Genomic DNA, 105,103 nt, shown 5'->3' on the forward strand with positions numbered 1-105,103 from the left:
TCAACTTTCTATGATCATGGATGGAGGTCACGATAGCTCAAATGGTAGAGCAGCGGCGTATCAAGCCGAAGATCGTGGGTTCGAATCCCGGTCGTGCCATTGACTTTTTTATCTCAACTGAAAACCTTAATTAATTGTAAGATATTAATTGGTCAAGCGGACCACGAAACTAGTGAATTTAGTAAGTTTAAAATGAAGTATACTTCACTAAAACTCTCCGTGGCCATTTCATTTGTCGTCGAGAATCCAATCCGATTACACACGACATTTGAAAAATGGCAAAAAGGAGGGAAAAATCATAAGGTGGGGTTGAGATGGGAAGTTGATGTCCGAGTGGATCGAGGTCACGATAGCTCAAGTGGTAGAGCAGCGGCGTATCTAGCCGAAGATCGTGGGTTCGAATCCCGCTCATGCCATTGACTTTTTTTCATCGCAACTAAAAACCTTAATTAATTGTAATTAATCATTAAATTGAATTGTATCATTACTTTCACAATCATATTTCATGCGTAGAAACGGTAATTCTGTCTTATCGAAAGTTTGGTTTGAATGAGCTTATGCCTTCTAACCGCAGTATATATATCCAACTCATGACTTGAGTAAAGATATGAAATTTAATTTAGCACAAAATATATTTTGAGGGTTTTTCAGCTTAATCTATGAAATTTCCCCTCTCCGATGAACCTGCAGTTCGGTCTTTCCGATCATTTTGATCTGCATAACTACCATACAAGTGTTTTAGATCCATCCGACGTTTTCAGCTTCACGCCATCCTCATTGCTGTCTGGGTCTGTGACCGATTTTAACACCGAATTCACAATTCTCAGAATAATTTTTCCGATTAGATACACGAATTCTTTCTTTATTTCACGAAATTGCAGAAGTGAACTTTTTCCTTCTGCAGATGTAGAACATTCCTTCTCTTTGCTAACGACATCCTTAAGGAAAATGGGAGCTTGGTGAAATTGTATGTTAATGACTGGTAAATTTGTTTTCGCTTCAATAACGTGCACTTATATTTAATAACATTTATATTTGTAAATTAAATATATTATTATATTAAATATTACACTGATAAACCAATTAACGCACCACACTTAAACTTTAAGGTATTTAGGTTTATTCCTATTTTGCATACCAAAAATAGGTTTGGTTGTAAAGATAAGACATTTAAAAAAAAATCAACTATCGAGTTTAAAAAATGAAAAAAAAAAGCTTTTTGTCCCCTTTAATACCGAATATTTCCACCTCTGGCACGAATCACATCCGTTAAACGCCTTTGCATTCCTTGGTAGAGGTTTCTGATAAAATCATGGCAAATTCTTTCTCACTCATCAAGAACAGCCGTTTTCTACACTTCTAGGGTGTTCTAGGACCTGGGTTTAGCCGTCGTACTCATAGCTTAAGTTGGTCTCAAATGTGTTCTAGGGTGCAAATCTGGACTTCGAGCTGGCCACACCAACCGCACAATTAATTAATCAGAGCCAAAGTAAGCAAAGCATTATTTATTATTTATTTTGACTACTGTAAAATTGCCTGTTTATGGTAATGGTAATGAGGATGGATACTAGGAAGTGGGATTTGTGTTCCCCAGGCACAGCAGCCTTTTGGCTTACCGTATCTTCCTAGTTCCCTAGTTCAGTGCAACAGACTTAATCCTTCTTAGAAGTATCAGGTCATTGACTGTCGCTCCTACAATTTCATTCCTTAGGTTTTTTCTGTATAACTTATGATTTTTCCTTCTCGAAGGTGGGATAATAGGTCATCTCAAAAAAAACAACAATCAGTTTTTCTTTCAATCCATAACATTCGGATTTATTTTAATCCTTCCTCAGGTGAGTTAACGCAGTGGTTTTTTCTGTATGTTAGGTTAAATTGAGCCGTTGCTTCGCATTTGAGGATGATATGGGTAGCTGTTCCCTCCTCCTCAAATCTGCAGATGGGATCATCGTTGTATATACCCATGTTGTGTAGATGTTTTCTCAGATGCCAATGACCGGTTACTAGTCCTATCACTCCTCTGCGTTTAAACCCTCTCCAATTGGACCAGTGAGTTTGCCAGTCTTGGTGAGGGCTGTTTAATCATAAGTTTACTTGTCTACCGCCGCTAGAGTTTATCCACGTCTCCTTTTGTTTTGTTTGGTCCATTCTGCCATGGAGGATTCTATATTTCATTTTGTTATCCCCAATGTAGGTTCAGGGCCTATATATGGTCTTCCAGATCTTCCTCTGGCCAGTGTGTCTTACTTTTCGTTACCCAAAATTCCTCTTTGCCCTGGCACCCAAGATATCATCAGGTTGTTGTATTCCCCAGGTTTTGGAGATGTTGGATGCATTCATTGATTAATTTTGATGTGATTTTTTTTACAAGCTAATGCTTTAATAACTGCTTGGCTATCAGATCTTGTGAGGATTTTTTGCCAGTGTAATCTCTTCTAAGATTTTCTATGGCACAAGTACTTACGCAGTATTTTAGCTTGAAGAGACCATAGTGTACTTTCCTAATGAGTTTGATTACTCATATTTCGCGCTTGTGTAAAAAACACCACATCCAATTCTTTCGTTTGTTTTAGAGCCATCTGTATAAAACATCATTGTATCTGATGCTCTCCTGAGTACTTCTTCTCCTTTATAGTCTGTTGAGACTTTATAGGATGTTGTAAAAAATAATTTTGGGTTCAAATAGTCAGTCCTCATTTCTAAAAATGGGTGTCTGATTTTATTAATTATGGTTGTGTACCCGAATTGTTTATTTTCTATCCAATTTGATTGTTTTTGAAGCCTAAATGAGCTTTTCCTAGCCTCTTTTTGTATGAATGTTTCCAGTAGAGGTAGGATTAGCAGAGTTTCTAGTTCACTTGTAGGGTTTTTTCATTGCCCCTGTGATACATAGGTTTGCCAATCTTTGTAAGCTGCCTATGCTTCTTGTTTTGAGCTTTGTGGTCCACCAGATTAATGATCCAGAGGTTATTTTGGGTTTTATTACCGCCATATATAGCCAATGGGCCATTTTTGGTTTTAATCCCCAGGGGATTACCTGTTACTATTGTGGATAGGCAATGGATTTTATTTTAAGCTAAATAAATTGAATGGTGTGTTAAATTTGTCCATCAGTGAATTTTTAATTTCATTTTTTGTCCAAAAGTTAACCCATGTTGAATTTTCCGCATCAATGTACAAATTAAATGTTTAAGTGTTTCGCAATTTTCACTGAAGTAACTTAAACCAGCTTTTAATATTTTTACATGTTTGAATATTGGAAATTTCAAAAAATTTTAATGTGCTTTAGATTTAATATGTTTAAAAAATTTTGTATACTTTAGATTTTTTAAGTTCACTTATTTTCCATGTTTTGCACTTTTCTATGAGTGTCAATGCGCATCAATTTTAAAAATCGAGTATTTAATAATAAAAGCACTACCGTAAAATAGTTTTCGTACCCACGGTATGCTAATAGTCCGAAATAGCATACATACGACACGAAAATTCTCGACTTTAACCACTTAACGCGATTGGGACAGTTTGCAATTAATATACTTTTTTTTCTTCCTTTATTTTCCTTGTCGTTCGATCATTTCAACAAACAGATGTTACATTCCATTGAGTTCATAATAAAAGAGTCGTCATAATTACGAATATTATTGTTAATGGATGAAAAAACGGTACACAACTTCTATTTTGTTATGTTCCCTGCTTTTTCTTTTTGCCTCAGGGACAATGGTCGTATTTGATTGCCTATTGATGCTTTTACGGCTAAGGATTGATTTAAGTAGATTTTGATGAAGAATCAGATGATATCAATGACATTCATTTGTGAGAAGGCTTGACACGAAGTTTACCATTAACTGAGTTGATGAAGTGAATGCGTCTTTATTTATATGACGATCGCCCACTGCTTCTTGGTCCATGGGCTGCCATGAATGATGACGACCAATTTGACGTGAACAATCGAATTTCAAACCATCATAATTTTAAATGAAACTTACAATGGTTTGAAAAATGTTTTCAATTTTTTATGGGTCTGTCCTTTAAAGGGTTCTTGTTTATCTTATTCTATATGCAAATCTATATTGTAATACGTATTTATTTATATTTCTGTTTTCTAAGTTTCTTACATTATTGAACTGCTACAGAACGTTTGTGACAATACATCAAAATATTGTCTAAATAAAACAGTTCGATCTTGACAGTTGATCTGCAAATATTTTAATCACTTATCCATGGAAAAGATACCTGCAGCTCATAGATAGTTAAAGAAATTGTAAAAATTTACAATTATAAAAAATTTACAGCATTTTCAAAAAGCTAAGATTATACACATTAAGAATTATTCAAGCAAAATTCTAATCGCGTTAAGTATATGGAAGTCGAGAGGCTTTTTTGTATTTCGCAAAGCTCACTCTCTTTTATGTAAGTCTTTCCGAAAGAACAGTTAGAAAGAAGCATATATTTATTAATATATAATAGAAACATATTATGAAGAATCAAAAAGTTAGTCAAAATTATGTTTCATCAAACGATTTCCATCAAGTCAGTTCTAAACAAATAAAATATTTTTTCACTCGTCTTCGCTATTTAAAAAACAAATAAAAATAAATTATATATAAAATAAATAATAATTCATCGCCAAAAAGAAATAGAAAAACTAAAATAATCTGTACCTCGGTATAGACTGGATGAAAAAAAAATTCAATTGTTACATCCCAAGTTTTTGACCTATTTTAAAGTCATCATCAGGGCAAAACAATCTTAAAGGTGTCTACAAATTTACATAATTAAGTTTTTAATAGATGACTTCAAATTTCTTTCAAAAAGATTGTAACGCTAATCTCGATTTGTAGATATATTTAAAATTGTTTAATAATCGAGATCACCATCGCGACCAGGCCCTCTGACGCCAAGCTAGCAGTAAAGAACATGATAAAAGAAAGATGGCAGCGTCAAGAGCACGATTCGTAGATGGCCCCCCGAGAACTTGAGCTGGTAACAAGGAATCGTCCTTACGCGATTAAGAATAGGCCATATACGGTTGACATACGGGCACCTGCTCTTGGGCCAAAGCCCGCCCAGGTGCCCCTTATGCAGAGAAAGGTTACTCGATGTGTCCCACATACTGGAAACATGTCATGCCTTGGCTCCCTACAGGGAGCATGTAGACATGCCATCCAATCTGAAAATGGTACTCGAGCACTGCAGCGGGTTTCTGGGTCCCCTGTTCCGCTTTTTGGGGGAAATTGGGGTTTTTTATTGTATATAATATGTCTTATGTGTAGTGTGTCTATATGTTTTGTCTGAGTGCATGTATTTATTAGCGTGAATGGCGAGGGGTGAGGGTGAAATATAACGTCATCATCGCCCCTCGAACGATGAGAGCGTATGAGTGTGTGTTCGGGGTCGATGGCGGAATATTTATAAAAGTACTCCATCGACCCCAATTTAGATTAGTTTGAGGATAGGTCGGTGGATGGAAAAACCATCCATCACTCATGGCTCCAAGAGATGAACAGGATGTTTGAATTTAACCAAAAATTCCGAATACATCTGGGCACCAAAAAGGAATGGGAAGGAAAGGGAAATAACTCCTTTAAAAATGGCACCATCCTTTGGTACACAGATGGATCTAGAACACAAGAAGGTACGGGAGCAGGAGTATTTGGACCCGGCACGAAATACTCAGAACCCATGGGAAAACACACCAGTATCTTCCAAGCTGAGATTCACGCAATTGAAAGATGTATCCAATTCAATCTAAATAAAGGATACAAAAACAAGAATATAGCTATCATGTCAGATAGCCAAGCAACCATCAAAGCACTAAGCTCAAATACCATTAGTTCAAGGATGGTGCTGAACTGCAAAACCAAATTAAATATATTAGGCTCGCAGAATAAAGTCAGCCTCTGCTGGGTCCCAGGACACATGGGAGTAGAAGGCAATGAGAAAGCGGACACCCTGGCAAGAAAAGGGGCTGCCACACCGCTAATAGGACCTGAACCCTTCTGTGGAATAGGAACACACACTATCAACGAATACCTCAGACAGAAGGATAAAAAGAGAATGAGCGAACTTTGGAACTCACTTATTGGACACAGACAATCCAAGAATTTTCTAACCAACTTTGGCAAGAAAGAAATCACAGAATGTGTCAAAGGAAGCAGGAACAGACTGCGAATCCTAACAGGATTCCTGACAGGACACTGTAGATTAAATGGACATTTAAAGAAAATTGGAATAATCCAAGATGGCACATGTAGATTCTGCAAAGAAGCAGAAGAGACACCAACACACTTACTAACAAACTGCGGAGCTACACTAGCCCGCAGGAGGAAGTGTTTTGGGATGTACAATGTGACCATAGAAGAGCTTCAACCAATAAAACCGGGCCTATTAATCAAGTTCCTTGATGAAATAGGACTCACCGATGTGCTTTAGGCAGAGAACGGGGGATACAATAGCTCTCAAACGGCGCAGTATATCACACCCTGAAATATCACATCTCCATCTATAGGTCGGTGGAGGAATATCAAGTACTCCACCGACCAAACGGAATGAGTTTGGTATGGATGTATTTATGTGTATGAATGTAGTGTTTGAAAGGGTAAATAGAATATAGACTTAGTTGGGGGCTGAAATGACCTAGATGTCGGAAGCCCCAGTCAAAAAAAATATTTTAAAAAATTAAAAAAATAATAATCGAGATCCAGATTATTCGAAAGCAAAAGGGTGCCGACACATCTAACACTTTAAAACTAAGAATAACATTCCAAGAAACCTTGACACATTTATCATATGAAAAGGTCGTTCACGTGCAGGCTTATATGGTAGCAATAACATCCTACAAGTATGTGCTGAATATGCCGGGTAATAAAGTCACACAACCACTTTAAAAAAGTCTTTAAAAGAAAACAAAAAGTTTTAAATAAAAAGGTATCGTTAAGATTATTTCCGCTAACACTGTCAAAACTGACAGTCAGCAATAATTTTCTCACGGCTTTCCGTAATAATCGGCCACTCAGTGGTTAGACCTACGTTTCGACCTATCCATCTTAGGGAAGCTTCGGAGCTATCGACATCGAGGTCATCTCAGCCCGATATATACAGTTTTAACCTAATCAAAAATCCGAATAGCTGACCCAAACACTGTCTGCCGGGCTCAGGAACAACTTTCTTACATCGTGGCATACGTAACTCGTTTTCTATGCTACATTGAACCAAGTAATAGATTATTCAATTACGTGGAGACTATTCGACCTTTATATACACGCCGGGTACATACAAAAAAATTTAGAAGTAAAATGTATTATTATTATACTCTTCCGAACATATACAATACAGGCTCTTCGTTATTTAATAGGTTCCAACAATTGATATAGGAAATGTGTAGACAACATTATTTCAAATTTTATTAGGTTTCGTGGTCCTCTTGGTCAAATAAATTTTTTTCAATTAATTAACATTTTGGTTGAGATAAAAAGTCATTGTCACGAGCGGGATTCGAACCCACGACCTTCGGCTAGATACGCCGCTGCTCTTCCACTTGAGCTATCGTGACGTCGATCCACTCGGACATTAACTTCCCATCTCTTGAAAAATGGCAAAAAAGGAAGGAAAATTCAAAAGGTGGGGTTGAGATGGGAAGTTAGTGTCCGAGCGGATCGAAGTCTCGATAGCTCAAATGGAAGAACAGCGGCGTATCTTGCCGAAGGTCGTGGGTTCGAATCCCGCTCGTGACTCTGACTTTTTTATCTCAACCAAAACGTTAATTAATTGAAAAGAATTTATTTGGTCAAGAGGACCACGAAACCTAACAAAATGTAGTAAGCAAAATGAAGTATACTTCACTAAAGCTCTCCGTGGTCATTTCATTTGTCGCCGTAGGTTCGAATCCCGCTCATGACACTGACTTTTTTATCTCAACCAAAACGTTAATTAATTGAAAATTATTTCAAATAAAGAAATGCGCTGCAACGTGTCGAATATTGTTCGAAACAAGAAATACATATTATTTTCTAAAAACTCTTCTTACATAATGAGATTTCCTTTTTGGGTCTGAGGGGTAAATAGACTTTAGTTTGGACGTTCCGGTCATTTTGAACTGCCTACCCTCGCTGTTTTGTGCTTACGGCTTCTTGCCATTGTTTAAATTAGAACTTTTTAAAACAACATTTCTGATATGTATTCCATTCCAGGAGTTTTATATGTATGAACAATTAAACAATATGTATATCAACGTGAATTTATGTACATATAACGTTTCGTAAATTGGCTTTCCATCTAATTACAATCCGACATTGGGTTCAAAATTCAAACGTTATCTAAAAATGAAGCTCTAAATTACGTTCAAAAAGGCTGGTGGCCCTCGTCCCGGATACGGTTTTAGCACTCAGCCGGATGGACTCAATTATAGCGATTAGAATCTGATGGGACACCTCAGGGTGTTGTTAATACTCGCTTTCCAGTCGCTTATTATATCCTCGAAAATTCATTAAAGTTTTTATTTGGTTTTACTCGGATGTATTGTATTCTATTATATTATCGTTTTAGCGACACAGCTACATCAATGACAACATACATAGAAGTGACACAACACCCTGAGACCCTGACATCCATACGGTCACACACTGATCTTTGATATCTTGTAGTAAACTACAAAGTATACCAATATTTGGAGGTCAGGAGAAAGTACGGGAACAAATAAAGACAAGTAGAATGTCAGGATTTACCAATGGGTGCTTTTGCCAAGAAGCTGAGACTGCATCACTGTGCTAGAGATAGCTGAATTCCGACTGACACAATCAACAAGAACAGGTAAAAAAGGAACTGTATTTAATCCTTCTGGTGCTTTACATTCCTTAAAACTGGAAAGTTTCAACAGAAGAATTTTCAACTGAAATAGAATAATACCACAGACACAAACACCTGAATCGATTTATAGCAGGGAGTTAATGAATTAAAGAAATAACAGGATTAGAATGTCTATCCTTTAGTCCACATAAAAAGACTGCCTTTCAAGTTTCGCATGAGAAAAGTGGAAAATAGAATTAAACTTGCTGAGCAGTTATGAAGGCATTTTAGTGTACAATGGGGTCTGGACGAAGAAGACTTGAACAATATACAACAAAACACACAAGTTAGACCATTCAAAAGAGTGGAGCATGAAAGTGAACTCGAAACAACGTCAAGATGATTACAAAAAAATCGCTTCATGTTTGTTCTACTAATTCAAACATGTACTCTTAAGATGGAAAATATGTATATAATTGGAATGTGTTTGTATATTTTAGATGTAAAACGTAACTTATCTCCGATAGTAGTCTGTGCGCACTACGTTAAAAAATAGTTATGCTAGCACATAGAATTGTTAATGTAATGTTAATATTATATAATATCAGTAATGATGATGTATCTAAAGTATCTGACAATGATGTACCTGACAACATGGCTATTACTAATGAAATATTTAAAGGACTTATATTTGTTTATAACAATTATTATTTAAAGGTAGATTACAATAATTAGGCATAAATACAGCTCTTATGTATAAAAATTGCTTTTACCAAAATGTTTATTCTAAATTAAAATCCAATATATCTAAATTATATAAAAATGCAATACAAACTAAATTATCTTTCATATTATGGCCAAACTAAACAGTGATTAAAAATCGAATACCTGGACTTCTGACATAAGAAACCCAGATAAGAATGGAACTGCTTTGTCTGACTGTATACAATACAGGCGACAATTTTGGCTGGAAAAGTTCAAGAATAAATGCAAAAAGCATCGATGGCCGCAATGGTTTAAAATTTACACGGCGCTCATCACTGTAAGGTAAAGGTCATTTTTCAATTAATTAATATTTATGAAAGGTATGGTTGAGATAAAAAAGTTAGCGTCACGAGCGGGATTCGAACCCACGACGTTCGGCTAGATACGCCGCTGCTCTACCACTTGAGCTTTCGTGACTTCCATCCGCTCGGACAACAACTTCACACCTCAACCTCGCCTCTCGAATTTTCCTTCCTTTTTCCCATTTTTCAAAGGTCGTGTAATCGGTTTGGATTCTCGGCGACAAATGAAATGGCCACGGAGACCGTAAAGGTCATTGTAAGATATACTTACAAATAAGCTTTTTTCAAAAATGCCGGCGCCCCGAGGATTGATATGACCTCTGTGTTGCGAACCCTCGCAAAAATATTAATACTAATAATAATAAACAAAAAACAATGGTTTATGAAACATATGTTCGAGATAGGCAGAAGGCTAATCAAAGAAACGATCTACATTACAGAAAAGACAAAACTTGAATGTTATATACAGCACAATTTTTCATTGTGGTGTAGGTAAAAGGTATTAACTTTGGAGTGGTGCTATGTTGTTATTTGCATATTATTGCTGAGTTAGTTATGATTAATTATGTTTAATGGGTATAAGAATTGTCTAGATTGTGACATCATAACCGTATGAAGACATATTTGATGACTGGTCATGTTAGTTGTAGTTTTTATTGTATTTTTATATTGTTATTATTGAACCATACTTTAATAGTAAACCCTAATGTATAGTGTTATGTAAGTACTCCAAAGATTACCTATTAGTTAAGGTTTTTAGTTGAGATAAAAACGTCAGTGTCACGAGCGGGATTCGAACCCACGATCTTCGGCTAGATACGCCGCTGCTCTACCACTTGAGCTATCGTGACTTCGATCCATTCGACACCAACTTCCCATCTCAACCCCACTTTTTTTGAATTGGGAAGTTGGTGTCCGAGTGTATCGAGGTCACGTTAGCTCAAGTGGTAGAGCAGCGGCGTATATAGCCGAAGATCGTGGGTTCGAATCCCGCTCGTGCCACTGACTTTTTTATCTCAACTAAAAACCTTAATGAATTGAAAGATATTAATTGGTTAAGCGGACCACAAAAAGTAGTGAATTACTAGTTAGATTGTTTTTTAACTTATTAAATCTAATGTTTTAAATACAGAGATGAAGGGGATATATTCCTCGACATCTCGACGAAGAAAGTAGTTTTTGAGTAATTGGACTCATCCCTGATCACCTTTTCTACGTAAATTTAAATTGTAAAGTAAAGCTAAGTCCTTCAAATAATTGAATATTACAAATTGAAGTAGGTATTCGCAGGAGGAAAGATTTAAATCTAAGAATGGGTTATTTTTCGCTGTGTTGCTGCACCGTGTCTCCGGTTAAAAACATTCCTAATCCTCCAGGTCGGACAATAAAGCACAGTAAGAAGGATTCTTTATTATTCTATTATCCACAGAAGGGCGGATGCAATTTGCGGCTCGCGCCGTGTCTTGGGGGAGATTTTAGTTTATTATATATCACCCCATGGGTTTTAAAAAATGAAATACTCTCCCTCTTTATAAAAGTAGGCACGTATTGATGGCATTATAAACCCCCGTAAAGCGGGACCGAGGGTCTCAAATTGAAAAGATCTATTGGCGAGGGACGTTAACTTTATTGTATTTTTCTAAGCTCCTATTAAGTAGAAGGAAGGCGGCTTAAGGAACACGCTCGAGTTTAGCGGCACCTGCGTCCCCTCTCAATTTATTTATGGCCATTCCCTTCCAACCTCGATACATTTTACCTTAAATGATTTCTGTCCCAAAAGATACTTTTATGCCTCCACTCGGGTATCCGTCCTCTTTTAACTTTTTAAACGAAACTTCCACACTGCCAATTACACATTTTTATAAACTCACGCCACTCCACGGAATTTTCATCAAACTATTTTCTGACTTGTGGTATCCTACAATTTTCCTGTGGGCTTTATTAAGTAACCTACTTCGTAGTGTACTCACTGGTAACCCCTGCACCTGCAACCTCCTCATTGCATGTAATCAAGTTGTTATTTATTAATGAATAAAAGTATATTAATAGAAGAAAAGCCATTTAGTTAATTATTTTCCAATAATCAGGCTGAGGAACTCGTAATCTGGAGAGATCTAGAATAGAAGTTCAAATTTTAAAAATAAATAACATAAACACGTCCTGCTTTATCCCAGACAGAAGGCGGACGGGCGGCTAAGGCCGGGACGTCCCAACCTCCAGAAGCTGCTCGTCCATTGGAACCGAACTACGACGGCCGTTCAACAGCCGAACTATTTGACCAAACGGACGACCGGCCATATAGCCGAACGCCGTCGTCCACTGTAGCCGATTTTCGTCAGTTCACGACATAGCCCAAATGGATGTAGAAGATTTGTTGCTGCTCGGAAATTCTTAGTTTACATACAAATGGAATGAAAGAAATAAACAAAAATATTGGAAGTTCCATTTCTAAAGCTATACTTGACCACAGCTTACGCTGGACATCTCTCCGATGATAGAGTGGATCACGCATGTCCCAAGAGCCTGCTCCTCAACCGCACTTATCAATTTTTCGCAATCCATCGAAATGAAAACGAAACGAAAAGGTAAGCAAAAAGCAAAGAACGGCGTTAAACAATGGTGAGCGTTTGATGTCACGTGGTTGACAGTTGAAGTCGAAGTAACCATTCAGCCGATTAGGACTGGAAAATCCTACTTTATTTAGATTGGAAAGTGCTTCGGCCGTACACGGCCCAACACGATCGAACGAATTGGTTCTAATGGACGCGTGCTCATTCGAACACCGCGATCTGACCCTCTGACCCCCTGCATTAAAAAGACAATCAAAAGTCCGATTTCTGGAAGAAACAGTTGTTTTATTGTATAAGTCTAATAGGTTTGTTTAATTAGCGTGGGTTGAAACTGAATGTATTTATTGGCATGAATGTGTAGTATAAGATGGCCAATAGCGGAATATTGAGTATCCCTTCGACCTTCAGTTAGGTTAGTTATGTGTATAACAGGTGTAAAGAGTGATGGAGTAATATCAAGTAATCCGCCACCATAACTGAGTGAATGGTATGTACATAAGAAATAATGTACATAATTTAGAGTGAGTGGGAGACCCATTGGAACTGATTCGTTGGGAGCTGAAATGACTAATTGTTGATAACCCCTGGAGCTCAACCCAGGCTGCTGGACGGATAAAACCTAGAATAGGTGATTCTCGAGGTTTGCAGGCGATTTATTGCAATTTTATGCAGCTTTACAAAAGCGAATGCCGGTGGAACGCAAACAGTGATAGGTTCAACTCGTATATGTACTTATATGCACATACATATAATAACATATTCAATCGATATCCATAAAATCACTATCAATTTTTGAAAGAATGAGGACTAGTTTAATTGACATTGGTAAGAAAGGCGGAGTAGTAAACTAAAATAGTGATTAAACTGATCGACAGTTGATCACTCTACTGGGTCATCAGTGACATTTAAACCCGTGAGAGAGTAAACGGCCCATGAGAGTGATGAAGTTCCGATCAATTTAACGTGTGTTCACCAACTCAAACACCAAAACCACCACAAAGTTTAAAATGGTAGCGTATAATCAATATTTTAATTATATAAAAAACACATGCTGGATGATTGGAAATGACAGTATGCGAAGCTGCAACGCTGGCATCGTTTAATCTGAATCTCCACACAAAATACTTTGTACTACCGAAAAGTAATTACAGATCCGGGTAAATGAAAATATTATTAAAAAATGGCTACTGATCAAATAAATGCAACGATATGCTAATTGTCTTAACTGTGTTAAAGTCAAGAGGTTCTGAGACATAATTATAAGTATATAGCACAACTAATAGCACACCCTGTGCTAGCATGGTCTGCGGTTAGCTAACCGTTGTGCTATTTCGTAAATGATTTTTAAGTTTGGCTTTGGTATAGTTACTGGATTATTATTCAGTAAAAGACAAAAAAATTCCATGAATTTTTTTACTAAATCGGCACTAAACTTAAGAAATTAAAATGTGCAATAAATACTGAAAATTGAAATATTCGCAAAAGAATCAGAAAGGAAGAACAAGTTATATTGAAAAAGGAAGAATAAAAAATGTGGTCAGATCAAGATAAACATCAATTTAATTAAAAGATTTTCATCGATGCACATTCAGACAGATGAGCAACTTCCTTTTTATTCATTTTTCGAATTTAGAAAAATTCATTAATCGTTATTTACCAAGTATTCACAAAAGTGTGTGATGATTAGTAACCGTTAGTCGATGATTATTCGGAAATCGTGAGATACGGTCTGGTGTGATGTAAGTTTCAGAAAAACATTTTCTTTATCGTGCCAACGTTTCGATCTTTGTTGAGATCATCTTCAGGCCTGGGATTTACAAACATTGTTTAATTTTAACAAATACATGTAGGACGTGGAAAAAAGTGAATTTGTACAATGCAAAAAATATTTTTTATATTCAATCAAAGCATTTTCAAAGTATTTTTGCATTGTATAAATTCACTTTAGCTCTATTCACCTGGGTTTAGCCGTCGTACTCTTTCACATAAGTTGGATTCAAATGTGTTCGATTGGCTCCAAAACTGGACTTGCAGCTGGACGCACAAAACACTTAAATTCAAATTCATTTAGGTAGTCATACACAATACGTACTGTATGGATCCTGGCATTATGCTGCACAGTCAAAAATCTCTCACCAATGTGGGGGACAAATGGCTCTTCATGTTCTTCGATTATGCTTATAAGTAAGTATCTATAAGATCTTCCTCGCACAACCATTTCGGTGCGGGCGTTCAAACAAATGCCACCCCTGAACATCTATGACCCACCGTGGAATGCCACCTAAGGAACCATACAGCATGGGCGCGTACCTTTCTCCTGGGCAAGATTCGAGGCCAACTCACCTCATCTGTAAAAAGAATTCGTCCCCAAACTCCCAGTGTCCAATGCACATGTTCCCATGAACCCTGATCGTTTTCTGCACTGTGGTACGAAGAAGTCCACGAGCCGTTTTCATTGAGAAATTCGAAACATTTTTTACTTTTCTTATATTCTTTCTCATAATGCTGCGGTTTCGTAGAGCTTGATAACGGATGAATCTATTGTCTCTCTCGTCTGTAGACCTAGTTCAACCATGTCGTGACCTAGTGACAAGTCCTGTTTCTCTGAAGCGCCGAAGAGCCCTTCCTCCTATTGTAGAGTGATTTACACACAGTCTCTTGGCGACTTCGCACTGGCTGCATCCTTACTGTAATAAGTTATGACACTGACCTGCCAAACGCAATCAAATGCGTGACTGGACCCGTTGAAAAAGGTTTAAGAATAAGAATAATATCAAATGTAATCAACAAAGGAAAAAGATTCACTGAAAGCAATCTTTAGTCGTAGCAGAATGGAAAGGCATAATGCTACATTTATGCAAATGGGATTAATCAGTACAAAAGTAAATAAAGGAAATAACAAAGCATTTTTACTGTTTATTTGACTATGATACCTCCTAATTACATGAAACTAATGTAGAAAGATAATGGTTTTAATTTTAAACTAAATAAATTCAGCGTTAAATTTGTCCAACTATGTATTTTGTACTGATTAAAACAATGTTTCTTATTAACAATGGTGATAGAAATGAATGCATAAATAAAATTGAATTTTCATTTAAAACAGTGGATAGTGAAAAAGACATACGTTTACATTTTATAATGTGTGGTGATTAGTGACCGTTAATCGATAATTATTCAGAAATCGTGAGATGCGGTCTGGTGTGATGTAGGTTTCAGAAAAACATTTTCTTTATCGCGCCAACGTTTCGATCTTTATTGAGATCATCTTCAGGGCCTGGGATTTACAAACGATGTTTACATTTAACAAATACAATTTCTGAATATAAAAAAATATATTTTGCATTGTATAAATTCACTTTTTTCCACATCCGACATGTACTTGTTAAATATAAACAATGTTTGTAAATCCCAGGCCCTGAAGAGGATCTCAATAAAGATCGAAACGTTGGCAGATAAAGAAAATGTTTTTCTGAAACCTACATCATACCAGACCCCATATTTTATAATGATATAGAGTTCTGCGATTAAATTTAAATACTCTAAGATAACTGTATCAAAAGCAATTCAATATTTTACAATGAGAACTGCTCAATTTTGAGACATTGTTAATGTGTTATTATGTAAAAAAAAAATCAACAGGAAATCGGATGAAACATTGAACATATAATTTCTTGGTGGCCGTGCACAGAAAAAGTGGCGTAATGTGAAGTGAGACTTGGTAATGAAAAAAGTTTCTACGGCCTAGAGATCAAAGGAGCGGAGAGGCGGTCAACAAACTAATCCATCAAACTAAGAGGCGCTCTTTAATTTGGTCTGAAACCGACAACAATTGATTTAGAGATAGGAGAGAGAGAGAGAGAGAGAGAGAGAGAGAGAGAGAGAGAGAGAGAGACCGGCGTTTACGGCCTAGTTCGCGTGATGTTGCGTAGCGATGTCTGCGGTACATGCAATCCTCTCAATGTCGTCTTTTTACCCGTGTCACAGCTTGAAGTAACAGAAGTCATAACATTCAAATGAAAGGACGGATACCAATCTATTCAGTGAAAGATGTATATTTTCACACTGACGCCCTCTCACCGTTTAATTTATTTATATAAATAAGTTAAAACTTTACATCTAGGTATAATTCAAAATACTAAACATTGCTGTCGTAACAAAAAATATAATTAAATGCCTTACAAAACGATATATAAACATATAAGCCAATATAATAATATGAAAAATATAATTGAAAATAATAGAGTAATAGTAATTATTAATAAAATAATATCAAATATAATGTGTGGTGATTAGTGACCGTTAATCCTGCCCACTCTCAACACGACACGCCAGAATGGCACAATTACACAGAAGATAAACACTTTGAGCCCTGAAGATGATCTCAATAAAGATCGAAACGTTGGCACGATAATAAAATGTTTTTCTGAAACCTACATCACACCAGACCGCATCTCACGATTTCTGAATAATTATCAAATATAATCTTTTCGTATACCAATTTATCATATGAGTGGGATATTTTATGTACATCACAGAATCTTTTCCTTTTCACTTTTTATTGCGACAAAAAGTAAAAAAAAAGGAAGTTTTGAAGTTCATAAAATATCCCCATCACATACAGGGTGTTCAGCCACTCGTGTTACAAACTTTTCCAGTAGATTCTACATTCAAAATGAAGCCAATAAGTTAACCAATTAACTATGGTTCGAATCTCAACAGTTGCGGAATTATTTCACTTTTTCGGATTTTTTAAGATTTCACGAACTTGCTTCAAATAAACAATGATAACTCCAAAACTAAAAGGTTTTGGACAAATCCGTTGAAACCATTGAAAAGTACGTTAGATTTCCAATAAGATGTCAATACTAAAGTTGTAAACATTTGTTGTGAAATAAACGTTTTAGTAGAGAAATTTTTTTTTCAAAGTTGAAAAAATTACTATGGTGATTCTAAACTACTATTTCCAAACCTAGAGACCAGCAAATTTCAGAAAACGTACTCCATTTAGTGTCCTTTTTAGTGGTGCAATTGCTTTTTTAATTAATTTTTTCAAAGATGAAGAAATTGATGAAGAAAAAGAAAAAACCGTGGTTGAAGGATTGTTAAGGTGGAAAGAATAATAGTAACAATAAATAAAAACTTTAATAAAATTTTGAATGAATTTATTAAACTTTTTTTAATTTTGAATCTAAATGCTCTCCACCACCGGCAATGTATTTTCGACGCGCTGCCGTTGCAAGTGTTAACAAGATATCACATAGAAAACTAAAAATGTTTTGAATCTTAAAACTTTTTTATTCCGGAGAATAATACAATAATCCTTTAATCAAAGTCGTGTTGGTAAATCAGTAAACACTTGCACTATTTCGGTTTCGAACCCAATTTAAAAAAAGTTTAATCAATTCATTCAAAATTTCCGTAAGTATTTTTTATTTATTTTACTTACCTTAGCAATACTTCAACCACGGTTTTTTCTTTTTCTTCATCAATTTCTTCATCTTAAAAAAAATTATTTTTCAAATTTCTTCCTACTCAAACGCTTATTTCACTAACGTTTACAAGTTTAATATTGATCACATCTTATTGGAAATTTAAGTCGAAGTTCGTTTTTTGATGCCGACTTTTCCTTGACGATTATTTGTTCTATATAATAAAAGGAGGTAAAATTTAAAAAAAAGTGGGGTTGAGATGGAAAGTTAGTGTCCGCGTGGATCAAAGTCACGATAGGTCAGGTGTAGAGTAGCGGCCGGGAACGAAACGAACAAACTGAAAAAGAAATTATTAAATTAAACAAAAAAGACCACCTCATCTTCTCGACCTCTCGTCCTCGGCTTCGACGATCTCGTGGACTGTTGGGCTAAGATGCAGGGCGGTGTTCAGGAAGGAATCAACGATCGATGGGAAGTCAATAGGATGGAGATCCCTCCCTTATCTTTCGACCTCGGAACACGAGACCTCGATGAATCTTGGACGATCCACCGGGTGGGTTGACGACTCCGAGCACCACAATTCGAATGGTTGGAATTAAAATTATATAGAACTCAATTCACTAGTTTTCTTGGTTTTCGTGGTTCTTGACCAATTAATATCTTTCAATTAATTAAGGTTTTTAGTTGAGATAAAAAAAGTCATATCACGAGCGGGATTCGAACCCACGACCTTCGGCTCGATACGCTGCTACTCTACCACTTGAGCTATCGTGACTTCGATCCACTCGGACACTAACTTCCCATCTCACTCAACCTCACCTTTTGAATTTTCCCTCTTTTTGCCATTTTTCAAATGTCGTGTAATCTATTTGATTCTCGGCGACAAATGAAATGACCACGGAGAGCTTTAGTGAAGTATACTTCATTTTGCTTACTACATTTTATTAGGTTTCGTGGTCCGCTTGACTAAATAATGGTAAAATATTACTACGATTGTGAAAAAATAACAAATGTAAACGCCGAGAGTAAAGTAAAGTAAAAGGTTAAAAGACTGCGTATTATAAAAATTTTATATTTTTAAATTATTATTAAAATTTTAATATTCTTTATTCTTTGGCGCTTTCGGATACAACACCGGCTCAGGCAAGAGCTTGTGAAACACGACGAATATGAAGTCAACATCTGAAAATATTTTGTGATTTCTAAAGTGAATTGGCAATGTTCAAAATGTCGCACATTTTACCCGAGGTCATCAGAATCTCCGATTTCAGTGTCGTGAGCCGAACAGCTACTAAAACGTCATCCGGATCCAAATCGCGAACCAAATGCTCGCATCTCCAAATGAAAGGCCTGAAGACTCTCGACGTGAGAGTGGCGAGCATTATCTTCATAGTCGTCTCTTCGGGCAACCCTTTAGCCCATGATTTCAGTGATTTATTTTTGGGAATGTTAAACAATTATTTACTTACCCCAATTGTTGATGAACAATGTAGATATGACGTTGGGATTTTTCTGTATACGCTTCATTACTCTGGCAATTTCTTTCTGAAAAATCACAACTCCTTTAGAGTTCGAAGTCTTTCAAATCGACCGGGTTTATTTATTACTTGGAGTTCGCGGGTATCTGGATGACTGAAGGCCTGATGCACCCAAGGAACTTTGGCGTCGTCGTCCAACTCGACGATGTCAGGATCTTTTACGGAAAACATCGCCATTATTTATCTTATTTTTCTACCAATACTATACTAAAAAACTAAAACTATCGGAAGGGAAACTAAGTTAAAATCACGAGGTTGACGACGGCCAAAAAAAAATTCATGTGTTTCACATATACTAATTTTACGGAAAGTAAGTGTTGCACATATGATACTCAGGTTCAACAAAAAATTACATATTTTCAAAATAGCTTGGACTGAATGACCAGGAGCCTTTAAAATGTCTTTGAAAACGCAAAAAACAACGTTTGTTTGTTTGTTTATCAATTCTCACATTAAGCGATTCGGCTACGGAATAAATATGCATACGATACTCATTACTAGTATAAGAAGAATGGTATCGATATTTTTTTTTTAAATGTCGACAACCTGAACTATCGAAACCCTTTAGGAATCTAAAAAATCCACACACGTGCAAAATTGTTTCTGCATTAAATAAATGTATTTGTAAATATTGCTTTACTTTTTCACATATTTTATTTGAATCTTCCCATCTCAATTTAAATTAAACAGTTTTTCATTTTTGTGTCTCAACGCAATGTCTACGGTTCTCAAAAAAAGTGCTCCTTTTTTGGACTTACTTTTCAAGAAGAATGACTGTCGTCGATCTATTGCCTTTAGTTCGGGACTTCTGCAAATTATTACCGAAATCCTACCAGTTTATTTGTGTTCTGTTTCGATTGCGAAAAAAGTATAGTCGTTACCATTGATATTGATACTTTTTTTCCATTTTTACTTGCACTTATGGTGAAAACATTGTACAATTCGTCTATCCTCAGACTTCAGAACCTATTCAATATTCATCATCCTCTCATCACGCAGAGATTATTTATTTCCTACATCGGCTTCTTCGTGTACAAGTAGACACTCTAATTTAGGATTTTGGATTTATATGGTCTCAAATCCGCCCATATAAGTACATACATACAAGCATGTACCGAGTTGAGCATTACTGGGTTGTCGATATTCCGTCAGCGATCCTCTCACATTACGCATTCACGCTAATAAATATATTTCACTCTCAACACAAGCTAGGTATACACAAATATTATTACTATATATAATTGAACAATCCCGTTTCCTCCAAGAATCGGATCAGCGGACCCATTATAATTTAACTCCAACCCAAGTTCCATACTACAAAACAAATTATTTAAAGCATTCTTCTCTATTTAGGTTTTTTTTAGGCAATCAATTTACTGAAGACAATTTATACTATTCAAAGCTGCCAAAAATAATTGTTAAAGAACTTGTACTTTGTAAATAACTTTTATTATTAAATTGCAAAAATGCAAAAACTGATAAAATTGATTAAAACACTTTATTATAAGGACAAAATCAATGAAAGTAATAATGACAACAAATTATTATGGCAAACTATAAATGAAATATCTAACGACTCTAAGATAAAAAAATATGATAAAGAAAGAAAAAAATTGTTGATAATACGGGAACTGGACGAAATTCGTCACCTGAAATAGCGGAGTGTTTTAATCAATACTTTGCCGATATTTGTAAACAAATTAATAAAAAATTTAAAAAACCATCGTTTACTACACCATTAAATTATAAAAAAATATATAATTAAAAACTCAATTTTCTTAACTCCAGTAAAAAAAACAGAAATTCAAAAATATATGAACGAACTAAAGCCATCCAATTCATTTTATGTTAGCAATGTGAACAACAAAATAATTAAAATGTATAGTTTATTCATAGTCGACTCCTTGAATATATATTCAATCTGAGCATACAATAAAAAAAGTACTTCAGATGCAATATACTTGTCGTACATAACGGCAATTGCACGTTCAAAAATTGCTCTAACTGCTTTGAAATTAAACAGGTTTGTTCAACTAAATATTTAGGATTAATCATAAACAAAACCTAAGATGGGAAGAGCATATAACATCTATAATAAAAAGAATCCGATCATTATTTTATAAATTTCGATTATTAAGAGAAATAATTAATATAAATACCATAAAACGAGTTTATCCAGCACTTGTGCAGTCGATTTTCTCTTATGGTGTGGTAGTATGAAGTAATGTAAATTTGTCTACTAAAAGACAATTACTTACAACAGTTAATGCAATAATTAAAATAATTTTAAAAAAAACCTAGATTGTACTCCACCATTCTTTTGTATAAAGATTTTAAAATTCATAATTTCAATTAGATATATTTATTAAATTTACTTATTAAATTTTATAAAGCTTGGAATAATAAATTATCAGTCGCTCACAACTTCTCCACTAGAACCAAGATTGATTCCTCCATCAGCTTACAAAGATATAGAAACACCTTTTGTAAGCAAAACCCATTTAATATTGCTATTGAATTCTGTTATACCAACAAAATTAATATAAATAGTTTTGCTTACCTAAAATCATTCAAAAAGCATATTATAAATAATATTTGTGTAACAATTTGAACGTTAAATAATAATATCTAGTTCATTGCGTTGTTATTTTGAAAGAAAGACTGATCATCTCACCCAGCACAAGCGATTGTTATATAATACAAATCTACTGTTCATAATATACTGTTGTATAAATACCATATCTGTAAAATTGTGAATTTTGTTAATTGGCCTCTCTCTCCCACTCCCTCTCCCTCACCCACTCCCTCTCCCTCTCCCTCTCCCTCTCCCTCTCCCTCGTCTCTCTCTCTTCTTCTTCTTCTTCTCTTCCATTCAATTATTTATGTACATATGTATATTTTTTTGTAGTTCGTAAGAAAAGCCAAACTCAAATTCACACGCATTCGGCTTATCAAAAGTACGATAGGTCTGAAGCCCTCGAAGCGATCATTTAAATGTTATTTTCTCGAAAAATTTCGGTTCTCGTTCTAATCTACGGTTTGAGAGCAGAGCCGAGGTATAATTAGCACCTGTGTAATGATCGGTTATGAAGGGAAGCAGTGGCGAAGTGTGAAAGGTGTCGGAGGTCTGCCCTCTAATCAGTGCACAGCATTCAAATAAAACAATGCACTCCTATTAGAGTCGGTTTTAATACCCGCTCATTTTCCCTTTCGTCAGGCGTTCATTTCACCGAGGGAAAAAACAACTGTCGGTACGAAAAGAGTCCTCTTCCATTCCTAGGCCGACGAAACAGCGCGGCCAAAGAATTTCCACTGAAAATACTCGACTCATAATTTAACACAAAAGAGAATCGGGAAAAATAATAACTGCATACATAGTTTACACTCTCTGCAGAATCGTGTGGTACACTACGTTTAACGAAGAAATCATTTCGAATTTTGTTTCAACGAAATCAAAATGAAACGTCAATTTCTTCTCAAAATGTCCGCAGATTATATAGTTAGCTTTAGTACATAAAATTTTCTTAGCTGTATGATCTCATTTATGTCAACACACATCATTATTTCGGGGGAAATGATTTTGCTTTCATCACACCTTGGATCGATTCCCGACATATTTTTGTTAAAAGGCACAAGCGCCTCTTTAATTCCAGTCCCTCCCGAAATGAAGAACTGGTGAAATAAAGACGAGGTAGAACTCACCCTCGCACTCAGACTTATCATAAATAAAAACTAGAAGAGACAAACTCCAATAAAAGAAATTGGGTAATACTTGGAGCCAGCTGGCCGGAAAAAGGTCAATAAACAATTCCTAAGGAAGCAAAAGAGAAGGACAGTGCAATCCAGCTGGGATCAGGAAGGTACTATTGCTGACTAAGGCAGTTGCAGGCCCGCCTTACGTATAAAACTTTTACCGATAGCTCTTATGGACGGGATATAGGTTTACGAGGAAAACATTATAAGTATTGTTCACAGAGACATGGGACTTTTCTGCTTTGTAGAACCTTTTTCTATTAATGTACCCAGGTTTTTATTTTGTTCTAACAAAAAAATTTTAAATAAAAAAAATAAATTTATCGAGATGAACCATAAATGTAATTATTCAGAAATCGTGAGATGCGGTCTGGTGTGATGTAGTTTTAGAAAAACATTTTCTTTATCGTGCGAACGTTTCGATCTTTGTTGAGATCATCTTCAGGGCTCAAAGTGTTTGTTTTCTGTGTAATTGTGCCATACTTGCATTTTCAACACGTCACGCAAGAATGGCACAATTACACAGAAAACAAACACTTTGAGCCCTGAAGATGATCTCAATAAAGATCGAAACGTTGGCACGATAAAGAAACTGTTTTTCTGAAACCTACATCACACCAGACCGCATCTCACGATTTCTGAATAATCTTCGACTAACGGTCACTAATCACCACACATAAATGTAATATTGTTTTATTAGCAATTATTTATTTTACTTGAAAAAAACTTTCATCTTTGGTTTGGGTCCTAATGATGATGGTGGATGTAAATTATTTGTTTGAACTTTCCTCGGTGGTAGGCAGTACGCGCTAAATTATTTGTAAATGACCAGAGCTCTTTTGATCATCTGAAATTAAAAAAATTGCAAGACCCATTTGATAGCTTATTTTGTTACATATAATAAATCTATGTATATGATTATAATTGTGTAACAAATGACAAAGAAATTCGATCATTTTCTCCTAATAACCTGAGACGAAGTTCATATTTCTTTCAACATACCTAAATTTTCAACAACTGAAGGGTTGACTAATTACTATAATTGTATTACCAGGTGTTACATCGGGTAAGGGTATATTATTTTTCGATGCCTCAAATTGTATGATAAATTGTAAAAAAAAATACTAACAATGAAAACATATTGGAATAAATTAAAACAATCTGTAAATCATTATCAAACAAAATTGTATTTTCTCTGAAAATGTCATAATTGAAAACACTGTATATAACATTTAAATAAATAAAATGTGAATGAAAAATGCTTGATTGACAATTATATTATCACTTATAAATTTTAGCCATAATCACTTACAGAAGTTGACTAAACATAATTCTTATGTGCATGCTATAAAACTTTATTATTTGACATAATTGAAAAATTAGTTTGTATGAATTAAACATCAAGGCATTAACTAAATATTAAAACATATAAATTTAACTAGTTACAGATTAATGCTTCATGGTTTAAACTAATTGTTTCTAATTCACTGAGATTCTCATAAATCCATCTACATCACTCAATTCTTTAGATACAAACTTTGCAACTACCATGTGATCACCGAGGTATTGAGGTTGAAGAATGAATTCCGCTGATATTTCCTCATGTGGAGGAGCACTAAAACAAAATTTAATGAAAACACAAAATATTAATAAACAACAGGATGTATTATACTCGAATATCTTCTTCTTCGACTTGTCTGTAATCCCAGGTCCATCGATTGAGAAAAAACCTTTCTTTATCGGGATCGGTAAAGGGTTTATGAAGCTGGCTTTGATTTTAATGGGTTTTCCAATGACAGGATCCCCAGACACCTGAATAGTAGTAAAACAGTTTGAATAATCGATTAAGCCAATCAAATATTTGGAGGAAACTTACAATCATTTTTATATCAGGCTGCCTAACCCTAAAATCATCTTCAGCATAGAAATCAAAATCTGTATCAACAACTCTAGCAAGACACGATGCACTGAGAGAAGCCTGGTCGACAAGTTTATCAGCATAATCGTTGTAAGTGACTGTCATGTTTACTTCTTCTCCTATAATCGAGCGTAATAAAATCTAGGTTGAATTGATTTCAGAACAGTCATACCTGAATTTTTTTCCACTGTGATGTCTCTTTGTATTCTTTTGATTTCTCCTTTTTGTTTTCCAGTATATGTAATAGCATCAGCAGCTAGATTTACACGTACTTGGTAATTCTTAGTTACACTTTTGTTAATCATTTTCAAAGAAACTCTGAAATTTTCAAAAAAAATCCCATTTTTTATGAAGAAATAGATAATTACTTGTTGACTTACACAAATGATGATCCTATAATTATGTCATCGACAAGTTTCAAATCAAATTTGATGTCATTAAAATTTTCATTGAGGTAAAACCTGCTCAGCGAGTTTCCACTTTTTTGAAGGGCAGACATCATTGTCAATCTTTCTTCATTTGTATCTTTTAGGTTACCAAACAAAGAAGAATAGAAGTGATTATCAATCATCGCGCAAACACAAATAGTAATAAATAAAAAAATATAAGTAAATCGTCTTTCTACAGTGATAATTTCATCTTATTTGAAGACAACCAAATTTGTAAATAATTTGCTTATCAAAAGTTAAACTTGCAATTTCTGTCAAAACACATTGTTATGCACAATACAGACAACTTTAGATTTATGAATGACAAAAACTGATGAAATACACTTTCATATTGTAAAAACAAAATTTCTGAAAATTCAAAACTAAGTCTGGAATATTAATATATAAAATAAATAAATTTAAAAAACTTAAAAATGCTTCATAGGCCTAACCTTCAGGATGTTTGTAATTTTGGGTGATATCTTCCTTATCCCACTCATGTACAGCCTTTGTCAAAATAAGTTTTCCAATCCTAGTAACATACATGAATTTATCTAATTAGTGAAACTGGGTGTAAGTCCATATCAGTCAACACTGCATAAATAAATGGTAAAAAATTTAAAAATCACTTTTTGGTATCAGTTTTTATTAGTTTAAGAGGTTGTGTTGGTCCAATGTACTTCCAGTATACCAAATCAGCATTGACTTCAGCAAAGATAAAACTACCATCATAAGGTGTCAGAATGCGGCCGTTTTTAACTGCATGAACTGATGTAGGGCCGCATTTAAACTGATTGTCACTCAGCTCCTGCGGCGTTGAATCAATCACCTGCCATCCATCAAATTCCTTTCCAATGTCAAGACGTTTCATATAAACCTCAGTCCATACGTGAAAATTCCTTTAATCATCAAAATCAGTTATCAAAATTGCAAATTTCTCTACGAATAAAATTTTCTTCCACTCACCATATTGATTCGTGTTGGAGTTCATTCATGTATTTCCCTTCCTCATCGTAGAAATAATCAATTGTGAGACTGCCCATCGAGTCATGCCCACAATCAAAGCATGACACAGGTCTGGCCGGAATTCCAAGAGCTCTGCACACTTCAAATTAATTTTCATAATGTCACTTTTAAAATTAATATTAGACACACCAGTTGTGAGGACACCCGCAAATACCCAGCATTGGCCATACTTGACAGGTTTCTTGGTTTTGAAGTATTTCTGCAAAATTTTCATGCTTCCAGTCCAAACTGTAGGACTTACTCCACCACCATGATCATCCGTCCAGTTTCCTTTTACTACCCCATTATCATCTTGATCATTCACCTAATAAAGCAAATATAATATAACAATAGATTGGCTACATATTTATATGATATACTCACAGCTGCTGACAAAGCCCTGCAGATTTGTATTGGGTCGTTCATACTTGAAAAAGATACCTTGCTTATTTTATTGAAAAGCATTATTGAACAGTCAAGGACATCAGTCTCAAATTGTGAATATTTCCAAGGGCAAGGTTTAATTCTAGTATGAGTTCCTCGGTATATCAAGCCTGATTCACTTAACACATATTCATCCCGCTCTTCATGATTTTGTAAATACACTTCTTCATCTAAATATAAATATATTTATTTATTTTAATTTATTTTTATATTTAATTATTTATTTTATCATTCAAATATTTGTCAATGTGTGTGAACATTTTTTTTAGACAACAATCTTATGCTTAGAATCTTATTTGTCAAAATATACTGATGGATAAAATTAACACACCACCCAGAAATTTTAATGTATTTAGGTTTATTCATATTTCCATACCAAAACCAAGTTATAAAAATAAGACATTTAAAAAAAATGTTTATATGTTTTTACCTAATTCCAAAAAATAAATTATTGAGTAAAGAACCACACAAAAAAATTAAAAAACAAATAAAAATGTAAAAAAAAAGTTGTCCCCTTTAATACAGAGTATTTCCACCTCTGTCATGAATCATATCCGTTAAACGCTGTTGTATTCATTGGATAAAATTGCTGATATAATTCTGAGGAATTATTTTCCATTCATCAAGAACACCCGTTGTTCTTCTAGGGTGTTAGGACATGGGATTCGCCATTGTACTCGTCACTTAAGTTGGTTCCAAATGTTTTTTGTTGAGTTCAAATCTGGACATTGAACATGGCATTCAATTCTCACCTCATTCAGATAGTCATCCACAACACGTTCTCTGGCATTACCCTGCATTAGCAACAATCTCTCACCAGAGTGGCACTGCATGTTCTTCAATGTCTTGTAAGTACCTCTGGGAGGTAAATTCCTCGCATAACCAATTCAGTGTGAGCTCCAAGGAAATGCTACACCATGGTGTACACCCACTAACGTTTATATGAAGATCCATTGTAGAGCCAAGAGGCTTGCTGAGTTGGAGTTGCTGCCTTCAACAAAATCCAAGTTTGCCTGTAAATGCAAAAAAATCCAGAACATCAATGACCGACCATGGAATGCCACCTGAGGAACCATAATCTTTCTCCTGAGCGTCGTCATATGAAATTACACCCATCTGAAGATTTAAAACAAACTCTCAACTCATCTGTAAAGAGGACTCGTCCCCAACCTTCCAGTTCCATGTTCACCTATGAATTGAAGCCTGGCCATTTCCTGAGATGCCCTAAGAAGACGACCATGAGCCGGGTGCTGGGCCTTGATGTTATTTTCATTGAGCTTTCTTCTTGCAGTTCTGGAGAAAATCAAAACATTTCGGATTTGTCTTATCAGATATTTTATATCCTTTATCATAATGCTTCGGTTTCATAGAGACAGATAATTGATGAATCTATCATCTCTCTTGTCGGTAGACCTATTATGAAGGGTTGATTGGGTTCCTCTGATGCGCTAAATGTTCTTTCCTGTTATAGAGTGATTTACACTCAGCCTTCTGACAATTTCACGTTGGCTGTATCCTTCCTCTAATAAATTATGACTCTGGCATTGCCACACTCACATTCAATGCCTGTCTGGAGCCATTAAAAAAGTTTATGAATAAGAATAATATCAAATGAAATAAACGAAGGAAAAATATTAATTGAAAGCAATCTTTAGGAAGGCAGAATGGAAGGGCACAATGCTACTTGTTGTGCTAATAAAATTAATTATTACAAAAGTAAATAAAGGAAGTAAACAAATCATTATTTACTGTTTATTTTGACTATGATGGCTTCTAATTACCTGAAACTAATGTGAAAAGATAATGGATTTAATTTTAAACTAAGTAAATTTAGTAGTGTGTTAAATTTGTCCATCAACTAATTATTATATCTGAACATTCATTACATAGTTACTACAAGTTTATCAAATCTATAGATTTAAAAAGAAATTTTTAGTATTGAATTCAGCATATTCAGAGTTTTCAGCATTGGAAATTCTTTTCCTGAAAGACTTTAACTTAAAAATATATATGCACAATTGAAAAATAAATTAGATTCATAAATTGATTTATATTTTGATCATCTTTTTAAACTGGTCTGCCCATTCTTGATCGCTATGCTTTTCGAACAATTTGTGGCCTATCGCCAAGTGGTTGTTCTGTACATGTTGAACATGGTAGAATGCTTAAAAGAATTGAAACACAGGAATATAAATATCTGTCGACTTCACCACAATATTTGACAATAAGTTCATTTGTTGATTTCTATTTGTGAACATGACGAAATATATAATATTCTGAAATAGCATAAAAAGTTATTTGTAAATTAATAACAAAATCTTACATTTATTCCATGGATTAAATAGAATGTAAATCAACCCTTTATAACTGTAGTTTAATGTCAAATTATGAGACAATTTTGTGTCAATGTCCATAGACCACTTTCCGACTATGCATTTCACTGAAGTTGTTATCTGAAATAATAATTTAAAAATAATGCTACATTAATATATCAAGTTTTTCACAAACTATTCCCTTTAGTTCACCTTAACATTGATAACATTGTTTGAGACAGATTCAAGCTGTGCAGACCAAATGAGATGCTCTTCTTTCAATTTTTCACGCTTTGTGAGCGGGATGGCAACAAGCGTTCCTTGTCCAAGACTAGGATTTTCACAATCTGAACCCCACCACCCCAAAAAATGCTCTTTTCAAAATCTCTACTTCAAAACAACCAACAATTCTAAAATATTAAGATAAAAACTAAATATTTTTACCGCTAAGGGAGAAAATAAATGAAATTGAGTCATGATCTTCAATGTATGGTCTGGTCAATGTTATTTTCAGGTTAAACACTTGACCTCTTCTTACAACTAATTGTGGATTTTCCTTCCTCCACATCAACTGGAATAAATCAGTGTGATGAGCCTCTCCGTTTGACCTAAACAGTAGGTCAACATTTTGCACTTCCAGTATTCTCTTCTTGTCATCTCTAATATCTGCAACAAAATCCGTTTATGGCATTTAACGGTGGCGTATAACAGACACCAAAACGGTAAAATGGTTAACTTGTTCAATGTCGTTACATTAATAGCATATCAAATTACATATTAGAAACCAAATAATAATCGTCTGAGAAGAAATACCATAAATTGATCCTGCAATTTAATGGGAGATAATGTAATATTTTTCTGGTTATAGTAAATGGCCTTCATGTTTGATGTGTGGGTTAGACTGTTCGGAAACTCCTTGAAAAATAATTACCATTTACACTATAATATCATTACAGAGAAGTTTTTCATTTTGACCTTTTTCTAATCACAATTTGGTACCTGCATGAAACATAAATCATTTGTCAATCAATTTATATTCAGTCAGACAATGAGCATTTAAAACCTCGAATTCTGGATCACTAAGAAAAACAGTTTGTGAATAGAACTCTCGTTTTCAACTATTATTTAATATACAATTATATTCAAATAATCAATTTTCTTATTTGCTTCTTTTCTATTTTTGAATAGTTTTATTATTTTATACTTTTCGGTTTTTGTTTAAAAAGTGAATTTTCACTCACTACTGCTTAAGGGGCTGTTTGGGCATTTTTGCAATTTGATGGCAATTTTATAGAATAAAAAATTGTAACTTAGCAAGGGATAAGAAAATGACTTGTAAAATATGGAATTGAACTTTACAGTAATATTACAATACTAGTGCCTCACTGAAGATAATGCAATGCCGAAATGCGTTTGAATAACTCAAGAAAATACCGTGTGGAGACAGACCCAGTTCTGGTTCAACATGAATAATAATAAAGTTTATTGCACCATAAAAAATATTTAAAAAATATTTGTTTACAAATAAATAAACTTAAATTTGCATGGTGATTCTTTTTTTTGGGTTGGGGGTTTACGCTGGCATATTACCCATGAAGTTTTCTATTTGCATTTTACTGTCGAGCGGGATTGGCCGACCAGGACCAGGTCCCCGCCGTGCGCCCGCACCCACTCGTTCAGCTCCATCATCTTCTCATCTTCTAAATTTTCATGGTTGAAGATAATCAAAAAGAAACGTTTATCGACTTTAGAAATAGAAGTTTATTGGTTTGGAAATGTTTGGGACTTTGCTCAGATTTTTTAGCAGTTTGTCTCTTTCATTTTTGTATTGAAAAAACAATTTTTCAACATTCAAAAATTATGTGGGAAGGATTTGAAGGGCAATCGCAAGTGGGACAGTTCGGAGACGATGCCAAACCGTTCTCTTCTTGTAGCTACCACATAGGCCATGATTTGTCTTCAGTCTAAAAGTAGTAGAATAGAACTCCTTTGACATTCCTTCTAGGCTATCGCCTTCCGAAAACCATGGTTTTTTCTTGAGCTCAGGGAACAGTGACCTGTAATAATTGCCAAAATTTGATGCATTGTATTTTTCTTGCCACAGATTTCTACAAAACTTTTCCAAAAAGTTTTTCCCATCATCTTTAGGAATTTTAATGTCAAGGGTTGGACCTGATGTTGCAGCCTCCTTTGCAAGTGCGTCCACCGTTTCATTTTGCCATAAGCCTGCATGCCCTTTCACCCAACACAATGCCACCCTTTTTCCCATGATTTTTGTCTCAAGCATTTTCCTACAGATTTGGGCAAAAATATAGTTTCTGCATTTATATTCTGGGGTAATGTTATTTATCCTTTCTACAATGCTTCGACAGTCTGTGAGGATACAAAATTTAGAATCACCCAATTTTCGTATGTAATCGAGAGCGCTATCTATCGCAATTAGTTCTGCTGTGGTGTTCTGGTGATTCTTTATTCATATATTAACTAAATATAGATTGCAGATTTAAAAAAACGAGTGAATAAAAAATTATCATTATTAGGTAATTATAGCAAAAATGCGCAAACATAGCCTTAAATAGTAGTGAGTGAAAGTTGACTTTCTGAACAAAAACTGTATAATAAAACTATGTAAATGACTTGCCACTGAGTCGTTGAATATTTTGAATACATCTCAGTTCCCAATGAGGAAGCACTAGGGCATGCACATTGTCACATTAAAATTTACCTGTTATAGTAAATGACCTTCATGCTTGATGTGTGGGTTAGACTGTTCAGTAACTCTAGCAAGACAATTGTGGATTGTTGCAAATATAAATTACAGTGTATTGTTTTGAGAATAACTATTGTGTTAAAAGGACAAAATGATTATTTTTTTCTTTCTTTTTAAATGCCCTGATATATCTGGCCGATTTAAATATCACAGAAAAATTTATATAATGAAAAACCCACCCTACAATGTTCAAATGCTTATTTCACAGTTTGTATGAAATTCATAAATACACTTATTTCCTCTGTGCTTTCTAATAGAAGCGAACTTATATTGAATGGCTTCTTAAAATATCTTGCGGCCTCTATGGTTTTCAAAAAACATTCTCTTTTTGGACCCGTACTCTACACATTCTAACACTAGGTGCTGGGAGACTTTCCTCCAAATCATGCTATGGCGAGGTTCTATGTTTGATTTTATGTAGACACAAATCAAAAATACCATGTAATTTTTAGGCATTCCCTCTTCTTACTTCCTGAAAACAGATTTTTCTGTACCGCTGGGAATAACAAGTGATAATACTTCCCCACTTCAGACGCAATGTACAAGTTTTACTCCTTCATGAGCCCTTCTCTTTTAAAATTATTAATGATGCCTCCCAGTTAATTGAATATTTAAGGAAGAGCCTTAACTTACTCCCACCTTGGCTAATTTGCCCACTCTTTCACTATATTTAATTCCTGCATGCCCTTTGACCCTATGTACAATTATACTCTTACCTTGTTCAATGAAATTATATATTTTTTTAACAATTTTGATTAAAGTATATCTCATTATTATTATATTTATAATATATTTATTCATACAAAAATTTTGTAGTTTAGTTACTGTGCTGAAACTGTCAGTCATTATTCCAATTTTTGTAAATAGCATTTTCAAAAAATATTCCAAAGTTTTTAATATCGCTTTTCCTTCAGGCATGAATGAGCTTCAGAGATTTTGGAGGCTCGCAACACGAGTGTGGATTTGAGCCCCCGGTGTTCCTGTGTTCTTCTATCGAAGAAACTCATGTTTGAAGTGAGTTGGGACCAAATTCAGGGTCACTGATATCTGATCCCGCCCCTTCCATTGTTGAGTGTTATGTCAATTTCTTTCATTTGCAGCCACCGGTCCCCTTAGGTGTCAGAAAAAGAAGGCGACATGGGGATCGAACCCATGATTGTGGGATCTACTAGCCGAAAGTCTGACGCCTTAATCACCCGGCTACCACGCCCCCCCCCCATTGCAGAATTTGCTCATTCGGCCTAACCAACCAATACCCTAAATCAAATAATTGTTCCCCATGTATACAAAATATATAATAACACAATATCCACTAAAGAGGGAAATTATAAGGACTGTCTTGACTGAGTTTTCTGCGGACGAATGACCAACCAGCATTAACTGGTTCATCCCTGTAAGTAAATATTAAGATAGTTACCAAAAAATCTCAAGATGAAACATCAAATTAGTAACTGCCTGGTCATACTTAATTTACAGTATATACCAGAACCAGAGCAACTTGTATAAGAGATCTTGGTGTCATCTTCGATAATAATCTTACCTTTAAGCTACATTTACAAGAAATCAAAAATCGCTCCTTTAAAATGCATGACTTCATCAAACTACCTATCAGTACAAAAATTCTTGTTGCTATGTCCATCTATATAATTGGCACTCTCAGCACGACATGCAAGAATGGCACAATTACAAAGAAGACAAAAACTTTGAGCCCTGAAGATGATTTCAATAAAGATCAAAATGTTGGCACGATAAAGAAAATGTTTTTCTGAAACCTACATCACACCAGACCGCATCTCATGACTTCTGAATAATAATTCACTTATTTGACTTATTCTTGAATATGCCTCAATCATCTCCGCACTACTACACATATAAAACTTGCTCAAACTGTTCAAAATAAATTCCTTCATACATTATATTTCAAATCAAACTGTCACCCATTATAACTTAATTCAATATTTCTGTTCTAAGCTGCAGAAGAAAGTATTTTGAGATTATTTTTATTTTCAAATTAATAATAATTGTATAGATTCCACAGAAATCTTGGCAAACTGCAATTTTATGTACCTCCTTGCCACCTTGGAATTCAGAAAATATTTTTTATGAATATAAAAGAACAAATTTTTCTCTACACTCCCAGATGCATTGAATGATGATAGAATGTAACAACATATGCAATGTTGATTTGTTCAATACTTCTGTTTCCTCATTAAAATGTCAGTTACTTGAAGCATAATAATGTTATTTAGTAAAATAAAGCTAAAAATGAACTATGTAGTTGCTTTATTATATTATTTTTATATAATTTTTGTATAATTCCTAGTCATTATAATTATATAGCCAGGGTATTTAATTAAATCTTATATTGTTTTATTTATTAGGATTTTATTGTCTTTTTCATTGATGTATAGTATAGTGTTTTATTATTTATTAATGTTGAGTTATAATAATATACAGCATCGTATTGTATATATATTTTTCTCTTTACTTTTGCATATGTTTTTTTAGAAATAGGTTTTTGACCCGTAAACAAAATATATATTATCATCTTTGTTATTGCAATGTAGGGGTAGGTGCATTTATTCCTTCCATTAGACAGTGCTTTAACTGCCATAACGATACGACCATATAAAAGATCAGTGGTGTAGAAGTCGACATAGGCGTATAAATTATTGCCGATCACTTCCTGAAAATGACTGTGAAGTCTTGGATCCATCTTGTACCCACTGCTCAGAGAATTGTAAATCAAATGATAGAGCCTGTCCTGGGTACAACAAATTAATTGAAGAAAATAATAATAAAGACAAATCTAACGTTCTATATTCTAGAATAGCTACATCTCATAAATTCAATATTCTACAGAGTTTGGACTTTCAAGAATTGCCAACACAAACCAAAGTTTTAACTTTGGTAAATCCTTGTATCTAAAAAATCGAATAAGGAAAACTAAGACCAGCTTAGGTCAATAACACCCATGGATATGACTTGAGACATGGTGTTATCAATGGACCTGACTGCGATAAATCTTGACTACCCCATCTAAAAAATGAAAGATATTTTATAAATGTGTAGAGATTACTGACCGTTAATCGATAGTAATTCAGATATCGTAAGATGCGGTCGGGTGTGATGTAAGTTTCAGAAAAACATTTTCTTTATCGTGCCAACGTTTCGATCTTTTATTGAGATCATCTTCAGGGCCTGGGATTTACAAACAATGTTTACATTTAACAAATACATTTAGGATGTGGATAAGTGAATTTATACAATGCAAAATATATTTTATATTCAAACAAAGTATTTCTACTCTCTCAAAGTGTTTGTCTTCTGTGTAATTGTGCCACGCAAGGCGATCTCAATAAAAGATCGAAACGTTGGCACGATAAAGAAAATGTTTTTCTGAAATCTACATCCCACCCGACCGCATCTCACGATATCTGAATTAATATTTTATAAACATCATCCTCGAGGAAACGAGTCTGTTCCAGTTAGTCCCATATTGAATTCTATATCATTAAAAGTGAAAAAACTAGATTCCGAAGTCTCGGTTTAGAAAACCAAACTACCGGAAGAAAGTATCTCATTCATCACAGTTGTTTCGAATATTGTCGTATTTTTTAAGCAACTTCAAATAAAATTTTAATATGCGGAAGGTGTACTGCAAAATAATTAGTCCAAAAGTTTAGAAATATGATTGCACATAATACTTTAACACCATTTTTTTTCTTTTATTGGCTTTATGATCTTGCATATTAGCCATAGTACAAATTCTTGTGTGTTCAAATTGGGGGTTATCGGGAAATGCCTTCAATGTTACCTAAAAAATGAAATTTCGAGCACATGCTAACATGCAAAATATGGACATGATTATTTCCGAAACTGGGCCGGTCTGAAAGAAAATGCAATTTCTCAGACTACATTTGGCCAACTTGACAGAGATGGTTTGCTAATTAAAAATAAAATACAGTATGCATTCTGATAAGGCACAATTTTGAAGATCTTATCGTCATAGGTGTTAAAATGTGTGGTGATTAGTGACCGTTAGTCGATGATTATTCAGAAATCGTGAGATGCGGTCTGGTGTGATGTAGGTTTCAGAAAAACATTTTCTTTATCGTGCCAACGTTTCTATCTTTATTGTGGTCATCTTCAGGGCTCAGTGTTTGTTTTCTGTGTAATTGTGGCATTCTTGCGTGTCGTGTTGAGAGTGCAAGTATGGCACAATTACACAGAAAACAAACACTTTGAGTCCTGAAGATGATCTTAATAAAGATCGTTGACACGATAAGGAAAATGTTTTGCTGAAACCTACATCACACCAGACCGCATCTCACGATTTCTGAATAATCATAGATCTTAAATTTGTATCTAACAGCACTCCAATTCTAACGATAGTTTCGGTTTACAATTCCGCTACGAATAATTTATCCTTATGGCAATGGAATTGTTTTTTTAAGCAATTCTCACCCCCTTTCAAAATTGCTAGAGATTTTAATGTTCACCACTTGGCATTCGGTTCAGAAAGGTCTGACAATAAAGGGAGGGTTTTCCTGGAAACAAACACACTGCTCCGTTGCTCTACGGCTCCGCCACGAGAGTTGTACCACTTTCAAGACGAGAACCGGTGTATTCAGCATGGTATGGACGTTGGCAGTTGAATCACTTTCAAGGTAAAAAGTCAGTGGTAGTCATTACCATTGTATAAGCGGGCATTGCGATACTACTTAATAGGTCCACAATGCAAGATTCTAGTGGCTCGGATCGCCGAAACGCATTGAAGAATACAACAAAGACCCAATAAGTGACCCTATGCCGCTTCAGCTGGAGTCGTTAAGTGTTTGTTTCAGATTTTAGTCTGTTCCAAGCAAAAACAATGATGTTGTGAACGTGCAATCTTTTGGCCAAAACGTTAAAAGGTCCTGAGTCGGTAGACTGATATTTGTTTTTGTTTAAAGAGATAAGAAAATCCTACCTCCCGTTTCCGTTCACCTGTTTAATTTGTCTTTTATAGCAATTATTACATTGTTCATGAAGAGCATACCACGCGCGTTTGAGGGCATTTTTATTCTGTCATTAATGACATTACAGGGAGGCTTTTCGTTACACTCAATTTCTTGTTTGTAGATGCTTAAATTGCTTTAATAAATTAGAAAAACTTAATAATAAATACAATCATACAATAAGAAAAATAATTAACTAGATAAATTTTTTAAAATTTATCTTGTTTAATGCTGTCTCCACAAAATATACATTGAGCAAATAGTATAGTTATATACAAATCTGACAGATCTGTCAGACCGGGAGTCAGTGGGGAGAGAAACCAGCTCTTTTTTATTTAATTGGGAGGTGACACTCGTGGGACCGTAAGGTCGGATGTAGGGAAAAGAGTTAGGGCTAGTGAATTAGGTGGAGGGGTAGTTTAAAGTAGAAATTGAGGAAGCGTGTTGTCCACAAATGGGATTTTATGGTCATTATGGATCGTTCGATTGGGGACGTAGAAGAGAGCATTGAGGATATGGCGGTGAACTTTAGATTGAAAGATTGAATTCGTTGGATGATGGATGATATGGCCGTGCCATACAGTTCGACTTCATAAATCCAAATAGGTTTGATGAGTGTCAAGCGGTTAGTTTGTTATGTATGCTTAGTGTTGATTTTGGTCCAAGTAGGTGTCTGAGCATTCCATATCTTTTTTTAAGCTCTTGTGGTTTTGATCTTGTATGAGGGTTCCTTGTAAGTCCGCTATCTAAAAGCGCAAGGTAGCGGACTGGGTTCGATGGAGATTGAAAAGCGAAACTAGCGAAGAAAAGCATTAAGTAAAATGGTTTGCACCTCAGCGAGATAAAATAGCAGAACTCCTTCCTCGTCGGCTGCCAAGCAACAATTGATAAATAATTTATTGATTAACTTTTTAATTACATCCATGTTTATATCTCTGTAGACTTGATGTTGCTCAGCTGTTCCATTAATTATGAATGGTTTATTGAAGAAATCAGCCTTTTTAAAAAAAGGCACCTGTTACCACAAAAAGTTGGAATCAGCTTCGAACAAAGAATGTGTAAACTGGGCAATGTTCCAGTTGAAAACAGGGCACAGTCAGCAAATCAGAATTTACTGTAAACAAATTGCCCCATTGATTCGAGCCTTCTTTGATGGGATCTGAACACATCTCGCTTCAATTTGAAAACCCCGACGATTTAATAAATACTGAAAAAAGAAGCCGTGTAACTTGGTCGGATCATGTTTGTTTGTCTATCCTCACTGTTAGTTGGTCTGTTAGACGCCATATACTTTTCATCTTCAGTGTCGGTTTGGCAGTTAGTAAGTCGTGATGCTCACAACATAAACAACCTCAGAACTCAAAAATAAACCAGACATAGGAAACAACACAAAAAAACTCAGTGCGAACATATGACCGAAAATATTAATAAAAACGTTGGAGAGAGGTGAACAAAGTTAATGTAGAATTGTCCCCTAACCATCCATAACGATAAATAAATCGTTATGCTTTGCCCTTTTGTGAAATTGTCCCTTTTAGGATGAAAATTGCAATTATAAATAATAAGGCGAGCTCCCCGTGGGACGAAATCAGGAATTCTGAAACGCCCTTGACAGAGATCGCCTACGATGACTGTCCCGTTTCGGTTTAACATTACCAAATCTGACCTAGTTCTTAAATGGTCTGATTTATGAAGGTTCGTTTTATGGTTACAACATAACGAAGATAATTTGATAAAATGACGGATGGTGAGCTGAAAAGAAGATGTTAATGCTCAAAGGACCTTACAAGGACGACGTTAGAGTGTAATCTCTTGTCTTCCTTTCGGCAAAAGTACCTCTCTTTTTATTAAACATGTTGCCGAACGTCCACCGTTAAATATCGATGATTTTTATACGGAATCCGTAAATTTTGACAAAACGGTGATCTTTACCGACTTGTTTAATATGCTTTCATTAACTACGGGATGCAACTGCATTCAATTACCTAGCGAGATAAAAATGGTGTTTTTGGCAAATCAGGAAATGCATTCTTTGTCTAAAAAAGTACAGCGAGAAAACAAAAGACTTGATTTCTTTAACGCGATTGCTAAAAGAAGACAACTGGGCGTGCAGTGGGATGGCAAGTGGGCCCAAGGTCTCAAGTTAACAGTCGTCGGATGTTGTACCTCGTTTTTGACAAAAGTAAGCGTTTCTTCCGCTTATGTTTCTTTGATTTACCTTCCGCTGGCTGATTTTAGAGGTCTTTTCTTTATTCATAATATTTTTTGAAATTAATTTTCTATAAGATTGAGAGGCAAAATGCCGACAGAACGTTCAAACTGTAAAACCGTAAATTAACGAATAATTATTGCAACAGTATTACTTTGCACATTTATTTATCCACGAACACTCTAGAAGAAATATGCAAAGGTATTGGCATGAAGAAAAAAAGTAAATTCAGTTGTTACTGCTAAGCTTTTGACCGATTTTAAGGTCAAAGTTTGGCAGTAAAATTGAATTTGTTTTTTTCTTGATACCTTGATCCACTTGAAAGTGTTGGTGAGTGAAAAAGTGGTCGTTACTTCTAACTTTGAAATCATTTATTTATAGCAAAAAATACACAGAAGTTTTTTAACTTTCAGTTTTACACAATTCACTGAAGGTGGTGTTTCCCGTGATCACCTCGAAACGAACTAATACCAATCTATCTGTTTTAATTATTTTATTTTGGACAAATTAATGGACCATGTGTGGTGATTAGTGACCGTTAGACCGTTAGTCGATGATTATTCAGAAATCGTGAGATGCGGTTTCAGAAAAACATTTTCTTTATCGTGCCAACGTTTCGATCTTTATTGAGATCATCTTCAGGGCCTGGGATTTACAAACATTGTTTAAATTTAACAANTGTTTATATATGTATTTGTTAAATTTAAACAATGTTTGTAAATTCCAGGCCTGGATCCTGAGGATGATCTCAATAAAGATCGAAACGTTGGCCCGATAAAGAAAACGTTTTTCTGAAACCTACATCAAAACCAGACCGCATCTCACGATTTCTGAATAATTAATGGACCATATTAATTTTTTTCTATTGGGCTCTTAGTTTATTAAGTGCTCTGATGGTATCTCTCATCTTTTTGTCGACCTCTGTTCCCGCTGCGTGCCGGTACGTCTTATGCACATTTTGGGCGAATTTACATTTCCAGCGCCAGTCTGTTGTGAAACGATTTATAATTTTTTTTTCAGTATGCATAAATGCAAAATATATCAAACACGTACGATCAGTTTAAACGTAACAAGCGGATTCAGACATGATCACTAAAGATAAAACTACTGACAAAACCAAAAATTGAGAAATAGTAACTTAGATTTGATTAATTCCTATTTCAACTAATCCATTTTATGATGTCGAAACTAATAATATGTAAATAAGTGTGGTTTTTAGTGGCCGTTAGTCAATGATTATTCCGAGATCGTGAGATGCGGTCTGCCGTATGTAAATACATTTTAAATTTGCAATTGAATACACTGCAGATTCGTTTTTTTTTTTTTTTTTTTTCTTCGGTGTTAATGAATCACCCTTGAATACTGACATTACTGGAAAAGACATTAGTATATGCCAACAAGCATTAAGAAAGCACATGCACCGGATGTGTACAGACAGAAGAAACACTGTGCAGATACTGCCAGGAAGAGGAGAAGACCGCAGAACACATTCTATGTTTCTGTGAGGGTCTAAGTAGGTACAGGTTCTTGCAACTAAGACAAGAAAACCCGTAAGCAAGATCCTATACTAAGGAACCGTTGGGAAAGCTATGGAGGCTGATTGACAACTTGAAGCTGGCCGTGAGTTATAAAAAAACAGGGGAGTAATAGATCTCTTCAGGTCGAGGTGCAGTGCACTTTTTTTCCCTATCCCCTATCCCTATATGCCAACAAACAACGCCTTGATTCAACAAAGAGGAAAAAAGACAATCGGAACCACTTTTGCATATTAGCACATATAAAAATTGGTTTGCTGGGTAACATTAAGATTCCGCTCACATCGACATGAAAGCTCATTCGATAGGTTGATGGTTTTAGGAGCACCAGAGACGATGTCGCACTTCGACGGTTTACAGCTTTGACATCTGAAAAAAGAACACTTGTTTCCTTTCCTATTCTAGACAGAAGAGCCCATCCCCTTGTGTTCGTACCCGGTGACTAATTCTCGGTTATTCTCGTTTCATCATAAAATCCCAAATGGTTTCAATGCTAGTGAATTCCTTCGTTTCTAATACTAGGCTATTCTTAACTTCAGACTAAATATTGACAACGAGTTGCTCAAACTGTGGGAAACTTAGGTCGGATATAAAACGAGAAACGTTCTTATCGAGAACTTAAAAAACAAGTCGCCATCGTTAAAACGCTAATTCTCTACTTTCTATCACAATCGTTAACTAAAGAAAAATTATTATTACAAAAAGTTGTAAGTTTTTAGCAGGTTAATAGTTTTCCTGATTTTTTTTTAACATAACCTATTTTACTTATAGTTTTTGAACTATTCAACTTTAAAACTTTCGGAAAACGTTGAGACAAGACGATTGATACTTTCATTAAACTTCCGTTTCCCAATTTTGGTATGTTTGAACAGTTGGTGGGTAATAAAAGCGTGAAAAATGCAAACAACTATATGATGTTATTCAGGTGTTTTAGTCGCATTTACTACTGAGTCATTCTAGTTTTCAACACCAAATCTTAGCATAACATAGGACTGTTTAATCACATACCTATATCTGGTCATTTTTTAGACGAAGTAGCACATCCAGCGATCTATCTGACATTCTCAGATTATCAGGAAAAAAATTAATTGTACGAATCAATTTATCATTTCCTTAAATATAGCCCACGTTCAATATCTCTAAGGCATAACCAAGGATATCGGTTAAGGCATTATTATTTACATAAATGGAATTTGCTATTAATTTACTATGGAATTGGCTTGTTTCTGGTCCACGCCATCATCACATTTTCTTCCGCCTTCCTTTTCTTTTTCCCGTTTCCTGTTTTTTCTTTCTGCTTTTCTTTCATAATTTGGTTTCACCATTCGATTATAAATAATTAATATTTAAAAATATATTATTGTCATTATTCTTTTGTATATTTTATTACGTTTTGTTATGATTGCTGTTACTATTATTTTATTGTGTTTTTATAACACTTTATTTTTAATATGTATATATACATGTAATGGGGCATAAAACCCTAATTGTACCTTTAAAATAAATAACTCATTGTAGGGTCGTTGATGTGAAAGATGTCCTCTCCCTTTGACGGTCGCGGGTCCCTTATCCAATTTTTTCTTCATCAAAGCACGATAGGATAAATAAATTAACTTTAAATTTAGTAATATATATTCAGCATTTTAGTGTTTTATTTTGTAAGAGTTGTACGCCTATTTGTTCCAATTAAAGCCATTGTACGTAGATAGATACACTTCTGCCAATATTATTAATCTATGGTTCAACCATGTGTTTGGGTCTCAGAGAACGAAGTGCGGGTTTCTCTGGCCATTTGATATTGAAGTTAAATCACTAATGTTTAGTTCATTTAAGTGATTCGATAGAAAGAAGTAACGCAGGTTGATTGATGGTTAAATATGACAGGCAGATTCAAAAGAACTGTTTTTCATTAGTGATATTTAAAAAAAATCTATTCACAACTAAATAATGATTTTTTTAACGTGGATTTAATTGGACTGTCATTTTTCGAAATTTTGACATTATTTTATTCGACGAAGGGTTTTTCAAGGGGTTGTTATTTAAATATTTTTCACGTGTTCGAAAAATAGATGATATACAAAAAATTTTTAAAAAGAATTCGGTTGCCAATTTACAATTTAAGAATCAAGACATAGTACCAAGCAATAATCAATAAATATACAAACCGAAATATGTAATAATGAAAACTTATGTTTTTTAAAATAATAATAAATCTTTTTAAATTTTACTTATATTATTTATTTTCCTAATATTTAATGCGTGTGTTAATAATGGAGCACTTATTTTTTCAATGCGGAAATTTTGCATATTGAATCCATTAGGTCTTTTTGGTCAGATTAAAAAAAATTAAATTTGTTCACAAGAGGATAAATAATACTGTTCATGAAATTTTCTGCAGTCTGCACTTCCTTTTTAGGATTTCTCTCCCTTGTAAGATGGTCTGCTACAAATACAACTAAGATATTTCCAAATATTTATAAAATTCGAAAACGTATTAAACAAAAAAAAGTTGTTTTACCGTTGGTTCGGTAAGAATAGCGGGGAGGTCTTGGGAGTGACAAGGATAGCCTCCTCGAGTTGGTGGTCGGCCTACGTCTCCACATCCTACAGTCGTTACACGTAGAAAACATCGCAAAGACTGAGGACAGAGCTACACGGATGTATTTAAAGTTATGTATTTCCCCTCCCAAATCGACTCTCCTCCCTCGCAGATGTCCACTTGTAGCAAGTGCGTTCCTATAAGCAGATTTTCGATTTTGCTCGATGCCTCATGTGATCAGCATTGGTGTTACCACATAAAAATAATATGTTGTTTTTTTAGTGATCGTTTGGTTGTTTAATAATTTCTAGGATATGTGAGGAGCGATCAAGAAAGAGGTAGTTTTGGAAAAACTTTTTCATTTTTTGCCTATGTTTCGACCTTTATTCGGGTCATCTTCAGAGCATGACGTGTGGTGCTGTTCTTGTGGTCACCACAAATATGACACCGCAAGAATAACACCACACTTTATGCCCTGAAGATGGCCTGAATAAAGGCCGAAACGTCGAAGAAAAATGAAAAAGGTGTTTTTCTAAACTATCTCATTATCACAAACCAACAAAAAAAAAGTTAATTTAAAAAAAAAAGCATTCGCAGCCGACTTCGCATCCTTTGCCCGTGTTTAGCTCTTCCACTTAAATTTCATTACAAATGTAACTCTAATATTATAATTAATAATCATCGGATTTTTGAGCTTCATCACCATTTCTACTTTAAAATCACTTTTGCAATAAATATAATTTTGAAAATTTCCTTTTATTTTTAAATAATTTGATTTATTATATATTTAATATATATAAATTGTGTTTTTAATGCATGGATAAATACACTTACGGACAAATTTAACGCATCGCAGAATTTATTTAGTTTAAAATTAATTACATTACATTTCTACATTAGTTACAGGTAATTAGGAGTTATGGTAGTCAAAATAAACAGTAAATAATACTTTTTTTATTTCCTTTTTTACTTTTGTACTAACTAATCCCATTTGCACAAAAATTAGGAAGCCATTCCATTCAGCCACACCTAAAGATTGCTTTCAACGAATCCTTTTCCTTTGTTGATATCATTTGATATTATTCTTATTCTTAAAACTTTTGCAATGGCTCCAGTCAGGCATTTGAGTGAGTATGATAGTGTCAGGGTCATAACATTATTAGAGGAAGGATACAGCCACCGCAAAGTCGCCAGAAGACTGAGTGCAAATCACCCAACAATGGGAAGGTTGCTTCGACGCTTCAGAGAAACAGATCTTCATACAAGAAGGGTCGATCTAGGTCTACAGACAAGAGAGACGATAGATTCATCTGTCATCAGGCAGCCGCAGCATTAGGAGAAAGTAGATAAAAAATCTGATAAGACAAGTCCTAAATGTTTCGATTTCCTCCAGGACAGTAAGAAGACGGCTAATAAAATTAACCTCAGGGCCGGCCACCCGGCTTGTGGACCTCTTCTTACCACAGCTCACAACATGACCATGCTTCAATTTGAACGGGAACATGTAAATCGGACATTGAAATATTGGGGGGGGGAGTCCTCTTTACAGATGAAGTGAGGGTTGGCCTCAAATCTGGAGATGGCCTACTTCAGGGTAGTACGCCCCATGCTGTATGGTTCATCAGGAGGCGTTCCACAGTAAATCATTAACGTTCTGTAATGGCAGTTCCTTGCTACTTGGGTTTTGTTGAAGGCAGCAACTCCAACTCAGCAAGCCTCGTGAAGGTATATACTACACACAAACTATGCGAATTAGATCATTCGTGATGAATGAGGGAAACAACTATTGAATTTATAGACATAACAATTTTATTTGCTATTTAACCTTAGTACAAAACACGTTCTAACCCATTTTGTTGTGTACATTTGTTGATTTTGTGTTTTCTGATGGTTTTGTGTGTATAATTGTATAATTATTTATGTGTATAATTATTTATCATGATAATATGTTTCTAAATTTGAACTTTCGTTCATATATGCGAACGCTTATTCAGAAAGTCGTGCTCCCCGCATGTATAAATTCATAATTTTAAGTTTAAATATTAACAACTAATTATCGTTTTGTAGGAATAACAGCTTTTTTTTAAAGATTCATTTTTTTTTAATTCAAAGCCGAAAAATTTGTTTATATTCATTTAATTGAGGGATTAAGGAATCCTGAGGGCTTTACTCTACAGGGTTAATTCACAACACTTTAACACAAAACCAATATGACACCACAAGAATAGTACCACACTTTATGCCCTGAAGATGACCCGAATAAAGGTCGAAACGTCGGCTAAAAAAAGTGTTTTTCTAAACTACCTCATTCTTGACCGCTCCTCACGACTTCAACAAATTAATTTACAGTTTTAAAAAAAGGTGGTGTTTGTTGGGATAAGATAGGATGGGTTTCTAGAAGTGCGGGTGCGACTGTGCAGCCTTGTCTAAAGCTCATTTATTCCGATTTTACTTCATTGACCTTTAAGCCTCATTGTTTTTGCAGTAATTATCTGATGAATTGATATTCCTTGCAAATATGTAGGGATTAGAGCCATATATAGCAGGTCATCCGCATATCTGAGTAATTTAGCAATATAGCAATCTTTCAATTACTTTCAAGGCATCCTCCACCATCCAACTGCCAGAGAGAAGAAGATAGAACTAAAAAGGCCGGCCTGCACAAGTACAAGTTTATTTATCTGGTTTGTCGGACCGAACCAGGGCGGTGCACATAACACACACACACACAAACACAAACACACACACACACACACACGAGTAAGGTAAACCGTAGTCGCTTTCGATTCAGTTCTCAGTTGACCAGGCCAACAATACATTCCACGTCTTCATAGGACGCAATCACCTAGATCAGTTTGTCACTTGCAACGTCACACAAACAAAAACAAGGAAAAACACGTGAAAAGTGCTTATTAAAAAGAAACAAACACATTCATATTACCTTATTACAAAAATTAGCACTAAAGCCAACTGATTACCTTAATTACATCCGCAGAAGAAGAACAATAAATCTTATTTGCCTCTAGCCGTTTGGGCACCGTTCCGACCGAGTTTAAACTCGTGAAACGAAATGTCGCGAAAATCACGCGTTGTCATCTTGCTAAAATTGAATTTTTCCCAAAGAATGAAATGCTCCTGAAGTAAGCAAACAATTTTGTTTGGAAGAGGATTAAAAAGTGTTAACATTCGTACTTGAGTAATTAAAAGAAAACTTGAAAACCTGCATTATTTTCCGGACAACCCAATAGTTTTAACAGAGTTTTTAAAAACAGCTCCATGTACACTTGCTTTTTCTGCCAATGGGATGTGAGGTTTAGAGGAGTTTAGATGTTAAAGAAGGCCCCATGACAAATGGGAGGAAGTATTTTCACAGTTACCACATCGAACACTGTGAAATGCTCAAACCAGGAAGACAACTGACACACGTTTCAACCCGTGGATGGACCTTGTGTGCCTGGCATAATTTCAACCATTAAATTTCTAGTCAAACAAAATATAAACGTTCCAAAGTAAAACAGATGTAAGAATTGAATTGCGGTAGTGGAACAAAAAGGAATCGCCTTTTACCGATGCTGATTTGAATTTGCCCGGGAAACGATTCGTCGAGAGTGACGCGAGTGATTGCCGGTGGAAACAGGAGACGAGACCGACTGACGGACGGACCGTCTGTTCCCCCCTTCCCGTCTTCTGCACTGTGTTAACTGTTGTCTAATCGTAAGAAAACAAAGTGGGCCGCGTTGGTGCAAATTGCATGGCCTGTCTGAGCAGAAATCCCATCCGCTCGTAAATAGTTCAACCGCTGCGCGTATCGTTGCAGAGACTGCAGTGTGCCCGACTCACGAACGTAGTGGCTGTCGTCTTAGTGCTCCTCGACCTAAGTTGTTCATGTCGTGGCTCTATTCTCGCTACGGAAACCTGTGTTGACGGTTCGCAAGGAGGAAAAAACGGCCAACCAGCCCGCCAGCCGCGTCGACAGCTATGTTGTGACATCAGCAGCAAGATCGCCTTCAAACTGGAGAATCCTACGACAGGACCATTTTTCTTTTCCTTCCGTTCCTTGCCTTTATGATGTCCTTCAAAGCTAAAACGTGCAATGTGAGTATTTTCGTAATTGGTCGCTTTGTAGTTTGTGCCATGGATAGTTAATAACATAAGTAATCGAATTTCTATTCGACGGACTTTTGACCTTCTAACTATTTAAACTAGAGTCTTATCACCATTTATAGAATTCATTTTACAATTTTCAAACGCATTGGAGTTTCTATTGCTTAACGATATTAATAACAACGATAAAACGTTAAATATGTAATATATTTGATATATGTGATATATTTGATATAATATATGTGATATATTTTATTAGGGCAAATTCATTTAAACACCCCCACCTGCCTATGGCCAATTGTAGAAGAGCACTTGTCACTTTCCTAGTCTCCATCCATGTTAATAGTTATAGCTACTCAACAGCACATTGTACTGAAACTATACTCTATCACAGTGTATAGTTATGATACGTTAGTAGCCTGTTACAAGCCACAGAAAGTTATTCTGCACAACCTGTTGTGAGGTTTGATCTGAATGCAAGACTCTGAGCAGTGCAGGGCTGACCACCGCCAAAAGAAGTTTATTGGCCTGCATCCTGCGATAAAGCAAGGGGGGGAAGTATTCATACAGTTTTGTACCCTATCCTTTATTTTGAAAGTGAAGGCGATCTTTCAATCAGTTATGAGGTTAAGCATCAACCTGACCACAGCCTAGCATTGAAATATCTGTGCCCTGTGACAAATTATCTGTTGATAGAGCATGGGGTAAAATATTCGGATAAACACTTTGCCCTTATTCACCCTGACCTTTCTGAAAGAAGTAAAGGTGAGCTTTTATCACAGAGATACTAATGGACAAGTTTAACGCACAATTAAATCCATTATCTTTCTACATTAGTTACAGGTAATTAGGTGCTATCATAGTCCAAATAAACAGTAAATAATTCTTTGTTTACTTCCCTTGTTTACTTTTGTACTGATTAATCCCAGTTGCACAAAAAGTAGCCTTATGCCCTTCCATTCGGTTATGCCTAAAGATTGCTTTGAGTGAATCTTTTTCCTTTGTTGAATCATTTGACATTATTCTTAAACCTTTTTCAGTGGCTACTGACAGGCATTTGAGTGAGACATTGTCAGGGTCATAACATTATTAGGGAGGAAGAATACAGCCAGCACAAAGTTGCCAGGAGACTGAACAAAACACTCCAATAGGAAGGGTGCTTCGGCGCTTCAAAGAAACAGGGCTTCATACTAGAAAGATCGATCTAGGTCTACGGAAGAGAGATGATAGATTCAGCTTTCTTCAGGCTCTACGAAACTGCTGCATTACAGGAAATGAGATAAGAAAATGTGAAATGTTTCAATTTCTTCCAAGACTGTAAGAAGGCTCAATGAAAATAGCCTCAGGGCACCTGGCTCATGGAACTCTTCTTACCACAGCTCATAAAAAGGCCAGGCTTCAGTTCACACAGGAACATGTGAATTGGACATTAGAAGATTAGGGATGAGTTCAGTTAACCGATGAGGTCAGAATTGGCCTCAAATATTTTGATAGGCGTAGTGTGTCCAATGCTTTATGGTTCTACAGTGGTCCTTTTTCTGGGATAGTATTTCTTTAGATGCTTGCACCAATTACTTGTGCATGGAAGATCTCCATACTTCACAGAGCACTTATGAGACATAATCAAAGAACATGTAGTTCCATTTGCCCCCACATCGATGAAAGATTGTTGCTAATGCAAGGTAATGCCAGGCCCCAAAGAGCGTATTGTACCTACTACCTGAATGATGTTGGATTGAGTGCTTGCATGTGGCCAGTGCGAAGTCCAGATTTGCACCCTTGAAAAGTCGGAAACGGCTGTTCTTGATGAATGGGAAAGAATTCCTCAGGATTTTACCTGAAATCTTATCAAAGGAATGCAACAGAATTTAATGGGTGTTGTGATGCATGCCAAAAGTGGAAATACACAGTATTAAAGGGTACAAAAAAGTTTTTTTTCTTTACTCAATAATTAATTATCTTTTTAGAATTAGGTAATAAACATTTTCTTTTTAAAGTCTGATTTTTTTCAACCAAACCTATTTTTGGTATGCAAAATGCAAATAAAACTAAATACATGTAAATTTAAGGGTGGTGCGATAATTTTATCCATCAGTGATTTTGATATGCCTGGTAAACTTTCCCTTTCATACTGGATTCTCTTAGGAAACAACAGACTCCATTTGCAGAAAATGATTGTCTCCGTTGTACTTCACTTAATTTTGATGTTCCAGTTGTAAAAAAAAAGTCTTTATTTTACAAGGGTTGCAACAGCAGAGGTCATATCGTTGACACCATGTTAAAGTGACGAATGTGAAAAATCGCTTTTTTTTTTTCGTTCGTTTACCGTTGCATTCTATGAGGCCCACCTTGTGGTAAAATATTGAATCTATACGGTGACCGGTAGACCGAAATCTGTAATGTCATTTTTACGAATCTCTAGCTTCATTAGATTATGGGTAAATCGGTTTTTTGGCTCTCCTGAAAAGTGGAGAAATCCATATTCGTCACTTTAACATGGTGTCAACGATATCAAGCATTGGTATGTCAATGTTTTTCACAAAAAGCCTATTTATAAGTATGTAGAAGGATCTGAACCCGAGACTTTTACCTTTAGTGATGGGCGCCTTGTCAACATCTAAATTGTAAATTGGGCCCCTTTCATAAAAACTTCCACTGCTCAATATTGTGTACATCCTTCAGGAGTGAGTAGAAAACAATATCATCAGCCTATTATGACATTTTGTGGCTGCAAATCCGGAAACAGTTTGATTGTGCTAGTTCATTTCTGAAAAAAAGTGCAAACCTTAAATAAAGTAGTTTACATTTAGAGTTGATAATGGGTTTCAAAAACCTGTGAGTGGAGCTGCAGACCCAGTAAGTGACCCTGGGCCGGTTCAACATGTAGTTAACATTTTCTACCAATTAATATATTTGTGAGGTTCTTTTGAAATTCCTACAACCTAGTAAATTGAAAAGAAAAGTTTTTTATAATTAACAGTTCATTCAAAAAAATAATAATAATATAACGGCCCTTTCAAATTTAAGGCATTGTCTTTGTTTGAAATAAAATTATGAATGGGAAGTAAATATCTACTGACTGTATACTGATTGGTGATTGATTATAAGTTGGCAAACTAATGACTCTTTTAATAACAAGTATGTACAATCTACATAGCATATTGTAATTGACAGTTTTATTCAAATTTACTAATTTGACAAGGCAACAATCAAGTATCCTTTACATTGAAAAAATTTCTATGATATTTTTAACTCAAATTTAAAACAAAATTCAATAAATAATTAATCCTAAACTAAAATTATTGTTTCATGTCATAGTTTTATGAATTATCTCATTAAGTAATATATATTTTGTAATAAAAATTTCAGTTTTCATTGACAAGATGTCATAATATTATGTATAGACTATTGACTATCATGTTATTGAAGCTGTATTGCAGTTGTGTTCAACAAATATTTCTAAATGTACTTTCAGTTATATCCTCAACTCTCCTTGGGAGTGTAAACTTTCATTTTACATTGACAATTCTTTTTTGTTTAATTGTGTGTTCAGGGATGCGGATGCCATTGTCAAGAATGTGGTGATCATTCAGGTCTTCATCTCCATGTAGAAATTGAAAACTTAAAACAGCAATTGATCGAAAAAGAGAATCACATTTTAACTATGGAAACTAATTTCTTAAAGGAAGCTGACAAGTTTCCAAATGGTGAAATGGCAGCTATTTCTGAGGAGCTTCTAACATGGCAGGATAAATATTCGAGGTATGAATTCATAGTATTTGGAAAAAAGCGAGACAAATATGGAAATCAGTTAATTAATTTGTGATAGAAATATTTTTCACATTTCTATGTCTAAACATTTCCTTGTTTTTCAAAATCGTAAACCATTTTCTGCCTATAAAATTACAAGTTTTTTTTTTTTTTCAGGCTATATGAAGCGCATAAAAGGGTTCAAAAAGTAAACCAGAATCTGGAAGACAAACTTTTGAGAATTGTCGATAAATGTGAGACTGAAAAAAATGCATTAACAAGTGAAGTATCTAATTTAACAAAACGTTTAGTCGATGAGAAGTTCAATGTCAGCCGACTCCAAGAAGAAAATGTACGTAAGCCATTGACTATCAAAATTCTTTTGGTTGAAATATTAAATTTGTTAACAGGAGAGGTACCGAAACGATGTAAATTTAGCAATACAGTTACTCCAGTGCAAACCTTCGAATTTTGTTTCTCAAAAATATGACTCTGTGAGTAATTAATTTTTTGTGGTATATATATGTTATTAATTAAAGCTAGGTTTCTATAAATTCAAATGTTTGTGGATATTTATGTTATTCATTTAAATTTTTTTTGAAGTTGCCAAGTGAGATGCAGCAAAAAGTGAGGACTTATATCTCAAGTAAGAGGAGACAATCTGATGGGAATGGGAATATTCCTCCCAAAGCAGAAATGAAAACCATTAAAGTACCGATACCCACTTACCCTCCAACAGCAATGGTTTACTCTGTAAACAAAGGAACTATAGGTGAATAAAACCTTTTGATTTGTCACTTCTTACGCATCAATTATAACAAGTAGAAAGATAGTACTTATGTGGGTTTATGCCAAACAGCGACACTTTATTATTTGTAGTAATGCAACTATTTTATTTCATCACTACACTAATTATCTCAGAATAAGAATTAAGTTCGCACTTTAATACTTATCAGGGGATTAATAAAAATTCTAAAAGACAGATTATCCAGAATTATTTGCAGAAAGCATTCATACAGGGAGGCCGCGGTAGCCGAGTGGTTAAGGCGTCAGACTCGATCCCCACCATCGCCCCTGGACTTTTCTGACGCCTAAGGGGACCGGTGGCCGCAATTGAAAGAAATTGACACGGCACTCATCAATGGAAGGGGCGGGATCGGATCTCAGCGACCCTGAATTTGGTCCCAACTCCCTTCAAAAATGAGTTTCTTCGATGGAAGAACACCGCTACAACGGGGGCTGAAGTTCACATTTGTGTTGCGAGCCCTCCCCCCAAAATATGGAGCCAGGGATAAAGTACAATAAGCTGTACAGCTGATCAGGAGGGAACTCCTCCCAGTCCCTGGTATCCAGAAGAAAAAAAAAGCATTCATACAAGAAAGTACACACGTTTTAAATAAATTATTATTGACAACATATGAAACGACCATAAAAGTAGACAAAAAGTATATATTATATCATACAACTATATGTTTATGTTGAAGAAGAAGGAAATAAAAAAAATGTAATTAATAGTTACTTTTGCATATATAAGCATTATAAATATTTTTAAAATGGACTTGGCTCTTGACCTCAGTCATGGGTTCAATTCTCACTATCGCTTCTGGCCCATTTTCAACATGACCCTTCCCTCCTTGGCTAATATGCAAAGGTCATAAGGCCATAAAAATGTGTGTGTTTGTGCATATATATTTAATTATTTGCAAACCTTTTCAATAAATTATTTTTTTATTTAATCTCTAATTCACACATTTACTGCGGTCCAATTTGGCCCAAACACCCTGTAGATTTAATTACTGTTAAATAATAACATCCATGTCAACACTTTGTCAACCCATAGACTGAGCAAAAAGGGTTTGTTAAAAAAAAAAATTGTAATTATGACAGAGCCGCTGGATTCGAACCCGGGACCTTTAGCGGTGTGTCAACGCCTTAACTGTTGTGGCCAATGACACCCCCTGTCAACTGCATTTAACGTGTTAAGAAATGATGATAAAAACCAAAAATTAATTAATTTACATATAAAATGCATAACTGTGTATTATTAATAATTTTGGTTTTATTTTCTTCATTTATTTAATACATTATGGATTATTGTTATTACATATATATATTTTTATAGGCCATTTAAGAAGGCACGTTGTTTTCTATTAGTTAACGAAATAACTTTTTTCGTGAATTAAAGTTGCATCATTTAATAACAAAATGACCTGCCTTATAAACCAGTCTTTAAAAATAAAAATAAAAAATATTTTTTATTATCCTTCTTATTCCTTTGTGGATCAGTTATATTAAATCATTGTTGTTAGGCCATATATTCAGAAGGTGCATTAATTATTCAATTAGAACTTTTTACGCTGCAATGTTATGGCACTCTAACCCATATTTATACAATTATATTTCTTGAAATTATATAAAAATAATGCTAAAAGCAAAACTAGCAGAATACCAACAGCCAACATGTCAATGGTTGCCTAGGAATATAGCACAGGATTGCAAACAGAAACATGGCAGAACAAATAAGTGTTAAATTTACCCATCCACCTTTATTTAAAACTAGCTTTTTAACCCAGCATTGCCTAGGGAGATAATAAAAAGTGTTATTTTTGTATTTTGTAAATCCTGACACCCGTTATTTGTTATATTGCCCATTTTAGTCTCTAAACCCACCTGACACTAATAAAAACAAAGTGTGAAAGTTTCATTGATATTGATTCAATAGTTTTCATTTTTACCATCAACACATATACAAACATTCAATTTTATGTAGAAAAACGGTCTAAAAACAATGATTTGATACAATAATAATGATTTATTTAATAATTATTTGACCTTAGTATTACTAGTTAGTGATTTTGTTATTATTTTAGAAAAAGATGTAAACGCAGAGGAAAAATCAAACCATCAGCCTGTTGATATAGTTTCGGCGGCAATAATGGCTAAAGTGTTAGAAGAAAGAGAAAAGGAGCGTTCGCAAACAAAGCATTGTGATACTTGCACTTGCTCTAAACATAAAAGCACAAAATCAACACAAACTCTCGGCGATCCACCTAATAAGAGCATCAGCACTGCCGTCTTGCCTTTTATCAAATCAAATAAATTAATTCTAACAAGTAACAGTATCGGTGTGCGAGCGAGGTCGGTAGAAAAGGACAAATTCGCTACCTCTGATTGTTCGCTTCTTTCAGCCAACAGGAATTCCAAGCTGAATAACTATTCTGACAACTGGGAAAATGAATCGGAAACGGCGACCGACCTCAGGGGAAGAAAATCACCGGTAGGAGTCACAGAAGGCATCCTCGTCAACATTGACTCAACGGAGAATTCATCAATAAACAGTGCAACAAGTGAATGTAGTTCATTGAGTTGGCAGAGTAAAATGGAAAACACACAGACTCCACGACTGGAGAATAGCATGGATAGTGATTTAATTAGTTTCGATAGGCCATTAAATAAAACTAATGAAAGTGAGCAACGAATCACCGGTCCTAGGCATTGTTCAGTCCGTATGCAGGTAGGTTCGAACAATATTTTATTGGACAATGTTGTTGACCCTTACACTCCAGTTTTATACAGAGGTAAAAATTCTGATCCACTTGTGCACACCTCCAGGTCAAGATCAGGTTCTAGCCATTCCAGTAGTGATGAGCCTGTTGTGCACGCTAAAAAATCAGGTTTCCGCACAGAGACAGAAATTTAGTTACACTTTTCCAATCATTGTTTTCTGACTAAATGAATTATTAAAAAGAAAAATGACTGTTTTTTTAACTGCTCGAATTGCTCATTCTTCCATTGTATAAAACGTTTTATCTGAAATGTGGTTGTGGAGGATATTTTCTAAATTCGATTGTATCATAATGTGAAGTAAGAAATGAAATGCATTTATATTGAGCTGATAAATTGGCAGTTTGAACCATCTTAAAAGGGTGTCTGGCAACAATTGCAGGTTAATTTTGTAGGTGTTAATTTTTTTTTTTAATTATCATTAATTTTCATCTTCATTATCTCTTTGATCACTTTCTTAATCCATCATTCAAATAAAATTTGTAGCAAATAAAGCAACTGCCGATCATCTTTTGCAAAAAATATATTTCCTAACAATTGAGAATTTTTTTTAACAAAATATTCTAATAATAAAATGGAAAATAAAATTTCAGCCTTAAAATTAAATAATTCAAGATATAAGTGTAGAAGGACAAGGAAATAAGTAGTACTTTGTTAAAATACCATATTTTACTTAAGCAATAAAATTTCAACATCAGTTTCAGAGAAGGAACAATTATTTATATATTTTAATGTTTAATGTGTTTATCGAGCGAAGAATAACTTGCCCTATCTGCTCTAGAAAATATTTCATTAAAAAGTATAATTATGGTGAAATTTAAATCTTGGTTGATTTCTTGTTAAAATAATCAGCACACCATTTTATTTTATTCTGTATTATTTATTTATTTTATTTTTGTGTGTTTGTTTTTGTATGTATTTATATATAATTTATTTTTCTTTCTTTTTTTTCCCCTAGGCAGAAGTTTAAGTTCTGAACGAGAATGTGAGCAGAAGCTAGGCACCCTGGAATTAATTTCTTTTAAAGAAAACCAAATTAATAGAAATTGAGATCAATGCTTATTGTCTTCCCTTATTATATAAAATTCATAGTACTAAGGGATATTTCACAACTGATACAATTAATTTATTTTGTGATAAAAGAAAGGGGCTAAGACTTTATATATTAGTGTATTCATACGTATAGTCCTGGTCGATTTTATAAAGAGAGTACTTAAATTTTTAATTGGAACTCAAATTTAAATAAACTTATAATTGCAATCAGTGGAAAATAGTCAAATTCATCTCACAAAAGTGCCTAACAATTCTGTTTCTTTTCAAAACAAATTATAAAAGGCATAATTTAAATTATGCTTTAATTAAGGAGTGGTAATCTAAATAAAACAAACTATGAATGAAGTGTGTATTTCTACAGAATGTGAAAACAGATTTAGAGTTTCCAATTATAAAAATTTTATTTAATGTACTGAAGAAAAAAACTAAATCGGTCATCCATTTTGATAATGGATAATCTTGTGCCAAATAATAGCGATCCGTTTCTTCATCATATTTGTACAAAATTTCTTTAAAATTTGCGTATGTAACTGTGATTTAATAACCAGATAAACAAACAATTACTTTTAACAATTACCTATAAAAATAAAAAGACATGTACTTCGGTGATTAATGTTTTTATGACAACTATAATTATTCAATGTTAATATAGTGGCATTGACTCATTGTGATATTTATTTTGTATATTTTGTTCTATACCAAAAATATTAATTATATGTAATTTCTAAAAGCTAACTAGTTAAACAATTGTTTGCATTTTCTTTTTTGTTTTGTTTGTGTTATTGTTTTACATTATAGTTTTGCTATGTTGATAAATGAATCATGCTTGCAATAAACAAATATATTTTAATTAATAAAAATTATTTCTTGTTAAAAGCAAACAACATACCTTTCCAGGAACTGACAAGTGATTCATATTACATTTTTATATAAGATCAATCAAGAAAATTGATCTTTTATCTGTTACGGGTGTTGGTTAAGGGTCTAAATTTTAAATAGCAAATATCCTTCGTTCTTAATACTTCTATAATTTCATGAAAATTGTTTAAGTAATGACACAAAATTAAAATGAATGTGTTAGAAGAAATAAGGTTCTCATTCTTTCTTTTTTCCAATAAATGCACATGTTGACTATACCAAGGTCAATTTTCATACTTTCTCCTAAGTCTTTCTTAAAATAAAAAATACGACTATATTGGTTCATCATATAGCAACCATCAGATTTTTATTCTGATTGTGACATTTAAAAAAAGTCATGTATAAATGTCAATTATTTTATTAATTGTTTAAATAAACGTCCTCAAGAAAGATTGCAAAAAATCTGTACTGTTCTTTGTTAGTCCTCAATTGGTCACTTTTTAGGACAAAAAAATGATGTTGAAATCAAAATATGCCATCCAAGTGATAAAATTTTTATTTGTTAGTTGAAAGCAATTGATATTGCTTGGTTTATTGCAATGGTAAGTTTAATTTATCATAATTAATATGCAGTAACATTAGGTTTTAAACATTTAAAAAAAATTAAATCTATGAATTGGACATATAGCTTTAAGAGACAAATCTGCATCCTCAGGACAAAACAGAATAACCACTTTTGCCAGTGCACTAACTTATTGTTTCATCACCGAAAACTGCAAATTTTAAGAGCTGACTCACCCACCCTATCACCAAGCATAAATTCATACAATAATCACATATGAAATGTCGGTTTTGAAGCCAAGAGAAAGAAAGAAGTTTATAATTCTCAGTGAACTGGTCAAGAAGACACTCAATTAATGAATTGAAGCATCCTCTTGGTATTATGTGATGTAGAATTGCTTATTGACGGTATTAAAATACTAGCAACTGAAAAACAGCACAACTTTTCTAGTTACCTGGTAATAAGAGCCTTTCCAACTTTTTTCAATATATTTATGAGATTTTTTTTTTATAGATAAAAATTATGCTTTTATTTTTTGTTTTTTTAAGGTAGAGTTAAGTATTTAAAATGTTTCAAGAAATAAATTTCTCGAAATTAGCACATTGCCAAAACATAGAAGAAAATTACAATTAATTAAGGTTTTTTGGTTGAGATAAAAAAGTCAATGGCACAAGCGGGATTCGAACCCACGATCTTCGGCTAGATACACCGCTGCTCTAACCACTTGAGCTATCGTGACCTCGATCCACTTGGAAACTAACTTCCCATCTCAACACCACCTTTTGAATTTTCCCTCCTTTTTGCCATTTTTTCAAATGTCGTGTAATCGGATTGGATTCTCGACGACAAATGAAATGGCCACGGAGAGCTTTAGTGAAGTATACTTCATTTTCAATCATTAAATTCACTAATTTCGTGGTCCACTTGACCAATTAATATATTACAATTAATTAAGGTTTTTTGGTTGAGATAAAAAAGTCAATGGCACGAGCGGGGTTCGAACCCACGATCTTCTTGAGATGGGAAGTTAGTGTCCGAGTGGATCGAGGTCACGATAGCTCAAGTGGTAGTGCAGCGGCGTATCTAGCCGAAGATCGTTGGTTCGAATCCCGCTCGTGCCATTTTTTTCTCAACCAAAAAACCTTAATTGTAATATATTAATTGGTCAAGCGGACCACGAAATTAGTGAAGTTAAGAATTGAAGAAAATTTTTTATTTGTTTAGTCTACCTTAGAAAAGCACATAAAAGAATAATTGTCATCTATACAAAAAAGGACAACAAAAAATTTTTCCCACAAATATGCATCTCAAATGTTCTATTAAATTCAATGTTACCCGTGGCTATATGTAGTGACACAAAGCAAAAAAAAATGTACTTCACATTTTAAAATTAAATAGGATAAATGTGAATTATCCTATTATCATCCTTATTATTCCTCATTATAAAAATTTTGAGGAATGAAGATAATAATGAATAAGCTTTTTCTAATGGAACACGTTATCAGATTTACCTTTAAAAAAAAATTTTTTTGGTTTAAAAAGAAACAAGAATTAGTTCACTAGTGTTAAACAGGATAGTTTTCCCAGTTTTTGGACAATTATAATATAAATAAGTGATTTATCATGTATGAAGCACTGTCGATGCTGTGGCCGTCGGAAGATATGACTTGTAGAAGAAGGGCCATTCTCATGATTAAGGCCATGCAAGGATGACACATAGACACTTACTTTTGAGCCAAAGCCTGCTTGTGTGTCCGGCATGCAGAAGAAGGCTGCTCGATGTGTCCCACTTGATTAAAAGGTGCAATTCCTTGGCTCCATACAGAGACTATAGAACACGCAGAAATGCCACGTGATCTGAGAATTGTGCTTGAGCCCGGCAGCGATTATTTTGAGTCCCTGTTCTGATTCTTGGAGGAAACAGGGTTGTTATTATATATAGTAATAATAGTTATGCATACCTGGTTTGCTGAGAGTGAATGTATTTATTAGTGTGAATGTGTGATGCAAGAGAGTCTATGGCAGAATATTGAGGGCCCATTGACCCTCGATTAGGTAAATGTATGTGTCAAGAGTGTTAAAGGAATATTGAGTACTTCATGTACCCTAAATGAATGAATTATTAGTAGTGTAAATAGGAGAGATGTATTTAAGAAAGAATATGAGTAGAATGGCTTCGGAACTGAATGCATTGGGTGCTGAATTGACCTAGCTATTGACAGCAAGAAAAAGTTATTTAGGCAAATGGATGCTGAACAATTAAAATTATGACAAACATAATATATTTGTGTATGTTTATCAAATGACAAAGAAAAAAACCTACAGCTAGCTGTTTGAATCAACATTGCTAAAATTATTTGTGAACACATGTAAAAAATATTATTTGCAGTTATTTTGTTGTATTAACACAATAATGAAATAAAACTAAATTGCAAGATAAAAATTATTATTTTTACAAAATTATAAACTAGTATTTTCAAATGGCTTGAGCTTATGGGACATGTTACAATTAACTTTTACCCAATTTAAGATACCCAGTATGAAAATATGACAATTTTATTTATTACATTCTAATTTAAAATGTACAACATTTTACATTTTTGTAAGGCACATTAGAATTTTTGTCACAAGAGAAGAAACTAAATATTTTATTCTTTAAATGTTTAAAATAAGAATCTTAAAACAATTGTGATAATTAAAAAAGGTGAGAATGTGCTTTTAATACATTTAGAAGAAAATGGGTAAAAAAAATCTTGTGGTAACTTAATTTTAACAACAGGTGCTTTTGCAAACTTATTGACCGCGTTTCGGGAAACGTCGATATAGTTGACTGCTGAAGTCAATTTTAACTGGCAGTTTTGAGAAGAGCAGGATGCTTTGTCCATCAGAAACTCGACTGTGGCGCCGATTATTTTAGCCTGGGGATTGGAGAATGGGCCGAAATATGAATAGATAAACTGGTACTTGACTCCACTCAGCAGACTTCTGCAAGGTGCAAAGATGCTATTGAAGTCACTGTTGGAATTTTTGATATGCACGGGGACCCAATTTTCTTGGTAATCTGGCAGTGGGTCACCAAAGCTGGCAATTAATGTATCCAATATTTGTGTATCACTCACATTCACTTTCACATCCCCCATTAGAATTGTCCATATCTGAAATTGAAAGAAAAATTCATGTTTCCTTGCTTTACAAATTTTTAAGAAAAAATATTTGAAAACACATAAAAATCAACCTTGTCCCAATTAATGTCAATAATTACGTTATTTATGTAATATCTTAAGTTAAACTTAATTACCTCACTATGTAATATAGAACAGTTTCTTATTTTGTTGAGTCTGTTTTCATTGAAATAAAAATAGCATTTCGTTTGCAAGTTTTCCCCAAACAGTATGTTTGTTTTCTCTAGGCATCCTCCTCTAGAATCACTTTTTGCTAAGCTGATCCAGTCTTTTTGGTCTTTACTGAAAATCGTCACTTCTTTGTTGGACTTGATGGCTTTCCTTCCACTTATCAACGGCTTCCCCACAATATATCCTGGTGTTCCACTTCTGTGAAATACATTCGACTCGTCCTTTACCCATTTGTACTGAACTTGAAAGTATTGTTGAAAAGGCTCGCTCAGAATGTTTACATCATGAAGTGATACAAAACATTCTCCTTCCTGTAAACCACCAGAACCATTGTGGTACAGGAGGAGGGTAACACTTTTCAATGTATTAATGCAAGTCTGGGAAGATTCGTTGTAAAAAGGGGCTTCGAGAGAAGGAACTTCTAAGCAATTGCCAAATTTAGTACAAATGAATGGTTTCACTTGAACCAATGCTTCAACTATATCCTAAAATTAACATTACAAAAGTTTTTAAAAAAAATACTGAAATGAAAAAACAAAAATTACCTCATCAATCGATCTGTTGTTGAAACTTGTCGGGTTACCGACTAATTTTAAGTTGTTGCAAAAAAATTGAGCATTAAAATTAAATAGGTTCTCACAACTGGTTTTATCCTTTGGTGGCTTTTGTAGGCAATTAACATTAAAATTTTCAAGGTAACCGACTGTTCTTGTTCCAGAACAAAAGTTTGAAGTTACTTGTATTGGCACCTCTGAAAAAGAAATAAATCTAAATAAAAATTCAATCCTTTTAAGCTCGTTTATGTAAAACTTACTAAGAACACTCAATTCATTTGTCAAGTTGTCTAATTTCCAAAGTAATGACCCATACTTATAATTGGTAGTGTTGTCAAATTTAAAATCTGGTTCTTCGTTAGATCGAGCCCATGTAAAATGTTTCGCTCTACCCCAAACTTTGGAAAATCTTTCATTGGAGCTTATTATCTGAAATCAAGAAAACCGTTTTGATATCTTATAAAACAAATAAATTACACCCTCGAGTACAAAAAATACCACTATTTATATTAAGGTAAATAATGAACAAGTTGGGAACTAAAGCAAAAAATTCCCCACTGGCTATAAATGGCAGAAATAACGCCCAAAATAACCTATGGATCACAAGGAGGACAAAAATAAAACATCTGGAAACATTCTTTAAAACATCCTATAAGGTCTCAACAGACTATAAAGGAGGACTTCTAAAATCACATCAAAACTAGCTACTAGATTCATCCAAAATTTCCAAAACACAACTTGATGACATCTTGTGTGCCAGGACACAAAGTAATTTTGGTTAACGAAAAAGCAGACACACTGGCCAGAGGAGGATCTGCAAGGCCATATGTAGGCCCTGAAGCTATACTTTGGTTAACAAAAACAATCTTCCATCACAGAATGGATCCAAAAACTACAAAAGGAGAAGGTCGCTAGACACAGTAAACTTATGCTAAAACAACTCTCACCAAGACTGGCAAACTCACTGCTGCAATCAGAGAGGGCCAGACTTAGAGGAGTGATAGATAGGACTATTAACCTGACACTGGCATGTGAGAAAACATCTAAATAACAAAATCATATTCAACAATGATCCATTAGCAGATTATGCATGAAGAAACAGCCACTCACGTCATCTTCGAATGTAAAGCAACAGTTCAACGGAGGACATAACCCAACAAAAACACCCAGGGAATGAAATTGTACCAGTGTCAGTCAATGATCTAATTGACTTAACTTGACTTAACTTAATTGACCTAACTTCTGAGAAGAGGGAACTAGCAAGGTGCAATAAGGAAGAAGGCTGCAGTACCTGGGGAACTAAACCCCGCTTCCTAGTATCCATTATTATCATCATCAATGAACAAGTCAAATTATTCAATTAACACGCCAGTCGTTAAATTTCAAAGAAGATGAATACACATATTATTAAACAAAAATTGATATACTCACTACATCGTAACCATTTTTACCATTCATTGTAAACATACCTTTTGGTTAACAAAATGTAATCTATCAGGAAAATTGTCCTTAGAAATGCAGAAGATTCCATTATCGTTCTTCTTAATTTTGTATCTTGTATTGTTCTTATATATGTATTGATGTGAGAAGCATAGGCCCGAGTGTTGCACGGGATATGTTGAGTCAGGTGAACAAAAGGCAAATGTTGTGTGGTCGGACTCACTGCAGTCAACATCGCAACAGCAGTTTATATCACATTTTTCGCTCTGAAATATAAATAACAAAATCAGTTACAGTCTCAAGGTAAAAATTAATTTTAAAAACCCACAGTTAAATCGCATAAACAATCAGAAGACATTTTATGCATTTCTTTCTCTTTCTTGGGTATTTCAGTTGTTTTGGGTGTATCGGTTGTGCTTTGAAGCATAACCATCGTTGACATTTTTACACTTGCAGTCTCTTCGTTAATTTCTGTTGTTAAACAATTTTCAGTAGAATTGTCACATATGTTGCTTAAATCTACGGTTGTCGTGACATTATAACAACAGACAAACTTAATAACTATGAAAACCATAGCGGTTATAATCGGGTTTGGAAACATCTCGAATAGCAAGTTCAGTCTTTGAGTTGAGCTATTGTGTTTTTCAGTATTCAATAAGTTTCCACTCCATACTTTTGGAAGTTCTTCTGAATCAAGTTGAATTCTAAGTCAACAATACCCATTGGTTCTGTGCTTAGCCTGAACCTGTCTAACCCATTAAAAATAATATCAGGGTTTCTCAGCTGAGGGCCGCCGCCAATGAAGAACTCAGAAAATTTATCATACAACTTTCCTAAAAGCATAATAAATTAGAAAATTAATAGTAGAAAAGCATTTCAAAATCGTTTTATTTAACTAATTTTTATTAATTTATTTTTAATTAAAATGTTTTAATTAAATTACAAATCAGTACCATTAAGTAAAATAATTTACATTGTAAACAATTGCCCTTATAGTTTCATGTGATGCTCATGATTCATGATGTTCCAAATTACCAAGTTTTTTGTTTAAAAAAAAATCACCATGTAATATGATGAAGAATTTGAATTGTAAGAATTTATATTTGTCAAAAAAGTTATTAAACAAGTCTTTTCCCTTTTAAAATGAGGAATATAACTACCAATTAATTATTAAATAAGTGAATTAAATGAACGTTCACCATCAATGTGGTGCAAGCTAAGAAAAATTAATGAACAAACCCAGAGGCTTCCAGGTCGGGCAAGAAATCGAATGACAGCCAGGAGTCGTTGGGATGAATGAGTACCCGTACCCACAAACTTCACTCCGCCCGAATTCGTCGTAATGGAAAATCTGTAAGTATATTTTTGGCCAGCCTAGAATTACATTAAATTATTTTCCAAAATGGATGTGATGTAATGCCAGTTTTACCAGGGATTCCTTTAGTAGCAAAGTGGACATCAATTGGATGACACCAATACGTCATCTCATCATAACCTGGGTTATCAACTTGAGTTTGGCCTTCCTTCTGTCCTGAAATCAACTGCCAGCCAGGACCTTTAAAAAAAAGTTTAACACATTCATCAGTTTACCCATAAATTTGTGACTGTTAACCTTCTCTTTCTAAGCCAAATTTGATATTCCGTAGTCTTTTCCGCTAGCTAAAACTATATCATATTAAATTATACAAATCAGGAATGTTTAAAATATCAGGCTATGAATGCAACCCGCTAAGGAAGGGAAAAAATGTTTTTATGTTTTTAAGATCCTTTTGCAATTAATTGTTAAACACTTCGAAGAACAAAGCTCCGATGCTGCTTATTTTATTCCAAAACTTTCAGCATTACATAACAGCATGACACATAAACATCACTTGTCATTTATGCTAGCTCAGTCATGTTAGGATTTGGACGAAGATTTGTAGAAAAGTGGAGTCATTAATTTTATAACTTTTTATCATTGGATATGTACTTGTATCCTTTATCCGGCTTATTCGGTGTTGCTAGCTCCCCTCAAAGTGAACATCCATATTGCCACATTGACAAAAGTTTTACTACATATTCAGTTTTTGTATTCAGACTTAGATAAAAACCACTTATTACATATTTATAGTATGGTTCCCTTGTATCTAGCTATGTCAGCTAGTAGACATAGTACTTTGGAGGTACACCTTTTAACATATAAGTGACTAATGAAATTATAGGGAGGGTTCATATTAAATCTGTACTTTTGTTTCGTTACTCAATGTTTTTAACGTGTGCCAAGACCTTCGGCTGCCTGTGCTCCATCTTACTGACTCATATAGTTCATTTTGACAAATGTAATGTCCACAAAAAAGATCTTTTTTCTTTAGATTATTTAAGAACTTATTTAAACCTTGGATGATGATCATGGTGACACATTACAAAGTTTTTGCTTAGTCTAGTATGTTCAATTACCAAGTACCAGGTAAAAATATTAATAAATAATTTTTTATAAATTAATTAATCTATTTATTTTATTTATTTATTTAATTGTAATGGATACCAGGAACTGGAGAATTTCCGCCTGACAACTGCAGCCCCATACAGCTTATTATACAATATTGCCTAATAGTACTTCACATTGTAGGTCTTCAAAGAAATATGAGATCGCTGGTAAAAAATTTAAATATGTTAATCTATAGAGATATTTAACATTGTTTTGCCCTGATGATGACCTTAAAATATGTCGAAAACTTGGCAGTAACAAATGCATTCACTTTTTTCTGACCATACCTTGATCCAGTGTTTGTGAGTGAAAAGTGGTCGATACATTGAAACTATAAACCCCAGCATAGCCCTTGGTCAGGATTTGAGAATAAATTGCACACAAAAAATATTGTAAAATGGTTTTGAATCCAAATCTAGAGTCAACGGGAAGTTGGACGTTATGTCCTCCTATATTACAGGAATTACATAACTTTACTGTGTAGAAAGATAATTTAACTGATCATTTTAGTCAGTAAACATCTCATTGAAAACAACCAAGGTATTATCAATGCAAACTTCAAGAAGAAATTTCACAATACAACCAATACCTTTAAAAGAACGAATTTTCCTTTGTTTCCCAAGTTATTGTTAGTGTGATCTCAGAGGTTGAAAAGCCTCGTAGTTATGTACAAAACAAGTTGTTAACACGTTTTCTACTGATTTGTCATTAAATAAAATACAATTTAACAAAAATCCATACATGAACAATTGTGACCTTTATTTTCAATATTTACATAATACGTACGATGCGATGCAAAATACGATTTTTTTATTGTGCCTCTGCCTCTGATTAAACGTATATTTTTGATAATTCCTTAATATAAATGCAATTATTTAAGGGTTTCGGTCGATTAAATATTTCCGCTGTAGAAAAAGGCCGGAGTTGTGAACCAGGAGCATTACAGTAGAAACTTACCTGTGTGAATCCCCCATTTGCAGAAGAGGCTCTTTCTTCTGAAATTTTTAGCACCGACGATCTGGCCAATTATGTAGAGCTCTGCCATCAACCAAAAGAGACGTCTTGAGGAATGAGGAGTGAGGACAAAGATTGAAGTGACGCTCAACTCTCTCAAGCACTTATTTGCAAGGGTTGTTTGCTTTTTCCGTAACTAAGAAACGCCGCCATTCCGGCCGAGACACGCGCCCCAACATCGAAGTTGTCAACTATTTATAGTCTTTTGTTAAAATTTTATCAAACGTCTTTTCCGGCCGGATAAAATCGATTTTCTCGACCGATTTTCAATTTAAATAAACCCGAAGTCTGTCCTCGTGAGAGAAGGAGAGTCAGATGAAATCCAAAAACAATAATGTCATTTATTTCTATCTACAACAGCACAATTAATTAATACCGACCGCAAAATACAATTGGTCTCAGATCTAACATACAAAATTTAGTATATTTTCTTGATATTGCAATAATAAAATTATGTCTATATTATCTTTAAAAAAATCATTAAAACCTAAATATATACAAAATATTTGGAAATAATCTCTTACATACAAACCAACTTTCTCTCTTTCTAGTATGAAAATTTGCATAATTAATTGAAAATTTGTTAGTTGTACAAAAACTTTATTTATTGATTTGTTTCTTGATACACTGAAGTATAATTTTCCGTGTAAGAAACATTCTTCTGACTAATCTAACCCCACATCTTTATTCGTTTGTCCTCAATTGTTAAAACGAAAGATAGTGTAACAGGGAATACAAATCATTCTCTCAATTGAAAGTCCGATTGAGAAATCCCTAAGGGTATTTTCCCAATTCACATCATCATCAACAAAAAGACCGTTTTCTTGAAAGCTACTCGATCAACTATATTTCACTGTCTATCGTGTGCAAATACTAAAGAAACAGACCCACGAATATGCTGAGCGAATTCTGAGATAGAAACACTGATTGATTTGGGTGAATGTTATAATTCGTACAAGCGCATTTTTTTTTCTTTTTTATGTTGGAATAATTCGTCTATAGTATTGTGGTACTTCATGATATAATAATGTATTAAAAGTATTATTAAATATCTCTCTTTATAATATTAGTATACATAAAAATAATTATTTGTTATTATTTATATGGTTGATTATATACTCCGATGGACAAAATTATTGCACTACTCTTAAATTTTAATTTATTTAGGTTTATTCTTATTTTGCATAACAAAAATAAGACATTTAAAAAGAAAATGTTTATTAAAAATTGGAAAAAACACGTATTTCTACTTCTGGCATGAATCACATCCGTGAAATGCCTTTGCATTTCTTGAAAACGAATTCTTTCCTATTCATCAAGAACAGCCGTTTCCAACTCTTCTAGGGTGTTAGGACCTGGGCTTTTTCGTCGTACCGGTCACTTAAGTTAGTCCCAAATGTGTTCGATTGGGTTCAAATCAGTACTTTGAGCAGGTGACACCAAGCACTCAATTTCAACATCGTTTAGATAGTCATCCACAATATGCTCTCTGGGGACTGCCTTATCTTGCATTAGCAAGAATTTCTCATCGTTGGGGGGGGGGGGGGGCAAACGGCATTACATGTTCTTCGATTATGTCTTGTAAGCACCTGTGTGAAGTTGGAGATCTTGTTCGCACGTTCATACGACAACCAGTTCTGTGCGGGCGTCCAAGGAAATGCCATCCCAGAATATCTATGACTCACCATGGAATGCCACCTAAAGAACCATACAGCATGGGCGCGTACCTTTCTCCTGAGCGTTTCCATATCAAATTACGCCCACCTCAAGGTTTCAGGCCAACTCACCTCATCTGTAAAAAGAATTCGTCCCCAAACTTCTAGTGTCCAATTCACATGTTCCCATGAACCCTGGTCGTTTTCTATGCTGTGGTTAAGAAGTCCACGAGCCGGGTACCGGGTCCTGAGGTTATTTTCATTGAGCCTTCTGCTTACAGTCCTGAAGGAAATCGAAACATTTTTTACTTTTCTTATATTCTTTCTCATAATGCTGCGGTTTCGTAGAGCTTGGTAACGGATGAATCTATCGTCTCTCTTGTCCATATACCTAGATTGACCCTGTCCTGACCTAGTATGAAGTCCTGTATCTCTGAAGCGCCGAAGAACCCATCATCCTATTGTAGAGTGATTTACATTCAGCCTTCTGACAATTTCGCGTTGGCTGTATCCTTCCTATAATAAATTATGAACTTGACATTGTGACATTATGACACTCAAATGACTGGCTGGAGTCATTGAAAAAGGTTTATGAATAAGAATAATATCAAATGAAAACAACTAAGGAAAAATATTAATTGAAAGCGATATTTAGGCGTAGCAGAATGAAAGAGCATAATGCAACTTTTTGTGCAAATGGGGTTTATCAGTAAAAAGTAAATCAAGTAAGTAAACAAATTTGCATTGAAATTTATTATTAGTAATAATAAAAAACGAGAAAGGTTCGTCATTTCTTTCATATAACAACCCTTTAATGGACCTTTAAGATTGGACAAAGAATACCCATGGAATTGTGAATTTGATAAATTTGGTGATCCAAGAAGAAAAAAGAGCTGATTCATTTCATGAGTGGGCAGTTTTGACCCTATCCTTAAAAAGAGCGGTTTTCCCAACTCTATCTTGCACCCCAAAAAAATCAGTTTTTAATATTAGAAACGGAAACTTGGTAGTAGAAAGCCAAATACAATTTCCCTGTGCACTATTTCAAATATATATATTTTTTCCTTTGGCTGTCGTACTAAATTGGAGTAGTGCCTTCAAAAATCATAAGTGTGTTATTCCGTTTTTTTAATTTTAAGGCAGAATGGCGGTCTGCTTACTTTTCTCTGACCACAAAATTTGTCCCATTTTTTAGATTGAAATTATTTTATATCCATGCCTCACCCTAAGTATCGAATGATACAAATCATCGGAATAAAAGTATCGAGTAGAAAATTGCGTCGCGTAGATATTGTACCCTGGCAAAATCCCGATATTGATAAAGTATCGATACTCTTCCCGCATCCGTCGGGTGGCAACTGCAACCGTATTTCGGCCTTCCGGGACTAGAAAAGTTTCAATTCTGTTTTTGTATATATGAATGATGTATACAGCGATTCAGGCTTCAAAACGTATAACATTCTAAAATAAAATGTCTTCTAAAAAGTACGGACCTTTGGTTGGGTCCATCGATGAGGGAACTAGCAGTACCAGATTTTTGGTCAGTTCATTTAAATATTTTTCCAGGTTTTCAACTCTCACTTTCTGCTTTGGATATATGATTTTAAATATTGTACACTTGGTTTGCATAATACGTTTTATCAGCTTGCAAAGCTACATATATTAATAATGACATTTGAAGCAGTGGGTAAGCACAGATGTATTGCATACTTGTCTAAGCTAAAAATATTTAACACAGTCACCAGGCCTATTTTATGCAGGTGCTCAGGTTTGGGGAGGAAAGATGTTTGGTCAGGTAAGGGGCTTCAGTGGTTCTTCATCAGGAGGCTGTTCAGGCTGTCCCTGTACACCCCACAGCGTTCCTTTATGCTGAGACATATCTCCTGCCGATTTGTCACTATAAAACTTCACTATGCTTACATAATCAGAATTTTATCCCCATCGATAATAGACTCTCGAAGATTATTACCAGGCAGATTGTAGATAAACACTGTTTTAAGGAAATAAAAAGGCATATCATGCAGTTAAGCTAGGACTTGCCCTTAGACCAGAACAACATTGGCAGAATTGAATTGTGGTGGGGCGGTTTGTGGCTAATTAGACAGTCCATCCACAACGTTGCACAGATATGGCCAATTCAGACAGCTTCCCACACCATAAGATAGCTTCTATTCAAATCTCCAAATTATTTCATAAATCTTTCATTACCCTTTGATAGTATACAGTGTGTAATTAAGTGGTGTTGGGATCTGTTTATCTTAAATTACAAACACTTCAAACAGCAGGATTCCTTATTCAGTATCCAGGCATTTATGCTTGCTAAATCAAGTATACAGTAATCCCTTAACATTGACAGGTGTTTGGTTCCAGAAAATTGCCGTGAATGTTAAACCCGCGAATGTTGAGTCTATTTTCCTATGCTATTAGGAGGTGTATATACTTCGCACTTTGCCATAAATGTCAAGAAACATTTCCTTTACCAGAAGTTGAGGGATGCAAACAAATTTTCTTCGTAGGAAGGATATTGTTCACATGCGGTAATCCCTTAACATTCGTGGGTGTTTGGTTCCAGAAAAGCCAAAAATTGAGATACAATTCAGAACTTAAAAAAAAGTTTATTCAAAATAAATAGAAGACATAACAGTGTTTGAACATGTTGTTTTCATTGTTTTTATTTTTTGATGAGCAAGGAAAGAAATAACTATTAATTGTTTGCTGTTTCACCGAATAATTAACACAGGATTTAATGGTGTTTTTTATAAATAAATATAAGCCTTTAGTTCCAGCAGATTTATTTACATGGGAAGCTTTTCAATTATTTTGTAATCATCTTCAGCCCCTTAACTCACAGCCTTGTTATTTATATTTTTTTCATATATGAAAAATTAATTTTTTATATGAAAAAGATTATTAATTTTTTTAAAAATTTTTACATGAAAAAATGTAAATAACAAGGTTGAAAGTTAAGGCTGAAGATGATTATGAAATAATTGAAAGGCTTTTCATGTAAATAAACCTGCTGGAACAAAAGGCTTATATTTATTTATAAAAAACACCATTATGGAGTTCCACAGCAAGAACGGTCAACAACATCTTAACACAGGATTTATTCTATTTCTTGGTGACTTGCCTGGAACTGGCTGCTTAAGGAAACAATATTTTGGTAGAAAAGTTCTGTCTAGTAAGGTTCTGTTATAGTATATTAATGGCAAGGATTAGACTGAGTTGGTCAATTTCTGTAAAGAGGCTTATTTTCTTAAGCTGGGTTCCCATTGCATAAAAAAAATCATTCGCACAACTAAATGTGAGAACCACTCACAAAACCCCACATCGGGTAAACCATTTCCACGAGGCAAAACACTTCGCAACCTAGAGCCATCAATTTGTGTAAGACAAGTATGCTGTTTATAACTATACCAACTCCTGCATCAGTGTTTGCTATCATGGTGATACTTTTTGTTGTACTTTTTGTCTTTGTCTCATTTTGATGTTTTTTTTCCTTCCGCGCATCCTCTCTCTTGTTCTTGTTTTGATTTATCCTTAGCATCACACAAAAATCGGTAGCTGATTCAGATAAGTGAAACGCAGCCCTCCGTTCTCTTACTCGAGACAAGTGCATTTACTCAGAGAGAAACAAACAACATGAAACACTTTGATGCACAAACCCGACAATTGGTTGGCTCACCCTGAAATGTCCTTGCGCCAAAAGTTTCACAGTCTTGGTTAGGTATCCTCAACACTAGACGAGTTTCACGAAACAGTTGCACGAGTGATTTTTGTGCAATGGAAACACACCTTTTGAGCCAGAATTAGACACTTGGTGGAGGGTGGAAGCGGCATCTCTTTGCAGATTCTCCTGAGTAGATGAAAAGCTCATCCTCAACATCATGTATTTTTAAGAATTATTGTATGCATTGTGAAGATCGTGTGTGGGAAATGACTCAGCAGTCCTTGTGGCTGGGACTGCTGAGTCATTTCTGAACGTATCAATGAATCTTTGTTTTTGCTCAATTCACCATTAGTATCATAAACATTTATTATTATTTTATTTTTTTAAACTATTATCTCTTTTAGTATATAATGTACTTTATTACTATTTATTTTGACTTTTATTAGTTCCATTTACTTTATTTTGGTTTATTTTATTGATTTATGTGCATTATAGGTAATCATAAATAAGTGATGAATATATTTGCAAGTTATATTTCTGATATTATCATTCAATTATGTTTTATCATTACATTACTGAAATTTATCGTGTAATTTTTGAAGAAAGTAAATATTCATTTTGTAAATACTAATTATAAATAGCCAGAAGGGAGATTTTAGTTATTTCAATTTATGTGCTAGACTACCTCAGATAGTTTTAAATCATGAGAAACGTCTTTCTTCTTTTGAAATAGATACTTCCCAATTGTAAACTTTGTATATATTAAAGAATAAAGACATATAGTAGAAGTAATAATGACATTTTATTACAAATGATGACAGAATGGATAATTAATAGAAACAGCCTATGTATTGTTAACTTATAAACTTGGAAAATTGTTATGCAACTAAATTTCTCCTCTTAAAGATGTTTTTATTATTTAGGTGTTTGCGGCCAAGACTGGAGAGGTGCTCACATACCACCAACTAGAGATACGCCACATTAGCAAGCAGGAAGGATGGGTTGAACAGGACCCCATCGAGATTTTAAGCAAGACTGAAATGTGCATCAACCAGACAGTAGATAATCTGAAAGCTCTTGAAATCGATCCGGCTGATATTGTCGCTACTGGCATTACGAACCAACGCGAGACAACGATAGCTTGGGATAAGTACACTGGAAAGCCACTTTATAACGCAATTGGTGATTCCTTCTCCTACTTATTGCATTTGCGATAGGAGTATTCATTGTTAATTTATGCAGTCTGGTGTGACATGAGGACAACAGAGACAGTTGATTTAGTGCTTAAAAATGTGGAAGGAGAAAACAAGGAATGTCTGAAGAATGTATGTGGCCTGCCTGTGAGTACTTACTTCAGTGCGACTAAAATAAAATGGTTGCTCACCAATGTAGAAGAGGTTCAGAATGCTTATAAGGAAGATAGGTGTTATTTTGGTACAATGGACTCCTGGTTGATATGGGTAAATTGATTTAAAAAGCTTACGTCCTTTTTTCTCAAGTTGAATACATTTTATTTGGTTATTGCAGAACTTGACTGGCGGTATCGATGGGGGAGTGTTTGTCACGGATGTTACCAATGCTTCAAGGACAATGTTGATGAACATTAAAACTCTTGAATGGGACCCTTATTGTCTATCGTAAGTTTTACATACCAGCTAATGACAACCGAACCAGAACCAGTTTTTTGTTTTGTTTTTAAACAAATCCATTTATTTTTCTCTTCTTAAATATTTGAAAACTGATGTTTTAAAAATTGTAGGTTTTTTGGCATAAAACGGTCTTGTTTGGCAGAAATAAAATCAAGTTCTGAGATTTACAGTTATTTCTCATGTACAGTTCTTCAGGGGACGCCTCTGTCAGGAGTAGGTACCAGAAAATAGACAATTCCAGTTTCTAAAATTTAAATAAAGATAAAAATAAACAGACCCTTGCGCTTCCCACTCAATTTAGTTTAATTTAATTTTTTTAATTCTTTAATTGTACAGTGTTTAGGTGATCAGCAAGCGGCTTTGGTTGGACAGATGTGTCTCTCCCAGGGACAGGCAAAAAATACTTACGGAACTGGTTGTTTTCTTCTATATAACACAGGAACAAATGTAAAATAAGTATTTTAATCAATTGTCAGTATATTTTTCAAAACCTTTTTGTTTTTAATTTCAGCTGGTCTTTTCAAATCATGGTCTCTTATCAACAGTCGGTTACAAAATGGGTCCAGATGCACCTACAATTTACGCTTTGGAAGGTTCGATTGCAGTTGCCGGTGCTGCATTACGATGGTTGAGGGATAATCTGCAATTGCTACAGAAAGTAACCGACTCGAAAAAAATTGCAGAGATGGCTTCACCTGTCGGTGAAGTCGTATTTGTACCGGCATTTTCTGGCCTCTATGCCCCGTACTGGAGGCAAGATGCAAGGAGGTGCGATAATTTCTAATTTGTTGTTTATCATGATCTGAAATATCTCTTAATTTCAGTGTAATATGTGGGATAACAGAAGAAACGTCTAAAGCCAATATAATTCGTGCAGCACTTGAAGCCGTGTGTTTTCAAACTCGTGATATTTTAGAAGCCATGAACAAAGATTGTGGCATACCTTTAAAAACGCTTTTAGTCGATGGTGGTATGACCAATAATGATTTCCTTATGCAGCAACTAGCTGATATAGTTGGAATCCCAGTCAGTAAGTTTAATTGTCAGTATTTTTAAATTTACTTATGTTCATACTTACTTAAAAGTCAAATAAAATATATTTAAACAGTCAACTCACGATAAGTTGACTAAGTTATTCTATATCATATATATATTAGGTCATTATTTAAATTTAATTATTATATTGGTATTTAATTGATTTAAGAATGACCCTCAAACAGTACAGTGGTTAGAGATGAAATACACCAGAGTTGGGCAAAATCTAACTGTTTAATCATGATTAAGAATTTTGACTGTGGTGATTAGTGACCGTTAATAGATATTTATTTAGAAATCGTGAGATGCGGTCTAGTGTGATGTAGGTTTCCGAAAAACATTTTCTTTATCGTGCCAATGTTTCGATCTTTATTGAGCTCATCTTCAGAGCCTGGGATTTACAAACATTGTTTACATATTACAGTTACATTTTGGATGTGGAAAAGTGAATTTAACAACACAACAACAACAACAACAATGCAAAATATATTTTATATATTCAATGAAAGTATTTCTACTCACTCAAAGTGTTTGTCTTCTGTGTAATTGTGCTAACAGAATAATCAACAATTACAACTCAACATTAACACCATCCACTATTACTAATAATACTACATTAAATCTATCGAATACAAACAAACCAGCATACATTTCCATACCATTTATCCAAGGCCTATCACACAAATTAAACACATTTCTCTTGTCTGATAACTTCAAAATAGCTTTCAAAAATTATAAAACAATTCAAACACTTTTTTCCAAAATTAAAGATCCCACACCAATAACAAATAAATCTGACGTAATCTACAAGATCAACTGTTTAAACTGTCTGGCAACTTACATCGGTCTTACATCCCAATATCTGGACAAGAGAGTAAAGCAACATATCTATGATTGCAAAAAACCCAAGCAAAATCCTACAGCACTCACTACCCACCATTTTGAACACCAACACAATTTCGACTTCAAAATCCAAAAATATTACATACAGAACAAAACAAATATAAACATAATTTCTTAGAAATGGTTTATATCAACCGAGATAAATACAGCATCAATTACAGAACAGATACATGTAAACTCAGTCGCAGCTACGCCAATACCATTAATCAAATTCAATACAGATAACATACGTATATCATCACATTACATTCCACACATCAAATATTTTTCACATAGTCTAATTTCCCGACAAGTCAGCTTTCCTTTTCCTATTTATCCCTTTCTATACAATCCTGAAAGGATAATCTGGCCGAACAATTACCAACACATTTTTTCCCTTCGTCGGCTCCTTTCACCTCAAAGAAGCCGACGCCTTATACAAAATGTCTTTTCTATACCAACATCCTTCCCCACCCCTTCAAAATCCAACGTATATAAACACAAAATAGCAAAATCTCACTGGCACTCTCGACACGACACACAAGAATGGCACAATTACACAGAAGACAAACACTTTGAGCCCTGAAGATGTTCTCAATAAAGATCGAAACATTGGCACGATAAAGAAAATGTTTTTCTGAAACCTACATCACACCAGACCATATCTCACGATTTCTGAACAATTATCGATTAACGGTCACTAATCACCACACATAAGTTCACAATAGTCATTTTTATTGTACAATAAAATTTATTGATAATCTTACATGAATAAAAAAAAAATTCTTTTTAGACAATTTAACAGTTCCATCTGGAGTTGCCACATAAGTGATGAATAGAGCGATTCTACTTGAGCATTGAATTCTCTATTTCTTTATTAGTATAACAGCCAATGTTTCCTATCATTTCATTAGTCACAAAATGTGAAAACAAAACTCAGCTAGACAAATAGGACAGTTATGGACAGTGTATTTATTAGTAGTGAAATTAATAGATGGTCACATTTAACCAGTTTGAACAAATAAAATGTATTTAACAATTGATAAGTCGGACACTTTTTTCCCCAGTCCGTTGAATTTTGACATATCGAGAGTAGGCTAACCTGAAAAGGACTGCACCTGTATCAACTACTACTTTATTGTTTAATATTTAAAAAATTTCCATATTCTGATCATTTTAGTCAGACCTTCAATGCTAGAAACAACTGCATTGGGAGCAGCAATGGCTGCAGGAGCTGCTAAAGGTATCGAGGTCTGGAATCTTAAAAATTTACATTCGTTCATTCCTGTCGATACATACTTACCAGAAATTAATGACGACGGTATGCCTTTTTTGTTTATAAAAATAAATCATGTCTTAATATCGTTCCTTTTCAGAACGGGACTACCGTTACTCCAGGTGGAAAATGGCAATTCAGCGGAGTCTTAATTGGAGCGAAGTCGATCAACAGAAAGCCCACGTTCTGATTACACGTCAGTATATTTAGAAACTGTTTGTGATAAATATTGTATTCAATATATATATTTTTTTAACATTCAGGATCAAACACATTTGAACCTAATCACTGTGATGATGGTAAGTCTGAAATATTAAAATAACTCAAAAATGTTTATAGAGATATGATTATTGCATGCATAATCTAAGTAAGTTTAACCTAAGCTTGTGCAAAAGAAAAACTCATTATGAATAATACCTTTATTTAAAATTTTAAGCACACTGTTATAACAATAACTAAAACTGCTTACAGTGCAGTTTGCCATAAATAATCAATTCATATTATATTGGAATTAATTTATTAAATACCCTTTTATTTTCTCTTACAGATGATTATCTTCAGAGTGCAATATCGAAATCGATTCCTGGTACTATATTTATTTTCACAACTTGGCTTATTCTGATTTTAGCTGAGCGTTTACAATAATCAATTTAAATTGGAAATTCTAGCAAACCCAATTTAATTAATTTGAATTATATAATGATTCATTTTTAAGACATGGTTTTGTATTTTTAAATAAAAGAACATTATCAACTTTAGAATATTTATTCTGTTATTTTACCATACGGTATTCTATTAAAATTGATATAGTTTTATTTCTATATTTGAATTATACAGTATTCCTTTTTAAAACATGTTTCCATATTTTTAAATAAAAGAACATCATCAAATTTAGAATGTTTATTCTGTTATTTTACCATGCAGTATTAATTAAAATTGATATAGTTTTATTTCTATATTGGCATTATACAGTGATTCATTTTTACCACTATCAGCTCAATGGGCGCCACTTGGCGCTCAGTACTGCAAGCCCAGAATCCAGCGGCTGCTGGCCTCTGTCTTTATTTTCGTTTGGTCATGGTGGGTCTGGGTTTTTATGAATTCCCTGCGTTTTCTACACTTAGATCTATCTGAGTGTCTGCTTTCAACCTGTGTTCATCATTTTCGGATCCACTTACAACCGCCTTCATTTTACTGCAGAGTTCAATAAGTGACCCTCACTTCACAGATTGTTAAAAATAAGCTAAGTTTTATAAAAAAATAAAGCTAAATTTTCTCGTAATACAGCCTTCTTCATTATAGCAACTCAAAAAAATGCCCAAATAACTTTAAAAATTAGTTCAAAATTATTTAAATTTATTTATTTATTCATTAATTTCTCTTATGTATTTTTTCCTTATCTAAAAATTGCCTTTTTGCTGTTTCCATTATCTATTTTATCTTAAATTGTGTTCTATATTTTTAACATTTATCCTGGGAATGAGCAATTATTGACATAATTTTCATTTGCGACAAATCACACATTTATAATTATGTATGTATGTAAAAATATAGAAAAAATAATAGCATGGGTAATACTTTTTTAAGTAACTGATTTATTCTGTTTATGTAAGTTATGGTTTTTAAACATTCAACTATTTTAAATGTTTTATCTAATTTTATTAGAACGTTTATCGTTTTATCATTTCTCGTTTCTTCTTGATGTCCCTTGCTTTTTTAGAAAGAAGAAACTGCATGGAGCAAAAAAATAAAATAAAATGGTATAAGATTTGAAAAATATGACTGATCAAGGAATTCGTGCTATGTTAGAAAATGACGATGGTTTTGAACTCAGTGAGATACAAAAATGACCATGACATGCAAGATGATGCTCAAAACTATTTCAACTGTTCGTAACTACAAAAATTTATACTTTTATTTTTCTTCAGTTAGTAAGTTTTATACATTGAAAAACATGTAATATTTTTTTGACATTCCTAATTTTGACAGTTTTGTTAAATCATATATAGGTAGTGCTTTATGTGTATATAATATACTTATTCCATTAATTTTATACTTTTATTTTTTAATTTTACATTATATAAATTTTGCATAATGAAAATATGTTTACGCCAGACAGAATCTCACAACCTCCAAATAATCGTAAATGTTTGTCATCTTGTTTTATTAAATTGTTTGTTTTATAACATATAATTCAATGTTATTTGTGTTATATTTATTATTTTGTTGATTTTTTGTTTACTGCGTGTTATTTTTTTATTAGTTGTTTTATAATATAAGTTATGCATAATAAAGTTGTATGCATAATCATTAATTTAATCTGTTGTTTTTATTACTTTTAATTCCCTATATAATATTTTTATAGTATAAATATAAGAAAATTACATTATTTAAGCTCTAAATAATTTTTTTTTCTCACAATGTCGAATTTTAATTTAAGCACCTACAAATACCTTTTACCTTATTGCATTTTTTTTGTTAATTGGATATTATTTTTCTACACAGAAAAGCAAACATTTGCTTATAAAATTTACATTTGCAAATAATTGTAAAAGAGCATTCACTATCAACTTTAGAATATTTATTCTGTTATTTTACCATACGAAAATATAGAATCAAGGCATCCCTTGTACTTGTTTACTGATGTGTAAGACTCCGATGGTTTCACACCAATCAACTTCAACCTCAACAGGAGATCAGTAAGATGTTAGAACCCAAGGAAGAAAGAACACTTTTTGTGCTTGCTCTTCTGCAAAAAAACCAGGAAAGAAAAGTGTGGGTTTGGGTTTATCCGTTATAAAATTGGGAAACACAATTTCTCTCAAATAATGTGCTACTTCCTTCAAGCTTCGCTTCTTTTAATTTTGTTGCTACTACTCACATCTTATATCCCATATAGCGGGACTAATAGAATTTCTTCAATGAACTGCTCTACATTGAAATTGCAACTGCAATGCTTTCCAGTTGACTCAATTAAGCGACTGGTGTGAAGGATGATCAATGAATGTCGAGCAGTGTCTTTTGGGTTGAGTCAACGAGTAGGGATGAGAATGTAAGCAGCATCGTGCCAGCTGGCCACTCGCCTGGGTGGGCAAGTTGACTGCGTGTGAAGGGGTTGGGCAGTTCCCATCATTTGCTACCCAGGTGACACTCCTTGACACTTCTGTTCAACTAGCCGCCCCTTATGAAAAAGGCCTAAGAAACCTCGAAAGTTGATTAATGACATTATTAATCCCGAATCAGAGCAGCTTCCAATGAGTAGATTTCTCTGTAATGCCCATAATCTCACAATCACAAATTGAAATCTAATCTGCTGGTTGTAGATAATATATTACAGTTGCAGATGAAAATAAATTTAAAAAAAGCATAATAAAGATCGATTTTACAATTGATCTATTTACACTTTTTCATTATTTTTGTTGTTTTATAAATGTACAATTAAGTAAGAAATTTCAAAATGGACATCCATTCTTAATAGTTTGATTTTTCCTTTCCTTTGTGGTCCCTTGGGTTTTGAATCATCAAGAGTGGACTTATATACAAAATAGTACTCTCTAATAAAGTTCAATTTTAATAATTAAGTACCAATAAATTAGTAAACTTTATTCAGCCAAACCATTCAATTGGATGTTTTTGTTTTTTTAAATATTCCCCCTCCTTACTATGTATGTCTTCTTTCATTTACAGGGGTAGTGTGAAGGTTTAAAGTTAAGATCTCCATTAAGTTAAAACATTCATTGTTGGATTAAATATTTCATCATGTTACATGATCTTTGTTTTAATCTTATTGAATTCTATCAATAAGTAAATTGATGACAATCATATTTCATATTTTTGAACATTGCAAACACAACAGTAATGTCCTCGACTTCATATGAAAATACAAACCTTTTGTCACAGGTGAATAAAAGTTCAATTGTCAACAAGCTATTTTCTGATTATATATAAATATATATATTACATAAATTATTTACAGTTCTCTAAATAAAGGGAAACAAGCATAACAATAAGATTAATTTTATTACAAGTCTTAACTGCTTAATATAGTCTACAAATTTATGTAGATCTGAGAAGTCAATTAAATAAAAATGTACTAACCATTTTGTCTTTTTTTGTAATTTAAAATTTATCCTATCCAATCATTATTTTTGTATTTAATACATTTAACATTTTATATACAAGTCTGATCACTTCACTAATCCGAGTTTTTTTGCTTCGATTTCATAAATTAAAAGTCTCCACATTTTAACGACAAACACTTCAGCCTCTTCGTCAAGGACCTAAGTAAAGAAATAATAAATTTTTTAAAAATGATTATGTATTATCATTCTGCACAACACAAAATGGAACTGCAATACTGACCATCTGAACATCGTCCAGAATCCCTTGTGGGGCGCTGCCAGCCATGACTTTAGAGCATATGAAATCCACAAGCGTTGGCTCAGGTTCGCCAATGTATTCGATAATTTTTTTGTTTATCCAAGGTCGTATCCTCCTCTCCATTAGTTGCTAAATTAAACAGTATAAATATTACAATATAAAAATTAATAATAAAAAAACACTGAAATTTGATTTTGCATAGGAAAAAGTTCACTCTAGTATTTTATTATAAGGAATAAGCCTATTTTTCAAAGATGGCAAAATGTATTTCAAAAATTCAGAACTACGTGCATTACAAACCCGAATAGTTTATTTTGGCACAAGTTTAATAATTTAAAATAAATGTTTAATAACATTAAACAAACTAATTCCAAGATGTATTCACTGCAGAAAACGCCTTGTCATGTGTATCACCAGAAGGATGACACAATGTTTCAAATTTTCAGAAAATATTCACCTGGTAAAGTAGTACACAAAATAAGCCCCACAGTGAATATGTTAATTAAACACTTACATGTTTTTATAATTGAGAGTACAAAAAAACAGTGTTATGCAAATTCATAGCAAGCTGTTACATTTGTAAAAAGCAATGTTATACATTAAAAGTTAGTGATCTGGTGAAAGAGTACTTGAACATCACACATTTAAACAATTTATAAGAACTCTTGCCAAAAATTACTATAGTACCAATAGTAAATTAGGTGAAATTAATAAACAAAAAATAAGAACAGAATTTACATTATCTACTGCAGCCCAGTCCAAATGATAAGAAAAAAGAGCGCTCTTGTCAGTAGGTATCCTATCTATCAGGGATTTAATGTGCTTTCTCTTTTCTTCTTGAGATTTAGCCTGTTCCTCCTTCTTTTCTTGTTCTTTGACTTTCTTCTTTTCGTCACCGTAATCTTGAAACATTAAAAGGAAGGAAGTAGTACAAGGGAAAAAGATTTATGTGTGATAAAAAATTATAGATACCTAAAGGAACAAGCTTTCTCTTCTTGTGGCCGAGATTATTTTCTTCATCTTCATCATTGTTAAAAACTTCTTTTACATCTAATTTCTTTCTCTTTTTGTCACTACTAGGTGGAGAACTGGGCCCTTTGTTATCTGGAGAAATAAAAGTATAAATATTAAATCAATTAAATTTTTTATTAGTTTAAAAGGAAAGAAAGGGGGAAAACTTGCAATGTTTTGAATCATGATTAGTTTCTGGGGTCATTTGGTCTATCGGTTCTGGTGGGGCATCAGAATGGCGGCTATCAGGACTAGAAATGTCCCCCCTTTCAATTTGCTTTTCGTGATGCTTTTTCATTTCTGTCATTTGAGCGTGCCGTCTATCCTCAGCCCACTCTTGTTCAACTTTCTCTCTCTCCCTTTCTCTTTCCCGTTCCCGCTCACGCTTCTCTCTCTCTAGTTCTTTCTCTCGCTCTTTCTCTCTTTCTTTTAGTTTTTCTTTCTCCTTTTCCTCTTTTGCTAAAATCTTGTTTTGCTCTTCATTGACGTTAATCAAGATTTTAGGCTTATACATTTCTTCTCTTGCTTTTAGGGCCTGAAATAACAATTCTTTATAAAATTTGTTATTTGGATTTATTACACATTTTGTTACCTTAGCAAATTCAGCGTTAGGGTCTTCACTGTCTCCAGAAAATATTTTTGCTTTGAGCTCTGCTAATTCTTCTTTTTCCTTTTGTCTATCCTTAGCATCCAACTCCATTTCTTTCTCTCTTTCTTCCAGTCTTCTAGCTAATTCTCTCCCTCTATTTATCCCAAAACAAATTAAATCAAAATAAGTAAATACATACAGAAATAATGAATTTTGTGTACAGAGTTAGTAATAGTTTCTACAGTTCTGCTCTGGGTTATTACACTATTCCAAAACCTATGTTTGGTGCAAAAATATTTAGATGCCTTGTGATTTTGAAAATTATAACAATTACTATTGTTTTGATTTAATGTTAAGATAAATGAGCAGAAACAATTTAAATTTGTATGTGGAAAACTTACTTGTAATATTTTATATCATCTCTCTCATCATCGTAATCTTCCAAGAATTCTTTGAGCCTTTTTGCTTCTGTTTCCCTTTCTTCATCTTTCAACCGCCTTTTTTCTTTCTCTTTGAGGCCCTCCTTGACTTTATGCCTCTCTCGGCTTTCCCAAGCCCTGAGTCTTTCCTGAAGACATACATGTTAGTTCTGCTATATAAAATAAATAACATTGTTAGTGAACTGTTTTTACTTGATACGCAGCCTCTTTTTCTCTAGCTTTTCTTTCTTGTTTCTTTCTTTCTTTAGCTTCTTCTTCCTCTTCTTTTTCCCTTAATATTTCTTTCTCGGATTTCGCCTCCCTTTCCTTTTCCCTTTCTCTGTCCCTTTCACGTTCCCTTTCCCGGTCTCGGCTTCTTTCAATTTCACGGTCACGATCCCTTTCCTTTTCCCTCTCTCTTTCTCTGTCTCTTTCCAATTCCCTAGACATTGTATTTTGTGAATTAATGTAAAATGTCTTTTTTTTATATATAAAAAATATTATATACCTGGATTTTGATCTGTGGCGACTGGATTTATGATGGCGCCTGTCAGGTGTCACCGACCGGTCATGGGACTTGCCACGATCCCTGCTAATAGTACTCGGAGAACGATCTCGCCTCTGCCTTTCTTTTTCTTCTCGTTTTTTCCTTTCTACTTCTTTCTCTTCCTCTTGTTTCTGCACAACAAAAAATATACATGCCGATAAACGGGCCAAATGACTTATTGTAAACTACATATAAAATAATGATAATAATATAATGGAAAAATATTGGTTGACAAATTATTTCATTTTTATCAAGTGTTCTCATGCATCATGGATGCATTTAACTTTTTCTACAAAGACTAAATAGAGTGGATGAATGGAAGGTAAGGATGGAAAATATCTTTCTAAAATTAACACAAAAAATGTGTTTCTTCACAACCAAGTGTAGCTAAATCAGGGATATTGTTGCTTTTTATGACTTACATACTGAAGAGTTAGAGGAACATCACGATGCTAGACGGTGTCACTATAACGAGAAGAGCAGTTCTCTACCTGTATTAATTACAGGATTCCAAGACTTTGAAATTGTTTGAAATATTAAAACAATTATAATTAAAGAAACATCTAAAGCAAATTAAATATCAAAAGGAAAAATAAGAAAAAAAAAGCATACTCATTTTGTAACTTGAAACCTCTTTTGGCTGGTGTAATACAAGTGCTCCAATTCTAAAGCTTTAATAATTACAATTTAACACGCCAAACACACAGGAAAAAGACAACATTTAAGAAAAATGATTATCTTACCTTAAGGAAATTGCAGATCAATCCCCATTTGATATACCCTAATTATCCACACAAGAATATGAATAAACAAAAGGAAAAGGAAAGAGCAAGTCACATGCAGCAATTAAAATTTATGCATTCATTTGAGGAAAATATACGTGTTAATTCACCTGTATTCATAAAAGCTAACAGAAAACCGAACTACATGTAATGATAAGATTTTTTTTTATTTAATAGAGAATAGAATACATTTATGAACTGTCTTACCTTCAAGCATTGGATGTTTTAGTTTATTAACTGAGAAAGGTAAGAAAGAAAAAACTCATACCTGACAGTCAAAAGAAAATGGTTTTCTTTAGGTGAATATAAAATTGAAGTCTTGTTGTCGGCAATATTTCAATGGTAGGAAGAGATAGCTAAATATCACACAATCAGGCCTTTATTATTAAACGTAGCCACCACTACCTCTATTAAACAACAACACTGTGTCTTTATTAAAGACCATTAGATCAAAGTAGGAGAATCATGAAACAAAAGTTATGCAAGACCCTAAGCCTTTTTTTCCTTTTATTAATTTCAATATTATTATCTTAAGTGGACTACGAATTACTATGAAAAGGAAGTTTATGCTCTTTATACATCCTCTTAAAATAATAATATCACTATAAATTATAAATGCAGTGCTTTGACAAGTGCAATCTCAGCTGTAATAAATTCATACTCACTTATTAAAACTTAGTTTATAAGAAAAAATCTGGGATAACTTAATTATTTGTAGTATTTGCAAATAAAGTACCTAAAATAATAACTTTTAATATGTATATTGTGCGACATAGATAGGATTGGAAAAAAAAAAACGTTATCAACCAATTTAAAGGTTACCACTAAACGCGACACGCCCGAACATCTGCATTAAAGAACTGTTACAAAATTTAAATAGGGCATAGAAAACGAGAAAATAATATCAAAAGCTAATATTAGAAAAAAAAACCCAAGAAAGTATTGATAGAATTTAATAAAAATGGCATCGTTCATAGATTTTAATAGAGTATGAATCTATTTTTGTAACCACAAAGCACAAACGGCCTATTAATTGCACTGTGCCAATTTTTCTGAGAATAGTTGGTTTTATTAAGAAAAAAGGCAGATAAATAATTAAGTTACAAATATGTTATATTAAATATAAAATAGGCCCCAAACTTGTAGTGTAATACTTATGCTTTAAAATAAATGAAGTGTTGCACTATAAAACATGCAAAAATAATAGTATTGCAGGAAACTGAACCATGCTAACAACAAACTCAAGTATTAAAATGATAAAATTAACAATGTGACAACTAAAATCTTTATTTCAAAACATCCATGATAGAACAGACAAAAAATGTTCAATTGTAATGTTTAAAAAGGTCAGGTCTAATCATGCACATTTGATTATCACATTGTGATTGTAATTTGTTGTATTCCTGCAGCCAAACAAAATGAAAAATAATATTTTGTTTTTTAAATTATTGGAAATTATTAAAATAACATTGTTATAACAAAACAAATTGTTTTAAGAAATAAAAATGAAGTGGCTATTCAAATCTAAAGCCACTTCAAAGCATGCCTAAGTAAAACAGTTATTATATGTAATATAGTTAATAGAACACTTAAGATGGTCCTAAACCAATGGGCATATATAGTCAGATCCAAATCAAGTGTCAGTAGCCTTATAACAAATTTACCAATTCCAAAATTTCTTTAATTTTATGACTAGTAAAACAAAAGATTGTAAATATTACAGTGACACTTAAATTGTTCCCGAAATGTTTCTTCAGCCCACAATTTAACTTTTATTGGACTCACCGTTATGGCATAGGTCAATCAAGGAGCAGTTTGTCCGCAACCACTGCTGAAGTCTCTTGGCCTCTCCCTACATAATGTCAGGGCACCAAATTTTTACACTTACCAACCACTTAACTACAATTACCCTAATTTATTTTTTTTATTTTTAAATAATGATGAATTATTTAAAAAAAGGGACAGAAAAGACAAAATAATTCAACAATTAGCCTTTAAGTTTAAAACTGATATGAAATGTATACACAATTTTTTTTTTTTTTTTAAATGATACTTTTTAAAACTTAATAATTTTGTTCAGTAAAACCTAAAATAATGTGAAAAATATAACCGCCAAAAATATATATTTATAATCTATAACTGATATTCCATCAGTCGGACAAAAGAAAAAAAAATTTTGGTTTTTTTTTGTATTTTAATCAATCTCCAAGTAAAGTTTATTCTTAAAATATGAATAACTCAAAAAATAAAATTAATCGTACCTTCATGATTTCCCTGAATTTCCCAATTTCTCTTGTAATTAAATCCCTCCTGTCATCTTCAATATTAGCGTCTGTCAAATCCACAGGCTGTAAAACAAGTTTTCTGTTAAATATCAAGGAACATTTTGTGGGGGAAATTTTTTTAAAAATAATTAATCTTGTAAAATCAAATTCTGTAACTAAATATAACTTTCATCAAATCTAAACATTGTGATACTAGTTTCATAAATAATTGTAATTCATGTGAATAAGGTACAAAATCATAATGAACATTTTTGTACTTAACAGATCAAAAACCTGTCTCATGCATCAATAAATAGATACTTACTGTTGTATCCTGTCGTATAGTAGGAGGCTGAACTGGGAGTTTGATATCAGAAGCTAAAAGCCAATAAGTTCATTTTAACATAGTTGTTTAAAATAAATAAAAAATATATTTAAAAAAAAAAATTACATGACTTTTGGTCATCTGACTGAGGGGGTACATAATTTTTCATCTCAGACTCATAATCTGAAAGAATCATTGAAATCCTTTCTAGAGCAGCTTTATCAGATTGTTTCATTTCATCATCCATATAGTCATCCTCATCGGTCGTTTCATCCTGTAATGGAGAACTGCTACCAGCTTTTTTTCTTTTTTCATCTGTAAGTAAAACCATTTAGAATTTTTATGTTTATTACACATATATCTTTCTTACTTTTATATTCATCTAGAACTGTTTTTGTTTTTGCATCCACTTTGACGACTAGTTTTTTGCCACCGATATCGTAATCATGAAGAATTCTTATTGCCCTCAGACCAGCATCAGGATTACCAAATTCACAAAATCCAAAAGCTATAAAACCAATACACTATCAGTTTCTAGTTGCTCATTAACCAAAAATATTAAGTAAATACATACCTTGCACTCGTTTCCAAGATGTTACATGACCGCAAGCAGACAAAATAAATCGAATCATCTGATCGGGAGCTTTTTCAGTAATATTACCGACAAAGACTGTCACCACCGGCCCATCAGGCTGTGGAGGAAGATACCTCACGGGTGGTGCCACCTTGGGTCTTGCAGAAACCGTCGCCGGTGTAGTGACATGTTGTGGCCTATATGTCCTAACAGGAGGCGGCCCCGGCATAGGTGGCAAAGGGGGACCCCCCATCATAGGCCCCATCGACATCACTCCTGGCATCAAAGGAGGAGGTGCTAAAAGGGTGTAAACAAATTCAATAAAATGGTAAATAAAAAATAATAATAATAATTACCTCCCAAAGGCATGTAGGGCATGCCCATTGTAGGGGGCATAGGAATTCCAGGGACCATAGGAGGCCTACCAGGATAAGACATCACCATGTATCCAACACTGAAACAAAGAAAATCAAGTTAGAAATAATAACAATAAGACAATCTAAAATGGATTTGGTTTTTTTTGCTTTCCAAAAGTTGAGGCATCTCTCTTCTATGCTAAGCGATTTGAAAATAAAGTAGTCTTCGGCTACCAAGTACCAAAATATGGCAAAAAGAAAAATTCAAAGGTTGTAGGTTGAGATGGGGTTTTTGAGTCAAGATGGATTGAATCTCGATAGCTCAAATTGTTAGAACAGTGGCGTATTTACCCGAATGTCAAGGGATCGAATCCCTCTCTTGTGACACGTTTTTTTTTTTTTTTTTAAATCTCGACCAAGACCTTATTAACAGTATAATTAATTGAAATTTTAAAAATGTTCCAATTTGGAGCAACATTAAAAAACATTTTTAAAAAAACATTAAAAAACCTTTAATTTTTTGGCTATGCATTTCAGGGTCATCTTTCCCAGCTCCTCAAAGTGATGAAGAAAGGAGTCTGTAAGATGGCTCTGAAATGCATAGCCAAAAAATAATAGGAAAAGCAAAGGCGGTTTGAGTACATTATCCTCACTACTTCCAGAAAATAAAAAGGAGCAAAGAAAACACAATGTATCTAGGTAGGCCAGAGGAAACAAGAACAACAACACAAAGCACAAATATATACTCCTTTTAAAAAGATAGTTTCGAGCTAAAAGCTTGAAATCTGGATCGTTGCAAAACAACTTACTGTGAATAGGAACCATTTTTTGTAAAAAGGATTGAACACCGCACTCACTCCATCATTTCTACAAATATATACTGTGTGTGAATCGAGTGTCATCGTTATCGTGCTGGCTTAGTGGTCATCATCACTAGCACAGTTGGAATAACACCAGTGAGAGAATTAAGAAGGCCGATTAACAGAAGAAATTTTCTTTCTGACCTGAGGCTTCATCGCTACCAGATCTCATACCTTCTCTTGATTTCCATTGCGTCAATACAGATTTTTCCTTTTCAAATTGTGTCCTTTCTCTACTTCCTTACTACCAAAACCACAAATAAATGAATCTAAATTGTATAACAAACACAATGTTGAAATAGAACCATATTGAGGAAAAATAAGAAAAAGTGATGATGTGTCGACTAGTGAAACTGAACCTTTGAAACTAAAATTAGTATAGACATTTCATAGTTGAAAACGTGAAGAAAAAAGTGAAAAGTTTATCAGTGTTAATATGAAAATAAAAGAATTTAAGTTTATATACTTCTAACTAAAAATCAATAAGTACAAAAATGTGTATCTTGTTGCCAAAATTAAAATGTATAATATATCCTTTTGTAGAACCCTGAAGAAGGTACAATAAAGTTCCAAAAGCTAAGCAAAGATTTAAAATTAAAAATATTTTCTTTACCACATCCCTGATAACAACCAAGAGAACACTATTCTTATGGTGTCATTTTGGTTTTGTGTGAATGTGTTGTCAAACAACAAACATTCACAACTACCTCATTCTTGACTGCTCGTCCCGACTTCAACAAATTATGAAACAATGGGTCACTAAGAAATGCAAAAACCTATTAACGTACAATTTGTTTATTTAACTGTAATAAAACTTTGTGATGATGCAATTTGAAAATGTTTGGATCGGGTTGACCTGGTTCTGTCCGTGCAGACAGTGAAATTAACGGTTGAGTATTTAAAAAAATATATAATTCATCACTCAAAAATGCGTAAAATAAATAAAGTTGTTCTCACTCACTTTCCGGCAGAAGTGGTCGGGATGAATGTAGTGGGTAGAGTTCCAGGAGGTACGAGAGATGGGTCAGTGGACATCTAGACAAAAACGTAAACATACATTATTGACAAGAGAATTAATACCGTTTACATTGAAGAATGAAACAAGGAAGAACGTGGTTAGGAGCACACGCCGTCCGGATAAACTTTCCAAGGAACGTCCGTCTTATTCAAAAAGACGAGAAGAAATTGTTCAAAGGCGAAAAGACAAGGTAATCACCATTTTATAGAATTCGTCGAACTGGGAGTCGAAAAGAGGTGCTCGGCAGATTCGAAGGCGAAGACCGCCGAAGGGCGCAGGCGGGGCGACGAGGGTAAACTCGAGACTCAGAACCGAAACACTTCACATATTTTGAAGCACGGGCATATTTTTCGAACGGAAAGCTGCTGGATTGATGGAGGATTTATGAGTCGGACTACTCTCCTTCAAACTCCTGTCCGGCCAAGTTCCATGCCACAACACTGCAGTTACTATCGAACCGTTTCCAAACGAGACACGGCGAGACGGCTACGGAAAATGGAGGAGTCCCGACGATCCAGCCAATGCCAAGACGATATCGAATTCTCCAAGCGTCCACCTCCGATTCCGTCCAAGTTGGATTTTATCATAAAACCTAAACTCAAATAAAAATAATCAATATTCATTGACGAGTTTTCAACAGTCGTCTCGTCTGAAGATGAAATTTTTTCGTCTCCGTCCATTTTTAAGAGGAATACCTTAACTACAATCGATGGGGGGAGGTCCAATTCGTGTTTGTTGTTGTTTCAGTTTGTAATACATATGTACAAAGAACATAAAACACATATTTTACATTCGATCATTTTTGTTCTGTGCTGTGATTTAATCCATAAATATTTTTTACTTTTTATCAACGAGTTTTAGGAATATTACATACATCAAAATATTCATGTAAGGTTGGAAACATTGTTTCGATTTCTCTCTCCAGTTGAAATAAAAAAAAGGTCTTTGGTCGTATTTCGTCAACGGGTCCATTTGGAATTCGTATCAAACGTATTGCTTCGTCTAAATCATTCGGAGCATCAGGCGGATGTTGTCAGATATGTCAGGACTTCTTCAGGGTCCTCGGACCCCCTTGAACTTGAATTTTAGACTTTGGACATTCTTTTAAAGCTATCAGAAGCAACTAGGCAAATGTATGTATTTGACGATTAAAACTTTTCATCTTCAGTTTATAGACAGTCATCCACTGGCGCTCACCACACTCGAAAAAAGGTATTAATATTGATATGCAGTCATTGGACATCATCCTTAAAATCCAATTGGTTAACATCGTAAAAACCCTTCTTAATTTTTTGAAGATCGTTGCCTAAATTTAAATTCAAAGACTTTGTTAATATATATTCCACTTTTGTGGAGTTGAACTTTGAATAAAGCATGAACTTGTCGTAATAAGGCGGGCAAAGGGCTTTCCGTTCTGCGATAGTGAGGCGTTGGAGGGGAGGTGGCCGTGGTGTTTGTGCGTCGGCCGCTGTGGATCGCCGAGCGCTTGCACGTTTGTCAGTGACTGTGTTCACATGAAATCAATGTGGCATCCGTTGTGATGATGACCATTTTCTTTGGCACGGAGGCACCGGTTGTTGCGTCTTTTAAATTCCTAGGTTACAAAAACGTTTTGAAATGGTCTCGATGGCCCAGCCCTTTATGGTAAGGCACAGACGAAATCCCCCTCGGCACGTTCTAAGTCCGCTCTCAACCCCTTCGTTTTTCAGGACGTCGAAAGCTGTCGGTCCTACATCGACGAACTCTATTCTCCAGATCCGCAGAAGTGTTTAGACGCGATAATGTAAGTATAGTGTGGATGAAACGGGGATACGGATCGGACAGTCGACTTGTAGTGGAAAATAACGTTTTGTTTTCAAGATGTCTCAAGAACTCAGTGATAGGGAGCAACAGACAGAAAGGAAGTGTCATAGCGCAGGGGGTCGTCACGAAACTAATGCAGCTGCTGCAGGAGCCCGGCCTCCCATCCGAAATCAGGATCCAATCCGCCGTCACTCTCGGCTCCCTCGCCAAAGGCACCGAAAACCACGTCAAACAACTCATCGACTTCGGAGTCACGCCGCTTCTGTTCAATTGTAAGCAAATAAACGACACCGGTTTTAATCACATTTCTGACACAACAATTTGATTATCTCGTGTTGATTTAGTTATTTTGGAGACCCTCCTCCTTGCTCAGCGACTGATAATTTTTTAAAAATATTTTTGTGTCATGAAATTGCAAAATTTTAATATATAGTATTACTTGAAACTCATTAACATCCAATGCGACAAAGAGGCTCATATCTGTCATCCAGAAATAGTTGATGATAAAAACAAAATTATATTAGACGATAGCCGATGATTAACCAGTGTTCAAACATAAAGAATAATTCTTATTAGTTATCTTAACCAGTTTTTAATAGCTGTAGTACTTAATAATTTTTTTATAGTATATCTTAATTGTTGAGGAAAGAAGGAAGGGATGAAAAATTGGTGCACAAGCAGGACTCGAACTCAACACCTTCCACTTTATTCCCTAGTGCTCTACCACTTCAGCTTTATGACTTCAGTGCTCAAGAATATTTGCGGAAAGAGAATATTTAAATAATAGTCGGTTGAGATAAGGAATTGGTTTATTGGGTGGTAGAGCACTGGGATATAAAGCTGGAGGTTGTGGGTTTGAGTCCCGCTTATGATACTAATTTTTCATCCCATTCTTCTTTGCATAAAAATTAATATATACAGTAAAAAATGATATAATACTAATTAAAACAACAAAAACAAAACTTGATGCTGATGCTTTGTAACCAAACTCATTAGGAAATTATCTTCAGTCTATCAAGCAGAAATACTTGTCATCAATTTTTACCATAGAAAATCTTAAAAGAGGATACACTAGCAAAAAATTCCTTGATCAGAAGCCAAGAAGCTATTAAAGCATTAGTGTGTACAAAAATCACATCAAGACATTTAGTTAATTCATCCAAAATTTCCAAAACCCAACAACCTGATGCCATCTTGTGTGCCAGGTCACAAAGGAATTTCGGTTAATGAAAAATCAGACACACTGTAGAGGGTAAAATCTGCAAGACCACATACAGGCCTCGAACCTATTCTTGGGTTAATAAAAACAATCCTCCATCACATAATGGATCCAAAAACTAGAAAAGGAGAAGTGGGTAAACTCTAGGGTCACTAGACACTGTATACTTATGCTAAAACAACCCTCACCAAGACTGGCAAAAGCATTGCTGCAATTGAAGAGGGCTTCTGAGTAAACATGTAAATAACAAAGGTATATTCAATGATGATCCCATGTGCAGATTATGCAATGAATAAAAGTTGGTACTCTAGCCTACCCTATAGGAATCCTATTTGAGGGCTGCTTGCCTCAATTTTGTTAAAGAATGAAGGTAACAAGACTTGGGGAATCAATAGAGCTTAGTTAAATTGTATAACTAAATTTTACCAGGTAACTGTCAGTGACCTAATACTTCTAAGAAAAGTGATTGAGTCAATTGCACTGAAAAGGGAACTAGGAAGGTACAAGTAAACCAGAAGGCTGCAGTGCTTGGGGAGCACAAACTCCACTTCTTAGTGCCCATTATCATCATTAGATGCTAGCAGATCTGGTGTGAAATCCATGTATTGTGGAATTTTTTGAGGGAAAAAGCATGTACAGTAATGTTGCCTCATGATTGATGGTTAGTTGGGTGGTTAGCCATTTGTCTGACATTTATATTTTGTGGATTGCGAATTATCTCTTTTATAATAACTAATTCTACACACCTTTTCATTTGTTTTCAATTGTGTAATTGATACTAAAAGTAAATATTGAAAATATATTTTAATTTGAAAAGGAGTATTCACAGCTTTGTAATTAAGAAAACCTGAAAAAAATACAGAGTAAATTTTAAAGAATTGTTTCAATAAAAAATGTTGATTGCAGTGTCAAATAATTATTACCAATATTGTTTAAATTGTTTATAAATCTCATTAATTGATTTCAGTTTCAGTGGTAAAAATGATAAATAACTAAAGTGTGAGAAAGAAATTATGTAGGGGATAAACAATTTTGGACTTGAAATTTAAATTTTTGGACATAAATATTCAATCTGGTGTACACAATTTTTTAAAATAAAAAATCGTGTAAATAAATTGAATATATTTATAATTACTTAAAAAACAAAAATGGTCCGAAATTAAAACAATTTTTAATCCTTATGTAATTTAGTTGGTCCTATTTCACTAAAGTAATGATTTAAATTGATTTATAATTTTTATGTAAAGTGTTGAGATGAAAAATTAGTATCATGAGCGGGACTCGAACCCATGACCTCCAGCTGGGTTGGGTTTGAGTCCTGCTCATGATACTAACTTTTCATCTGAACATTACATAAAAATTGTAATTCAAATTAAATATTTTGTTTTTTACAGATAATTAATTGTAATAACTTTTGTAAAACAAGTACACTTTGTTATTAAATAAGTACAGAACCTATTCAGATTCCACTTGGAGCCTATCGCCCAACTTCAATACCCCTTGGAAGTAATGTCTAAAAAAGTAAATGGGAGGGTAGGCCCTTCAATTTTTTCAACATAGTGGCAAAAACAATGGCAATTTCTTGTTGCAGGCATTTTGTCCAGTTCTGATCCAAAGTTGAAAGATGTTTGCTTGAGGTGTGCCTGTTCCATCTTTTCCCATCCTAACGCACCATTTGAACTAGTGAACAGTGACAAGCATATAATTGCTCATCTTCTCGCACTGGCCATGGGGACAGTGTCTAATCAAATTTGTGTTACCACTATCTTAGGTGCCTCTTGTAAAGTAAGTTTTCTTTCTCCTTATCTTTATATGAAATCCTATTTTCAAAAGTTGATTGCTTATATAATTTTTTTTAAGTACTATGAACACCAGATTTTGATGTGTGAGCAAGGAACTATTTATACGCTGGCTGCATTACTATGTTCTCAACATTATTCAGTTATTATGCCGACTCTAAACTGTCTAGCAAATCTTGCTTATGAAAACTCTAGAGTCTGTGCCATTATAGCTACTGCTAGGTATATTTTGTCAACTCTAGTCCAAATTTTATTTTTAATGTTTTTTTTTTATTCTGTAGTTTTGGCGGAAAATCGATTCCTGATTTTTTAGTAGGGCTAATGGCACGAGACCGACCCAGTGATATGCAACTGTCTTCAGCAAAATGCTTGACTTATATCCACCGGGCAGGAGCCATAGCTGCTGAAGATCCTAAAATACTTTACAAAACACTTCCTTGTCTTGTAAGAAAGTGTATGTTTTGATTTTTTAACAATTTTATAAATTAAAGGTTTCTAGGTGGTCCTCTGCAAGAAAGACAGGCCATGTGAAGAGAGGATCGTTGCTGCAGAAACCATTGCCTACTTAACAGAAGTGAATACTGATTTACAAAGACTAGCGTCTATTTCGAATCAACTTATCCCCACATTGGCAAGCATGGTGCAAAGCCAGGCTGAGACGAACAACAATAACAACAACGTGCACCAGGATCCAAGACTGATTAATGGCATGAAACAAGCAGCTTTCAGGGTACAATTCAATAAATTATTTCTGAAGAACATACAATAGTACCCTAAAATTAAGTTTGATCTCTGACTGAAAACGGCTAAACATTCTTTTTTAATTTTTAATAGTAGTTTACAAGTGTAGTGATCCTCTTTTAATGGACCATTGGAAGTGGAATTGAACTTACTATCACATGGTCCGAAAGTTAGACATGCTGACTACATGGCAACTGCAAACCTCAACATTATAACTTTAAATAATTAACAATAATTCATTTATTAATAACCCTACAGTATAACCTTTTGAAGAAATTTAAAAAAAATAATGATTTAAATGTTTGTATTTAGGCTTTTGCTTCATTAGGAGCAAATGATGAGGATATCCGTAAGAGGATTATAGAGACAGAGAGGCTTATGGATGAAGTTGTTGTTAGTTTAGACGATAGTGATGATAAAGTGCGGATGTCCGCTGTCCGTTGCTTACATTCTCTCTCCAGATCTGTGCAGCAGCTCAGGACAACTTTCTTGGTAAGAGGTACTGACTTGGTATAAGATTGTTAGATAGACGTTCCCTGGTTTGTTACAGGATCATTCAGTGTGGAAGCCGTTGATGGGCTTGCTGCATGGTGCAGCAGATGAAGTTCTGAGCGTTGCATCTTCAACATTGTGTAATCTCCTTTTAGAATTTTCCCCAGCAAAGGAACCAATACTTGAATCAGGTGCAGTGGAACTTCTATGCCATTTGACACACAGGCCTGATCCAGCTTTGAGATTAAACGGAATATGGGCCTTAATGGTAGGTGATGTTATCTGTACCATTAGCAGCAACCTAACATTGCACAGTGGCAATATTGTAATCAGTGAAGTTGTACTGCTAGTGGAAAACTACAACTATTAGCAAAACATTTATTCATTTTTTCTCTAGAATATGGCATTCCAAGCTGAACAGAAGATTAAAACACAAATTTTACACACTCTTGGGACCGAACAAATTTTCAGGCTTTTATCTGATCCTGAAGTGAATGTACTAATGAAAACACTTGGGCTATTAAGAAATTTACTGTCGACAAAGCCACATATTGACCACATTATGTCATTACACGGTATTCAAATCATGCAAGTAAGTCCATTTTGTATTAATCATTACAATTACAGTAGTTCATGTCGTTTTAGCTGATTCCGATGTACTTGTTTTTGGAATCATGTAAAACATGCTTCATATCAAGTGAATTCATATGTTTAAGGCTATAACACTTATACTTGATGGTAATCACTCGGTTGATGTTAAAGAGCAAGCACTTTGCATACTTGGGAACATTGGTGATGGTGATTCTGCCAAAGAATATATTATGTCTAATGATAATGTTTTAAAAAAACTACAAGAATATATGGTAAAAATTAAAGATTAACGCAATATTTTTCATGGTATATACTTAAAGATAAATGTATCTACTGTTTTTCAGTCTCACAGTAATGTTAAGCTGCAAATTGCAGCCATTTTTTGTATATCTAATCTTGTTTGGAAAGAAGAGAGTGGTTCAGCAGAGAGGCAAGCTAAACTTAAGGAAATCGGTGTTTTTAGGTTACTCCAGCAACTTATAATGACACCAGATAGTATGCTATTTGACAAGTATGTTTATGTTGCTTAAATTCGAAATTCTTCTATTTTATGCTTAATTTTATTTTCAGGGTCAAAATAGTTATGACACAATTTTCAGATGCATGACATTTATCGTTTATGTTCTCACCTTACTTGGGAGCATTTTAATATTATAACAGTCAAAATAGAACCTCAATCAGTCAATCTTCGGGGTTAATATTCAAGTTATAGGTTTTTAAATTTATGTTATATTGTTCTTACAATTTATTTTTTATTTTTATTTTGATTGTGTTATTAGTAATTGTTCCTTGTTAAGGTTGTTAATAATATTGGTTATGTGGAAAACACTAGCTGTGTGATTCTGTAATATATCTGCAAACTTAAGCCATTTTGGGAATGACACTCTGATTCCAAATAATCAAACCAATTGTGTATGTATTAGCATTTTTGTTTCTTACCATTAGGGTATAATCATTGTTTTCAAATGTACAGTTGGTATTATTTAAAAAAATTAAATATATTTATTTTCAACCCACTGGTTTTTCTTTTCTTTTTCTTTACTTTTATTGTTTTTCATACACCTGATTAATAAATACATTTTATAAGTGTTGTCTTATATTTCAGTCGGATCACTACATCTCCGAGGTAACCAACTCTCCCTAAATTTATTGGATATTTTTCAATAGGTGTTACACTTGAATATCTTTAAAAAATCTTGTTTTAAAATTGCGTAAGATAATTTTATTTGAAGATTTAGTCAATAAAGTGCGTAAATAAGTAAGTAGATACAAATAAATAAATTTGTATCTACAATAATACATAGTATACAATTAATTTAAGTTAAAAAATTAAATAAACCTTTACACTGAATATACATACTGAAAACATTACATACTGAATTGAATATTTATTACAAAATAAATAATTTTTGTGGACCTTAAAACTAATTATTTTTTGCAGTTGTATTGTTATTGTTAATATTCTAGTTTTGTTAATAGAAGAAGAAGAAGAATACTTTTATTATTAACAGAAGTAATGGTTTACAAAATAGTTATAGTAACATAAATAAATAGTAATGTAAATATAGTAGCCTTGGGCTTATCAAATCTTAGACAATTGCTGGACTAGGGAGAGAGCTACTTCCCATGTAGAGCTGGTGGCATTTCAATTGTATTTAGATAATCTTTACCTGAGCAAGTTCGCCAAATAATTGAAAAATAGTCATTCCCTTCTCAGCAAAAACAACCACTTCATTTGACAAAGATTCAAGCCTGAATCACTGCAGACGAAAACACTAATTTGATATTTGAATCTAATACAGAAGAAAGTATTCAGACTGTATAGCCCTCGTCACAGACTCCTCTCGTTGAACCATTCTTATATTTTGTGTGAAAAGTGAGGAAAAATGAATCTCCCGCTGGGGCTTATTGTCTACGGGAGGATCAACTCACCAGAGTAATGGTTTATTAATAGTTTAAAGCTTCCCAAAGTGTATAGCCAGCGATCCTTTTCACAGAACAAAATCCAGAGTATTTAGTAAATTAAAGTTTTATAAATTAGCCAGTCCATTCCTAATAAGGTGATGGAGAGGGTTACCACTATGAAAACAATCATTAGATTGACAACCTTATTTACAAAAAATGGCACACAAAAATCAAATTGGACAGAACGGAATCAATAGGGATGTAAAACTCGAACCAAATTCAAAAGTAATAATTTGAACATTAATGATTAATGAATAAATGGGAAGAGAGAGGGAGTGTTAGCATGCACAATTTGGTTATGTTGGGTTTTTATTCTTATAGCTGAAGGCGGATGTCGGATTCAGCATCTAGGACAGCTTAGGTATTGTATATATAGAAAGTACGGATTTGCATAGGTGTGCCAATGGAAGAAGAACATGTTTTACTTTTTCAAGGAGAAGTTGAAATTTTTTGTTTACCAGATGTAGTCAAAAATGGGGGGAAGTATCGGACTTAAAAGTAGATTTCAAGGTGAATAATAAAGTAATGTCTATCAAACATTGGTATTCACTTGAAGACGTATGGTTGGCTTTGTCGAAACTGTAAATGGTTCGACCACCCATTAATGGTCTTGCAGTATTGTACTTGAGCTGTTGGGAAGTAGTACTCAAAGGACATCTCCCAACTTTGAAGATGTTCAGATATTCCATCAATCAACGTGCCAATCGCAAGCTTCAGTTTGTTTCCTTTTAAAAAATCATTTACAACACAACCTCTTCCTGTTCAACAGATTAAACCAAAAACTTGATTTTTCTTTTGAAGTCAAGAACTTTGCCATTAGCATCGAAAGTTGAGATACCCTTCTCATACAAAGAAAGACTCATCTCATTAATTTTAATGAAAAAATCTGATAATTACGAAAGAATACATTGACATTTCTCATCACTGAAAACGTTGGTCAATTTGAAATTGCGGTCCATAAAACTTAAGAATGTAATTCCTATAATCATGAAAGTGCATTCACACAAGACAGCCACGCAAATTCTGTATGTGAAGCTGGGAATGATGAAGAATTCCCACATCAATATATTGTGAAAACTTTGATGGCCGTGGCTTGATATAATTAATAATCTGAATGCTTATCCAAAACTTTCTTAAAAGAGACTGGCATCTGTTTCATTGCTAAAGCATGTCTGTGGAGAACACAATGACTGCTGCTATAAATTAAAATCTTTCGTTTTCAGTACTCATTGTTATTAGTTTTTGTAATTATTACTTTCTCTTAGTTCACCGCGGACCATATTTGGGAAGCCCGGTTTACGCATTTAAGGCGCTACAATCGACTAAGCCGTCAAAACTGGCAAGAGTTGAAGGTTTAGCGGAATATCTTATTTTTTTTGTAAAATTGGCGTTTGTTTCACTGCTAAAGTTTTTATTGAAACTTTTTTTCAGTACTCATCGTTATTAATTTTTTAATTGTATTTATTCATTCTCCGTTTTTCCTCCGCGGACCACAATTTGGAAAGCCCCGGTTTAATGCATTCCAGGTACATTTTAAAAAATCTTAACAATAATCACAATATGTAGTAAATTTATCAATTAAAATCTGCCTTATTTTAAAAGATTAAGACGTGTGTAAAAATATTTCGCGATTTATTAATTTTTGAAAAATAAATAAAAAATAACTATAAACGTAATTATTACAAAATTCGGTACAAAAGTTAATTTTTTCTTCGTGGGTCACGAAAAAAAAATCATCACAGCATTTTATTAATATTTAACAACTACAGTTACAACACAACTGAACTTTTATTCATTTCAAGCGGGTCAAATGACCCAAAATTGAACAGTCAAGAGTACAAAAAATATAAATAAAAATTTATAATGTAAAAACTTAACATTAGATAAAAATAATAGATTACATCTAGATAATAACTACAATATATAACAAGAGAAATTGTAGCAAAGGAAAAAAAAATGTTTTTTCCCATGATAAAAGTGCACCCTATCACTAGGGAGATTTAAATACATGCTCCATTATTAATATTACATGTATGAGGTCTATTTCAAAATAAGTACAACAAAAAGAAAAAAAGGCCATATGAATAAAAAATCAAAAGTAACCAAACTGAATTTCAAAACACAAAAGAGGACTTTCAACATTGAACGAAAAATTTTTAATTGCTCAGATAAAAATGGCAATCACTATATTCACAAAACACGGCAGGATCTCGGTCTCAGAAACTCGTACTTTGCCGAAGGCCATCGTAACCGTTGTCACCATTCACTGCAGCTAAGGAAGTCCGGCCTATTGGATGCCTTTGCACTCCGGTGGTTCACACTTCACAGTTTGAGGTGGTGCTTGACTGCATGAATAAGTATGATGGAGAATCGATGCAAGTATTCTGCTTCTGCTATTCCCCGTCAGAATTTGCGTCCGTCTATTATCAATTTGTAGGTGATGCATCCGAAGTTGATGTGTGTGAGTGTAACTGTGTAGATAAAAATAAACGAAGGATCAGTGAATCGTTCTTTTAAAGCTCAAAAAAATCTTTTTGAAAACCAACTGGGCGCCAGAGAAAGGATCCGCGTCATCTCCAAATCGATTAATATGTCAAACTATCCGGGAAAGACAGCATTCCGACCCATAATTCGTCTTATGTTGGGGAACATAGAATATTTCACAGGAGCGGAGACTGTAATGGGAGACCCAAATACCAATGCAGGACAAGATCTATTATTATTTACCTAAGAACAAGGCCGAAGTCAAAATTCTTCTGCCTTCCAGAGTCCAGTCTAACCAAATCCAGTCCTACACTATAACTCTACTTTTATTTATATTCATTTTGAACATCAAATATTTTAGAGATGTGTAAAAATCATGTATTTGTTGAAATTTTTCAAAAATAAATAAAAAATAATAACTGTTAAACCTTTACTAATTCATTACAAAAATCGTTCCTTTTTTTTCCTGGTAGGTCATGAAAAAAATACATCACAGATTAAGATTTAACGACTACAGTTACAACAGCCACTGAATTTTTATAGGTTTGCAGGACACAAACGATTTGATCTCATTTAGAGATATTTATGAAATTTAATCTTTTCTATTTACTAAGAGCTAGATGATATTTTCATTTCAAAATACATAATAAGAAATCATAAAAATGAGGATTTATTTTAACATTGAAGAAGCGCTAGTAACGTAGGCATTTAAATTACAATTTAGTTTGCACTCGCTTAGAAATCATTTTACACGTTTAATTTTAATTTAATTATGTAACAAGGATAGTTTTTAAGCACATATATTAAAATGTTCGATGATCATATTTCATACCACTGGTTGTATCCGCTGATTGTGGCTTGTGCTGGACATGTTTTTCTAGTCTGTACGGAACCTTTTTTCTACAAAGACAGGGTAGGGTTTTGAGACGGATACTGGATAAGGTTTGTCCACATTTATCTGTACTGGATAGGGAATATGCTTCTCTACCGTGTAAAAATGTGGTACGGGTACTGATACGCGCACAGGCACTTTTTTCTCAACAATGAAGCGATACGGTGTCGGCACATACACTGGGTAAGGCTTGTCCACTGGAATTTCGACTTTAACAGGCACTTTTTTTTCAATCGTCACAGTATACGGTATCGGTACTTTTTCTGTTTTGACAATCGTCTTGAACATGTATTTTGGCATTTTTTGATGTACGTGAATGTTATGCCTGGGAGAAGACGCGATCGGTTTAAATCCCCTGTCTAATTTAACAAAGTCGTATCCTCGACGATCGATGTGAGACGACTGAACGAGTGCCAATTCAGCAAACACATTTTTCCTCTTTAGAAACAACTCGGGCACAAAAGAACTTTCTAGGCGTGAATCCTTGCTGTAGTTGGCGATGACGGGAAGAAACATAAACGCACAGCACATTAACTCAGCCAATATCATCTTTTAGACTGGTAGATCATGAGAAAGCTTCGCTAAATTTATAATCCTCCCTTCTACCGTCAATCATAAAGCGTTACTTCCTCATGTCTCCCAGGCGATGGAAGTTGAGCGTGCTTCCGTCTTTTAACTTCTTCCTCTAACCGAACGGATTTGAAATATTAATGTTAACCTGTTGCAAACGGCTTTATCCTTTAATTGCATTGTATAAATGTACACGAACTCCTAGATTATTTATCGCTTATTTAGTCAACAACGAAAACGCTGAATTAAAATACGCTGAAACCATCCTTAACAGACGATGTTTACCTATGCTGGCCAAAAGGGATTTTTATTTTATCCATCTTAATATTTGTATATCTAATTATCTTTCTATATACATTCGAAAACTCCGCCAGTGACACGACTGGAAAGTCCTGGGTTCCAATTCAGGGCCGATGGGATGTAAGTAAGATGTGCAACTACTTCCATAAAGTTTAAATCGGTAATACTCAAGTTGTCACATTTCTCCCTGTGGTCGGGCCAAATCAGGGAAGATAGGCAGATCAAAATGATCGGTAAAGAGCAAACCTCAAAAACTCAGGATTCCGAAATTATTCGAAAAACCGAATTGTTATAATCTCAGAGAAATATACTCGTATATTTACGATACATGTCTAATGCATTATGTATTAATAAAAGTCGTATGAAAAAAGCTTTTTTTTTAATTCGTAGCGTGAACAATAGAACAGGAAACGATTTGTACCTAGTATAGTACCAATAAAATCTTCTGTCAAAAAGGTAACTATTGCTTGGACGACAGGTTCATGCTCATGAGAATAAAGGACGCTCACCTATAATTTAGCCATGATAGCTTGAGTTTTTAATCTAATGTTTTTTCCTCACTAGAAAGTAAAGTAAATAATAAAAAATTTGTTACATCCTAACCAGCTGCATGTAAGTGTCGCTAAATAGAAACTCCACCAAACCACTGTATATAATGTATATATTTGTATATAATATTTCTTTTCTGAACAGGAAACGGTCAACTGGGATGTTCACGCGTTTCAACTCGATGATTCATGTTTTTGTTAGAATTTTATCGTAAGCATTACTGGTTTGTGATACGAAAGCTGCCGACATTTATTATTTATGAACCCCGGCTCTACTTTTGAGTGTAAATAAATATCAGAGAGCAAATGTGTTGAGGTCTATCGGAAAAGAAATGGAAATTGCCAACTTACCCTTCTTGAAAATACTGATTAGAGAAACAAAATTAAGACGGTTAGGACGTATCGATGTTTTCTTATATTTTGACCTCATCATTTAATCTTATGATTCTTCCTTCTTGAAGGTTAGGACGTATGTACTGATAAAAAAGCACATTCAATTGATTGAAAGTCAAAAGTTCATACATTTTAATTGAAACGTGTGAATAAAAACAAATTCAAGTCGCTTTCAACTTTAATTGGTCCAGCAAAATTTGAATCCTGAGATAGCACCTTCAGAGTTCAGTCCATTCAGGAAAGATGATTAATTAATGTAAAAAAAACTTTGGCTTTATGCGTTTTTATTAATACGCTGTGTTGTAATCCTATAAATACACGAATACATACGAACGAATTGCAATATTTCGTTTAGTGACCGTTAGCCAATGATTATTTGGAAATCGTGAGATGCGGTCTGGTGTGACGTAGGTTTTAGAAAAACATTTTCTTTATCGTGCCAACGTTTCGATCTTTATTGAGATCATCTTATTTTCTAGGGCCTGGGATTTATAAACATTGTTTAAATTTTTTAAACTTTAAATACATGTAGGATGTGAAAAAATGAATTTATAGAATGGTCGAAATTTTAGATTAACAAAAATGAATTTATATAATGCTAAAAAAATTTAGATAAAAAAGTACCGCATCTCACGATCACCGAATAATCATATTTCGTTAATCGTTTTTCTGAATTATTAAGAAAACTTGAGTTTTTGGAATTTGGTCGTTACCGATTCTTTTGGTCTATTTTGGCCTGTCCATCAGAAGAAATCTCACAATATGAGTTTTACTGATTTTAAACTTTTCGGACCAAAGTTAAAACAACGTGAGAACGCGCCTTTAAACGAACTAAATAATTCCTTCTTACGAGCGGTATAGAGCAGACCGCAGCGGACACTGCTTAGTATATAAATTTGGAAACAAGAATTTTTCAGAATCATCAAGGTTTACTTGAGTTTTCCATCTTCAAACCCGATGTATAGGTTGCCATCTCTTCCTAGGAGGAACTTTTTGTTTTCGTTTATTGTAAATAAAATTAAATATTTATTACTAAAATAAATATTCCAGTACAATTTTTATGTAATCTTTTATTTTATGTCAATGTAAAGGCATTAGAAGTTATACAAATTTGTTTCTATTCATTTTGTGCTCTATTTTGTCCTACTGTTGTTTCTGTCTGTTTTCTTCTTCTTTTTTTCTTTTTTCTTGATGAAGGTTTGTATAGTAGGGGTCATATCAACCCTCGGGTGGCGGTGTTTTGGAAAAAAAGCTGATTCGTAAGTACGCCAGGTCGCTGGATTCGAACTCAGGAACTCCAGTGATGAGCGCCGTGTTAACTCAAAAACCGTTACAACCACAGACGTCTTTTTTCGTGTTGAAAGAAAAAGGATGATATTGAAGGCGTCTACCTGTAAACGAATTAGGGACATTGGAAAATTTCTCCCATTTGTTGTCATGCTTCACATTTAATGAATTATTAAGAATCAGAATAATAATTATTACGTTTGCACTCAATGCTGCAAGTAATTTTTTTAATTGCTCATAATGCTGTGATTTTATATTCATCGTACTATTTCCTCATTATTTTCTATTATAGACGTGTTTGTACCCTACATGCGTAATGTTGCCATTTGGAACGAATTGGCACCTAGTGGAAGTTATAATTTTTTTATTTTTCCACGTTTCCTGGATGGCTATACAACATAGAAGGATCCGCAAAACGGAGACGCTGCAACCTTCATCATGATTTTGGCTCTAAGAGGCTCTCAGTTGACCAGCACAGGCCAATCCATAACATTAATATACGCTAAGGGACCCCGCTGGACAGAATTTCTCTATCAAAATAGAGTCTTCTTGTAGCAGCTAGTGCCGGACAGTTCGCCAAGAAATGAAACAAATCCTCCCTCTCCATACCACCATAAGGTTCACAATTAATGGCAGTTTGAAGTGTTTATCAAAGGGTACAAAAAGGTCTGTTACGTAACCTGTGGATAAGAACAAAAATTGTC

The 105,103-nt window shown here is 34.0% G+C and overlaps 8 protein-coding genes and 1 long non-coding RNA gene across 14 annotated transcripts; 3 read left to right on the forward strand and 6 right to left on the reverse strand.

Annotated features, from left to right (window-relative positions):
* Nucleotides 1–18,909: 18,909 nt before the first annotated feature.
* LOC106668711 lies at nucleotides 18,910–19,713 on the reverse strand. Its single transcript, XM_014397685.2, has 4 exons — nucleotides 19,461–19,713; nucleotides 19,323–19,398; nucleotides 19,097–19,264; nucleotides 18,910–19,035 (listed from the first exon to the last, which is right to left on the reverse strand). The coding sequence occupies exons 1-4, from the start codon at nucleotides 19,566–19,568 to the stop codon at nucleotides 18,950–18,952; spliced, it is 438 nt and encodes a 145-aa protein (XP_014253171.1). The 5' UTR covers nucleotides 19,569–19,713; the 3' UTR covers nucleotides 18,910–18,949.
* Nucleotides 19,714–24,338: 4,625 nt separating this feature from the next.
* LOC106668779 (annulin-like) lies at nucleotides 24,339–43,446 on the reverse strand. Its single transcript, XM_024224649.1, has 14 exons — nucleotides 43,284–43,446; nucleotides 29,696–29,917; nucleotides 29,465–29,598; nucleotides 29,263–29,392; nucleotides 26,880–27,109; nucleotides 26,646–26,820; nucleotides 26,457–26,595; nucleotides 26,120–26,389; nucleotides 25,943–26,022; nucleotides 25,443–25,587; nucleotides 25,235–25,380; nucleotides 25,021–25,181; nucleotides 24,817–24,956; nucleotides 24,339–24,759 (listed from the first exon to the last, which is right to left on the reverse strand). The coding sequence occupies exons 1-14, from the start codon at nucleotides 43,393–43,395 to the stop codon at nucleotides 24,624–24,626; spliced, it is 2,220 nt and encodes a 739-aa protein (XP_024080417.1). The 5' UTR covers nucleotides 43,396–43,446; the 3' UTR covers nucleotides 24,339–24,623.
* Nucleotides 43,447–44,283: 837 nt separating this feature from the next.
* LOC112126165 lies at nucleotides 44,284–46,709 on the reverse strand. The gene is made up of 3 exons (XR_002909815.1): nucleotides 46,525–46,709; nucleotides 46,283–46,439; nucleotides 44,284–45,036 (listed from the first exon to the last, which is right to left on the reverse strand). It is a non-coding gene; the product is annotated as an uncharacterized LOC112126165 (long non-coding RNA).
* A 144-nt stretch (nucleotides 46,710–46,853) lies between these two features.
* On the forward strand, nucleotides 46,854–55,779 carry LOC106668780. Of its 2 annotated transcripts, XM_014397868.1 has the most exons (7): nucleotides 46,854–47,399; nucleotides 50,962–51,170; nucleotides 51,336–51,510; nucleotides 51,569–51,652; nucleotides 51,762–51,930; nucleotides 54,029–54,672; nucleotides 55,681–55,779. In XM_014397868.1, the coding sequence occupies exons 1-7, from the start codon at nucleotides 47,370–47,372 to the stop codon at nucleotides 55,690–55,692; spliced, it is 1,323 nt and encodes a 440-aa protein (XP_014253354.1). In that variant the 5' UTR covers nucleotides 46,854–47,369; the 3' UTR covers nucleotides 55,693–55,779. The 2 variants fall into 2 exon arrangements, with proteins under 2 accessions (XP_014253354.1, XP_014253353.1); XM_014397867.2 differs by lacking the exon at nucleotides 55,681–55,779 and having other exon boundaries at nucleotides 47,292–47,399; nucleotides 54,029–55,624.
* Nucleotides 55,780–59,620: 3,841 nt separating this feature from the next.
* LOC106668695 (tectonic-1) lies at nucleotides 59,621–62,975 on the reverse strand. The gene is made up of 6 exons (XM_014397668.1): nucleotides 62,871–62,975; nucleotides 62,572–62,808; nucleotides 61,363–61,531; nucleotides 61,094–61,299; nucleotides 60,494–61,033; nucleotides 59,621–60,350 (listed from the first exon to the last, which is right to left on the reverse strand). Exons 1-6 carry the CDS (start codon nucleotides 62,973–62,975, stop codon nucleotides 59,859–59,861), a joined length of 1,749 nt encoding a protein of 582 aa, XP_014253154.1. The 3' UTR covers nucleotides 59,621–59,858.
* LOC106668852 (B9 domain-containing protein 2) lies at nucleotides 62,660–66,201 on the reverse strand. Its single transcript, XM_014397997.1, has 5 exons — nucleotides 65,967–66,201; nucleotides 63,972–64,097; nucleotides 63,782–63,916; nucleotides 62,871–63,375; nucleotides 62,660–62,808 (listed from the first exon to the last, which is right to left on the reverse strand). Exons 1-4 carry the CDS (start codon nucleotides 66,052–66,054, stop codon nucleotides 63,194–63,196), a joined length of 531 nt encoding a protein of 176 aa, XP_014253483.1. The 5' UTR covers nucleotides 66,055–66,201; the 3' UTR covers nucleotides 62,660–62,808; nucleotides 62,871–63,193.
* Nucleotides 66,202–69,012: 2,811 nt separating this feature from the next.
* LOC106668835 (glycerol kinase-like) lies at nucleotides 69,013–76,921 on the forward strand. Of its 2 annotated transcripts, none has more exons than XM_014397971.2 (12): nucleotides 69,013–69,218; nucleotides 72,272–72,530; nucleotides 72,591–72,808; nucleotides 72,876–72,985; nucleotides 73,108–73,210; nucleotides 73,334–73,444; nucleotides 73,509–73,765; nucleotides 73,822–74,027; nucleotides 76,095–76,235; nucleotides 76,291–76,386; nucleotides 76,454–76,489; nucleotides 76,738–76,921. In XM_014397971.2, the coding sequence occupies exons 1-12, from the start codon at nucleotides 69,150–69,152 to the stop codon at nucleotides 76,833–76,835; spliced, it is 1,704 nt and encodes a 567-aa protein (XP_014253457.1). In that variant the 5' UTR covers nucleotides 69,013–69,149; the 3' UTR covers nucleotides 76,836–76,921. The 2 variants fall into 2 exon arrangements, with proteins under 2 accessions (XP_014253457.1, XP_024080435.1); XM_024224667.1 differs by lacking the exon at nucleotides 69,013–69,218 and adding an exon at nucleotides 72,019–72,196.
* Nucleotides 76,922–79,950: 3,029 nt separating this feature from the next.
* LOC106668757 (RNA-binding protein 25) lies at nucleotides 79,951–89,906 on the reverse strand. Its single transcript, XM_024224668.1, has 17 exons — nucleotides 89,514–89,906; nucleotides 89,259–89,332; nucleotides 87,438–87,535; nucleotides 87,082–87,378; nucleotides 86,878–87,015; nucleotides 86,634–86,822; nucleotides 86,508–86,560; nucleotides 86,180–86,266; nucleotides 83,098–83,267; nucleotides 82,803–83,031; nucleotides 82,572–82,738; nucleotides 82,174–82,324; nucleotides 81,753–82,116; nucleotides 81,543–81,674; nucleotides 81,309–81,472; nucleotides 80,553–80,699; nucleotides 79,951–80,470 (listed from the first exon to the last, which is right to left on the reverse strand). Exons 1-17 carry the CDS (start codon nucleotides 89,514–89,516, stop codon nucleotides 80,378–80,380), a joined length of 2,556 nt encoding a protein of 851 aa, XP_024080436.1. The 5' UTR covers nucleotides 89,517–89,906; the 3' UTR covers nucleotides 79,951–80,377.
* Nucleotides 89,907–90,105: 199 nt separating this feature from the next.
* On the forward strand, nucleotides 90,106–96,976 carry LOC106668759 (armadillo repeat-containing protein 8-like). Of its 4 annotated transcripts, none has more exons than XM_014397805.2 (14): nucleotides 90,106–90,527; nucleotides 90,709–90,959; nucleotides 91,025–91,098; nucleotides 91,176–91,390; nucleotides 93,929–94,122; nucleotides 94,198–94,358; nucleotides 94,418–94,580; nucleotides 94,636–94,866; nucleotides 95,190–95,369; nucleotides 95,428–95,637; nucleotides 95,767–95,961; nucleotides 96,086–96,232; nucleotides 96,305–96,471; nucleotides 96,531–96,976. In XM_014397805.2, the coding sequence occupies exons 2-14, from the start codon at nucleotides 90,933–90,935 to the stop codon at nucleotides 96,565–96,567; spliced, it is 2,001 nt and encodes a 666-aa protein (XP_014253291.1). In that variant the 5' UTR covers nucleotides 90,106–90,527; nucleotides 90,709–90,932; the 3' UTR covers nucleotides 96,568–96,976. The 4 variants fall into 4 exon arrangements, with proteins under 4 accessions (XP_014253291.1, XP_014253292.1, XP_024080439.1 ...); XM_014397806.2 differs by having other exon boundaries at nucleotides 90,739–90,959; XM_024224671.1 differs by having other exon boundaries at nucleotides 90,106–90,959.
* Nucleotides 96,977–105,103: the final 8,127 nt, after the last annotated feature.

Source organism: Cimex lectularius, unplaced genomic scaffold, assembly GCF_000648675.2.
Source record: "Cimex lectularius strain Harlan isolate CLEC.00 unplaced genomic scaffold, Clec_2.1 scaffold25, whole genome shotgun sequence".
Classification (NCBI taxonomy): Eukaryota; Metazoa; Arthropoda; class Insecta; order Hemiptera; family Cimicidae; genus Cimex; species Cimex lectularius.

Coding starts and splice junctions, on each gene's coding strand:
- LOC106668711 (XM_014397685.2), bottom strand. CDS start 19,568: ATGGCGATGTTTTCCGTAAAAGATCCTGACATCGTCGAGTTGGACGAC. Junction 19,399..19,460: donor CAGATACCCGCGAACTCCAA/GTAATAAATAAA, acceptor GTGATTTTTCAG/AAAGAAATTGCCAGAGTAAT. Junction 19,265..19,322: donor ATTGTTCATCAACAATTGGG/GTAAGTAAATAA, acceptor CATGGGCTAAAG/GGTTGCCCGAAGAGACGACT.
- LOC106668780 (XM_014397867.2), top strand. CDS start 47,370: ATGATGTCCTTCAAAGCTAAAACGTGCAAT. Junction 51,171..51,335: donor TGGCAGGATAAATATTCGAG/GTATGAATTCAT, acceptor TTTTTTTTTCAG/GCTATATGAAGCGCATAAAA. Junction 51,931..54,028: donor TGTAAACAAAGGAACTATAG/GTGAATAAAACC, acceptor TTATTATTTTAG/AAAAAGATGTAAACGCAGAG.
- LOC106668779 (XM_024224649.1), bottom strand. CDS start 43,395: ATGTTTTCTACGTGTAACGACTGTAGGATGTGGAGACGTAGGCCGACC. Junction 26,821..26,879: donor GCAGGGCTTTGTCAGCAGCT/GTGAGTATATCA, acceptor TTGCTTTATTAG/GTGAATGATCAAGATGATAA. Junction 24,957..25,020: donor AGCCTGATATAAAAATGATT/GTAAGTTTCCTC, acceptor ACTACTATTCAG/GTGTCTGGGGATCCTGTCAT.
- LOC106668852 (XM_014397997.1), bottom strand. CDS start 66,054: ATGGCAGAGCTCTACATAATTGGCCAGATCGTCGGTGCTAAAAATTTC. Junction 64,098..65,966: donor CAAATGGGGGATTCACACAG/GTAAGTTTCTAC, acceptor TTTTTTTTAAAG/GTCCTGGCTGGCAGTTGATT. Junction 63,376..63,781: donor CCCGACCTGGAAGCCTCTGG/GTTTGTTCATTA, acceptor TTATGCTTTTAG/GAAAGTTGTATGATAAATTT.
- LOC106668759 (XM_024224671.1), top strand. CDS start 90,933: ATGGTCTCGATGGCCCAGCCCTTTATG. Junction 90,960..91,024: donor CGATGGCCCAGCCCTTTATG/GTAAGGCACAGA, acceptor TTCGTTTTTCAG/GACGTCGAAAGCTGTCGGTC. Junction 95,638..95,766: donor ACGGAATATGGGCCTTAATG/GTAGGTGATGTT, acceptor TTTTTTCTCTAG/AATATGGCATTCCAAGCTGA.
- LOC106668757 (XM_024224668.1), bottom strand. Junction 87,379..87,437: donor GCCCTACATGCCTTTGGGAG/GTAATTATTATT, acceptor ACACCCTTTTAG/CACCTCCTCCTTTGATGCCA. Junction 82,325..82,571: donor GATGATATAAAATATTACAA/GTAAGTTTTCCA, acceptor TGGGATAAATAG/AGGGAGAGAATTAGCTAGAA.
- LOC106668835 (XM_014397971.2), top strand. CDS start 69,150: ATGTCTTCTAAAAAGTACGGACCTTTGGTTGGGTCCATCGATGAGGGA. Junction 72,809..72,875: donor TGGACTCCTGGTTGATATGG/GTAAATTGATTT, acceptor TGGTTATTGCAG/AACTTGACTGGCGGTATCGA. Junction 76,387..76,453: donor AGCCCACGTTCTGATTACAC/GTCAGTATATTT, acceptor TTTAACATTCAG/GATCAAACACATTTGAACCT.
- LOC106668695 (XM_014397668.1), bottom strand. CDS start 62,975: ATGGTTATGCTTCAAAGCACAACCGATACACCCAAAACAACTGAAATA. Junction 62,809..62,870: donor ATTGTTTATGCGATTTAACT/GTGGGTTTTTAA, acceptor TTTATATTTCAG/AGCGAAAAATGTGATATAAA. Junction 61,034..61,093: donor ACAACAGATCGATTGATGAG/GTAATTTTTGTT, acceptor TGTTAATTTTAG/GATATAGTTGAAGCATTGGT.